This window comes from Lonchura striata, chromosome 17 (genome assembly GCF_046129695.1).
Source record: "Lonchura striata isolate bLonStr1 chromosome 17, bLonStr1.mat, whole genome shotgun sequence".
In the NCBI taxonomy this organism is placed as follows: Eukaryota; Metazoa; Chordata; class Aves; order Passeriformes; family Estrildidae; genus Lonchura; species Lonchura striata.
In genome coordinates this window covers 13,816,232-13,938,127 of record NC_134619.1, presented here as the reverse complement: position 1 = coordinate 13,938,127, position 121,896 = coordinate 13,816,232, and the positions used below count along the sequence as shown (strand labels likewise).

The window sequence follows — 121,896 nt, the reverse complement described above, 5'->3', positions numbered from 1 at the left end:
ATAGAGCCTGTTCCAAAGCCTCGCTGTCCTTCAGGAGCTGGCACTGAACGATGCCCCAGAGCCAGCATGGACACAGAGTGAGCAGCAGCGTGTGGGGGGAGCGCTGCTCGGGGTGTTTTGGGGACACGTGTCACCCGTCACTGCTCTGGTCAGGGGCCAGCTGATGGTGGCCAGGGTGCCAGAGCACATGGCAGTCGTGCAGGGACAACGCAGGAGTGGAGGAGCTCTCAGAGCCCCACAATCTTGCTGGCTCCCCCAGAGGACAGAGCACCAGCTCCAGGCTGAACCCTGGGATCCTCCTGTGCCCTCCTCCTGCAAGGTCACCCAAATCCCTGGAAATCACTGAATATTGGCAGTTGCTGTGATTAGTTGTCCCAGGGTGCATCAAGCCCCTGTCACCACCAGTGTGCCACAAGCTCCCTTCCCTCTTGCTTCCCCCAGAGCAGCCAGGGACGGTGCTCAGCCCGCACCAGGCACCTCCTGTGCCTCCTCCTGCACCTCCTGTGCCTCCTCCTCCTCGCAGCACGGCTGAGGAAGGCAGGTGAGGTCCTGCCAAGCGCAGCACTTGCCTCATTCTGCCACTGAGCATCACGTCAGGGCAGCGGTGCCCTGCAGTTAGCACGGGCAGCAGTGAGCACAGAGCCCTGCTGTGCCACACCGAGCACGGGGCACAGGGCGCCCCAGCACCCGCTGGGGCTGCAAAGGTCCCAGGTGGCCCCGGGGTCAGAGCTGAGCGCTGCCCCAGCCCTGGGTTGCTGCAGCAGAGGCTCGTGGGCCCCAGCTGGGTCAGCCCTGCCTTCAGGCTTTGCTGGACAGCAGCAGCAGCAGGAGCAGCAGCGCTGCAGGGGCAGCTGGGGCAGCCCTGAACACCCAGCTCCGAGCAGCAGCCCCTGGAGCAGGGCTCCCCATGGGCCCTGGTGCCACTGGAAGAAAGGCAGGGCTGAGTCCCCTCTGCTGCAGCCCTTGTGCTGAGAGCTGCCCCCGCAGCCCGACCCACACAGGAACTGTGCCACATCTGGGAGGAGAAAGGGAGAAAGGAGCTGGCCAGAAACTATTCCCTTCTGACCTTTCCCTTCAGAGCAAGAAAAAGTCCTGATCTAAACTGGAGCCTTGAGGAGATGAGCAATCTTTAACCTGTCTCTTTTTCTTTTAAGACACGCAACAAAGGATCTGTCCCCGCAGGAGCAAACCCAACTCACTTGATTCCAGTGAGCCATGTGCTGCTGCCCAGCAAACAGCCTGGGAAATCAAAAAGCCAGCACCAGCCACTGACAGGAGTTGCTAAGGAATGAGCCCAGGGATCAGAGGGGCTGGGAGCCACAACACTGCCTGCAGGGTGCCAGTGTGTCCCTGGCATCACGGGCACACATCCCTGCTCCCTCCTGCCCTTGCTCCCTGACAGAACAGTGATGGGGTGGGATGGGACTCTGGGGGCTTTAGAGCCCTCCTCCCCATTTCCCTTGGGAGGGAGAATGCTTTGAGCTGCAGTTTCTTTCTTTACATAAACTGTGGGTTTCTGTCCAGGATGTTTTGCCTCACTCTGGCTTTGTGACAGGGCTGCTGCTGGGCCGTGCCTGCAGCAGTGGTGGCAGGTGGCTCCGTGTCACTCTGCCCTTGCCAGGGCCCTGCAGGGCTGATGGGCACAGCACTGTGGCTCAGATGTGCCTCTGCAGGGACCCAGCCTGGGGTCTCTGGCCTAAATGGAGCCCTTGGCCCCTGTCCTTCACCCCAGCAACCTTGGGGTGCAAGAGCAAAGGGAGGGTGGAGCAGGGTTGGGTGTTTGTCCCCAGGGCTGGGGTCATCCATGGCTGTGCTCCCTGCCAGCCCTGTCCCTCAAAGGGTGGGAGAGGCTGGAGCATCCCACCAGGACAGACTCGTGGGCTCTGCTACCCAGACCAGTGTCTGCAGCCACCTTCCAGTGCCCCTGCTCACCCCTCCCTCTCCCCCCATCCTGGAGAGTGCCAGAGCAGAGCCCAGCTGCTCCTGCAGCATTCCCAGCCTCTGGAGGCTCGTGAGCCTGGACGAGGCTGCAGAGACAGGAATGAACCCATGCAGGGGCTCGTCCTGCTGCTCCCCTGGCTGCAGCCAGCCAAGGGAGATGGCTGGGAGGTGCTGTGGCTCTGCAGGGATGGGGCAGATAGAGCCATGTCACCATACCCAGCAGCCCGGGACTGGCACCCCGCGGTGCTCCCACGGCCTGGCAGTGGTGGCATCAGGGGGCTGCAGCCAGAGGGCTCAGGGAGGGCACCGAGCCTCCAAGGCAGCATCGGTGCAGATCTCCTGGATAAATCCAGAACAGACTTGGAGACCAGGCAAACCCAGCCAGATCCAATTGGCAGATTGGGTTAGTGAGGAGGGATAAGCCAATCCACTTAGGGGCTTTGCTGGGCTGGATTGGCTAAACCAGATTACGTGCAGCTGCTCAGGGGATGGGGCTGGCACAGGGCTGGGGGGCCGGGACACAGCACCAGGGTTTCCCCGCCAGTAATCTCTGCAGTCTCCAGGGAAGAGCTGCAAAGTGGCATTAATACAGAGGGATGGATTACATGGCAGGCTTGGAGGTACCTTTAGGCACAAATTTCTGCTTTGGCTCGCTCCAGACACCTCACCCCAGCCCTTCTGCAGAGGCAGGGGATGCACCAGTGCTCGGCTCCTCTGCCAAGTGCTGCCCCTGGCACTGGTGGGTCCACTTGGCCAGGGTACTCCAAGCCCTTCCAGCCTGGCCTTGGGCACTGCCAGGGATCCAGGGGCAGCCACAGCTGCTCTGGGCACCTGTGCCAGGGCCTGCCCACCCTGCCAGGGAACAATTCCTAATTCCCAATATCCCAGCCATCCCTGCCCTCTGGCAGTGGGAGCCATTCCCTGTGTCCTGTCCCTCCATCCCTTGTCCCAAGTCACTTTTCAATGCTCTTGGAGCACATCTCCCATGAGGCAGGGCTGAGAGAGCTGGGCTTGGAGAGGAGAAGGCTCCAGGGATACCTCAGAGTGCCCTTGGAACCAGGGGAGCTTTAAGATCCCTTCCAACCCAAAGCACTCTGGAATTCCAGGATCCAGTGCCAGAGGTGGGGGCACTCCGGGAGCAGGACCAGGAGAGAGCAGCTCGGGTGGCACCTGGGGCAGGCCGGGCAGGGCTCGCTCCAGTGAATGAATGAGGCAGCTGATGAATATTCAAGATTGGCAAAGCAGATCGCTTTCAGCTAAATTTGATCACAATACAGGATAAATTAAGCCCTGGGATGAATGCATCTGAAATGAAGATTAAAAGAACTCACTGTACAAAGTCAGGAAAGTAGGTTTAGCCAAAATCTGACAATGTACACAAACAGATAAAAATAAAGTTCCTTTCACTGAGCAAATAATGAGGTCGGGATCAGCCTCTCTCCAAGTTCCTATGGAAACATGGCTTTTTTTCCTTTTAATTTAAAAATAAAGGGGGTGGGGGTAGAATGCCTGGGAAGCAAATGATGCTCAGAAGGTCCACGAATAGAGGGAGGTGCTCAGCACAAGTGAGATGTGGTGAGAAAATAACCTCCCCTCAGGGGAGGGCCAGGGACGGCCAGCGGGGACCCTTGTCCCCCCACCCCAGGGAGCTGCAGGACCAGCACAGCACCAGCCCCAGCACAGGCACAGATGAGGCCCAGCTCAGCTCCAGCTTGCTGAGGTCCTGGATCAGGGCACTGTGCTCTTCTGGCAGCTGGGAGAAGAGCGAAGAGGAGGAGGAAGCTTTTGGGTTTGCCATGGGAGCACAGAACTGGAGAGCTGGCAGGAGGCTGAGGAGAGGAATGGGGGGCTCACATCACATCTGCTCCCAGGTTTGGAAAATTCAGATTATTGTGGGACCCTAAAGCAAAGCCAGGGATGGCACAGCTGGGGAAACGGAGGCAGGGAGGCTGCCATGGAGCTGGGCACCCCCCTCCCAGGCACAGGCAGGGTCTCCATCACCTCTCACTGGTGGTATTGGCATTGGTGTCGCCCCCAAGGGACTTATTCCCTCCCTTCAGGTGTGTGCTGGGCAGGCAGGACAGGAGGCAGCCCCACTGCTGGGCGAGGAGCATCCCTTTGGGGTGGGTCCCTGTTGTGCCAGGCCGGGAGCAGGAGGGCAGAGCTCCTGCAGGGGGTACAGGACCTTTCTGAGCCCGCTGTGACCTGCCAGCAGCTGGCACAGGGCACAGGGCAGGGGCTGCTTGTCCCGAACGCCCCCGGCCCAGGCAGTGCCCCCCGCACGGGCTGAGAGCCAGGGAAGGGCTGGCAGCGGCTGGCACCGCCTGTGAGCGGCTCCTGGCAGGTGAGGGAAGCACTGGCACGCGCAGGGCGTGGGAGGAAGGCAGTCCCACATGTCTGGGACTGTTGTGGCTGAGCAGGCAGGGGAAGCCGGGGGCGTTCTGAACCCCCCGGCCCAGCCGTGCTTCTGCGGGGGCTCACGGCCACGGGCACCGGGGCTGCCCCTGGGGCTGGCGGCTGCCAGGTCCCACGGAGGGTGGCGGGGGACAGGAGCCCCCCAGGAACCCCCTGTGCCCAACACCACAGCACGGGAGCCCTGTCCAGGCTCGCAGCAGCACTGGGGTGGCTGATGGCTTCCCCTGGCACCTCCAGCCCTTGGCTGAGGAAGCTGCTGGGTCCCCAGGGGCACCGTGATTCCCTCCCCGTGTCCCTCTGAGGGGCACTTACTGAACCAGGTCTGCGAGGACACAAAAATCCACAGGTGCTGGAGCCAGGGCACGAGGAGCCCGGGGGACAAGGGGGGCAGCTGGTGGCAGCTGGAACAGGCCAAGGCCAGGATTTCCAAATGCCTGGAACTGAGGGAACTGGGGCATTCCAGCAGGGACGCAGGGGAGGAGATGGCCCTGGCATGGCAGCGGGAGGAGGGCACAGGGACAGGCAGCCGCCACCCCAGCACGGGCAGGGAGGCAGCTGATGGCCACAGCAAGGGGTGCAGAGAGCTGGGGGGGTCACAGCCCTCACCCCTCCTCGGGGGTGCCCTCCTTGGAGCTTCCCTGCTCCCCCTCTCCATCAGCTGCCACCCCAGAGCTCCCCCAGCCCTGGAGCTCTGCTCACCTCAGTGCCAGCCGGAGAGGAGCAGGTCTGCTGGGGCACTGCTGCAGGCTGGGCTGGAGGGGCACAACAAGGTCCTGGTCAGGCCAAGGGCTGTTAGCAGCCTTGCCCAGCTTTGGCCTGGAGGAAACAGGGATTTGAGCTCAGCCAGTGGGGCAAGGACATTGAAGGCAGTGCAGGATGGCTGCCTGCCCTCCACACATCCCCACCCTATGGCAGGACCTCGGGAGCCATGTGCTGCCTTTGTTGGAATCAACTGCTGCACCAGGAATATTTAACTATTTTTTTAGAGCTCAGGCAGGAAAAACCAAATAATGGTGATTTTTACCTTCTGGGGAGCTTTCCACAGGCAAGGAGATGGGGGTCAGAGGGAGTGAAAGGAAGGCACATCTGCAAGAGGCTCTCCTGCTTCCCAGGCTCTCTTCCCTGTTCCTCTGGGTTCTTCAGTGATCCCACTGTGCTCAGAGGGTCTTACCCTATTTCCTGTGCCCTAAAGGGGAACTTGTTTCTGTCCCTGAAATGCCAAAACTCTCTCTGTGCCCCACGTCTGTGCCACAGCTGGGGATTCTGGCCTGATGCCCCAGGAGGGGGAGGACCCCAGAAGTGCCCAGGGAGCCCCAAAGAGGACTGAGGGCCAGGGATGGGCGAGGGGCTGTCAGTGAGTAACGAGTGACACAGACTCCGTGCATTTCAGAAGGCTACTACTAATTTTTTATTAAGAATCCATGTTTTTATACCCTACTTTGCTACAGGTGGACTTGATTGGTCCTTTAATTAAAGCACCATCACCAGTGTCCAATAGTGACATCACCCTTTGGTAAACAAATCTCCATGACACATTCCACATGGGCACAACACCGGGTGCAGCCAGTGAAGGTAAGAATTGTTTCTCATTCTTTTCTCTGATCTCCTCAGAGCCTGGGGAGTTGTGCTGCTCTCTGTGGCTAGAGAGCTGCTGCCACGAGGGGCAGCTCCTGGGGTGGAGATGCCAGATGTGCTTGCAGAGATCAGCACCAGCTGATCCACAGTGCCACTGCCACGGAGCGACCTTCCCGTGGCATCCAAAGGGCTGGGTCGCAGCACAGCCCTGCTCCCCTCCAGGGCTGCAGGGGACCCTCTGTGAGAGCCCTGTGTTACAGGGCAGTGTCACCAGTGCCACCTGGGGAGCCCAGGGCACCTGCAGGGCTGCAGTGACACATGGGGCCGAGCTTCTGCAATTAGGGGCACTCATTAGAGGAAGCGCTGCATCAATTATTAATTATCAACCCCCACCTCTGGCACTTGAGTTGGCTCCCACCCAGGAACTTCCCTGGAGTCACCCCAGGACATTCCCACAGCCCTCGAGCTCTGGGGGTGTGTGGCAGAGTGGGCACTGGCCTCTCCTTCCCCCTGGGGTCTGGCAGAGCTGTCCAGTCTGAGGGCACTGAACACTTGGGCCATTTGCCACGGCCACCAGGGGCCAGAGAGCTTCTCTTTTCCTGCCCCACTTCCCAGCCTGTGCCAAACCCTGGGGGGAGCCCAGCACGTCCCAGCTCTGGAGGAGATGAGGCCACAGACGCCGTGGGGGACTGTCCCACAGCCCTCCAGAGGGGCCAAAGCAGCAGATCCTTCCAGATCCTCCCAAAGCGAGGAGGCCTTGCAGCGCATGAGGAGGGATCGGGAGGGAGCAGCTGTGCAGCCGCCTTGGCTGAGGCTGCCAGAGCCAAGAGGATCCTGGGCATGGCCTGGGCCAGGCTCCTCGATGGCTAATTGGTATAGACTCCATGTAGTACAGAAGGCTGACCAATAATAACCTTTATTAAGAAAGCCATTGCTTTTATAGACAGTTACCATACAGCTGGACCTAATTGGTTCTCCAATCCAAACACCATCACCATTGGTTAATTAAGAAATCACCCTTTGGTAAACAAATCTCCATAACACATTCCACATGTTCACAACAACAGGTGCAGCCAGTTAAGAATTGTTTCTCATTCTTTTCTTTGATCTTCTCACAGACTTTTCCCAGAAAGGCCTGGGAAAGTTGTCTGTGGCTGCGATCAGAGAGCTGCTGCCACTGTGCTGCTCTGCTCTCCTCCCAGGCTGGAGCTGAGCCCACCCAGCACCCCCATGGCTCCCACTCCCCCCTGCAGCCCTGCCCGTGAGCCTGGGTGTGAGCTCCTGCCCGAGGAGCTCTGACAGCAGCCCTGAGCTCAGCTGCTTTACCTGGGGTTGGCAGTTCAGCTTTTGGCTCTTTCTGAAATGAAGGCTCAGGGCTGGCAATGCCAGAGGGAGCTGCAAAGCCAGAGGAGGAGTTTGGACAAATCCCTTTCAGCTCTGGAGCTCTCACAGAAGGCAGAACACAGCTCACGCTGGCCTGAGTGACGGGAGCTCCGTTCTGCTGTGAGGTTTGGTCTGTCCTGTTTCATGGAATCGACAGTCAGGGACAGGATGGAGAGGGACCAGGGCCTTCAGCTGTCCACAGGGACAGAATTCCCTCTGCAATGGACTGGCTCCTGTTTTTACAAGTGTTCCTGTGTCCTTTAAACCCTTTACCTTCAATCCCCAACCTCACCGGTACAGGAACAAAATGATTGTCTTGAGCCAGAGATCCCAAGATCACAGATTCATCAGATCATGGAATGGTTTGGGCTGGAAGGGAATATAAACCTCATCCAGTGCCACCCCTGCCATGTCAGGGACAGCTCCCACTGTCCCAGGCTGCTCCAAGCCCTGTCCAACCTGGCCTTAGGCCCTGCCAGGGATCCAGGCACAGCCACAGCTGCTCTGGGCACCCTGTGCCAGGGCCTGCCACCCTGCCAGGGAACAATTCCCAATTCCCAATGTCCCATCCATCCCTGCCCTCTGGCAGTGGGAGCCATTCTCTGTGTCCTGTCCCTCCATCCCTTGTCCCCAGTCCCTCTCCAGCTCTCCTGGAGCCCCTTTAGGCCCTGGCAGGGGCTCTGAGCTCTCCTGGAGCTTCTCCTCTCCAGGTGGGCACCCCCAGCTCTCCCAGCCTGGCTCCAGAGCAGAGGGGCTCCAGCCCTGGGCCCATCTCTGTGGCCTCCTCTGGACTCACTCCAAGACAAAGAGATCTGCAGCAAGCAGCTGCTGCCTCTAATGCCTCCCCCAAAATCAGGTAGATGCTGAAGAAAAGAGAGAGGGTTTTGGTTGAGCCTTGGGCAGTGCACTGCAGGTTACCTCCTGCCCTGAACTCCTCCTGCTGGATTCCAGTGTGCTCCTTCCCCAGATCCCAGTCTGGCACAGATTTCTCTTTGTTGTTCCCAAGATATAGATGTTTAAAGAGCTCCACCCAGCCTTACTTAAAAGCCACATGAAATTTTCATGTTGTCAGTCTGCGGGGACGAGTTTAATGCTGTTTAATAAAGGCTGATGGTGCCTGAACTTCACAGCAGAGTTCCTTGGCAGACTCCCTGGTGGAGGCAGCTCTTGTCCCCACTGCCTCTTTCACTTGATCTGTCAGCATGAGGAACAAGACCTGGTGAGCCACGTGGCAGCTGTGCTCCCGAGACAGCAGAGAAAGCCCTGGGCAGTCGTGGGTATTTTGTGCAAAGGAGTCAGCATGGCGAAAAGCTGCACTCTGGGTTTTACACAGTTGGGGTTTGCTCTGAGCCAAGCTGCTCTGGGTTAGGGAGCCAGGCAAATTCTGTCCCTACATCTCAGAAGGAGTCTGGTGGGGAGAGCCAACAGAACTGGACAGGACACAGCCCAGTGTGGTCCTGCCCAGGTGTGCCAGTGGGAGCCCAACCTGCTGCACCAGTGCAAGTGTGTGAGCTCCTGGCACTGCCCGAGCAGAGCCCCAGCACAGGGAGCCTGCCCCGAGCTGCCTCCAGGCTGCAAACCTCCCCAGGCCAGCCTGGAGCCACTCGGGGCCTCAGGAGCCTCCTGACACCAGCCCTGGGTCAGGCTCCAGCCCATCTGTGGGCACACATCCGTGGGCACACATCCATGGGCACACATTCGTGGGCACACATCTGTGGGCACACATCCGTGGGCACACATCCCATGGGCACACATCTGTGGGCACACATCCGTGGGCACACATCTGTGGGCACACATCCATGGGCACACATCCCATGGGCACACATCTGTGGGCACACATCCGTGGGCACACATCCATGGGCACACATCCATGGGCACCGCAGGGCTGCTCCCAGCACACCCAGGGTGGCTCTGGAGTCTGTCCCACCACATCAGACAGGCTGGGCTGGGCTTTCACTGAGGCATGGCAGACTCCCCCTCTGATGGGATCCAAGGGGAAGAACCTCCCTGGGCACCTCATGGTCAGGATCTGAGAGCCACCAATAAGGTCTGGGCGCCAAAGGGGTCTCGGAGCTCGTCTGTGCAGGAGACTGGAAGCTCCTGGATAACAAAGCCCAGCCAGGGCTCAGACACAGCACCAACCTTCTTATTTCCAAGTTGAGATGGATCAAGCCAGATGGCAGGAGGGTGGGGAAGGGGCAAGGCAATCATTTCCCTTCCCCAGCTGAAATCCCAGCCGAGCTGGGGGACAAACCAGGAGCACTTCTTTACTGCTTTGTGCACTGCCAGGGGACAGAACAGACCCACAGATATTTAGGGACACATTTTCCCACGGGTTTGTCTCCTAAGAGGAAAGGAAAAAGGCTACAAACAGAATGCCCTGCTGGAGTTACCGGTCTGGAATTCAGAGCTTTGAAAGGTGTCCACAGCAAATGCCTCTGGGCTGCAGGACCAAAGCCATCCTGAGAATGGCACGTAGGCACCTCTTAGACATGGGCAGTCACCCAGGACTGTGCCACCCTCTCCCAGTGCCAGCCAGAGGCAGAGGCAGGGGCTCCTTGCTGAGGAATGATCAAGCAGGGCTCCCCTGGCTCCCCTTGACGGCGCAGGTGGGGGACAGGGACACCCACGCGGTGTCAGAGCACACCTGGCAGGTGCAGGAGGGATCTGCCCACAGCTCTGCAGTGCCACCAGCACTCACAACCTGTGGTGCCCACCTTTGCTTGCTCCTCGGGCTCTGGGATGTGAGGGCAGATGCATCCCGTGGAAATCAGAGCAGAAATCACCCCACCCCTGCTGTGTTCTGTGCCGGAACAGCCCTTGGGGACTGCCGAGCTCAGCCCTGGGGTAGCACCAGTGTCCCCAGCATGGCTGCGGGTCCCTGTGCTCCCCTGGGTCCTCTCTGGAGCAGGGGCCGGAGCACCAGGCCAGCTCCTGCACTTCTGTTCAGATCTCTGAGCCCTTCAGACACTGCCCAAGAGCAGTGGGAGCCACAGGTGCCCCTGTCCTACATTCAGAGGCCCAGCACCATCTGGTTATTTTGGGCTGAGCACCTGCCTCCTCTCTCCAGCGACAGCAGTGCTCTGCCAGGAGGTTGGCATGGAAGGGCTGCAGGTAGGAGGCTCCATGCCAGCCCCCCGGCAAGGGCTGCCCTTGGCCTCCTGCCCCCTCACCTCTGGCTCAGCCCCCCCTGCTCACTGGGGCACCCCTGAGAACAGGATGGTCCCCAGGGTGGCAGTCTGTCCTCTCCTGGGCACCAGGGGCTGCAGCCAGAGAGCAGATCCTGGCAGGACACAGCAGTCAAGGGAACAGAGCAGTCATCAGCAGCTTGGACAGCCCTGGGCACTGCACACACACAGTGATGGCCAGGACATCAGGATTATCTTTCTCCATTAGCAAAAAGCACAATGGGAGTGCTGGCATCCACCTGGAAAGCCATCAGGGACAGTCAGAAGGACACTTCTCATCAAGAAGGGCCGCTGCTGCTCAACATTTGCTCCTGGGAGGCTTTGCTTTAGACCCCTGGGTCCCCTTGAAATAATAAACCTTTTATATTCCATATCTTTATGCTTGGAAGGAGGGCACAGGACTTGGACACTTCCCCAGGAAGTTCATTTGCACACTTGGCCTTGGCTGGCTCAGGTTGGACCAGGGAGGGGTTAGGTGCTCAGAGCCTGTGGCAGGGCAAGGAGCAGGAAGGTGCAATAAAACGGACTCGGGCCACCCTGATGCAGGTGACAGCACCACTGAGTGCCCCTCTGGCACCGCATTAGCTCCACCAGCCCTTGCTGGGCTCCTGGCATGCCAGTCCCTTCACCAGCTCACACCACAGGAGGAAAACCCGGCAGCACCAGAGGAGCAGCAGGAACATCTCTTGCTCAGTGAAAACAAACTCTCCTCTGAGGCTGGGCCAGGGCTGGGAGCAACCTGGGACAGTGGGAGGTGTCCCTGCCATGGCAGGGTGACCGGGGATGGTCTCCAGGGTCCCTGTGGCCGTGCCCAGCCTGGCACCCCGGGCAGCGGCTGCAGCGCTGCCGGCTCAGGCTCTGCGCCGCCCGCCCGGGGAGGCGAGGGTGACCTTGTCCTATATTTTAAAGGCCACTTTTCATCTACAATAAGCAGCCAAACGAGGGCAGCAGCAGGGAGGAGAGGATGAGCGATGCAGTGCGGTGCGAGGCTGGGCAGCCCTGCTTCCCCTCCTGCCATGCAGCAGAGCTGTGGGGTGCAGGGACATGCCCGGGGGCTTGGGTGGGGGTCCCTGAGTCGCTCCCACCAGGGGCTGGTGCAGCCCCCCACCCCGGGCACAGCAGCCACAGCCCCTGGTCCAGCCTTGCTCTGGTTTCTCAGACCCCCAGGGAGTTCCAAACCCTGCTAGGAATGTGAAGCAGCACCCCAGCACATCCCACAGACATCCTGCACGTCCTGCTTTTCCTCAAGGAAAGGTAAGAATTGTCTGCCCGGGGACCCCAGGTGCACCGTCACACTCTGGACGTGTCCCCCAGCCTGGTTCTAAACCTCAGGACGTCCATGGAGAAGCCCAAGGGTGTGGTGAGGACAGCACGAAGCTGATGGTGACACAGAGACACCCCCACGGGCCCTCCCGTGTCCCTGCCAGCAGCACTGGCCCCGGGGAAGGAGGAATTGTCCTTGTCCCTGCCTGTCCCATCAGCCGGGGAATGAGAGCTCCTCCAGGCATCTTGTGCTGCAGCTGGGAGCTCTCACTCCAGGCTCTGGAAAGCACCTCGGAGATATTCTTCAACATTTTGCTGCTTCAGGGCTTTAATGACAAGTGCACGGCTCGGCTGGCAGGAGCCGGAGCTTCCCTCCTCCCCGGGAGCATTAGCAGAAGAAAGGAAGGCTGCATTAGGGGCTGATGGTCTCCATTGTCTCCCATTTTCTGGGAGGAAGGATTGCTCAAGTGCAGCCATTAGGGAGGAACGCAGCTCCTGCCTCCGAGCTCTAAAATTGGAAGGTTTGCTCTGGTTAAAACAATTCAAGAATTCCTAGGAGAAAAGGCCGACGTGTCTGCAGAGGAAAGGATGGGGAAGGTCAGAGCAGGAGTGCCAAGGGGACAGAAGTTCTGCGCCTCTAACGCAGAGGTAGAAGCCTGCTGTGCACACAGGGCGCTGCTACAGCCCAGCCTGGGGCACCGCTGGATGTGTAGGTGTGAAAGCCCCCGCAGAGCCCCTCTGGGATGGGCTCCTGCCCTCCTGCCCCCAGTGCCTCCCGCTCCCAGCCCCCGAGGGTGCCACAGTGTGCCGCCCGTCCCTGCTGGGAGCACCCCGGGCATGGGCGAGATGTTTGGGAATGCTTCCCAAACTCCTGGCTGCTGCTCTCAGCGGGTCAGCCCCTGAGGCTGTGGCTGCTCAGAATTCCAGGCGCCCTGGAGATGCTCTCGGAGAAGTTCTCAGATGTTTTTGCCTCCAACAGTGGCCACAATTTGAAGTAAAAAAGGGAGGGTTTAGACACGTGGGGCTCGGGGTTCTCCCAGGTGGTGAATGACAGGACAAGAGAAACAGCCTCAAGTTGCACCAGGGGAAATCTAGGCTGCAAGTTAGGGAACATTTCTTCCCAGAAAGGGTGCCCAGGCCCTGGCACAGTCTGCCCAGGGCACGGTGGAGTCACCATCCCTGGGGCTGTGGCTGTGGCACCTGGGCACAGGGCTTGGTGGTGGCCTCGGCAGTGCTGGGGAACAGCTGAACTCGAGGACCTTAAAGGCTTTTCCAGCCAAAAGGAAGGGCACTGTGCCCTTGGTGGCACAGCTCGGGGTCAGAGCCGGGCTCCTCTGGGGTAAGCTCAGGGCTGCAGGCCATGCATGGTGCCAAGCCTGGGCATGGGGACACCCAGCCCCGCTGGTGCCAGCGAGCCAGCCTGGACAGGGACTGGGCAGGAACTACAGGGGTGCCCACACCACGCAGGGAAAGAGGCACCACGATTAGCTGGAACCAACAGGGAAAAAAAGAAAACACGGTCCCAAAAGCACTTCTGTGAAAATCACCCCCAGGGGCTGGAGGAAAGGCAGGACAGGGAGTCCAGCGGCTGTGCTGAGCTCCTGCAGCCCTGGGGAGCAGCCAGGGACTGTCCAGAGGTGCCTTCCTCCCTCACCCAGGGTGGCACCACTAATGGTTTTGGTTTGGGGGTTTTTTTGTTAAGGTTGGGATTAAATTGAGAGATGGTATTGTTTTTGGTTTGGATTTAGATGTTTATTAGTTTTTATTTGTATTATAGTTTTATAAGTTATGAGTTTCTTAAGTATTTTATTCTAATAATGTAAAAATGTAGACATATTTTTATTAGGATTTTCAGGCTAAATTGTTTAATTAAGAAATTATATTTAAATTATTTTTATTTTTAACTTAATAACTAATTATTTGTTTCCTGTAATGTGGATTTTTTATTTAATTATATAATACTACTTAAACTTATGAAGAAGGTGAAGAAGGTAAAGAAGGATTCATTTTTGTCTTAAAACTTCTATTTTTTTTCTATAGATTACTATATTTTAAAACTTTAAGTTTTCTATTACGTGATATTATACTTTAAATTTAAAAAAATAATTTTAAAAATGTCCCAGTGATGCTTGGAAGGAAATGAGGGGAGGAAACGGGGAGGAAAGGAGCCCTGCAGCAGCCCCAGGGGGAGTCCTGGTGCTCATAGTCTGTGCCAGAGGTTGGGCTCGGTTGGGTGAGTTCTGCACACTGTGCTCTCACATCCCCCAGCCCTGCTGCTCCTGCCAGCCAGCAGCGCCGGGCACGGCGGCACCGCAGCAGCAGGAACTGCTGGCACAGCCTGGGCTGCACTGGAGGGCTTCATTCTGCTGAGAACACAAAGCTCCAAGCAAGCAGCACAGCCCAAGCCCTCCTGCCAGGGGAGAGCAGAGTCCGACAGGAGGGACAAGCAGCACTGTCACCTCCCTGCACGTGTGACAGAGGAGCCGAAGGGAGGGGCTCTCTGCCATGGAACACAGAATGCTTTGGGTTGGAAGAGACCCCAAAGACAACTCATTCCACCCCCTGCCATGGCAGGACACCTTCCACCATCCCAGGTCACTCCCAGCCCTGTTCAGCCTGGCCTTGGGCACTGCCAGGGATTCAGGGGCAGCCCCAGCTGCTCTGGGCACCCTGTGCCAGGGCCTCAGCACCCTCCCAGGGAACAATTCCTAATTCCCAATATGCCATTTATCCCTGCCCTTGGCAGAGGGAAGCCGTTCCCTGGAGCTGGATGCAGTGCTCCAGGGATGGATCAATCCCATCACAGCCAGATCCACTCTTCCCTCTCCTTCCCACATCTCCCTGTCTGTTTTTTTTCTCACGGGAGGCTCTGCTCCTTGAATGCTGCTGCTGTCTCTGTCACTGCTGGTCGGAGCCCAGATCACATCCTGCTCTCATTGCCCAGCTCCTCATTTCCTGGTACACGCTGTCCCTGTCGGGAGCGAGCTGCGAGCTCCTGTCGCCACCAGCAAAGCAGCATTCCTGTGTTCCTGTCTGCCAGCTGCCCGTGCTCCCAGCCCTGCTCTGCACACGGGGATGGCCTGGGGCTCCCCGGGGCTCCCCCTGCCCAGCCACACGCGGGCACTTCCCTGGGCAGGGCTCTGGGCACTGCTGCTCTGCTGCACAGCTGGCTCAGGGCACGCCTGGGGCCAGGGCTGCGCTGCCCAGCAGCAGGAGCAGCAAAGGGACTTCTGCTCCTTCCCCTCCCTGCATCACTGGGACTGTGTGTCCCTGAGGGGTACCTGGGAGGGGCCACTGAACTGTTTAGGCTGGAAATGCCCTCCAGGATCATGGAATCCAACGTTCTGCCAGCACTGCCAGTGCCACAACTAAGCCATGTCCCCAGGTGCCACAGGCACATTTCTTCAACACTTCCAGGGATGTTGACTCCACCACCGCCCTGGGCAGCTGTGCCAATGCCTGAGCACCTTTTCCACAGAGAAACTTTCCCTGATGTCCAATCTAAAGCTCCCCTGGGATAACTCAAGGCTGCCAGAACCAGGACACGTTACACAGGGAGCAAAGTGCCCTTGGAATGCCCCAGTGCCCCCCTGGAGCCAGCTGGCCACCCTGCAGCTGGGCCATGTGCCACATCAGGGCTCTGGAGCTCCTTCCTCTCCTGGCCTGGGGTGAGATGGAGGCAGAGACAGAAAGGACTGCACGGCTGGGGAGCTGCAGGGTGCCAGTTCTGAGCAGGGACAGACCGGGGCAGCAGCCTCAGCCTGGCCTCAACCACTCCCCCCAAATTCCCAGGGCACTGCCAGGTGCCACACTTGGAGCACAAGCCCTTTAGCCAAGGAACAGTTCCCAACCTGAGCATCCAAACAGGGAAGAGAAGAGCCTTGTGTGGGACAGAGGCATCCAGAAGAACTTGCTCAGTCGCCAGGGGCTGTCCAGTCTGGCTCCTTCCAGACTGTCCTCCTGCTCCTGCAGCTGGCCGAGCACAGAGCAGGGTGACAAGGACTCACCAGGGCCATCTCCAGAGCCACAGACCCCCCCGCACAGGAACAAAGCAGGTGTTGCACTCTCTCCAGCCAGCCACATCTGGGGGTTTCCTCAGGCACGGATGTTTGCCCAATGCTCTTTGCAGCTTTCTCTCCCACAGCTCAGGTCTGGGAGCTGCTTCCCAGGCAAACCTGGGGCTGCTGGAGGGAGGCTCCAAGGCCAACAGGTGCTCCCCAGCAGCTCCACAGAAGCTGTCCCGGGTCCCAGCTCTCCTCCACTCCTCCCTGGTTTCTCAGTTTCAGCAGTGCCTGTGGGACCTGAGACAGAGGCACATCCCCTCCATCCCCCCACAGCCCCTGCAGAGCAGCAGCAGGGACACCAGCACACACGGGTCCCCAGGGGGACACAGCCAGACAGACTGACAGCGCCGAGGGCACTGTCCAGGCCAGACAGACTGACAGCACCGAGGGCACTGTCCAGGCCAGTTGGGTGACCTGACCAGGTGTGGTCACAGAGAGCTCCTGGAGGGCCACAGTCCCCCAGAGCTGGGATGCCGAGGTGCCCTGCTGTCCCCACGGGTGCCCGGCTGTCCCCGCAGGTGCCCAGCTGTCCCCGCAGGTGCCCGGCTGTCCCCACGGGTGCCCAGCTGTCCCCACGGGTGCCCAGCTGTCCCCACAGGTGCCCGGCTGTCCCCGCAGGTGCCCGGCTGTCCCAGCAGCCCAGCCCAGGGGCACAGGGCAGAGCCCTGGCGCTGGCTGTGCTGCCCCCCAGCCCTGCCCACGGTCCCCGGGAAGGAAAGGAAGGGAGGAATGAGTCAGTGCTCCAAGGCCACTCATGCATGGTGTGGGTGGAGCAGAGCTGCAATTCCTTCCCCAGGAGATTACACTCCTTGCAAAGGCCTCCTTATTTATTTCTCCGTTTGGAACACAGCCATTACTGACTCCCCGACTCCCCGGCACCCGGGGCTGCCACTCGTGGGCAGGGGACACTCACACCCTCCAGCGTGCCCGGCTGGCAGCACAGCACAGCCAGGGCCACGGTGTGACCCTGAGGAGTCAGGAGCTGGCCAGCAGCTTCCCTCCTGGCCCCAGGACACCTGCAGCCCCTGCCGCCCCAGCCCCGAGCGGGACACTCGGCGTGTGACAGACAGAGAGTGCCAGAGCTGCCCAGCAGGCAGATGCAGCCTGGCTGGGGTGCTGGGGAGAGAGGCAGGAGAAGTTGGGAGGATGCTGGAAGGAGCCTCAGGGCTCCTCCTGGCTCTGTGGCACTCTGTGCAAGCCGAGATGGTGTCACCCCATGTCCCCAGAGAAATGCAGGTGTAACTCACTGCCAGCTGCAGCAAACAGAGCTTTTAGTGCTGGGGACACGCCAGGACACTTCCCGGGGACAGCTGCAAAGTCCCTGCTCCAAACAGAGCCCTGGGGCTGCTGATCCCCTGCAGGAGCCCTGTCCCAGCCCTGCTGGGGGCCACACCTCCCCAGCTCAGCCAGCGCTGGACCCGGCCTGGGACCGGCTCAGGGAAATGAGTGCTGAAGGGCTGGAGTGAGGGAGCATTCCTTCAATCTTCATTCCTTTCATATTTTCATTCCTTTGATTTTCTTTACTGCGGTTCTTGGATCAGTCCGTGCTTGATCCGGAAGCTCCGGGTGATGATCCTGTGTCCCGGGACTCTGACGCTTGTCGTCGGCGAATGAGCTGATTTATCCATGCTGACCCGTGCTCCTAGCTCTTGAAGAAAATTGCACCCAGAGTGGCCAATTGTGTTATGGTGATGAGTGTTTGGGTGGCAGGGGAGGAAGTCATCCATATCAGCAAGAGTCCAAACATGGAAGCGGCTGCTGCTGATTTCGGCTGCGAGGGCAGGAGAGAAGAGATGGAGGAGAAAGGGCTGAGAGCGACTCCCATTGCAGCTTTTCTAAAATGGTAGATGTGTCCTCTGTCAGATATAGCAAGCCTGCTCCCACTAGCAGGGTTAATAGGAAGATGATAAAAAGCCTGAGATAAGTCCAAAGAAATCCTGGGCAGCCCCATGGGCAATATCCCACAAAGTGTGGTGAGATTCAGGGCCCAATATTTTGGAAACCACATAGAGTTGTTTCCTCTGGAGAACTGAGCGGAATCCACCGCAGGGCTGGGCACGAGCCAGGCTGTCCTTTGGGGAGGGGACAGGACTGAGGCCAGCACCAGCATAGCTCACATTCAAATACTGGACTGCCTTCAATCAGCATCACCAGAGTGCAGGGCTCCACTAGGAGCAGCATCAGGCGCTGCTGGGAGAGAGAAAATCCAGCAGATGTTGTCCAGGCAGGATTGAAGGAAAGCAGAAGCACTCCAGGAAAGGTCACCTCAAAGAAAAGCTCCTCCTGCTGTCCTCTCCATGAGCTCTCCTTGCTGGGAAGGACACAGGAAAGGTTATTTCTGGAGTCTTCACAGCACGTGGCACCTGCACAGACCTCTGTGCCCCCCAGGAGGGCACAGGGAAGCACCAATGCCCCATTTCCTGCCAGGAGGTGCCCCCAGGGCAGCCTGTGGCACTGATGGGCTGCTCTGCTTTGGCACCCAATTCCTCCACAGCACCCAGTGGAGTCCAGGCCAGCATCGAGGCATCCCCTGGGCAGGGTGACTCCTTGCACAGGTGTCACCTGCAGCTCAGAGCACATCCAGCTGGCAGGGGCTGTCCCTGTGGCTCTGCCCCAGCCCAGGGCTGCACCCACGGCACAGGCTCCCAGCCCCCCTCACCCTGTGTGCCTCGGGGCTGATCCTGCCTCTCCACAGCATCTTCCCAGCAGCACTTTTCTCATGCCCAGCATGGAACTGGGGCCTGCCCTGCTCCTGGCTCTGCTGCAGAGACCCTTCCCTGGCTGCCCACAGCCCCGGGGCTGGGCTCTGTCCCAGCACATCCCAGGGAGGAAGAGCTGAGGGGTTGGAGGAGGAGAAACCCTCATTCAGCCCTGTCAGGTTTTGCTGTCCTTCCTCATGCCAGACACCTCCTGTCTCGCCTCCCCCAGATCCCACTGCCCACACAGGTCCCTATCCCACCTCACCCCTCACACATCCCCCAAAAGCTGCCTTCCTCCTGTCTTCTTGCTTAATCCAAGCAATTGCATTCCTCAAACCTCCTCAACCCCTCTCCTGGTCCTGGTGCCACCATCCCCATCTGGGAAGGTCTTCAGAGCAAGGCACTGCTTTGCTCCCCAGACCTGCGGGGGCTCTGCTCTCCTGGAGATCCCACTGGGTTTTCTTGGGCTGCTGGTGCCACACAGGAACACCAAAGCTGGGAGTGAGCAAAATACCTCCAGCACCTCCTCAGGCCAGCCCGTGGCCCTGCTGTGCCCAGCACTCAAGCTGCAGTGAGCCGGGTCTGATGTGTGCCCCTGTCCCTGCCCTGCCTCCGTGGGCTCTCCTGGGCAAAGGGCTCCTGCAGGGATGCTGTGGCACCATGTGATGGCACGTCTGTGTCCCTCTCACGAGACAGGCTCCTGGCACATGTCCCGGGCCAGGTCTCTGCAGCCACCACAGCACCAGGGGCCAGGGGACGAGGGCAGGTACCTCGGACAGCCTCCACTCTCATTCCTGTTCCTTTGGGAGGCAAGCCAGGCTGGTGGGAGAAAAATGATATTCACTTCCAAGAATTTAAAAGGTTAATTAAAACCTTATCAAAAATACAGCACAAGACTGACAAGACTGAATGGAGAAAATATTACAGCACTGGGAGCAGAGGATTTTCCCCACCATGGGCTCGCCCACACGATGGAGGTTTCACCATTTAACCCTTTACCCCCTCCCAAAGTTCTCTCCATCGACTCCTTCTTCACTGTCCAGCAGTGGAGATCACTTCCCAAATCCTGATTGGAGTCAGGTGCTGCCATAGTACCAACCCCACCCTCCCAAATGTCCCAAACCCAGGCAATCTCCTGATAATGACACAAGGGAGGTAATAAAACATAACTATAAATCTATAAAACTTCTCCTAACATATTCACATGTTTAATTGTGGGAGTCAACCCTGCCATCACTTGTGTGTCACACCGGGGCAGGGAGGGCACGCAGAGCCCTCAGCTCTGCATCTCCCATTGATCAGAGCAGGAGAGGCCGGGATGAGCAGCACAGGGGGAAACCAGGGCCGTGGGGAGGAGGAGGAGGAGCAGCTTTGAAAGCCAGGCACAGCACACGGGATGGGTGCACAGCATGGGATGGGTGCACAGTACATGGGATAGGTTCAGAGCACACAGGATGGGTGTACAGCACATGGGATGGGTGCAGAGCACACGGGATGGGTGCAGAGCATGGGATGGATGCAGAGCACGGGATGGGTGCAGAGCACACGGGATGGGTGCACAGCACAGGGGATGGGTGCAGAGCACTCAGGATGGGTGCACTGCCTGGGCCATCCCGTTCCTGGGCACTTCCCTCACCCCACTCCCTGCAGGACAAGCTGCTGCTGTCTCTTTGTGGCCACAAGGCTCTGTCACCTTCAGCACAGGGCGGCTGAGCTGGTCCTGTCCCACAGCTGGGCTCGATGCAGCCAGCCCTGCTCACAGCTACACCAAGCCCAGCTCTGGATCCCGGGCAAAAGGCAGGGAATATTGTCACAGGAGGCAAGGAACGGGCAGGGAGGATCTCCCCTTCTGCCCTGCACAGCAGAAACTGCTTGAGCCCCTCCTCACCCACGTGAAAAACACCTTCACTCTCCTGTGAAAATGTAAAAAGTTTAATAAAGGACAGTAGAAGACAAGGACCATAGAGCAAAGGTTATGTACAGCTGGGTGCATCTTGGCACTCAGCCAAGAGCACCCTGTTACCTTCAGGGACACCCCTTATATACTTTTTAATTAACCTTTAACTAACATTAACCTTTTAATGACATCGGCCTGCTGCATATTCATAACCATATGCATAGTAAACTTTTTCCCCAAATTAGTTTGCATGTTCCAAGACCTGTTTAGCATATCTGCTCCTTGGATCTGCTTCTTTAGAGCATGCAGATTCCTTGGTTGTGGTTTTAGTCCATTCTTATCACTTCCAGTTTTTGGGCCTTGGTCCACACTGCCTTCAGATGGTGAGTGCTGATGGTTGGCAGATCTGTACAGGTGTCCTCATCCCATGCTCATTGGATGTTATCCCATCCAAGCAGGCATTTTAACACAAGCACACTGATACCAGCCATTGCACGACTATGTCTAAGCTTAATTAGCAGTAGTAATAAAAACTGTATCTTTATAGCAAAGTTACTTTAACACTACACATAAAAAATCCATTTTAATATTTGCAAAAAGCCAATATTATAATATGTTTCTGTAACAGCCACCAGGGACAGGAGGGAGAGGGGAGGTCTGAGGGCACTGGGCAGAACCAGGGAGGAGCTGAGCCCAAAGCCCGGGGCTCTGTGGGGCTCACAGGGGACCTGCCCTTCTGAGCACCTCGGGCTGCAGCTCTCAGGGACCCTCCCGGGGACACAGGCAAAGCCACCAAAAGATGCTTTTGTTGTGTTGGAAAATATACCAAGTTTAAATTGTTGTGTTTTATAGCTTTAGTCAGGTTTGTTCACCCTTGGCACTGAACTTTCTTTTCAGAGGATTGGTCCAGCAGGCGAGGTCTGATGAGCTTAAAACTCAACAGAGTGGGAGTAGCACAGAAGGTACACAAAAGATAATGACCATTAACAACCATTAACGACCATCAAACACCAAACATCACCCCTGGCTTGTCAGAGATACCTGGTCTGGGAAAAGAGAAATAAGAAAACCAAGAATGAGAACCTAATTAACATTGAAAGTGAAGAGATTGATAAGCAATAGTAACCAAATACTGAGAACTGAGCAATGTGGGACCAATGAACATTGAATTAATTAATTTCTATGGGTTTTGACTGTGTAAGTATGTAAAAATTCTAGTAAAGTTTATATGTGATAGAATGATTTCCTCTGCACACCTGGGCAATGTGTAGATGCAATGATTTCTGTTGCACATCCTGGCCAGAATGAAGTCATGCCTTGATCCCCTTACACTGTAAACGTGGTTGGAGAGTTTTTGTTTTTCCCACAGTTTCAGTGATAACTGGGTAGTGAGCATGGGAAAAGAAATGGTTTACTGCTGGCACATGACAAAACATTCCATCTCCTTCCATCTCCTTCCATCTCCTTCCATCTCCTTCCATCTCTGTCCATCTCCATCTCCTTCCATCTCCTTCCATCTCCATCTCCTTCCATCTCCTTCCACCTCCTTCCATCTCCTTCCATCTCTTTCCATCTCCATCTCTTTCCATCTCCTTCCATCTCCTTCCACCTCCTTCCATCTCCTTCCATCTCTTTCCATCTCCATCTCCTTCCATCTCCTTCCACCTCCTTCCACCTCCTTCCACCTCTTTCCATCTCCTTCCACTCCATCTCCTTCCATGTCCTCCCAGGCCTCACGTGTGGAGAGGCTGATGAGTTGAGTCTCACTAGAGCTGGGTGAGGACCCCAGCCACAGTCAGAGGAGTTGCCTCGTCTTCTGAAGCAGCAATAAATGTTTTGCCACTGAAGAAGGAAAGGGAGAGGAAGAAAAAAAATGTAAATCAAAGGTAGCTTTTCCCTCGGGAGTTTAAAAGAACCTTTGCAGGGAACAGTGGATAATAAGGAAGGTGGAACATCTTTTGCTAATGCAGGAGAGCTCTTGACCCTACCCGATTCTGCTGAGGAATGAAACGAGTGAGAGCCCCAGAAGGAACATTAGGTACACTGGTTATTGGTCTTGTTAAGAAATCGAGTCCATTAAATGAGCACACGTGGGCAGTGAGGGGTTTCAGCAGTGCTGAGCATGCAGAGCCCTCCCCAGCGAGCTGGTGCTAATGAAATAAAGCATTCGAGGCCCCAGGTGACCACGAGCACAGCTGGGTGACGTGTTTAACTGCTCCCTGCTGCACCGACTGCACTGGCATGGTCTCTCAGAAGTCTGTGGAGCTCAGCAGACTCTCAAGTGATGCTTTTTAAATCCTGAAGTGGCTGTCTGACAAACAAAACAAAAATACCCCCAGACAGGAGGCTGTGCTTTACATAAATGGAAAAATCAAGCCCAAGGGGCCGCCCAGCAATTCTTCCTGACTCCTCTCCTCTCCCAAGGTTTGCCAGCTCATCCTGCCTCCACCCCCTTCTGCCCAGGTGCCACTCCGGGGACATTGGTGGATGTCACCGAGGTGCTCAGGCAGTCCTTGTGTCGTTGCCCTGCTCTGGAGGCACAGACCGGAGGGGCAGAGCAGGGGATCCATCCCACGGGGTGTGTGTGAGCAGCTCACACCACTCTGAAGGGCGTAAGAGCTGCCCAGAGAAGGATTTCAGCACTGAGCGAATACATATTAATGTGGCCCCATAAAACCCTCCATCAAACCTTATTAAAGGATAATTCACTTTCTGTCACTGGGAGCAGTCGGGCTCTGCCCGGAGGGAGCAGCTGACCCGAAATGCAGGATCTTGCAGGGCTGTGCTGCAAAGCCTGCCCTGCTGCTGGGTTATACTCTTTTCTGACCCCAGAGATGGGGCAACTGAGAGGAGTTTTAAAAACTTCTGGTTTTAGTCTCATGAGAAGGGTGAGATTTCTTGTGGTTTTGATGCTGAAATTTCCAATCCAGCACGGTGACCTTCAGTGAAGACGCTGTCCCGGGTACGAGCTCGGGTGTGATCCAACAGCCCGGTGCCCCAGGGAGCAGCCAGTCCTGGAGCTTCGTTCTTCACCTTTCCCCAGGAGGAGCTGGGGCACGTGGGAAGCACCAGCTCCCAGCTGGGCTGCCCAGGACAGCTCAGGACGTGGGCTCAGCCACAGGGCAGCACTCCCGGATAACCCGGGATAACATTCCTTGGAATGGCTGCAGTGGGCTGTCCCCTGCCAGCTGTATGTGGCAGGCACCAGGATTCCCTGCTGGACACACAAGCACAGGGACAGACAGAGCAGGAACACAGAGTCATTCCCGTAGCACAGATGCAGAAATCCCAATATCCACTGCCAAACCTGTGAGGATGGAGCCACCCAGAGGTGCCTCTCCTGCTCTGACACCCCTCTGCACACAGCAGCTTTCCCTCTCTGCAGCGAGCATTTGCTCCAGCTGGCCAAATTTTACCAGTAAAATTGGATTTGAAGCCTCTGAGGATGCTGCTCATGGGAACCCTCCCCAGAAAGGCAGCACAGGCAGCTCCTCCCTCCCAGTACACACAGAAAGGGATTTTTGGTGAAGCAATAGGAGCTCCCACCACTAACAGCACTGCTCCTGGCCATTCAACTCACCAGCTTCTAGCCAGGGACGGGATGAGCAAATTGCACAATCAGGGCAGCATCCCACCGGAATTCCTGTCCTGGCTGCCTGGGCACCCACACTGACTCCTGAAAAAAAATCTCTGGGAATTCCCATTGTTTAGAATCCCAGAATGATTTGGCCTGGAAGGGACCTTAAAGATAGACCATGGACAGGGACACCTTCCACTATCCCAAGTGGCCTTGGCCAGTGCCAGGGATCCAGGGGCAGCCACAGCTGCTCTGGGCACCCTGTGCCAGGGCCTGCCCACCCTCATGGGGGAGAATTCCTTCCCATTATCCCATCGAACCCTGCCCTCTGGCAGTGGGAAATCATTCCCCCTTGTCCTGTCACTACATGCTTTTGTTTAAGCAAAGATCATTTCATTTTAAAAAATTAGAGAAAAAAAAATCTTCACTGGATGAAACAGGACAGATTCTCAAGGAAATTTCTGTCCTCCAAAGATCCTTTCCCAACAGACATGGCCACCTTTTTCCTTGGTCAAGTGTAAAAAAATCCCCAATTCTGTCCAGTCAAAAGAAACAGCTCTTGTATTGTGCATCATCTGAAACCTCCAAAAATCCACGTCTGCTGGGAAGGGATGTCTTTTCCAAACACAGCTTTATCAATAGTATCCTTCACATATCTATTTTCCAAACATCTTCAGCCTCCTGTGTGCCCACAGCAACACCCTGTGGGCTGAGCTTGCCTAAGGTGCTCCAGGCTCTTCATTGCACTTCCAGGGGCTCCTCACCTGAGGGAAAAATCAGGGACTTTTCAATAAAAACCAACATAAAGTTCCATATATTTTCTTTATTTAATTAGAAAAATTAAACATGCTTCTGTATTTACTGTAATAAATAAAAATCACAGTAATACTATTTATGATTCCCTCCCACAAAGGTCTGCAGGCACAGACATCACAGCTGTCAAGGAGAAGCAACTCTTGATATTAAAAATTAACAGTCTTGGCTCAACCTGCCATTGGGGAGAAGAACAAAATACTGAAAAATGCTAAAAATACTTTAGCATAGGAGAGAACTACATCCCATTGTGAGGAGCCTCACACAAGCCAGGAGCAACCAGTGCTCCCAAATCCAACCCTAAAAAAAACCCTGACCCTAACCCTAACCCAAACCATAAACCTAAACCTAACCCTGACCCTAAACCCTAAACCTAACCCTAACCCTGACCCTAACCCTAACCCTAACCCTAACCCAAACCATAATCCTAACCCAAACCCTGAACCTAAACCTAACCCTAACCCTAACCCTGACCCTGACCCTGACCCTAACCCTAACCCTAAACCTGACCCTGACCCTAACCCTAACCCTAAACCTGACCTTGACCCTGACCCTAACCCTAACCCTAAACCTGACCCTGACCCTAACCCTGACCCTGACACTGATGCTGACCCTAACCCTAACCCAAACCCTAACCCTAAACCTAACCCTGACCTTGACCCTGAGCCTGACCCCACTCTCCAGCCCCGGGGGTTTGAGGCTCCCTCCCCTCATCCCCCTCCCCTCATCCCCCCTCCTTGCCAAGCACCAGCTGATTCCGGAATTATTTCAGGGCAGCGCTGGGATTCTGTTGGGGCAGCCACGCGAGCAGAAGCAGAGGGGTGCTGCGGGCACTGCGGGCCCTGCAGGCTCTGGGGCACCGCGGGCTCTGGGGCACTGCGGGCACTGCGGTCACTGCGGGCACTGGGGCACTGCGGGCACTGCGGGCTCTGGGGCACTGCAGGCTCTGGGGCACTGCAGGCTCTGGGGCACTGCGGGCACTGCGGGCTCTGGGGCACTGCAGGCTCTGGGGCACTGCAGGCTCTGGGGCACTGCGGGCACTGCGGGCTCTGGGGCACTGCAGGCTCTGGGGCACTGCAGGCTCTGGGGCACTGCGGGCACTGCGGACACTGTGGGCACTGCGGGCACTGTGGTCACTGCGGGCACTGCGGGCACTGCGGGCACTGCGGGCTCTGGGGCTCTGGGGCACTGCGGGCACCGCGGGCTCTGAGGCTCTGGGGCTCCCGGGCACCGCGGGCACCGCGGGCGCTCCCCTGGCCGGGCAGCCCTGCCGGCCCGGCAGAGCCGCGGCTCCTCCCCGCGGGGAGCGCTCCGGGCCGCGGCTCCGGGCTGCGAGGCTGGCGGCGGCCCTGCAGCCCCGTCCCGTTCCCAGTTTGCTCCGTGCGGGACACGGGGCACGGCGGCACAGCCCGGGCTGGAGCCCAGCCGAGGGAGCCCGGCCGGGGCTGTCCTCAGCTTGGGTTCCCGATCCACGCTTCCCTCGAGCTGCAGCGCCCAGCTGGGCACGGGAACGGTGCCGGCCCTGCGGGGTGCAGGACATTGCTGCTGCCTTCCCCCCCAGGATCCCGCCGGGCAGGGCAGCAGCGGGACCAGGGCACCCAGAGCAGCGACCCCATGGATTTTTCCTCCTATTGATTGACGCACGTGGGGTTTATTTGCACGGAGGCTGCCTTGCGGCTCATTAGCGCTGTCCTAATGAGGCCCCTGCGATGCGAACGCCTCCCGGGCTCCGGCCCATGCTCCCCGGAGCATCCCCATCCCTGCCAGCCCCACCCCGCTTTGTGCCGCCCTTGTCCCCACGGCAGGTCCCAAATGCCAGCACAGAGCAGGACAGGAGACCCCTGGAGGGGAGCAGGAGAGGCTGTGGGAGAGCTGAGCGCAGCAGGAAGGCATGGCCAGAGCCAGCACAGCCCTTTTGCGGGAGCAGGGCTGCCCAACGAGCCACCGAGACTGACAGCTACCAGCAGTACCAGGAGTGAATTATTTCCTTCTCAGAGAGAGGAATCGAGGAGCTCCACTCCATCTTTTTCCATATTCCAGGAGCTCTGTGCCAGCCAGTCCATCTGCAGCAGCTGGGGCAGGCCCTGTCCAGCTGCCAAAGCAGAGCAGATATAAACAGTGCTCCAAACAAAGGTGGTGTGTGTCTAAGAGACCCTGGAAAACCTCTCTCTCCTGGGAGCTGTTGGAGGCACAAATGGATTTCTATTGTGTTATTTCTGGAGAAAAATAAGGGTACAATAATAACAAACACCAGGAAAACCTAATAAAACCTGAAAAACACTGGAACTGAACCACAGTGGGCAGAGACAGGCAGGGTTGCCACAGCAAAACACTGAGCAAAGAACAGAAATTCAACTTACCACTAAGCAGGACAAGCGAAAGCCCCAAGGAAGAATTGCTGGTTCAAATAAAAATTAACCCTGAGCTAACTTCAGATTCCAAACCACAGCACTGCCAAGTTTTATGCACCTTCCCACCGGCTCCCTTCCACCTTCGGTTTGCTTTCAGAAAACCAGAAGCAGCCTGGCTCGCATCTGACACCCCGCAGATCAGTGGTGCTGGAGGGCTGCAGGCCTTGCTGCAGGGAGCTGCATAAAGCAGCCTGAGCTGCAGCACACCAGCAGATTCCCAGTGCCAGGGCGGAATCACGGCCACAGCCCCCCAGGGGGACACAAGGGCTCTGCTGGGCTCGGCAGTGGGCAGGAGGTGCTGGCACTGACAGGGAAGTCACCATCAGAGAAACAATGGCCCCGCATACACAGCTCAAAAATTGGCCACATTTCTGATGGATTGGGGTGTTCACCAGACTTTTGGAATTCCTTATTCCCTCACAAGTCAGGAAATTGTTGAAAGCACACGCCACACTCTGATTTGCATTTTAGATCAACAGAAGTGGGGAGTGGCCCAAGCAACAGCTCCGATGAGATTGAGAGAAGCTTTATATGTCTTTAATTTTTTAAATTTCTCCCCAGTGTGAGAAATCATACTCACTTTCAAAACATTTAAAAGGTTTATTAAAACCTTATCAAAAATACAGCACAAGACTGAATGGAGAAAATATTACAGCACCGGGAGCAAAGGATTTTCCTCACCATGTGCTCAACCATGTGGAGGTTCCACCTTTTAACCCTTTAGCCCCTCCCAAAGTTCTCTCCATCAACTCCTTCTTTGCTCTCCAGCGGTGGAGATCACTTCCCAAATCCTGATTGGAGTCAGGTGCTGCCATAGTACCAACCCCACCCTCCCAAATGTCCCAAACCCAGGCAGTCTCCTGGTAACGACACAAGGAGGGTAAAACACAACTATAAATCTAAAAAACTTCTCCTAACACATTCGCATGACATTTCCCTTTAATTGTGGGAGTCAACCCTGGCATCACTCATCTGTCACACCAACAAAAAGGGCGTTGTGCCACAACAGGAGGGCTGCACATTCCCATGTCTGCATCTGCAGCATAGGTGATACAAGCAGCAGCAATCCATGGTGCAGGACAATCCAGAGGCCCCACACCGGGAAACTGTCCCAGAGACTGAAAACTCTGGTTTGTCCAACACCAGCGAGCCTGTGGAGCAGGGAGAAGGAATGAAGAGCAGTTTGGGGGTTGCATATGGTCTGGGATTGTAAGATATGTGTGTATTCTACGGCCATATATCAGAGGTGGGGCAGGTTATCCTTGATTCATTGGGTAGTTTTTTTTATCTCTTCAACAACCAATCCTCCCTCCAGGAAATATCTTCTGTTAACGGGCCATTAATTATTAATTATCTTCTGTTCATGGCCAGTGAGTGTCCCTGCATGGCTGAGAAAATTCCAGCATCCATGGGGAGATGCTGCGCCCAGGGGAGGAGCCAAGCATTCCTACCTGGATCCAATCTGCCTTTGGAACCCCCCAGCAGCCTTTGCCCCCTGCATTCCCAGAGGAGCAGCTTTCTTCCCCTGCATTCCCAGAGGAGCAGCTTTTGCCCCCTGCATTCCCAGAGGAGCCCAGGCCCATCTCCCCCAGCCCTGGAGCTCCAGAGGAAAACTCCCCCCTTGTGCAGGATCCTGCTCCAGCAGAAGCACAGCTGGCACTGCAGGAGGGCTGAGCCCCCCTGGGATGGGGCTGAGCCACCTCCCTGACCCACAGGGGACAGGGCTGCTCTCACTCTGGCAGTGGTTTGTTTTTGTTTGTACTATTGCATCTGCATTTTTAGTTTTCCTAGTGAAGAACTGTTATTCCTACTCCCATATCTTTGCCTGAGAGCCCTTTAATTTCAAAATTATAATTCAGAGGGAGGCGGTTTGCATTTTCAATTTCAGTGGAGGTTCCTCCCTTCCTTAGCAGACACCTGGCTTTTCAAAGCAAGACACACCCCTAACCACGGGGGCTCCCCAAGCATGGCACCAGCTCCAGCCCAGCAGGAGGGGAGCAGGGATGAGAGGACAGCCGAGTGTAGGAGGATCGTGGCACTGTCAGGTTTAGGGTTGAATTCCGTATCAAAAGGTCTTTCAGAACTTTAATGATTCTGTGACTTTGTTTGTGGTTTGTGTTCTATCTTGAGATGCTGCAGAAGGGCTGGGAAAACCCCAAGGTGTCCAAAGCTGCCACATGCCAATACTCAAACTCCTCCAACACCTCTGGGCTCCTCACAAAGCGCAGCATCCTCCTGGGTTTCCCCCATCTGCTTCTCTAGCAGAAAGGGGACCACCTTCAGACTCAGCCTTTAAGAAGCTGGCAAGGTTGGAGAAGAGAAGGAAAGGGTCATTTTAGAAGGTCTTTGCTCCTAAGGGGGCCTTTGGCTCAGTCCACCTGCACACCCTCAGGCAGCTCGACCACCACAGGGGCACAGTCATCAGGCTCTGCCTCAAAGTCCCATTTGAATTTCTTCGTCAGGTGAGCCTTGAACTTCTCAGCCTTTTTCCTCAGAGCCTCATCCACAGCCGAGCTGCACGTGCAGGAGAACAGCACCTGAAACAAAGAGCAGAGATCAGGGAGAGCCCAGGCATGGCACCAGCTGGGCACCTCCTCCCTACAGAGCCACCAGGGAGCACCAGGACAGAGCCAGGTCAGGACCCCGGGACTGCAGCTCTGGGGGACCCAACCAAAGCCCCACCTCTCACCCCACAGCCCAAGCCCATCCTGCCTTCAACACCACTGAGTCAGCATCCCACAACCCTGCACTCGGGAGAGAACTCTGTGAAGCAGGAGTGTGTTTGTAACTGAACTGGTACTGTGGAATTCTGAAATATGCCAAAGTGTGAGCTACAGAAAACATCTTGACAAAAGGTATTTTAAAAAATTCAAATACTAGTAGATTTCCAGCAAGTGTCCAAAAGGCCACCTCTCATTTCCATGGGCACAGATCTCCCAAAGTATTTTTGTAACGTGGTATTACCAAAACTTCAGGATACAGAGGAAACTTAATGAAAATACCTTGAATGTCAGAAACAAATGGGAGCTCTCTGGAAAAAGCTTGGTTATCCCCAGCACAGCCATTTCCTTGTGCACAGGGGGCTGAAGTCTAGAAGAACCTCTGCCTTCTATCCCCAAACACAAAACTATTAACATGTCATAAATTCACAGCCTCTGCTGGCACCTTGGGGGGAAATCATCTGTGTGATCAACAGGGCACTGAGCCCCAGAGCCCAGCCCAGCCTGGTTCTGCTCCTCCTGAACCTGTGATCCAGAACTAATTTCCATAAAAAGAAATCTCCTCTGGGGAAAACTCAGCCTCTTATTTACTGGAAGCTGGATAAAACACTGACAATGAGCAGCAGAGTTTGCTGCTTTATGGATGAACATTTGCCTTTTTCTTGCTCATTCTACTGGAAAACTGCCTCTTTCTAACAAAACTCTTACACAGCAATACTGCTGGTAGGGAAAAAATTATTAGATTATACTTCCCACTTCTTCTCAATGAATTGCACATTCAATTATTTATTTCACCAACTTGGTATTTTTTCTTTAACCACTGGTAGGGCTGCAGAGTCACTGGTGACTGCACTGTGCTCTTCTTGCCTTGGATCAAACTCCAAAAATGAAGTTGCTTCCAGAGCTGAGCAGGAACTGCACAGATAATGCCCTCCCCACAGCTCTGAGCAGCTGAGGCAGAGTTCTGATGTCTGTGTGTGAGGTGGGGATAAGGCAAAGCCCAGAGCTTCCCTGGCTCCACTTCAGGAAATCCCACAGGAGCAGAGCAGTGGAGAACTTGGTGAGGAAGGGCTCAGTCTGCAAGGCTTTTCTTTGTCACTGGGAATGTGGTGACTCCTGCCAGGGCTTCAGGGAGATTCTGACACCGGCTCCTGCTGAGGGACTGAAATACAGACTGAGGGAGCCCAGGCATAAACAAGACTCAGGAAGCCAGAAGCAGCAATAAGGGATTCCCAAATTCCCCTCAAGGGGAGAGAATGGCTGGTTGGAGAGTATTCTGGGTACTGCTGTGAACTGACAGCACTGCTCTGAGCGTGCTGCAAACACACCTGGACTGTCCAGTCCTGTAGTGGGATGGAAAAAACCTACCAAATATAAAATGTAAATTAAAACCCTCCCGAGACTTGTAAGAATCACAACTGAAAAATCTGAAAGCCACTTGATTAAGGCAATGCTTCCCAAAACATTTTACCCAGCAATTAAGCCCAAAAACCTTCACCTTCCCCAAAAGTACAGCAAGTACTTGGGTCAACAAGGACAGGGATGGAACTGCACCCACAGCAGAGCCTCCTGCTGGGCTGGTTCCCATTGCTCAGCTTTATCAGGGTGTCTGATATGGGCTTTTTATGTAAACTAAGCCAGTTTGCTGCACTGCCAGCACTGTCACCAGTAGTGGAGCAACTGCTTTCACTGGGGCTGAGCTACACATCTGCCCCACCTGTCTCAGCAGAAGCAGCATCTTTTGCATTTTGGAATAACCATAAATTCCCTCTGGAGAAGAACCTGACTACAGGAAATCCTCAGCTGTGCTAAGGAATGGAAAAGCTGCTTAAACACTATCACTGCCCTTAGCTCACTAAGGCTTTGCTGCAGCTTCCCTGCACACTGAGCACACCATTCCAAAAATCAGCATCATCAGTCCTTCATGCCAAAGGTTTGTTGTTGTTTTTTCTTTTCAAGAATGAAAGGCATTCTGGAAAAATTAAACAAACAGACACCACACTGCACTTGCCCAGCCTCTCTTGTAGCTGTTGAGCTGAATTTCTTACTGAATAACAGAGGGAAAAAGTCAAAATAACCCCTGTGTGCTCAGACAGGTTCCTGTCTCCCATGCAGCTTAATTCCTTTGGCAGTTTCACCCCAAATTTGACACTGCCTTCCCTCCCACTCAACTTCCCAGGGAACAGCCACAAACACACCTGTAAGGTGCTGGTTAAGAAGTTGTCCTGGGAGACAATGTCCACAAAAAAATCTGCTGGGATCTCGTTGAGCTGGTGATAGAGCACGGAAATGAGGTTGATGTAAAGGTCTTGGTACTTCCCTATGGCCTCCTCTGAGCGGCACAGGATGTTCAGGAGCCTCTTCCAGTGCTCAAAGGCATCGTACACATTCCCAATCAGGAAGCAAATGAAGGCAAACTGCAACTCAGCTGTGTGGGTTCAGAGAAGGGAAACAAAACAAAACATGTAAGACTAAACAGATATCCTGTGAATGTGTCATACACAAAGCTCTGCAAATGGTTTCTAAACTCTGGTTTGGCTTTTGCAAAGTGCATTCCTCAAGTGCATACTCAAACACTGACCCTGTACTGCTCTTCAGCTGGAGCAAAACAAAGCAGAACGGGGCAGGTCACCTGTAACTGTGATTATCAGCACTGGAGAAGGACTCTACAGACAGCAAACAACACCAAACAGCCCCAAACATCAAGGCAGACCCTGCTATTATACTTTGAGTGTCCAGCCTGCCAGTGCTGAGTGTCCAGCACAACATGGGACTGCAAACAGCACTGTCCTGGAATTCTGGGAGAGATCAGCAGTGCCTCAACGAGTGTGTTTGTCTTGCTGAATTAAGAGCCAGGGTTCATCACACTGGATGCTTGGTATCAGCTGTTTTCCCACCATTCCCTAAGGCAATTTGTTCTCTCTACATCCTACAGTTGTCTTTGGTAATTTTGAAGAAGAATAAATTGTATAATGTTAATGTACAAAAAAAATGGAAGAAGGGACAAACGAAGGCTTATTCCAAACCTGGGAGGGCTTCTCCCTCCATCCTGCAACAAAACAAAACCCTGCTCTAGGACCTCCACAAACCCAGCATTTATTTGTATCACAGGCTGCAAAGCAGGCTGGAGAACAGCTGAGCTCCGGGAGGTGTGGTGCCCCCACAGCAGGGCTGGCACAGCCTGGACACTGCCACTGTCACTGTCACTGCCACCAGCAGCACACGGAGCACGGCCAGGAGGGGCCGGGCCCTGCAGTAGGAACCACCAGGCCCACAGCTCCTGCCCAACCTAGCAGGAAGAAGGGGCCGGGGGTGCCCATCCCCACTCGGTGCTCTCAGGACTCCGTAAGAGATGTCCTCACGATGTTCCCTGAACAGCTAAGGTGCCAGGGCCACTTGTGACGGCTGCTTTTGACTTCATCGGGGCAATCAGGGCTGCAGCACCACGTTCCCACACCAGAGCCATAGAACAGAATTACAGAATATCCTGAGTCCGGAGGGACCCACAAGAATCACCCAGCCCAGCCCCCGTCCCTGCCCAGACCCCCCGACAACCCCGTCCTGGGCACCCCTGGCAGCGCTGCCCCAATGCTCCTGGAGCTCTTGGGGCCGTGCCCATCCCCTGGGGAGCCTGGGCAGTGCCAGCACCTCTGGGGGGAGAACCTTTTCCTAATATCCAAGCTAAACTTCCCCTGAAGGCCCTCGGGTGCTCTCCCTGGTCACACAGAAGAGAGATGGCAGCTGCCCCTCGGGAGGAGCTGCAGCTCCGGCCTCAGTCTCCTGCAGGCAATGCCAGAAACTGCCCAAACTTCTGTCCTGCGCCGCAGAGCCCTCGGCGCGCCAGGGAACCGGCAGAGGTCCCACCTGGAGCACAGGAATGCCATTTCCCGGGCGCTCACCGAGCAGGCCCAGCGGCCGGCCGGGGTAGCGCTGCTCCATCACCCGCTGCAGGGCGTAGCTCAGGTCCATGCTGTGCCGGGTGATCTCCTCGGGGGTGGCTCCGTCGGGGAAGGCCTGCCGGGGCAGCTCGGAGAAGCGGATCTGGGTGCCGGCCCGCGGCCGCATGCGGGGCAGGCGGGCCAGCCCCTCGGCGTAGCTGCGGCACTGGGCGCCCAGCGGCGGCCGGCGCTGCCCGGCGCGGTCCCGCGTGTGCCGCCCCGCCGCCTCGGGCAGCACCTCGGCGAAGGCGCAGATCTGGCCGCTCTCGGGCTGCAGCTCCTCGGCCGCCGCCTCGCTGATGAAGCTGCTCAGCGACACCCACTTCTTCAGCGTCTCGTAGGGGTAGGGCCCCAGGAAGGGGTCCAGCTCCCGCAGGCTGTCCCGCAGCGCCTCGCCCTGCTCGGGCGGCTCGGGCCGCACGGCCTCGCCCGCGGGGTCCCAGCGCAGCACCCGCACCTCGCGGCGCCGCAGGCTGAGGAAGCGGCCGGAGCGCGGCCCCGCGTCCCGCCCGCCGGCGCCGGCCGCGCTGCAGTGCACGAAGTGCAGCCCCGGCGGCACCATCTTCACGCCGCGGAACCGCGGCCCCACGGCCCACGCGCTGTAGTCGATGCCGAACTCGGTGCCCTCGGGCACGTCCAGCACCACCACGGCCGCGCCCTCGAAGAAGAGCTGCCGGGCCAGCTCGGGGTCCGGCCGCAGAGCCGCCATGCCGGGCCGCACCGAGAGCGGCGGCGCTGCCCGGACATCCGGGCCCGGCGCGGGAGGAGCCTCCGCGCCGCCCGGCCCCGGCCCCGGCCCCGGCCCCGGCCCCGGCCCCCCGGCCCCGGCCCCCCGGCCCCGGCCCCGGCCCCCCGGCCCCGGCCCCGGCCCCCCGGCCCCGGCCCCGGCCCCCCGGCCCCGGCCCCGGCCCCGGCCCCGGCCCCGGCCCCGGCCCCGGCCCCGGCCCGCCGGCCCCGGCCCCGGCCCCCCGGCCCCGGCCCGCCGGCCCCGGCCCCGGCCCCGGCCCCGGCCCCGGCCCCCCGGCCCCGGCCCCGGCCCCGGCCCCCCGGCCCCGGCCCCGGCCCCCCGGCCCCGGCCCCCCGGCCCCGGCCCCCCGGCCCCGGCCCCGGCCCCGGCCCGCCTGCGGGAACTGCTCCCGATCGGTGCCGCTCCGTCCCTGTCCCCGCCGGCCAGCCTCAGCCCCCGGCCCGCCGCTGCTCCCTTCTGCCTCTCCGTGGCTGGCGGCTGCCCCCGCTGACCCGCTGTCCCCCAAACCGGTCGCCAGTCCCTCCAGCTGCCTGCCATTCCCCTGGGCCCCCCGTGCTCCCAGCCCCGCAGCGGGACAGACGGACAAGAGCCGTGCCTGGGACTGATGGAGCGAGAGGCCCCCGGGACAGACACTGAGACCCTCACTGTGACACAGACACCGTCCCAGCACCACGTCCTCCCTTCCAGGACAAGACAGGGCCGGGGTCCCCAGGGATGGGCAGCTCCCTCTGCCTCCCGCACCCCGAGCATTCTCACAAGCCCGAGGCTCAGCACCTGCCACACGAAGCCGCTCCCGGCTCCACCAGCCGCAATTCCCGACCTGGCAACATCATCTGCCCTTGGTGTGCTGAGAGCCCACCTGCAGAACTGCGTCCAGCTCACGCTGGAGGGGCGCAGAGATGTTGGAATGAGTCCGGAGGTGGCCATGGAGATGCTCAAATGGGCTGGAGCCCTCTGCTCTGGAGGCAGGCTGGGAGAGCCAGGGGTGCTCAGCTGGAAAATTAAAGGCTCCAGGGAGAGCTCAGAGCCCCTTGCAGGGCCTAAAGGGCCTCCAGGAGAGCTGGAGAAGGACCTGGGACAAGGGCCTGGAATGCCAGGACATAGGGAATGACTTCCCACTGCCAGAGGGCAGGGTTAGATGGGATATTGGGAGGGAATTCTTCCCTGTGAGGGTGTGGAGGCCTTGGTACAGGTCGGCCAGAGCAGATGTGGCTGCCCCTGGATCCCTGGAATTGTTGAAGGCTAGCCTGGATTGGGTTTGGAGCACCCTGGTCTAGTCAAAGGTGACCCTGTCTGTGGCAGGGGATAGAACACGATGAGCTTTATATTCCCTTCCAGCCCAAACCATTCTGGGATTCTGTGATTTCTACAATCTTCTCTTTAGACAAAGCCTGGTATTTCCATGTGCAGTGCTCCCTGTTGCAAGGTTCCCTCTTCACGTCTCCATCCTCTCAACAGGAAAGAGTTAACCGAGGCCCCAGGCTGATTTAGCATCAAACACATTTATTTCACTTTTATTGAATACAAGAACAGTGAGCACACACGCATACACCACTGAGCACTGAAAAGGAGTATGACCAAAGGGGGTGAGGGAGAACAAGGGAAGAGAAAAGGAGAGTTAGTGAAGGAACAACAGAGCGTTGCAGTTGGTTGGTAAGGTGCTTCTCAAATAAAAATAAATATTATTATTATTATTATTATTATTATTGTTACTGTTATTACTCATGCAATTGCAGGCCAGGTTCAGAATGAATTTGTGGGATTGGGTAAAAACAGGCACTCATGTCTTCCACCCCTTTCCACAGAAATGGCCCCTGGAAGAAAAAAAGCAGTGACCAGCTATCCAGAACAGAGAGTGGTGATGGGCAGGCTGGGGCTGAGCAGCAGAAAGCTGCAAGTCACCAGGAGAACAAGCAGTGAGCTTTTTTTCTTTGCTTTTATTATTTTCTTTTAAGAAAAAAAAAAAAAAAAAAGGTTTGGACAGTGCCACTGATGAACACGCTGTGGGAGCCAGGGGCTGCTCACTGCAAACAGAACTCCCTCAGCCCAAGTGCACAGGGAGCCTCAGTCTACTCAATCCCATGGGAGCCTTGGCTTCCCACGCTGGGCACAACACCAGAAGCAACTCTGCAGGGTCACAGCGGCCTCGGGTGGGCTGGCGAGGGGCCCCAGCCAGGTGGGCTCCCCTGGCCCTGAATTGTGACATGTACTGGTGAACGCCAGCACGGGGCAGACCCCGGCCCTCTGCCACTTCTGGCAGTGCCTCTGCTGGGCACAGCTGGCTGGGCTGCATTGGGAAAACAAACGAGAGAAAAGGAGCCTCTTTGCAACTGCCCTAAGTGCTGCTAGGCTGGGGCTGTGCTCTCTGGAGACACGTGGCTGGCAGCTGGGGATGGGCACTGGCAGCAGCCCCTGTGCTCTTGCCTTCCATGCCTTGCAGGAGAAGCCTCTCTGCCAGGAGAACAGACTCACTGGTGAGCAGCTGCCAGGGAGCAGCTCCCTCCTGGGACAGCGCAGGTGGGAGCAGGGTCTGCCCACGGCATCCTCATGGCTCAGGAGCTCCTGCTCGGGCATCCTGTGAGCCCTGGCAAGGCCTGGCAGAACACACCTGGTCCTGGGCACAGCCTGTGTGAGGGGTGGGAGACTAAAGGCAAAATGGTGCAGAATCATGGCTCCTTCGGTTTCTGCAGGAGCTAGAAACAATTCCAAGAAGGAAACCCATTTCTTTCCTTTCCTTTCTGGTTTTGGTTGGGAGCCTACCTGAACTGCCTGGTTCACAGTGTATGGGGCCCTGGGCTTGGCCCACGATCCCCTTCCAAAGGCAGCCCTGGAGGGAGCCTGTGGCTGAAGGCCGAGCTGGGAGCAGCCCCACTGACGCCTCCTGGGCTCTCCCATCCAGCCTGGAACGCTGGGGACACTCTGCAGGGATGGACACAGCACGCTCCCTGCCCTGCCCATCCCCAGGCAGACAGGGGAGCACTGCCACGGCCCTGCCAGCGCTGTCCCCAGCCCTCTGCCATCACACCCCTGGTAGTGGGGGAGGCAGGGCACAAACAGCCCCTCTGCCTTTGACCCTACAAAAAAACTCAAGAACCTGCCCTACTGGGAACCAGAAGCAAAGCAAAGCCACCCCACTACCGCAGGGCTCCTGCAGGGAGCCCCGAGCCCTGCGGCTCCCGTCTCGCTCCCCGCTGACCCTGGGGGCAGCTCTGGCTCGGGGGCTGGGAGCCCATCGTGCCTACGGCTGGAGCTGGAGCCTTCCGTGCCCCTCCAAACCTCGCCACCACACACTGCAGACCACCGGCAGGACATTCCTGTCCTTTGCCCCCTCCCCTCCCCCCAGCCAGCAGCAGCCAAAACCTTTCCCATTCCTTCTTGTGGGACTCAGAGTCCCATGTGTGATCTGGGTCTCCAAGTACCCCAACCACAGTCAATCCATGAGTTAACAATTTCAAAATGTTGGCACCGTCTGTACCATCACTGTTGAATTATTTCAGCATTGTTCCCTCCCTCCCCCTCCGTTATATAGAATAATATACAGAACTGAAATGCACATCCATATGAAACCCCACAGGCTGCTCGTTAGAGATGAGAAACCATGTACATATCATTTGCTTTTGTTTGAAATGAAACCAATTCCTAAATACCTTCAGAGAACAAGAGGTTGGACAAGTGCACAGAGAAGATAAGGAAGGGAAGGGGAAAAGTTAACAGAACCCCCCCAAAAATGCAAAAAACCAGCATGGAATGAGGAGAAGGGCGAAATGACACTTGTGAATTGGAAAATAACTCTAAGGTCATAACTTCAATGTTTTTCTCTCTTCTTTCCAGAGGTGGGGAATGGTTTTGCTTCTGCTTGTGGTTTTTAACTTCAGTTTGCTTACTTGCTTTGTTGCAAAGCAGTTTTCCTTTCCATTCAGTGTGCAACAAATGAACTCATGATTGTGTGTCCTTTCATGTAACATGCAAGATGGTGGCTTATTGTATTGTTACCAAGATTATGGTTATTATTACGACTTTTTAAATCTGATTTGATCACCAATCCACGAAATTCTTCAATTTATCTGCAGAGGGTTGCCTTTGTTTGTTGGTGGTGTTGTTTGCTATTTGTTTCCAGCATATAGCAGCAGTGCAAGGATGCATTTTGTTTCCTGTTTTTATATATATATATGTATGTATGTATATATATATATAATATATTTGCTATTCCTTTTTTAAAAATTTTTGTCTCTTGCCATGAACATTGCAGCCAGGATGTCTATGTCTTGCTGACAAATCCAGCATGAAGGCTCCTTCTCCCCTGTTCTCCAGGTTTGAATATAGATGTTGGCTTCCAGGAACATGTTGGTCAGGATTCCTGTGCAAGGCAGATAGAAAGGACCAAGTCATGGAGTGCCAGTCCATGGAGGCTCCTCTTTGGATGAAGGCACTGGATAGAAACTTTGCAAACACTTGGGGCCACAGTTTACATTTAGTTAGCAGGAGCTCTGGTTATTGGCAGGAATTCAGGCACTGGGGTGGTGTTGGTGCATGAAGGACATGAGGGGAGCTGCTGCTCCCTCACTTTAAGCCATTCCACTAAAACTGGGTGGATCCTATGGGATGCAGGAATGTCTGGACTTGTTTGTACTGTGGGACAGGATGAGGCAGCTCCACCAGCCTCTCATGACCTTCCCAGCTGCATTACTGGTCGCTTTTCCAGGCTTAAAAGCTGCCCATCAGAACCTTCATATGATAAAGAAATGGAAAGTCCCAGTTCTGAGGAGCCTCTCCAAATGCACCTGCACCCTGGCTGCTGCCAGAGCCCCCAAACTGTTCCCTCTCCTCTCCACCTCTGTCCCCACTGCTCCCACACAGGGTCTGGTGGCTGTGCCAACCCAGAGGAGCCGCATCTCCTGGCTGACAGGGGGGAATGGGGTCAAATAGGGGGTTTAGGGTGGTGCAGGACTCCCCAAGTCCTAGAGAAGTGTCTGGGACTCTGATAGCTTTGCGGTGTCTGCAGGGAGGTGCAAACCTTGTGTGCTGCTGTGTATAAAAACCCAGCCTGAGGATCTGAGGGGACTGAAAATCTGTAGAGTTTCTGTAAAGAAGTTATCATTTTTGCCAGCATTGGTCTGATACTTTGGCTTTGCATAACCTGTAGACAAATGCCTCAGCCTATCCACAAACCTGAGGTCCCCTCAAACCCCTTCCCACTCCAGGGGGACGAGCAGGTCCTTTCCAGGTCTTTTCCTTTTTACATCAAATGCCTCTGAGCCCCGTGCTGAGCAGGACAGCAGGGTGACATCCACAGCATTGCTTTCAGTGACATGGTAGTGGCTTCCTGACCACAACCAGGTGGCAGTGCCCAGAGCCACCATGCCAGTATCTGTGGCTGGTGGGGACCAGAGATCGTGACCTATTACACCCCCATTACCAGCAGGTGTACATCACTCCTGGCAGCTTCTCCACCTACCTGAGGTTTCTTGTCCCTTTCCTCTGGAGAGGGCTCTGTTTCTCTGTACACCACAGCTTTGGTTACCAGCATGTCAGGGTGCTGGAGTTTTGCCTCTTTGATTGCTAAAGCCAGTGCCTGGAAAGCAGAAGGGTGAGAGAGAGAGCATTTATCCTCCCTCTCCTGCAATCAGACACCCTGACTGCAGCCAGAAAGCAGCTGAGTAGGATTCCAGGGAGCAGAGTCGGATTCCAGGATAGGAATGCAGGGGTTCAGAGCTGAACCCACAGCAGCCTGGCAGACGAGGCTGAAGCCCAGCATGGGAATCCAGCATGATTGGGAATTCATCCATGATTGGGAGCCCTCATGAGTTGCCTTTCTCTGCTTTTTTTCTGTACAGATGTGCTACTGAAACCTGGGCAAAGGAAAACACTAGAAAAATCTACAGGAATTAGCAAATTCATTATCATAATTCTAAAAATTAATTTAGAGCCTTTTATTTATTTTATCTCTTTATTTTTTTCTTAAGTAACAAATCCCAAAGGGTGAGGCCACAGGAAAATGAGATTTGTGTCAGTCTTTGTTATTTCATCACAAAAGTGTGTCACATTTGTTCTCTGACACTGAGGCACCATCACCTGGAGAGACTCAACCTGTAGTGGGATTGTGCTGGAAGAGAAAGGTGACCTGGGTCACTTTGGAGTATTTCAACAGAGAAAGGGTACCTAGAAATATGTTTATGACCATAAAAAAGTGACACCATCACTCTGTTCTGCACTGGGATGTGGCCTTTGCCATGGCTTCATGGTGGGAGACGGCCTGAGGGTCACTGCATCCATGGGAACCTGCCCTACTGGACAGGTCTGGGGCCTTGGTGGTCAGTTTTTGGACAAAAGCAGTAAACAGGTTCAGCTAGAAGTAGAAACATGCAGTACTGCATCCAGGGACAGCCAGAACTGGGCAAAGGCAGGGCATCCTGCTCCTACCTGGTCCTGGTCCACATCTTCATCGCCCGTGATGATGATGCGCTTCTCTATCCGGGTCTCGGAGAACCCTCCTTTCACAGTCTGTGTGAGGAGAAGGAGAGCTCTCACCCCTGTCCCAGAGCCAGCTCCAGGCAGGGGAACTCTGCCATGGGAGCAGGAACAGCACCAGCATCGCCTCAGGAACTGCCCCTTAATTCAGCAGAGCTCCCACTGCCCTTGACTCAGGGAGAAGTGTGGCACACAGCAGCCCCCACAGGGGAAGGAGAAGGGCTGGGGCAGGTGCCAAGCACCCTGCTCCTGCTCAGCTCCCTCACAGAACTGCTGCTATCTTCATAGAATCATGGAATCACTGAGGCTGGCAAAGCTCTCTGCAATTACCAAGGGAAACTGTTCCCCCAGCACTGCCAAGGCCACCACTGATCATGTCCCCAGGTGCCACAGCTACACATCTTTGAAACCCCTCCGGGGATGATACTCCACCACTGCCCTGGGCAGCCTGTGCCAGTGCCCAACCACCTTTCTCTGGCAAAATTTTCCCTGATACCCAATCTAAACTTCCCCTGGTGCAACTTGAGGCCGTTTTCTCCCATCCTATTTAATCTGTATTTAATCTGGGGATGCAACAGCCATGGGTAAGGCCTTCTGCTACAGCCTTGTCTTCTTCACTTCCCACCCCTGGCCTGCCCCTGCTGAATGCACACCCCTGGCTGTGCCTGCCTGCTGTGCTCACACCTGGCTGGATGGGACAGGCAGCACCCAGGGCACAGAGCCCTCTGTGGGATCACCATTCCCATGGGACAGCACACAGATCTAGGCTTGTTGGAAGGAGAGGGGCCCTTTCTGCTGTACCTGGCACAATATAAATCCACTCATCCCCTAATTCCAGGCGTTCAGGAAGCCCTGGAGCTGCTCTCACCTTGGTAACGTGGGTGGTGGTGGAGGTGGAGAGCGTTTCCGCAGTGGCACTGAATATGCTGGTGAGCACCTCCTTGCCAGCAGAGCCGCCCGAGATCTGTGGGACATGAGCAGTGCACTCAGGGGACATCCTGGGGAAGCCCCAGCCCAGCTCCCAGCCAGCCAGGACCTCCCCGCTGGGATGCACCCTCTCAGCCAAGCATGGGAGGGGACAGATGGCAAGGGAAAAAGGCAATTGAGTTGTACGTCCAACTGCACCAAGGGCTTGGAGGGTCAGGGAGAGGTTTCCACAGGTATCCCAGGCTGGAGAGGGCCTCTGCAGTGGGCAGAGGATCTCATGGCTGCTTTTGGCTCTTCCCTGCACACCCTCAGGGCCACTCTAGCACAGAGTTCTCAGGCTGCCTTTGCCTCTGTCCATCCTACTGTGCATGCCAAGGGCTGGGAAGGAAGGCTGGGAAGGAAGGCTGGGAAGGATGCACTGGTACCCCAGCACTCTGTTCTTCCTGCAGCACAAAGAGATGAGCCTGGGGCAGCATCTGGTGTTTGGCCAGGCTGGACCCTTAAAAATGAAGGGTGGAGTAAGAAATCCCTTTCCAGAGGAAGGGCTGTGCTGAGCAGGATGGTTGGTGGCCATCACCTCCACTGGGAGTCAGGAGACTTTGTGGGTGGTCTTGGGTGACCCCGCAGGACACCCAGGGCTAAGTGCATCTCAGCCCACTGCCCCAAGGACTGAGGAATTTTTGGGAATTACCCTCCTCAGGCAGATGCTCAAGGTACGGATCTAGCATAGGAAAAAGCCCACAGGTTGAGGTCTCCTGACTTCTTGCTCCCCAGACTTCTGAGCATCCTTCTTCCCTTTCTAATACCAACACAGCAGCCAGGTGCCAGTGCTGGGAACACAGCAGGGCCCAGTGGGACCCACTCCCACTCCCAGCCCTAGAGGGTTGCCTTCCCCAGCTTGGCCTTGCTGGTGGCACCATGTGCCCCCTCACCGGTGACAGGGAGCGAAGGTCTGTAGTGGGAGCAGCTCCTTTGCCAGCCTTGGTGCCGTGATCCTGAAAGAAGAGCAGACGGGCATGTTGGCTCGTGTTGGCATGGGGCAAACGTGGCAGATATCACCCTCCAAAGACACCCCCAGTGGGGTAGGGTCCCCCCAGCACAGCTGGCCCCAGTCACCCCCGCAGGGGACAGTGGCTCCCCCACCCTCAAGGGCCAGCCCTGCTTACTGAGGTCACCAGCGCTGTCTCTGTGGTACCAGCCTGGGCAGTGCTGGTGGTGGTGTCCCTGCTGCCCGGGGTGCCTCCGTCCACCTGCCAGGGCAAAGGAAACCAGGTGAGCCTGGAGGTGCCACCAGGGAGTGGGTGACACTTGCAGGGACAATGTGGCCATATCCTGATGCCAGAGGAAGCCAGGGAGGGCCATGAAGCTACAGACAGTTGGTGGCTGTCATCCACTATTGATGTTCACTATAGGCATGGCAGGTGGGCCCAGGGACACTCAGAAAACATCTCTGGCTGGGCTTTAGTTTGTGTTTTTTGGAGACTTCAGCAAGCCAAGGGTGAACAGAGACCCCCAACCACCCCACAAAGCCCCTGCCCTCCCAGCACTGCTACCAGGGACAGAATTGGTGGGCTGAGGCTTTGGGAAGCCTCAGGGCTCAGCCTCTGGGGAGCCACCATGTCACCTGGGCCGTGTCTGTGATGCTGACCCAATGGGGAGTGGAGCCTTCTGCTTCGGGCTTCTTCACAGTCACAGCATTTGCTTTTGGGGCTGAAGGCTGCAGGAGAAACAACAGAGAGTCAGCAGAGCCAGGCCCTGGGGCACGATGCCAACAGCCCTGAGTGCTCTGTCCATGGCACGGCACTGGAAAGACCTTTAAGGTCCCTTCCAACCTAGCCACTCCAATTCTCTGCTCCTTGTGCAGCAGCCCCTGGCAAGGCATCCCTGCCCGGCTCCTTCACAGGTGCCACGCACACAACGTTCTGTGAATGTCACATTGAGTCCTACCCAGGCAAACAGCAGGGCTGGGCTTCTGCCCTGGGCAGACAGGCACCACCCACAGTGCCCTGTGACCCACACCCCCCAAATCATGGGCTGCTCTGTCCCTGGGATTTTTTGGATAGATTTTTAGACACCATGGATAAGGACAAACTGTCCTGCAAAAGCCAAGTGAGATCGACCAAAGCAGTTTCATGGCTGTGCTGCAACCATTTTGTGATCTGTACCAGCTCCTGGTGTCTCTGGGTACACCCAGAGTGTCAGAGCCTTGGGGGAATGGACACAGGCTGCCAGCACTGCCCTGATGCAGGAAACTGGAGCTGCCAAGGGCTCCTGCACGGGGAATGTTTCACTAATGCTCAGTATTCCCGAGCCAACAGCACCCTGCCCACACTGGCCCTGGAGCAGATCCCCCACGGCCACAGCTCCACACCAGAGTTTCCAGGCTGGCTCAGAGACAGCTCCCTCCAATTCTGCAGCTCTTTCATGGCTTTAGGTCTGGACTAACCTCAGCAGCTCTGCCCAGCACTGGGGACTTACCTGCAGGGCTGGAGGCTGCCCTAGGTGGGTGGGCTGGAGATGGCCCTGGCCCAGCACAGAGACAAGGCCACATAGAGCTGGGGCTGGTTCTGCTGTTCTGTCTCCGTGAGTGCAATCAGCCCCACACACATGCACATGCAATTTTGTTAGCCCTGCTATGACCCCTCCCAGCACAAAGTGACCCTCCATGACCTCCAGGGCAGTTCCACGAGGCCAATCCCTTCCAGCCCCCGCATGACCAGAGAGGTTAGTGGGCAGCACATGACTCTGCACTACACAGACTGGTCACTGAATTCATGCAGGACACGAGGACAGCTCCGATGGTTAGTGCCACGTGCCCTCCCTGCGGTGCACATGCTGCTGTGGGCTGAGTGGGGCAGCCACACGCAGGGACAGAGGTGACAGTGATTCCTGCTGGTTAGCAGATGCACGAAGCACGTGACAGAGCCATGCAACACAGACACAGCGTGCACGGGCAGGAACGGGCGGGGGGGGCAGCCAGCATGCTCCCCAAAACCAGCCGGGAGCGCACACCCGCCAGGCAGCGCCGGGCACGGACACGGAGGCACGATGGCACCGGGCCGGTCCCAGTGAACGGTGTTCCTGTGTACCTCTGGCTGGGAGACATCTGGGCTGGGCTGGGAGACCTTATCCCTGCCTTTGGGATCCTCTTCCAGTCCAGGAACTGCTTTGTCAGTGTGCTGGAAGGAAACCAAGCCTTCATCTTCTGTTTCACTCTTGTCCTTGTCCAGCTCGGGCAGGCTCCGGGAGATGTCCTCAAAGGCCGTGCCATGGAAGTCCCCGATGACGGTGAAGTCCACCTCCGCTTCCAGGCTGGAGGTTGAGCTGACGGTGATGCTGGAGCACTTGCGCTCAATGGCCAGGTGGTTGTCCTTCAGGAAGACCGAGTCCTTCTCCTGGTCGGGCTCCTCGTCGCCGGTGTCACTCTCGGGGGCCCTGTGCCGGGGCGGTTTCACCCTCTCCTCAGGGCCCTCCCTCACACCTGCTCTCTGAAGGAGACACAACCGTGGAGAGATGGGGCCGTGAGCACCGCGGGGCAGTGCCGGCGGGGACACGGCAGCAGCAGGAGGAGGAGGAGGAGGAGGAGGAGGAGGAGGAAGACTGCAGCAAACATCACAGAGTAGAGTCAAACACAACTCAAGCATGGAGACCGAAACCTTTCTGACAGCAGTGGCTTTGCTGGGGGAGAGAAGGCGACTCCATTGGATTGTGCCAAAAGTTTGTTGGCAATGAATCATCTCAAAAAGGCTCGGTCAGACAAAAAAAAAAGCTCGGCCAGCTTGGAGGCACTTCAGTGCGCTGGTGGAAGCAGATGGATGCAAAACAATGGGTCTGACAGGAGACATTCAGAAAGAGCTCAGATGAAGGGCTATCAGATGTCAGTGACTCAAAAAAACAAACAAGGGAAAGAAAGAGAGAAGAGTTTGAAAGGAAAGGGCCCAACAGCCAGGCACGGTGAGGGAGAAGCAAAGGAGGGTGCCAATTCCACTGAGGAGGAGTGAGCCAATTCCACTGAGCATCCTGTGAAGCATCACCCTGGGGGGAGGTCCAGCCCAACAGCTGCCCCAGGGTGAGTCTGCCCCACTGACACCACCTGCCCCTCTAGAGGCCTCAGGTGAGTCTCAGGGTGACCTGGTCAGTGTAATTGACAGCATGGCCAGAGCCAAGGGATGACCTCCCTCCATCCACTCTTCTCCAGACACGGACATACCTCTCAACTCTGCCATCGGAGGGGACGTGTCCCATTGCCACACTCTGCCATGAAGCCATGGGAAATCTACACCCAGTTGTCCCTTAGGAACAGCTCTAAGCCCACCAATGCCAGAGGAAAACCCACCTCCTGGCTTCTGCTCCAAGCGTTTGCAGCCAGGGCCATCCCCCAGGGGCCGGACTGTGCCAGCACACCCCTCCCTCGGCACTGTGGGAGGTTGAGAGGTATGGGCAAAACACAGGGTGTCCAGCAGCGCCGGGGGAGCACGCCTGCAGACACGTGTGGGGGGCTGTGTCTGACCAATACATACAGAGGGCCCTGCAAGGGGAGCGGAAGGGCAGCACAGCCCTGGCCGCGGGGCGAGCGCTCACACTGCTGGGAGAAGCACTTAGCAAAACAGCACTGAGACCTGCGAGACCACTGGAACAGCAGCCTTTACATTCTCTTCTTTCAGGCTGGATTTTACTGATGGGTCACATAAATGCTTTTCTTCCCCACTTGGTTCCTGAGATTTGCTCTGGATTAGAGAAAAGGGTTAGTCTGAAGGAAATGAACTCTGCAGGAGCTGCTTTAGCGCTCACGAGAGCGAGGGAAGCTACTCAATCACCCGGCCACCAGCTGGCTGAAGGCAGAGCAAGGTGGCAGCTAAGCAAGAAGGGGTAATCAACCAATGTAGGAAATGCAGGAGTGAAGCTGGAAGCGTGGGCACGCTGCTGCTGGGGCTGTGTGTCCGTGACAGTCCCAGCTCCTCCAGCCACCCCCATGGTGCCCTCTCCTGCTCCCAGCCACGGAGCTCGGGTGCCCCTCCTGGGTTCAGCGAGCAGCATTCTCCAGGGAGCCAAAATGTCGTGGGGGGCGCAAAACAAAAGCTGATGAACCGACTGGGCAGCGGCTGCGCATGCAGCCAGTGAAGCCTGACCACACACACAGACAGAGAGGACAGGGATGCAAAGCGCCTGCTGCCAGTCAATGGATGTGAGGAGCCACTGGACACGGGCAGAGCCACAGAACATGCGCACGAATGTCCCGTCCGGACGGTTCAGTGCAGTTACCACGGCCTCGGCCAGGGTGAGCTCACAGCCGGAGTCGGGCGAGGCCAGGTCAGCACTGTCTTCTTTGTGCTCAGGCTCAGCAGAGACTCGTTCCTTCAGCGAGTGGGGCTGGGAGGTGTCTCCTGAACCAGCCCCTTGCCCGAGGGCCAAGGACCCCACACCGGACACAGGTCCCACTGCAGGGGGTGAGGTGAGGTCAGTGCTCAAAGGCACATCCTGTTCCAGATTTGTCTTCCCCGTGGCTGTCACCGATGTCTCAGTTTCAGGCACATGCTCCTGTCCCTCCTGGGCTGCCCTTTGCTCTGCTTCGCCTTGCTCAAACATCTTGATCTTGGAGGCCACGGAAGTTTCCCTGTAGCTCTTGCTGTCCTCCTGGTTTCCTGGGGCCACAGTAGCATCCCAGTGCTCTGGGGCCACAGCTCCTGCCAGCCCAGCCATGCACACCAACACCCCAGGCTCTGCTGGATGTGTCCCACCACTTGATTGCCCTGCCCCACCTTCATTCACCAGCGCAGGGAGCTGGGATGCCTCGTTTCCTTGGCACAATCCTGCGGTAGGGGACTGTAAGTGTGGGACATCAGCAGCTGCTCTGGGAGGAAAGTCATCCTGCAGTGGCTGCCCCAGAGCCAGGTCACTGTCCCTGGTGCCTTCTGTGACTGTCTGGCTCCCACCCTGCAGATCTTGTCCAACACTGAACTCCGAGTCCTGGTGTGGTTCTTGTGCTTTGGGATGTGCAGTGTGGAGGGACAAGTCCCTCAGGGTTGTCTCAGTCTGGTGTTCTGCTTCTTCTCCCTTGGCGGGCAGCTCAGCCATGCCAAGGCTTTTGCCATGGGACAGTTCTTCCATCCCAGAGCCTTCATCTCTGGTCAGCTTCCCTGACCCTGAGCCCTGGAAGAGCTCTTTGATCATGGGCTTCTCCTCCTGCAGTGGCTCTTCAGTGGCAGGCACATTGCTCTGTGCTGTGTCCATGTCCTGGGCCACCTCCCTGATGGCCAAGTCTCTAACCTGGATTGACTCTGCTGCAGTGAGTGTGTTTTGGGGTGGTTCTCCTGTAACAGAACTTGTTTCCTGATGGGGTTTCCATGAGGCAAATCCCACATTCTGGGATTGTTCTTCAGCTTCAGGATCGGTGCCCACGGGTAGTGCCACCTGCATGGAGGGGCTCACACGCTTGGGCATGGCCACCTCTTTGGCAGGGATGGTGCCCAGGGCCAGGTCTGTGCCCTGAGGCTCCGTACCCAGAGAGGACTCTGCAGGGACTGGGCTGGGTTTCTGGGGAAGGGGTGGAGGGACAGGAACATTGGGTTTGTCCCCCTCCAACCCCACGGTGTAAGTGTGGCCCTGCCAAGACCCAGCTGATGATGGAGGCGAATTGGGCTCTATCTCTTCCATCTGAAGAACCACTCTGGCACTTTCCTCCCTGTCACTGTCTGCTCCAACCCTTCCCAAGGCCCCCCCCAGTGCTGGGCAGATGTCTGGGGACTGTGCACGGCTCCTTCTGTGCTCCTCAGCCCTGGGGCCATCCCCTGCCAGGCCACATAACTTCAAGCCTCCTACCGAGCTCTGCAGCTCCTCTGGTCCCACCTCCTGGGAACACAGCAGGGCTTCACTTCCTGTGGGTGCTCCTCCAGGCACTGCAACACCAGGTGCCTTCTCTGGATGCAGGGACAGCTCTTCCCACTCTGAGAGGGGATGTCCCCCCAGGCTGGTCCCATTACAGCCCATCCCAGGCATCTCCAGTGCTCCAGTGGGTTTTTCAGACACTGTCCTGTGCTGGTGACTTGCTGACAAGAGGGCTTGGACCTCTTCTGCCACAGGTGCAGCGTGCCCGGATCCCTCCCAGGTTGCGTTTACTGGGGCTTCTGGTCTCTCCTCCAAGCCAAGGCACCCACCAGTGTCCGAGACCAGGTGTGTTTTACTGTCCTTCTCCTCCCCCTCTGGATCTCCTAAGTAGATGATCCTCTGGGTTGCAGAAGTCTCTGAGCTGTCGTCACCAGCCTTCACTTTAATTTTCAGGAGCTCTGGGGCTGTGGCTGACACTCTGGCCTCCTGCTTCTTGAAGGCTGCAGAAGCACGTTCCTTGGAGAGCACCTCACCTTCTCCCTGGCGAGGCTCTGGCTCCAAAATCTTGGTCCTTTGCCTCTCTTCAGGCTGCTGACAGGGCTTGGGCAGCCCTGGCTCCCTGGTGGCTGTGCCTTTGCCTGGCTCTTGGGGCTCCCCCTCCACGCTCTCAGTGGGTGGATGTGCCTCCCCCGGGCTGGACTCACCCCTGCTTTCCTTCTCATAGAGATCATCCTCCCACACAGACTCAAAATCCTCAGGACTAGCAATCATTTTGGCTCTCTTCCTCGTCTCCAAGGCTGCAGCTGCTGGCTCTTCCTGGCCTGCCACGTCCTTGGCTTTCCCTACTGTCACCACCACTTTCGTCAGGCTCCCACTTGTGTTCCCCTCCGAGGTCCCTGCACGTGCTTCTTCCGTCTTGGCTCTCAGAGTTTTCCTCAGAGCTACAGCTTCCAGCCTAGGGGCTTCTCTCTCTATAAATACCCAGTGCTCCGAGCCCTGTATTGCAATTGGAGCAAGAAGAGTTAAACGCATCAGAAACCCCGGCCCCCAGTGCTGCTGGCACAGCTGGTCTGCCTGGCACAGGGCTGGCGACATCATCATCATTATTATTAATATCATTATTACTGTTGTTCTTATCAAGGCCAGAGCTGGGGCTCTGTACAAAGAGCCTAGCAACTCATTGGTGGAGAGGGGGACTGGAAATAAGGGGCTGATGCCACACTGGGGACTGAGCCAGTGTCCTCTCAGGGGACAGTGCTTTGCTCTGCGTGGTGGCTGCCTGACACAATTGCAATACCTGAGGCTCTGCTGGTGGCAGTGGAGCTCCCAGCAGACACATTAACAACCACCAGGGTCTCTCTGGAGGCCAGGGAACACAGCTGGCTACTCCCTTGTTTTCAGCTGGCTCTGGCAATTCTCAAGGGTGAGATTTCATTAGAAGCAAGGCCCTGGGTTTTGGGCAGCTTCACTCTCAGCTTCATCTATGTGCCCTAAGAATTTGTCAGAATGCCAAGAACACAAGCAGGAAAGAAACCACTGCAAGCCATCAGCAGGGCCCTGTCCCTTCCTACCAGATGCTGAGATTCCCCAAAAGGCCATCCCTCCTTTCCAGCTCACCAGGGACATCTCCTCAGAACCCAGCCATGCTGAAAACGAGTGTTCAGAAACTGTCACCTGTGAAAGGCTCCCTGTGGAGTGTAAAAGACCACGGGCTCAGCAGCAGGACCAAAAAAAGGCCACGGAGCATCCTGCAGCATGGCCACAGCAGGAATGTCACCGTGCTGCTGGCAGGGGACATCAGGTCATTGCTGCCAGGGACACCTTGTACATCCACGGGCTCATCCTGCACATCAGCTAAAGGCCTCATGAGGGCCAAGAACAAAGCGCTGCTAATATCCAGCCACTTTTGGAACAGCAGGTAGGAAATAACTCACAGGAAGAGAGTTTCAGGAGAACATCTGCACCATGAGGCAGCTCAGCCACCCCTGGCACCACAAGAGGAGGGCAGTGCTAGGGCTCCCCATGGGGCTGGCACTGCCCATGGCACAGGCTGCCTGGGCAAAGATGGGCACCAGGATGCACTCCAGACCTAGGGAGGGGACTGCATGTCTGCTCCCCTCCAACCAGGAGCAGCAATCCATGGAAATGTGAGCCTCGCCCCATGCAGGGGGCTAGGGGAGCGTTTGGAGCAGTTGCCCCCAAAATGCACATCTAGTGACTGATACTGGAAAAGGGAAACAGGGGGAGAGGGGAGCAGAGCCAGAGGGAGAGAACGGAAGATAATATTAGAGAAGAGAGAAGGAAAACTAGTTACTAGTGGAAGAGCTCCCAAGGAAATGAGAAGTCAGTGAAAGCCCCCAGCAGAAAAATGCCATTCCCAACTGCTGCTTTCTCTGCCAGGTGCCAAAGGAAGCAGAGCTCCCTCGGCATGGTGCTGCAAGCCCTGCCCCTGCCCTCACTTCAGTCCCCTGCCTGGCCCTGCCCCAGGCTCTGCCAAGATTACATCTGCCCCCAGAAATCCCCAGGAGCCTGCAAGGAAGCACTCAGGGGGCTGTGCTGGGGTACAGCCCATGGGCCTCCAAGAGAACACCCCACTCCTGAGGGCAGGTACCAGCTCCTCAAAGTGCCAGGACATCCACAGGGATGGGCAGCACAGGCACCTTCCTCCTCTGTGCCAGAGGGATCCTTGGCAGGGACTCTGCCCTGGCCAGGCAGCCCCCCTGAGCAGCAGGGTCTGCAGCAGACCTGGTCCTCAGTCCCCTCCAGTATGAGCCTCTCCCACAGCCCCTTACCCTGCACCAGCTGCTTACCCTGGTCCAGCTCCCTTCCTCCACTCCTGCTTCCAGTGCAGCTTGTGTTCCTTCCCAGTTCATGGAACTGGGAACAGAGCCCATCAGTGCCTGCCAGGAGCAGCAGCTGCCCCGGGGTCCTTCCCAGGTGGGTCTGGCCCATGGCAGCAGCATCCCCCTGCCTGGGAGGCTCTCTGGGCTGCTCGGGCACTCATTCCCTCTGCACTCCCTCCTGCTGCTCAGCAGCCATGCTCAGCCAGGACACCACTCACTTTCCTGAGGGTGCAGCAGCTTCTCTCCTGCCCCTGCCCTGCTGTCCCATTGCTGGAGATCTTCCCTGGGCAAAGGGGATGATTTTCTTCAGGCTCCTCTTCTGAGTTAAGGCCCAAAATAAATGTACATCAAGAAGTTTGGCCCCTGGAATGTGTTCATCCATGACAGGACCTATTCACCCAGCCAGGAAAACACCAAAGTTTTAGATTTATTTCTAAATCAGCTTCTTCCTTCTCAGACTCCTGAGATGAGCACAGCCCAGCTAAAGGGACATCCAGCTCCTCCTTGGTGTGATGAGAACTCTACTCTGGAGGGCTCTGGCTACAGCTCACAGCCCTTTGTCTCCAGAGCCTGAGGGCTCTGGGGAATGCTTGGAGCAAATCTCTGGATACTGGGGCACATGCCCCAGGGAAGCAGGGACCTCACGAGCTTTGGAGGTCAGTGGGCTGGAGGATGGAACCACAGCAAAGCTGCCTCTGAAGGGATGATGCTGGGAAGGCTCTGTCCAGAGACCAGCCTTGACCTCTCAAGGGATAAGTGACTTTCACACTTCCTGCCCTCCCTCCCTCCCCATGCATCTCCTCTAGGGACAAGAACAACTGGGAAGGCCATTCCCACTGTGGCCTAGGCAGCACAAGAGACAGAAAGGAAAGAGGACAGCCGGGAGCAGAGACAGCCTCTGCTCCTGCCAACAGGGGCCACAACCTCAGAGAGCCCCAGGCACATGGGGGGGCTTCTCCCCTGGGCATCCTTCAGTGCCCATGCTGCCCTTCTCTGCTTTGTAGGAGACCCAGCTCACCTGAGAGGAAAGCACAGCCTCAGGCAAGGATAATGAGGGAATCAGATGTTGGGAGAAAAGAAGGGTCTGGAGAGGCTCCTGGTACTGCCCAGTCCAGTGTTCCTGTCTTCCAGAGGAGTGGGGACACAGGGCTGGAAGTGACAAACCACCCAACCTCAGTGGGCCTGCAGCCCATGGGCATCAGGGGATCTTCTGGCAGATGAGAGAGCCAGGCTCTGCAAGTGCACTGTCCTTGTGCCATCACACCTCAGGGCCACGAATCTCTCAGGGAGACACAGGCTCTGGCCTGTGGGGATACATGGGGACATGCCAGGGCTGAGTCTCAGTCACAGACGCCTGGAGAGAAACCACAGGTGAGGCCACCTTAGCACCTGTACCCCAGCTCAGGCTGGGCACACCGAGGGCACGACTGACTTAGGAGATGTGTGTGCACTTCACACCTGCTGTTTCTGTCCTCCAGCTCTGAAATAATGGAATGGGGAGGGTGCCAACATGGACCAGGAGATGCTGTTGCTCCGTTGAAGGTGGCATATCCTTGCTGAAGCCCAGGCTGTGCCCAAGCCCTCCCTGACCCCCATCCTGCCTCCTGGGGATTGCTTCAGCCAACCCAGGTTCAGGCTTCTGCCCATGCTAGTGACTTCTGCATGGATGAAGGGACATCCACATGGAGCAAGAGTGTGCCCAGCCTGTCCCCCACCTCTCTGCCTCTCTCTGGGGTGCTCAGGCAGGACAAGTGTCCCAGCACTGCATGCCCCTGGGGCCACTCCTGCCAGAACCAAGACTCAAAACCCAGCCTGCTTCTGCTCAGAGAAGGCACCACTCTTGGCTGTCCCCTCCCTTGAGCTAAACCTGCACACAGGGGGTGCTGAGAGCTCACACCCCACACGCTGACGGAGCGTGACCTGGCTATGAACAGGCATGGGTCTGGGGATGCCCTTTGTCAGGGTGCCTGGGCCCAGGGAGCTCCAGCTGCAGCCAGGACAGCCTGAGGCTGCTGGAGCAGCCACCCAGGTGTCCAGGCCATCGGGTCACCCCTGCCTTGGGGCCCTCAGTACTGGCTCCAGCACAGCCCTGCAGCAGCACTGGGAGCTCTCTCCAGGAACACATCCCAGAGCCCAGCAGGAACAGCCAGCAGACAGGTTTCACCAACAGCCCTGTACTGGGAGGGATCCCGCTATCACCAGAAAGGGGACCCACCCATGGGCAGCTCTGCTCAGAGGGCAAAACACCCCTTGGCAGGCTGGGGACCCCCATGGTGAGGGTGAGAGGTGGGGGAGAAAGGGGATGGTGACAACCTCAGGAGAGGAGACAAGGCTTTTCTGCGTGAAAGACTCCATGCTTAGGGAAGCTCCACGCTCAGATGCAAAATCGTCTAAGGTGTCCTCTTCCATCGTCTGTGCCAACACGGAAACCCCAGCACCCACGGGGAGAGAGAGAGGGAGACAGAGAGACAAAGAGAGAGAGAGAGAGAAAGGGAGAATTTGAGAAGGAATGAAGGAACAAAGGGTGGGCAGGTGGGTGAGCGGATGGATGAATGGATGGAAGGATTGATAGATAGATGGATAGAGGTCACAGCTGTGCCAGCTCTAGATGCTCCATTCACATCTCTGTACTTGATATATTCCATGGTAAAATCAATGTGAGGAAAAGCCCCTCTTCCTCTTCCCAGCCGAGTGCTTTGTGAGGGGCCACAGCCCCCCCTGCAGCCCCAATCTCCAGGCAGTGCTGGGGCCCAGTGGGAACATGGGCACACCCCAAATTCCCCACAGAGCCTGTGCCCTCTCCATGAGAGGAGGCAGCCAGGGCAGAGCAGCACCCACCCTCCTGGAGCTATGTCCCCTGCTGTGGGCACAGCACTGGCTCAGAGCCCTGCCAAGGGACAGCAGGCAGGGAAGGTCCCTGGCAGGGACAGGGCATCCAGGCTGGCAGGGGGACACTCCTGTCACATGCTGCTGCACTGAGTCCAGCAGGGCCCCAGGCCACAGAGCCCAGTTGTGCTACATCCACACCCCTCCAGCACCGGGGGCTCTGTCCTGGTACCCCAATTCCAGCACTCTCCTGTTGTCCCCATGGTCCCAGTGCAAAGCCAGTGTGCAGAATACCCAGAAGGTTTGGAATGCCAGCATGGCACCACTCATCTTCCACCTCCTCCCACCACCCAGGTTCCACTGCTGAGAGCACCATGGGGCACTCCTGCACAGGAGCCTGGTCCTGCTGTGCTGGGGACACCCCTGGGCAGGAACTGCACTGGCCCTACCCCACAGGCTGCTCCTGAGAAGAGTGAGCAAAACCCCATCCCATGGGCCACCAGAGCCAAAGCCCACCTCTCAGGTGCCCCCAAAACCCCTCCAGACAAGGGCTGCTCAGTCTCCTGCAGTGCCCAGGGAGAACCCCCACCACCAGTGAAAATGGTTCAAAACAGAAACAACACCCCTGTCCCCAGCACGTCACTGAGTTTCCTCAGGGCAGCATGGGAGCTGAAGAACTCTTCCCCAGCAGATCCTGATCCTCTCTGGAAGAGAAGCAGCAGAACAAACCTCAGTGGCCTTTTCAGGGGTTCCCTTTGGTGTTTCATCCTCGTGCTTGGGTGAGGAAGAGGCTGGTGAGGAAGGCAGCCTCCTGTCCCGGTCCCTGTGAACCAGTTTGCTGTTAGGCTCCTTCAGGGTCCGCTTCAGCTCATTGATGCTGGCCTGATGCTTCAGCAAAACGTCCTCTGGCTTGTCTAAAAACTTGGGAAGGAGAGAAGAGAGCGATGGTTAAAGCAGCAACCCAGTCCAAAGGGATGGGCAGGGGCACCGGGAGGGTTGGTGTCACACTGGGTTGGAATTTAGGGTCTCAGGAGCCAAATGAGGAGCATAATGGAGCACCATGGTCTGCAGGTCTCACTGTAGGAGAGGGAGGAGCTCTTTCATTGCAGGCAGCAGCAGAACGTATGTAGCAGGTAAAGGGCATGGCATGGCCTGGTGGCATATCCAGGGCTCTGTGTCCTCCTGGGTGGGCACAAGCTAAAGCTTCCTGGAGGGGACACCCAGCTTTCCCTTGGGATCAGCAAGGAATCGGGCACTGCTGGAAACACCAGCAGCCTCTGCTGTTGTCTGGTGCCAGGCACAGAGGGAGCCCAGGCTCTGTCTCAGAAAGGCATTTCTAGCAGAGCTCTGGAGCAGGCTCTGACAAAGGGGTGGAGGCCCAGGGCTGGGCAGGGATGTCCAGCATGGATCCAAGACTGGATCCCTGTGGACCAGCTCAGGGTGGGTGGGTCTGATCTGCTGTGGAGAGAGAACAGCTCAGAGCACTCAGGGGAGAGGAGTCAGGTGTCAGAGTGTGGCTCGGTGAGGGCACGGCGCCAGGGTGCCCCCTCGTCCCGCCACAGAGGTGGGCAAACCGGCTCCCAGGAGGAACCTGGCTTCTGCCTCCAACCCAAACCCAAAGCCCTCCTGAGGTGCAAAAGGAGGCCCCCAAACACCTCCCTCGTACCTCCTCGGCAACAGAACAGAGACCCGTGAGAGTCCCAGGAAAAGCCCAGCCAAATTTTCCAGACGCAGAAGGCTCAGCAGAGCTCAGGAAAAGTCCCGCCCTGGCCCTGCATGTCCGAGCTGAGGAGGGCTCAGGTGTGCCCACCTCTGGGCTGGGCGCAGCACATGCACATGCAGTGGGCAAGCGATGAGGCGGGCGGGGTCGGGGCCGGTGCCCACCCCCGGTGGGGCTGCACAGGGAGCCTGGGCGGTGTCGGCACGGCCAACCCCACCCCTGGCCGTGCTCGCTCCCATTGGCAGCTCCAGCTGGGATTCTGCCCACAAAGGGGATCCCCCAGAGAGCAGCCCTGGGTTTGAGGCCAGGACAAATTGCTCCTGATGGGGCCACCACAGGCACAATTTGTGCAGGGAGGGTTCAGCCTCCCTCTCTGCTCAGCCCCTCTCAGGGTCGGCAGGCACAGGGCTGGTGTGAGTGCTGGCTCCCCCAGGCAGCTCAAAGCCTCTTGGCCCTTGTGGGGTGGGATGGCAGCCACAGTGCTTGGGGAGCCTTAGCCCAGCTCTTCGGGGGCTGCAGGAGAGCTGGGCAGGGGGGGATGAGGCAGTTTGGGTCAGGCAGGAGCAGAGCATGGGTTGGGTGCCAGCAGGAGGATGGGACTAGCTCCACAGGAGAGGAGACACAAGGTGAGGACATGGTAGGGTCAGGAACACAAGCAGAAGCCAGGTCATCCCAATGGGCCAGGGGCTGTCCTGCCCTTGGGAGGGCTCTTGCTCACAGGCACGATCAGGACCACCTTACTTAGTGGGATAGAAGATGCCACAGCTGATCCCAGCTGCCTGTTCCTCGGGCTCCTCCAGCACCCAACCCCCGGCCCGGAGCATCTTGTATTCCAGTAAATAGGGTGACAGACGGACTTGTTTTGGGAAGGATGGACAATATGATGGACCAATGAGGACTAAGATACTCCAGAGAGAGAATACCTCCTGCTTGTGCCTGGGGGTTGTTTCGTGCTCCGGCTGGCAGCAAAGAGAGAGTTAAAAGTAACCAGCAGGGTCAGTTGAGGGCACTTGTCACAAACACCACAGTTAAGCTGATAGGCTGGTAGGGACCCCCCCTCCCCTCCCAGCATGGGGCTGAAATGGGCTGGGACAGCCCAGGGACCAGGGCAGGGTGGGGTGGGCTGTGCCCAAGCAGTGATGGGCACTGATATGCTCAGCCTGTCCCCATCCCTGTCCCAGAACCGGGCTGCTCCCAGGTCCAGCCCTGCCTGGGGATGAGCCTTGAGACCACATGGAGGGCTCTGGGGAATCCAAGTTAAGATGAACCCCTGTGACAGCTCCACTTCCACTGGTGGGGCCAAGAGCCACATCCAAAGGGTCCCACCAGCCTGGGGCACAGTTGACACCAACAGGGCTGCAGGGACCCTGCCCCGAGGTGACCCTTCCTGCCTGCAGCCCAGCCCTGCTGCCTGTGCCCGGGACCTGTCCACCTACTCCTCCACCCCCACCCTCTTCTGCCCACCTCAGCTGTACCTTCAGTTCCTTGATCTTTGTCGGGGTGGTCACCTCCTCATCCTCTGTCTCAGAGCGTCTCCTGCTGCCAAACTCACTGTCCTCATCCTGCTTCTCACCCTCAGGCCCGGCGTCGTGGTTCTCGCTGACAGAGGCTGGGCGCGAGAACTCTGCCCACGGAGGACAGCCAGGTCACTGCAGCCCTACCACCCTGCTCCTGCCCCAGCCCCCAGCCCCCAGCCCCTGCCAGCTATGACAGCCAGGTCACTGCAGCCCTGCAGCCCTGCCACCCTGCTCCTTCCCCAGCCCCCTGCCAGCTCTGACAGCCAGGTCACTGCAGCCCTGCAGCCCTGCCACCCTGCTCCTGTCCCAGGCCCCCTACCCTTGCCAGCTCACACCTGGGGCAGGTAGTCCCAGGGGTCCCAGGTTACAGGGGAGCGGGTGATGTGTCCCTGAGCTGCCTGACCCCAGCCCTACCATGTCCCCCTGTTCATGCACAGTCTGAGCTACCCCTTGGGGTGGGGCCAGCCCCTGTGCCAGGGGGATGAGGCTGGGGACAGTCTCCAGAAGAAAGCCTGATGCTGCTATGACCCCTCACAGCGAGGCTGGGCAGCTTCCCCTGTCCCTGCCAGTGCAGCAGTGGCCCCTGTCCCTGCCAGTGCAGCAGGGTCCCTGTCCCCCCGTACCTCCGTCCAGGCTGCGGGACATGGTGTAGCGTTTGCTGGAGGAGCGCTCGAAGAAGGGCGCGGGGCGGTCGATGAGGGCGCTGGCCTGGCGCGTCTGCGCCTGCGTGCGCCCGCTGTACCGAAACTTGGAGCCCATCACCAGGAAGCCCTTGGGGGGTGGCTCTGGGGACACCAGCCTAGGGAGCACAGGGGTGGGATGGTGTCAGTGAGCCTCAGTCAGGCCCCCTGGCACTGCTCCCCACGTGCACCCACTGCAGCAGAAGCAGGAATGTGTCTGCCTCCAGGAAAGAAGGCCTGGAGAAGGTCTAGAGAAGGTGCCTCACCTGAAGAAGGTGTGATGCTCTATGCAGACCTTCCAGAGCCTCTTGGCTGAGCGGTGGTTGGGCAGCTTGAAGCCAATGGTGCTCTCAAACTGTTCGTACTTGGGGGAGAGAGAGACAGGCTGTTACAGGCACATCCTGCCCTGGGTAAACATGCCAGGACCTTGCCAAGATCCTCAGGTTCCCCTGGCAGGAGCTGTGACCATGCAAAAAACCCTCAAAAATCTTATTCAAGTCCATGGTAGGATGGTCCATGCCCAGCAGAGTGATGGGATACACCTCACACCTCTGGCTAAGCACTTTCCTCAGCAGTAAATGGCTTTTCTGTGCAAGACAAACTCCCTCAAGAAACGAAAAGTTTTTACAGCTGCTTTGGTCAGAGGGCATCACTCCCACATGTGCTGTCCTTGCCCTCCAGCTTGCTGGTACATGTGAGTGGAAATGCGTTTTCCTACCATAAATGAATGAAAATAAAGACTGAAAACGAATGAAAAAATCTTGTGAACATGTGACAAAAATGGCCCTCAACCTCCATTCCTGGACAAGCTCCCTATACCAGGGAGCAGCAGGGTCCTATACACTGTGACCAGCAGGGTCACAGTGTCTGTCAGGGATGGGATCCTGGCATCCCTCAGCTGCTGAAGTCACTAGAAAACACAAATGAAAATCCATGCCACAGGAAATGTGCTCTCTTGGCCAGCATGGTCATAAATGTGGGATCCTTGGAGCAGAGGCCAGAGCCAGGTGAGGAAATCCTCACCATCAGCCTCAGGACAGGTACCCAGAGGCTGCACCAGCACCTGGCACCCACCTCCCCCGGGCGGATCTTGATGTAGAAGTTGCTCCTCTTGTAGGAAATCTTGAGGATCTTGGGCCAGGCGAAGCGGTTGATGCGCAGCCGGTCCCTGTAGATGAGGAGGCCATTGGCGCAGACGCCCAGCATGATGTCTATGCCCTCTGAGTCCTGGAGGGGACAGGAGGGGACAGGTCAGCAGCTTGGCAAGAGCCAGCGTGGCCAGCAGTGCCACCTCCCTCCTGCAGAGTGCTGGCTGGCAGAGGGAACCCTGAACCCCAGGCTGGTGGAGTTTGATCTCTGATGCTTCTCTGGTGCCACTCAAAGCCATGCCAGGAGCCTTCCCTACAGGAGGAAAGTGGGCAGGAGCAGGCTGGGAAGGGGCAGTGCTCTGACAGCCCCCAGCCCTGTACCTTGGCGTGGTGGAGGTCCACCCCGTACATGGAGAGCTTCTTGGCATTCTCCAGGAAGTGGATCTCTGCTTCCCCGGGGGTCATTCCCCTGCAGGGAAACAGAGAGGGGGAAACGTGGCTGGGCGCCCCAGGGGCATGGGGCAGCTGTCCATGCTGTACCCTCCCAGGGCTCACCGGTAGGTCTTGTGCAGCTCCATGATGCGCTCCTCCAGCTCCCGCGTCTGGTTGGGGGCGAAGCGCAGCTCGCTCACGTAGTTGCCCACATGCTCCTCGGTGTCGTGGTCACCCAGCTCGGCCTGGACAGCGTAGGAGCCCAGCAGGGCATGGGTGACAAAGGAGCAGGGCAAGCGCCCCGTGATGATGTCAGCACGGAGCTGCAGGCACAGGTAGTATCTGCAGGAGGGGCAGGCGGTCAGACTGAGGCAGGGCAGCAGGGTGGGGTTCCCCACGAACCAATCTGGTGCATCCCAGGGCAGGTTTGGGCTCTCCAGGAAGGAGACTTGTGCACCCTGCAGCAGGCTGGGATTCCCTGGGAAGGAATCTGATGCCCTCTGGAGCAGGCTGCGACTCCCTGGGAGGGAAGCCCATGGTCCTCACCTGGTGATGTCCTCTGTGAGCTGGGCAGGGTCTGGAGGGTAGAACTTCACAGTGAAGGCAAAGTTCCAGGGCCCGCCTAGGGAGGGGAGAGAGCAGTTCAGGACAGCACCCACCAGGCTGCATGCAGGACACAGGAGCATGCATGTGTCCACTGAAAATCCTGCTGCTCCCTACAAGCCTTGCACAGGGCAGGGACAAGAGGGCTCCAAAGGCTGCCAGGGGCTCAGCCTTTGGGACTCCAGCACAACTTTTGGGGAATTCTCCCCAGAGAGCTGGGGACAGCAAAGCATCACAATGGCAGGAGCCACCAGTTTAGTGCCCCAGTAAAAGCCTCCTCTATCCCAGAAGGTGACACCTTGGGCAACAGCTCTTCTGCCATCCCAGCAAGGCAATACCATGGCAAATACACCCCAGGACCTGTCTCAGCAAGGCCCCCCACTCTCCCTACCATCCATGTCCTCCCTGCATGGGGCAGGCAGTGCCCAGAGCAGCACCAAGTCTCAGACAGTTCTCCACTGGCCCAGACGGAGTCCTTTGTCCCCTCGCCTCTCACGAGTAAGAGAAGAGGTGAGTAATAAACAGCTGAATGAGCAACAGCGTCCCTGTCCCCAGGCCAGCTGCCAAAGGTCCCCTTCAGGGCAGGAGGGGAGGTGACCTGCCACAGGACAGCCACACTGAGCCATCCAAGAGCCGCACGGGACACCCCGGGCTGGGGAGGATGGACCCTGCCCAGGCACTTACTGCGGATCTGCTTCTTGATCTCCTTGGAGGGGTCCAGCCAATTCTGCAACGAGGAGACAGCAGGTCAGTGGGGCCTCCACCTTGGAGGGGGTGGCTGTAGAGGGACCCCCCGTGCTTACCTTCTGGCTGTCTGAATCACAGAAGGTGAGGCCGAAGTAGTCCTTCTCCAGGAGGTTGAGGTGCTCGCACACCATGTCAAAGAGCACCTGGCCTCGGGCGTGTTTCTGTCGGAGACATGGACAGGATGATGGTCAGCTGGTCCCTTGTGCTCCTGGACACCCTCCAGGTGACCACCAAAACATGCTCTCACCCAGTGTGGACTTCACCACATCCCAGCCTTGCAGCCCCAGGATCACCTGTATGTCCCAGCACCAGGGCACCCAGGTCCCAGGGCTGCAAGGATGGGCTCCTGGTGGCAGTGGTGGCTGGATCCCCCAGCATAGGAGAGCCACCAGGAGCCAGGAGCATGTGAAGTGATGGACAGCACCCTTGGTGCAGCCACTGACAGGTGCATGTCTCCTCTGTCCCATCCTGCAGCCACTGACAGGTGCCTGAACTGCCAGGCAGAGCTCTATCCCCAGCCACTAAGCTTCTGACAGACTGTTTTCTCTTATGAGTAGCAGCCAAATTTGGTTTCACTGGGCTAATATTCCCTGCAAGGGTCTTTCTTTCCAGATTTTTAACTAATTCTGAATTTTCAACTTAAATTCTGTGTGTGTTTTTCTCTAGGACAGAAGTACTACAAAGCTGTTCTAGGATGAGTCCCATCCTTCAGGACTCTCTGGACTGGGCATGGGAGTGTACCCTCCTTGGTGCCAGCACAGATGCCCCAAATCTGGGGACTCACCTCCACCTCACACTCGTACTCGGATGCATCGAGCAGCGTCACCCTGCACAGGGCACTCTTCACTTTCTTAGTGGTTTTCTGAGGTGACTTCTGGGTCTTGCTGGGAGTTGTTTTGTCAGAGAGCCCATCGGTCTCACTGTAGTCCTTGTCCTCCATGTCTGTGCCCTGGAGCAGGGACACACAGAGGGTTTTACCTGGCACCGCTGCCGAGGCACACACGGGCAGAGGGGGAAGGCTCTGCACAGCAGAGCAGGGCAGCTGCCCACGGACCGTGCCCAGCCAGGGCCAGCTCCACCAACCCGCACTGCCAGCACAGCCCAGCTCCCTGGAAAATGGACACCTGGGTCAATTCGGCACTCAAATCCTCCCTGCCCAGCCACCAGGGCAGCAGCTCATCTCCCAGCAGCTCCACGGCTGCAGCCAGGGCAGCTCAGCCGGGCCGGGGCAGCTCAGCCGGGCCGGGCAGCTCAGCCGGGCCCGGGCAGCTCAGCCGGGCCGGGCAGCTCAGCCGGGCCGGGGCAGCTCAGCCGGGCCGGGACAGCACTCCCAGCCGGAGGGGCCGGCAGGGCCGGTCCCGGCGCCCCGGCTCGCCTGGCTACACACAGCCCGTCCGCTGCAGGGCGGAGCGGGCAGCGGGGCGGCGGCGGAGCGCGGCCGGCGCCGCCTGAGGGGGCCGGGCCCGCCGCCCGCACCGCGGCCCCGCCCGGGCCGCTCCTGCCCGTCCCCTCTCACGGCCCCCGCCCAGCCCACTCACCGGCTCCGTGGTTCGGCTGTCCGGCTGCGCCCCCAGCTTCTCATTGGGGTCGGTGTCGCGGCCGGCGGGGCTGGGCGCGGCCGCGGGGCCCGGGGCGGCCGCCTCCAGCGGCTGCGGCGGAGCGTCCTCCTGCGCGTTCCTCACCGCCGAGCCGGGGCCCGTCTCCGTTGTCATGACCGCCGGTCAGCGCGCTGTGCCGCCGGGGAGAGACAGCGGCGGTCACCGGGGCCGGGGAGCTGCCCGGGCGCCGCCGGGGATGCCCCGGCTGCTCGGGGGAGGCGGGACAGGCCTGGGATGTGCCCATCTCTGCCTCACACGGACCCACTGCCAGAGCCCTGGCCCTGTCCATGCACAGATCCACTGCCAGAGCCCAATCCTTCCCACTGCCCGAGCCCGATCCCTGTCCATGCACAGATCCACTGCCAGAGCCCTGGCCCTGTCCATGCACAGATCCACTGCCAGAGCCCGATCCCTGTCCACTCACAGATCCACTGCCAGAGCCTTGTCCCTGTCCACTCACAGATCCACTGCCAGAGCCCTGGCCCTGTCCATGCACAGATCCACTGCCAGAGCCCAATCCTTCCCACTGCCCGAGCCCGATCCCTGTCCATGCACAGATCCACTGCCAGAGCCCTGTCCATGCACAAATCCACTGCCAGAGCCCTGTCCCTGTCCATGCACAGATCCACTGCCAGAGCCCTGTCCCTGTCCACTCACAGATCCACTGCCAGAGCCCTGTCCCTGTACACTCACAGATCCACTGCCAGAGCCCGATCCCTGTCCACTCACAGATCCACTGCCTGATCCCTGTCCACTCACAGACCCACTGCCAGAGCCCAATCCTTTCCACTGCCCGAGCCCAATCCCTGTCCATGCACAGATCCACTGCCTAATCCCTGTCCATGCACAGATCCACTGCCAGAGCCTGGCTCCCTGTCTGTGCCAAGAGCTGGCTTTGCAAAGGGCTGGTGTCAGCAGCACAGGACACCAGGATTTCATACGCTGAGCTGGAGGACAAGAGCCAGCAGTGGAGAGGGACACAGTGACAAGGACCCACCTGGTCATGCCCCATCCCTGAACAGCAGGCAGTGGGGCTGCTCTGACCCCCTTCTCCCACACCCCTGCACCGGCTGGAACCTTCACTTGGTGTTTTCTCCAAGTGGGTGGACAAGGCAGGCTGTGAGTCAGGGGAAAGGCTGCAGTGACACAGGAAATGGCAAACACGGACAGCTCCACAGCTCGCATCCGGGCTGGCTGGTTTGCTCCCCTCTGGCTGCCCCAGCAGCAGCAGCAGCACGCTGGGTTCCCACGGCCAGCCCAGGACCCTGTGGATTCCTGCCTCCAGCCCCAGCTGCCTGAAAAACAAACCCAGGGCCAGGAACAGGGAGGGAAAGGCACTTTCCATACCGAGATGCTCAGCAGCGTGTTTTTGGAACCTTTATGGTTTGGAAACCTTTTATGCCACAGCATGGGCTAGCAAGGTGTCCTGGGAGTGTCCACACTCCACAGATCATGGAGCACCCTTTGGACCATCACTCATTCTCCACTCAGGCTGCTCAAGCCCTGCCAACTCCCCACCAGGCCATGTCCAGCTGGGCAGCACCTGCTGGGATTGTCCCTACCTGAGTCTGAGGGCTGTGGCTGCACAAGGTGGCTCAGTTGGAGCATCTGTGACCCTGTGGTCATACCACCCAGCCTGGCCACAGAGCAGCCACACTAGCAGCCCTGAGTAATGTAATGCCTGCAGATCCTGTTCTAATTCCAAACCCTGCCATGGGCAGGGACACCTTCCATTGTCCCAGGCTGCTCCAAGCCCCATCCAGTCTGGCCTTGGACACTTCCAGGGATCCAGGGGCAGCCACAGCTGCTCTGGGCACCCTGTGCCAGGGCCTCAGCACTCTCACAAGGAAAAACTTTTCTCCAGTATCCCATCTAAGCCTGCCCTCTGGCAGTGAGAAGCCATTCCCCCTTGTCTTGTCCCTCTATCCAATGTCCAAAGTCCCTCTCCAGCTCTCCTGGAGCTCCTTTAGGCACTGGAAGGGGCTCCAAGGTCTCCCTGGAGCCTTCTCTTCTCCAGGTGAACACCTCCAGCTCTCCCAGCCTGTCCCAGAGCAGAGGGGCTCCAGCCCTTGGAGCATCTTTGTGGCCTCTCTGGACTCACTCCAGCAGCTCCACATCCTTCTGATGTTGGGTCCCCAGGGCTGGAGGCAGCTCTGCAGGTGGGGTTTCACCTGGGTGGGCAGAGGGGCAGAATCTCCTCCTCACCTCTGCCCACACTGTGTGATCAGCCCAGGGCAGGATTGGTTTCTGGGCTGTCAGTGCCCATGGCAAGGTCACATCCAATTTGTCACCACCAGCACCCCCAAGTCCTTCTCCCAGGACTGCTCCCCACCCACCAAGCCCCAGCCTGTGCTGGTGCTTGGGCTGCCCTGACCCAGGTGCAGGAACTTGCACTTGGCCTGGTTGAACTCCATGAGGTTCACGTGAGCTCCTCCAGGCTGCCCAGGACCCTCTGGGTGCCCCATCCCTGGTGGATCCACTGCACCGCTCAGGCTCAACTCAGTGTCACCAAGACTCACAAAGAAACCCATCCCACACCACAGCTCCTGTCCCACTGCTGCCCTTCAGGTGTCCTCAGCCGTGGGAAGATGTGAAACCTTCCCAGGAAAATGACTAAAACTGGCTCTGGGGGTGGAGGGAATGGAGAGGAGGTGATGGAGAAGACAGGGAGTCAAGCCTACGCCTTCCGCCGGATTTGCAGCTGGGAGATCCCAGGAACGTTCCCCTCCTGTGCCTGCGCCGGCTGCGTGGTCACCAAGAGGCCTCAGTTCACACCCAGAGGCCCAGGATGTCAGCCCCTTGTGCCATGGCCATGACAGGCCACACAACCCACCCTGAGCAGCATCAGCTCCTCCTGACAGACCCCACCGCTCAGCCAAGGCCACCAGGAGCTTTCAGGGGTCACCAGTGGGTTGTTTTTTCCACAGAGGAAAAAGGGCTGCTTTTTTCCACTGCAAATTCAAGCAGCTGCTCACTCCAAGCCCTGGTCCCTGTGTGGATCACTCCCAAGCACTTCCACTTGGATGTCAGTGTGTGAATTTTTAATCAGCGTGAAATCTCTAAAATGACAATGCATCACTTTGGGCCAAAAACATGCTGAGTTTTTCACTTGACATTTCTAAACTTTCTGCCCTGCAGTGATCTCTGGGGAAATGAGGGGGTTTCTTAAGCATAGTAAACTGAGAATTCATCCCACTTCACTTCTGAATCTTGAGCTCCAGTTCCAACCTTCTGATGGTGCTCCAGGAACCCGACCCCAGGGACTGCCTTCCAGCTGAAGCCAGCGAGAGCATGGCACAGGAGTGCCAGGGTGGCAGAGCTCTGCTAAGGGAGCCTGGCAAATCCCCAGGGACAATCTCCCAGCTCCCAGGGCAGGGAATCCCTCAGTCTCTGGCCTCAGTCATGCTGGGGAGGCTCTGGTCCCTACCCAGGGTCATTGCTGGGGAGGAGGAGCACAGGAGCATTGCAGAGGAGATGTTTGAGAGAGCCAGGGCTGGCAGGGGCAGTGGTGGCAGGCATGGCCCTGCTGCAGCTGAGCCCTGCAGCTGCACAGCCCTGATGGAGGGACCACGCTGGCACTGCCACGCTCCCGGGCACAGCCACAAGGGCCGCATTCAGGAGCCGTTCCTGGCCTGCCCTGGGACTGACTGGGAAGGCTGGGGCTCCTCCAACACTGCCACTCACCCCAGTGCTGCTGCAGCCCACGACCAGCCCCAGCCTGGCAGCACCAAGCTCCTGGGGACTGTGGCACCTACAGTGGAACGCTGTCACTCTCTGTGGCAGACTGGTCACCTCTGCACTCACCTGCACCCAGGGCTGTGGGAGATGGACACCAAGGCCCACATGAGCTCCAGCACCCCGGGGGCACCTGCAGGCTCCGCAGGGACCTGAGTACACTCAGGGTGAAACCCGTCCAGCCCCTTGTCCCTCTTTTTTCCCATGGCCTCTCCCAAGGCCCTCAAGAGCTGCAGAAGGAGATGCTGCCCTGGGAGCAGCTCTGTGCCATGGGCAGGAGCTGTCCCTGATATGAGGGGGCAGCACAGCACACACAGGGAGCAGCAGCCCTGCCCATCCTACAGCACCTTCCTTATGCAAACTCAGCTCCTGCTGTCCCAGCAGAGACCCCAGTGTGGAGGCCATGGGTTCAGGAAGGACACAGGTCCCAGAGTGCTGCCAAAGGGACAATTCCACTGAAATGTCTGCCGTCACAAAGCTGTAAAAGAGGTTTACACAACTACAGTGAACTTGATGGAGTTCTAAAGTTATTTCTTTCTAAATACTTCCTACAGTGGGAGCAGGACCCCACCCCTCTGGGCACCAGCCCTCCCAGCACCCAGCCTTGCTCATGCCTGTCCCACTGGAGCAAATCCTGTGCTGAGGCTGTTGGAGGCAGTGGTCACAAACCCCCAGAGCCTGCTCTGCGCAGGGCAGTGGCCAAAGGACTCCTCCTGGCACCACAGTCCCTGGTGCCCCATGCCGAGTTTTCAGCAAGGGCGAGTTTTCAGCACAAGCCCAGTTTCCAGCAAGGGCTGGCTCGATCCCGCTGCAGCTGGAGCCCAGGGCTGGGGGTGCTCTCCTCAGGGGAGAGGGCTGGAGCCGGATGGAGCTCCAGGCTCCCCGATGGAGCTCCTGGCTACAGGAACAGGCAAGTGGGAACGGTGACTGCAAAGGAAGCCTCAGCGGGATCAGAGGCAGACCTGCTTGTCATGCTTGGAATCTCCTCCCATCATCTCCCTGCCTGCTCCTCCTCCCCTTGGTGTTTTCCTCCTCCTTCCCCTTCAGGCCCGAGTGTGGATTTCCCAGCTGCTTTGCCCCAGCACTTTCCCAGCATCTCCCAGCTCCAGGCGCTGCAGCGCTCCTCTCGCAGCGCCTTCCCTTCCCCTCCCTGCAGCCTGCCCAGTCACTCCCAGCCGCCGGGCTGCTCTCCAAGGCTGAGCATCCCCCTTTTCTCCCGGACTCCCCCTTGCGCTCCTCGCTCCCTGCAGAGGCTCTGCCCATCCACGAGGCTTCACTCCGGAGCATCTCGGTCCCCGGCCAGCAGCAGCCGCCTGCTGAGTGCCCGAACGGGGCTCCACCAGCTCCAGCTCAGGTGGGGAGCACAGACACGGGTGACAACACAGACACCTCCACCCCTACCCCTGCCAAGGGCCCGTGGGGCTGATGGTGGCAGCAAAGCCCCCATCGCATTGTGGGATCACACTGGGGACAGATGCTGCCACAGAGACACAGGGACAGGGGGCACCCTGTGGGGGTGGCAGTGGCTGCATGGCGCGGGGCAGTGGCTGCAGACACCTGCCAGCCCCCAGGCAGAACAGAGATGCTCACTGGGACTGTGGCACCCAGCACCCCAACTGAGCAGGGCTGAGCTGGCAGGGGACAGGGGCACAGGCAGTACTTTGCAGCCATCCTGGAAACCTGAGGGGAGCCCGGCGGGGAGTCCTGGGAATCCTTCACACAAACAGCAAACGAGGAAAGCAGCCCCAAAGCCCCGACAGCACACAGCATCCTGAGCCCCAGTGCCACCCCTGGGACCTCACCCCCCAGGCATGGGACACACAGATCCCCAAACCACTCCGCAGTGCAGCCTGAGAGTTCTCCTGTGCTGCTCTGCAGCAGGGCCAGAGGATCATGAGCTGTTTATGGTGAAGGGGGGGGGATCAGAAACACAGGGGATCCCCTGCTTCTGGAGACTGAACCCTGATCTCCTCACGGGGCACTGGCAGGGGCAGAGCTCTGCAGTGTCCCGAGCTGTAAAAGTGCCCCGTCGCAGAATCATAGAACCGTCAAGTTTGGGAAAGACCTCTAAGATCAAGTCCAAGCGCCCCCATCGCCCCCAGGCTCCAGGAGCCGCATCCTCCCCAGCCATCCCCAGGCACCCGCTACAGGCTTAACGCAGGGCAGCAGCGGCAGCGGGGCCGAGCATCGCGCAGCGCCCACGGGGGGCCCTACCTGGGTGCCAGCTGCCCATGGCTCCGGCTCGGCTCAGCCCGGCTCGGCTCAGCCCGGCTCGGCTCAGCCTGGCTCGGCTCAGCCCGGCACGGCTCAGCCCGGCACGGCTCAGCCCGGCTCGGCTCAGCCCGGCTCGGCTCAGCCCGGCACGGCTCAGCCCGGCTCGGCTCAGCCCGGCTCGGCTCAGCCCGGCTCGGTTCGTCCCGCCGGGCTGGCGCTGCATCCGAGGCAGCGCCTTCTGCAGAGCCGCCTCTTCCCACGCCCCGCGCAGTGACGATGGATGAACGTGCACTGCAGCCGCAGCCGGCCTGGGATGGGACGGGACGGGACGGGATGGGATGGGATGGGATGGGATGGGATGGGATGGGATGGGATGGGATGGGATGGGATGGGATGGGATGGGATGGGATGGGATGGGATGGGACGGGACGGGATGGGAGCTGGGAGCGGGGCTGCCTCCCCGGCCCAGCGCCGGGTGCCCTCCCGGGCGTGCCGGGCGCGTCCCCCGGGATGCCGGTGCCAGCCCCACCGCTCCCCGTCCCCGCAAATTCCTGACTCATCCCGGCCCGGGCACTCCTGCCGGGATCCTTCCCTGCGGACCCCCGGCAGGGAAGGAGAGCTCGGCTGCACATCCCTATGCCTAGGTAACCTGGCAGTGTCCTGCGCTCCCCAGCCCTGCCCTGGGTCCTGGGGCAGCAAACACTGCGCTGCCATCCTAACCCAGCACTCCGCTCGCCTCAGGATGGGCCGAGCTGTCCCAGCAGGGCGGCCGAACAGAGGCTCTGTCACCCAGGGTGAAGGGCCGAGCGTGGCACCCGGCACATCCCTGTCTCCGGGCACGCGTGCCCCGCTCTTCCCCTGGGAGGGACAGCACCAGGAGCAAACACGGGAGGGAAACTCTGCAGGGTGCTCGCAGCCCACAACACAACGGGAGTTCCTGCAGCCCTGACCCTGCCGGGCAGAGGGACAGCTCCTGCTGGCAACGGGAACACCTGGAGCACAGGCAGGGACATGGGCGGGGGCCCGGGGGGCAGGCAGGGACTGGGGTACCCTGACCAGCTGTGGGCAGCCTGCTGGGAGCAGCGGTGCCCAGGCAGGGCCCACCAGTTCCAGCACCCGCTGATGGGAGTCCCGGGCATGCCAAGCCATCGGGAGCCAAAGGGGACAAAGCACAAGTCTGAGGACTTGCTGGGAGACCCCCTCAGGCTCTGGCTGTCAGGGTACAGGCACTCACTGTGTGGGTGACTATGCTGGATGCAAAAGGAGAAACCCAGATTGCCTAGCTGCTCACCAGTATGAGCTCCCCAAGTGGTACCCATGGGTTGGGATGCTCATGGACTGCCCCCCCAGTCAAGAACATCAGCCCTGGGGGAACCAGATGGGCAGGGAAGGGGTCCCAGCCCCCACAGCCCTCCCTCTGAGCCCTCCCCGAGGCTGAGCACCTTCACAGGGGCTCCTGAGCCACTGAACTGGGACAGCCCAGGGGTCCCATTCTGAAACACAGAAGCCTGCAGCCAGGGAGAGCCAGGAATCCCACTTCCCAGCAAACTCATACTCCTTGCCTGCTCAGCAGCCTAATCTGACACCTCAGCAGTGCAATTCCCACAATTCAGGCAGGCCTGCAGTGGGGCCTGCAGCTCCCCCACACCCTGCAGCCCCCATGGGAGCATGCACCGTGCCCAGGCAGCCTCAGCATCCCAGATGGCACTGCCAGCCCTGAATCTCTCCCTTTCCCAACTCTCCAGGAGGGTGCAGCCACTGCTGCTCAGCACTGGTCAGGCCTGGTATCACCCACAACTGAACAGAGTCTGGCTCCAGCAGGTAGCCTGGGGAAAACAAGGGCAGGAAGGCCCTTCCCTCCATCCCTGGCAGCAAGCAATAGATAGAGGGGCTCAGGCTCTGGCCTGGCTGGAAGGGACCCACTGCATTCACAACCCACTAACTGCAGAGAGGCCTGTGGAAACTCCTCTTCACTCCAAAGATCTTGAGAAGTGTGGTCTGGCACTGGCACAGGCTTCCAGGGCAGTGGTGGAGTCACCATCCCTGGGGGAATTAAAAGACGGATGTGGCACTTCGGGGACATTGTGTGAGTGGTGGCCTTGACAGAGCAGGGTGAAGGGTTGGACTTGGCACACAGAATTCCTTTCCAGCCTCTGTGGTTCCATGGTGAACCCTGGTGAGATCCCCCAGGGTGCACAAGGACACCCACAGGTTCCAAAGGGAGTCTTGCTGGCACTTGGGCCTTGTGGCATCAGCGCTTTCACCATGCCCAGGGAAGACCCACTGTGCCCTGCTGAACCCCTGCACACTGCCCAGCCACAGGCCCCTGCACGGTGCTCGAGAAGGGGAGGCTGGAGGCACCTCTGCAGGTCACCTTGCCCAGCCCCTGCTCCATCAGGGCCACCCAGAGCCAGCTGCCCAGGATGTGTCCAGGTGGCTTTTGAGTGTCTCCAGGGATGGAGACTCCACCACCTCCCTGGGCACCTGCACCAGTGCTCGGCCACCCTCCCAGTGCAGAAGTGTCTCCTGAGCTCGGAGGGCCCCTCCTGTGTGTCACCTGGTGCCCGAGGCCCCTGGGGCTGTCCCTGAGCACCGATGAGCAGAGCTGGCCCCATCCTCTTGGCACCCCCTTTCCACTCTAGGGAGAGGCAACTGAACCCCTTGGGCTGGCACAGGCCAACTCAGGCAGCACTTTGGAGGGGGAGGCAAAGTCCAGAGACCTTAATCCGTGTTTCAGCTCAGGGATGAGGCCAGCAGAAGGACATCAGCCACGGTGTCATGCCCTAGAAGAGCCCCTTAAACTGCCATGGTGACAACAGGCTCAGCAAGGACCTGACTAATTCCTGAGTCATCCCATGGAGATGGGCCTGGGCCTGATCCTGCACCTCCTCACCCACCAAGAAACTACACCAAGATGCCTCCTGGGGGAAGGAGCAGTTTGAGGGCCCCACAGCTGCTCCCCCTGCCCCAAAAGTGCCCCCCAAGCAAGCACTGAGCTGAGCTCCTGCACAGGCAGTGCTGCTGCAGACCCCATGGCACCATTTCCTCACATGCCTGTGATCCCACACAGCACAGGAGGGCATTGCCTGCATCCCCCACTGCCACCTGAGCGTGGTTTGGTGACTCAGGCAGCAAAGCAGAGCCAGCTCCCCCGGACCACAGCGGGACACAGCTCCAGTCCTGGAAGAGATCAAGGCTGAGCTGGGCTCTGGTTTCAGTTCAGTGGCCCAGGAAGTCCTTAGATCCCAGCAGAGGATGCTGTGAGGGCAGAGAGGCACCGGTCCCATCCCTGCACCCTCACCCTGGCAGAGCTGCCTGCCATCCTTTTGGGAACCTGGGGGAAGGCAGAGAGCTGCTGACAGAGCCTCTGACTTCAAGCACTTACAAGTTCCTCATTATTTGGTAGCAATAAACCTGGGCTGGAGGGAGGGGAGGGCAGGCCAAGCTGTGCTGGAAAGGCTGAGAAATCAATTGAAAACTCACCTGAACTAGCCCTGGGCACATCCCTCCCTGGACACTCTGGCATGCCCACAGGAGGAGGGAAGTGCTGGGGCACTGCTGGAAGGGGCTGCCCCACTGCCCTGCACCCCCAGCAGAGGAAGGGCTGGCCCTTGGGCCCAGGGGCATGGTGGCTCTCCCTGGGGGGACCAGACTGGCCAAGAGCTGCTGCACTGGCCTCGTGCTGGGGGAAAGGACTGTCCTCCCTGTGTCCCCTCCCTGAGCTCACCCAGTCCTGATAGGAAACTGAGGCACGTGGGGCTCAGTCAGAGCAAGGCACCCTTCCTGCCCCTCACCCAGCTGGGAGATGTTGGCATTTGGGATCAGCCTCATCCTATACCCAGCTGCCATCTCAGGCTCCAGATAGGGAAATACCTCATCGGTCCTTGAGGGTTTCAATCCAGGTGAGGGCTCATCATTCCCTGTAACCTCCAGGCACCAGAGGCACCCTCAGGCACCCCAGTCACAGCCAGCCACAGGGAGACACTGTCCCCACATGTGTCCCTGCTGCCCTCCCAGGGTGAGTGGGAGAAGGGAGGATTTGGGAGGCCAGGAGCTGATCCATGCCCACACCAGTCTTTTCCCAAAATACCCCACTTGGACCACTTGTCCTTGTCCATGCCTGCTCAGCTCTGTCCTCAGCAGCCACCTCAGAGCCCTCTCTAAAGGGGCAGCTCTTTATATATTTGTGGGGTTGAGCCCAGTTCCCCATTTTTGGGATGCCCGACTCACTTTCTGAACATGTACAGACACCAGGGCAGGCTTCCCTCTGGTTCCTCCCCACCTGACCCTCTCCCAGCCATGTTTGTCACAGAGAGGGGACCCTGGGGCTGCTCAGCCACGAGCCCTATTGCCACCACTGACAGACTGGAACAGGACCAGGACCCTGGAAAACCCCAACGAGTCCCCAGATGAGACTAAATAACACAAGCATGTGCAACACAGGCCCCCTGTCCACGCTAAGGAACAGGGGTAGGGCCACTGACTCACAGGATCCAGCAGGACAGGAACACCAGGGAGCAGCCTGTCCTTGGGCAGGACCCCCAGCTCCAAGGAGAACCTGTAGGGCAGATGAGGAACCTCTGCTGTGCACGGAAACAGGACCCCAGGATGCTGCAGGGAAGGACAAGGCCCCTCTGTGGGAACCCAGGTGTGGGAAGAAAGAGGAATTTCAGCTTTTGCCAAGGCAAGGGCAGCTCAGAGGCCTTGGGGGTGCTCAGGCCTCACAGGCAATTATCAAAGATAAGAGACAAATGTTTTAAAGGGAAGGGATGCAAGAGGGATCAGAGTGGGGAGAAGAGAGAGTGAGTGAGCTCAGAGCTGCAACAGGGTGGGAAGCAGCACATGGGCTCCTTCAGCAGCTCTGACCTTCCTTGTAGGGGACACCCTGGGACAGGGGGACACAGAGGGGACTCAGGTGCAGAGGAGAAGGTACCTCAGTCCTGCCCCAGCACTAGAACTGTACTGCAGGGAACTCCCCCAGCCCCCCGAGTGCTGCCCACACCAGAGTCCTGTCACCTCCCCCTGCCCCAGAGGCAGGGCATGCAGTGCCATGCCCCAGGTCCCATGGGACAGGGGTGTCCCACTGCTCCAGGGAGCCTCCAGGGCCTCCCACACAACCAGGCTCACTGAGATCCATCCTTGTGCTTCCCCATTTGTTTTGGACAGTGCTGCAGTGCCTGGGGTCCCCATGACCCCCTGGGCTCTTGCTGAAGCAAAGCTCCTCAGAAGCTGAAACAAGACCAGCATCCAGGGGAGCACCATGGCCAGAAATCCTCTCAAGCAGGCCCACAGCAGCTTTGGCAGAGATGGATGGCAAGAGGTCCAGCCTGGAACAACCCTTCTTACCTGGCTTTGCCTCTGTTCTGCTAAGAAAACATTTCCCCAATCTCACTTCTGTACAAATGTACAGCAACAGTGTTTGTGTCCCCACAAAGCTGAGGAGAATCCTTTGGCATCCAAGCGCTCAGACACCACAAACAGCCAGACTGAGAACTCCTCAATGACTTGCAAAATGCAACCATAAAAGCAAAGTTCCCCAGTAGCTGTGCTGGATCCAGGACCCTGGCAGGTCCCTGTTGGGGGGAGAACCCCTTCTCCCAAGCAGCTCCTTGTGGAGGGTAAACCTCGAGGGCACAGAGGAGTGCCCAGCCCTCCCCACCTTCCATGGAGGAGACAGAGAGGGATAGGCCATGCCAGGAGCTGCCCCATGCCCTCCTCCACAAGTCCCACATGCTCCCAGGCCCCAGGAGCTGGGACCCCTCAGCCCCAGTGCAGGTGAGGAGTGCCCACATCCCCTCGGCTTTACACCCATTCCCTCCTGCTTAGCACCCTTTAACACCCTTCAGAGGCTCCTGGTTGTCTCTGAGCAGTGATCAGCCTGCCCAGACTGCTCTCCCTGTCTGTCTGCAGCTCAGGATGTATTTATAATGGGTGGTTTATCCACATTAATGCAGCGTCACCACCACACAGCCACCACACCCTGACCCCTCCTGCACAAACCCCAAAGCACCAAAGGCCCCAGACTTACCCACAGCACCCACCCCTAAACCTGAGTGTTTGAAACTCTGACCTGAGTACTGCAGCACACATGTGGCTTAGCTGGCTTCCAGCTGCTGCAGGGAAACTGGAACTTGGAAATTTCCATCCTCTGAAGCATCTCATGGATACACAAAAGGACTAAAAGGGTGTCAAAGGAGATTGAACAAGAGCCAGGAATAGCATCCAGGGGAGGACCATGTCCAGACATCCCCCTTGAGCTGGCCCACAGCAGCTTTGGCAGAGATGGATGGCAAGAGGTCCAGCCTGGAACAACCTTTCTTACCTGGCTTTGCCTCTGTTCTGCTAAGAAAACATTTCCCCAGTCTCATTTCTGTACAAATGTACAGCAACAGCGTTTGTGTCCCCACAAAGCTGAGAAGAATACTTTGGCATCCGAGTGCTCAGACACCACAAACAGCCAGACTGAGAACTCCTCAATGACTTGCAAAATGCAACCCAAACCCCCCCCCCACTACCAGGACTGAGTTTGGCACAGGGCACCTGCTCTGCAGAAGTCCTTCAGAAGGAAAGCAGCGACTAGAAGCAGCAGCCTGGCCACACACTGAGGATGCAGAACAGCCTCTGACCCCATTCTGAGCTGCACCACCAAGCACGGGCCAAGACCCTGAGAAGATTGTACCTGTGGGCGGTTCTTATGGCTCCAGGTGAGGGTATCTGAGCCCAGAAAGGACATGGAAAGATGCCTGGGTAAGATTTTTGAAGCACGTGCTTTGGTTGGTTCAGAATAGCTGAATGAATTTCAGCCTGGAAAAAAGAAGGTTCTGGCACAGCATGGAGCCCTTCCCAGTGCCTGAAGGTGCTCCAAGAGAGCTGGAGAGGAGCTTTGGACATGGGGTGGAGTGAGAGGACACAGGGAATGGCTTCCCACTGCCAGAGGGCAGGCTTAGATGGGATATTGGGAAGGAATTCTTCCTGTGAGGGTGGGCAGGCCCTGGCACAGGGTGCCCAGAGCAGCTGTGGCTGCCCCTGGATCCCTGGAAGTGCCCAAGGCCAGGCTGGATGGGGTTTGGAGCAACCTGGGACAGTGGGAGGTGCCCCTGCCATGGCAGGGGTGGCACTGGATGGGCTTTAAGGTCCCTTCCAACCCAAACCATGCTGTGATTTCCAGCTGTGCCAGGTGTGCTGGAGCTCCCTTGGCAGACAGAGCACATCTCCCCAGCTCAGAGCTGCTGTACCTGGCAGCCAGGCCCAGGAACCGCTGATAAGATGAGGGCAAACATCTCCTGTGGCTCCCCCCGTGCTGCAGCAGCCGGGGCTGTCCCGCAGGGAATCACCGAGCGGAGTGGGGCTCCGGCTGTGCCTGACGTGCAGCCCCAGGCCCGCAGCCTCCCCTGGGCCTCTGCAGACCCCCTGCGCCCCAAGAGCTGCTTCAACGCAGCCAGCTCAGCACAGGGAGCACCTCCATCCATCCATCCATCCATCCATCCATCCATCCATCCATCCATCCATCCATCCATCATCCATCCATCCACCCATCCATCCACCCATCCATCCATCATCCATCCATCCATTATCCATCCATCCATCATCCATCCATCATCCATCCATCATCCATCCATCATCCATCCATCATCCATCCATCCATCCATCATCCATCCATCCACCCATCCATCCATCCACCCATCCATCCATCATCCATCCATCCATCCACCCATCCATCCATCATCCATCCATCCATCATCCATCCATCCATCATCCATCCATCATCCATCCATCATCCATCCATCATCCATCCATCCATCCATCATCCATCCATCCACCCATCCATCCATCCACCCATCCATCCATCATCCATCCATCCATCCACCCATCCATCCATCATCCATCCATCCATCATCCATCCATCCATCATCCATCCATCATCCATCCATCATCCATCCATCCATCCATCATCCATCCATCCATTATCCATCCATCCATCATCCATCCATCATCCATCCATCATCCATCCATCCATCCATCATCCATCCATCCACCCATCCATCCATCATCCATCCATCATCCATCCATCCACCCATCCATCATCCATCCATCCATCCATCCATCATCCATCCATCCATCATCCATCCATCCATCATCCATCCATCCACCCATCCATCATCCATCCATCCATCCATCCATCCATCATCCATCCATCCACCCATCCATCCATCATCCATCCATCCATCATCCATCCATCATCCATCCATCATCCATCCATCCATTATCCATCCATCCATCATCCATCCATCATCCATCCATCATCCATCCATCCATCCATCATCCATCCATCCACCCATCCATCCATCCACCCATCCATCCATCATCCATCCATCATCCATCCATCATCCATCCATCCACCCATCCATCATCCATCCATCCATCCATCCATCATCCATCCATCCATCATCCATCCATCCATCATCCATCCATCCACCCATCCATCATCCATCCATCCATCCATCCATCCATCATCCATCCATCCACCCATCCATCCATCATCCATCCATCCATCATCCATCCATCATCCATCCATCATCCATCCATCCATTATCCATCCGTCCATCATCCATCCATCATCCATCCATCATCCATCCATCCATCCATCATCCATCCATCCACCCATCCATCCATCATCCATCCATCATCCATCCATCCATCATCCATCCATCATCCATCCATCATCCATCCACCCATCCATCATCCATCCATCCATCCATCCACCCATCCATCATCCATCCATCCATCATCCATCCATCCATCATCCATCCATCCATCCATCCATCCACCCATCCATCATCCATCCATCCATCCATCATCCATTCATCCATCATCCATCCATCCACCCATCCATCCATCATCCATCCATCCATCATCCATCCATCCATCATCCATCCATCCATCCACCCATCCATCATCCATCCATCCATCCATCCATCCATCCATCCATCCATCCATCCATCATCCATTCATCCCCCATCCATCCATCCACCCCGGTGAGCCCTGAAGGGTCTGCAGTGGAGAGGAGAGTGGGACAATGCCACAGGGCTGGAGCCCCCTGCTCTGGGACAGGCTGGGAGAGCTGGGGATGCTCACCTGGTGGACTGAGCGCTCCAGGGAGAGCTCAGAGCCCCTCCCAGTGCCTAAGGGTGCTGGAAACAGAGAGAGTTTTTACATGGAGAGAGAATGATAGGACAAGAGAGAACCACTCCAAATTAAACCAAGAGAGATTTAGATCAGATGTTAAGAAGAAATTCTTCCTTGTGAAGGTGGTGAGGCCCTGGCACAGGGTGCCCAGAGCAGCTGTGGCTGTACCTGGATCCCTGGATGTGTCCAAGGCCAGGCTGGACAGGGCTTGGAGCAGCCTGGGACAGTGGATGGTGTCCCTGCCATGGCAGAGGGTGGGACAAGATGAGCTTTAGGGTCCCTTCCCACCCAAACCAGTCTGGGATTCCATAAGTCCTCTCCTGCACGACCACCTCCACCAGGGCTTTATCCTCAGCTTAGAGAATTGTTCTCCATCTCAGCAAACTTCCCTTCCTCCCTCTCTCCCTCCCTCTCTCCAGATCTGGGCTGTTGTCCCTGTCTGGAGCAGCCAGGGCAAAGCTCCATCTGCCTTTCCACTCTTGGAAGGAAACTCTGCAGCTCCCCACTGTCACCAGGCCTCCGTGACCCCTATGGCCCAGCCCTGCAGAGACTGAATGACAGGGACAGCTCAGTCCTGGAAAAGCCAACAGCCCTGGGGGCTCACAGAAGCCCTCTACAACCATCACCCAACCAGCAGGACCTGACTCCAGCCCAAGTGGGAAGTGCCTGCTCAGGTCCATCAGTTCCAGCCCCGCTCCTTCCCAGGGCTGATGCGGAGGCTCTCTGAGAGCAGCAAGTCTCCAGAGTGCTGTGGAGCTGCCAGGGAGGCCCCTGCAGCACCCAGGAGGGTGCTGGGGCCCAGCCCCACCCATCCAGCTCCTCCTGCCTGCAGGGCTTGGCTGCTCCCAAGGGAGCAGAGCCTTCTGCCTGCAGCCCCATGGACCTTGGGGCTCACTCTTCCCTGCCTGGCTCCTGCAGGTCCCCGTTAGCTGGGACAGCACAGCTTTGTGATCACAGCACCGAAATTTGCCTCTGGTGCAAAACTTTCTCTGACCTCTTATCCCTGTACACTCTTCTCAAGCCTCCCCTCCATGCTCCCTCCTCAGGTCCAGCTGTTTCCTCAGGGCTCCTCAGGGCAGTCACACAGACGGGTGTTTTAGCCTCCAAGTCTTTTCCCAGACAGTCACAATCTCTCCTGTGTTCTCCATTCACATTAAAGCAGGTCCCTGCTGGTCTCACACTGCCTCCCACAGGCACCTCAACTCCTGCAGGAGCAGAGGGACATGGGGAGAGGCTGTGCTCCTCCCCTGCCACCACCACCCACCTCACCCCACCCTCCCTGCTGCCAACAGCCGCCTGCAGGCATCGTCCCTCTGCTCCCCACGAGCCTCACCCCACACACCATCACTGTCCCCACGGCATGAGCAGGGCCAGGGCCACATGCCCCAGCCCCCTCCGAGCCAGCTCCCTTGGCCAGCAGCGTTTGGATGGCTGTCAGAGCAGAGAGCACGTTGTTCTCCTGCCCAGCAGGACGGGACTGAGCTCAAAAACATCACACTGGGAACATGAAGGGCAGCATGAAAGGCAGGAAGTGAGCATTCCCTCTTCCCTTCAGCCTCTGAGCAGGTTTCACACCAGCCCCATGAGCTCTGTCACCTTGTCCTGCCAACATGACCTCAGCTGTCCCACACCACGGCAGCACCAGCTCCTCATCTTGAGTGCTGTGCCCAGTTAGGGCCCCTCACAAGAGAGCCCTTGAGGGGCTGGAGCATGTCCAGGGAAGGGAACAGAGCTGGGGAAGGGGCTGGAGCACCAGGAGCAGCTGAGGGAGCCTGGAAAGGGGCTCAGCCTGGAGAAAAGGAAACTCAAGGGGCACCTTCTGGCTCTGCAAAACTCCCTGAGGGGGCTCCCAGGGAACAAGGACAAGAGGAGAGGGAACAGCCTCATGTTGCACCAGTAGAGTTTTAGACTGGGTATTTTGAAAATGTCTTCACTGAAAGGTCTGCAGGCATTGGAAAGACTGCCCAGGCAGGTGGTGGAGTCCCCATCCCTAAAAATGGTCAGGAAATGACTGCATGTGGCACTCAGGGTACAGCTTAGTTGACAAGGTGGTGATCAGTCACAGGTTGGAGTCGATGACCTTGGAGGTCTTTTCCAGTCTGAATGGTTCTGCAGCTCAGGAAGGGAAGAACTCAGAGATCTGAACCTGCTTGGGGAGGAAATCACCATGGACTGACCACGGGAGGCTGCTCCCAGGGAAACCACTGAGACGTGTCCACTCCTGTCCCTCTGGCACTGATGACAGGTCCAGCCCAGCCTGCCTGACCAAGGAGGGCAGGAAGGGCTCCTCCAGGCTGGCTGGACCGGTCCCTTCCTGGGGACAGGCCCTGCAGGGCTTTGCTGACGACTTCAGACACCTTTGTCCAGACAGGTGGGTGCTGTCCTGCCCCGAGGCAGCCTGGCAGGCTCGAGCTGTCGAGCTGGTGTGCCCAGCTCCACTGACCTGCAGTTGCCCAGGGATGCTGAGCCAGGGAGAAGGAGCCAAGGCCTGGCTGAGGCACCACTGGAGCAGACAGAGCAGACAGCAGCTTGTCATCACACGGAGTGTGACAGCCAGGGTGGAGCTGCCAAGTCAAGAACTGGGTCAAGTGGGGAAAAATAGGAGAGCAAAGGCAGTAAGGGTGGGATGATCTCATGGGAACACACTCACATGAGGGCAGTGGTCCTCTGTGACACCTCCACAAGCTTCTGGATCCACCACTTAAAAAGAGGCCGTGGTGTGGGGCTCTCCCACCTCCCTGCTCTGCTGCAGCCAGCCCAGCCTTAACTGACACGTGTTGAATGAGTGTTTGGGCAATTATGGATTTACATGATGTCAGCAGTTGCCAGGAGCCCAGACATCTGCTCGCTCATCATGCCCGAGCCAGGCAGCACGGAGACATCTGACCCTGCTGCCAGGCAGCAAAGGGCCTCCCTCCACATCCTCCCCTGGCATCAGCGCCTGCAGGGGACGGGCAGTGCCCTCCTGCCCCGGTGCCAGCCCCCGAGCCGGGGTTAATGGAGCAGCCTGAGCTTATTCCACAAAAGGATGCCCTGGAAATGAAGATCAGCATCCCTGCAGCTCCAGAGCATTGTGCCACATGTCAAAAATGAATCGTGAGAAAGTTAGCGGGGGGAAAAGAAGCCACCAAATTGACAGGGAGTCATCCCCCGAGCCAGGCTGGAGTCAGGCAGCCATGGCAGCTCACCATGCCAGCTGCCAGTGCTGAGAGCAGCCGGGGCAGAGCCCATCCCCAGAGACCAAGCCCTCCTTCCAGCTTGCCCTGGACCCAGCCCTTCTGGCACCAGGAAAAACCAGGAAAGAGGAACATGGCCTCTGCTGCATGCCAGGGGGATGGGGCTGAGGCGCCTCCTCCTCCTCCGGGCCCGCCAGGATGCAAAGGCAGTGTCCTCCCTGCTCCCCCTCGCACTCAGGACATGGGCCTTTTGACAGACATGGGAAATTTGGGGCCACTTTAAGCAAGGTTTCACTCCCCCCCTTTGGAGTGACACCTCCCAGCTGAGTAAACAAGTCCAGGAAGGAGTTGCTGTGTCCCCTCAGAAGCCAAGAAACACCTTCCACAACCTCATTAACGCCCAAATGGAGATGTCCCAGCTGGCGGGGGGACAGCCCTGAGTCAGCCCCTGCGGGCACCCAGTGCCTCTCAAGGTGGAAGCACAGCCCAGACACCACAGAGCAGGGAGAGGCAAAAGCCAGCAGAGCCCACAGCCCCCCGTCCCACCCTGGTTTCTCCCTCTGCTCCCACCAGGGCAGGATGGGACCAGCAGCACCATCATGTGCCACCACTGAGCCCTGGTGTCACAGCACCTCCCTGGGGACTTTGCTGCTTTCCTTGGCACCACAGGTCCCTCCCATCTCACCTCCAAAAGCCAAGCCCCACTGATGCCCTCAGCCACACCAGGGCCTTGGCTGTACGTGCCCAGCAGCTCCACAGTCCCACAGCCCACGGAGGTGACAGGGGGATGATGCTATTCCAGAGCTCTCCAGTTCCAGCCCAATCCCCTCACTCCCTCCCTGGGACAGCCACTCAGCAGCACAAGCAGAAGTTTTTCTCTGTCACCAGTAATGAAAAACCATCCTCTGCTCCCAGGCAGTCTCAGCTCCCTGAGAGCCATCCCTGCTGCTCACCAGGGACAGCTGTCACACAGCACCTTCCTGCCAGCTCAGCCACACCAGCCTGCAGGCTCACAGGGACCCCAAAACTCAGCCCAGAGCACAGGATCCCATGGGTGGGGCACTTGGGAGCAGGGGGTGCATCAGGGACAGATCCTCATGGCAAGATCCAAAACAAACCCACCCCACTGCCTGAGCACCAGGGAAGGGCCCAGGGCTCTGGCAGTCCACTGGGGCTTCCTGCACAGCCAAAGGCTGCCCAGCTTGTCCCGTCCATCACTCCAGGCAGCCCCATAGAGCCAGGAATGTGCCTCTTCCAGGGAAACACTGACTTTTCAAAAGGCATGGCTTGCACAGTCAGCAGAGTGGGGAATGCACCAGGAGTGGACAGAGAGGAAATTCATGATCTGATGGCACATCTGGGGCTTTCAGCTCCTCCAGCAAAGTCCAGCAAGGAGCACTGGCTGGACAGGAGAAGGCTGGGGACAAAGCAGGTGCTCCACACTCAGCACACAACATCCACCAGTGCCATGACAAGCCATGCACCAGCCCTGGCGAGGCACTGAAGGGCTAAAGCCACCCCAGAACATCCTCCCCATCCTCCAGGCAGACAGGGAAGGCTCCTTCCCACCTGCAGGATGTCACCTGAGCCAAACACCCTCCCAGTGCCAAGGCCACAAGGTGCCCAGGCAGGGCTGGGGTCACCCTGAGGGACACCCAGCCCTCCTGTGCCAGCCTGCGTGTCCCTGTCACAAACAGACACAGCCTGAGGAGGACCCAAGGCACCCAGGCTCCTCAAGCACAACTGTCCCAGAGGGGAAAACTGCTCCCACAGCATTCCACAGCCAGCCCCCAGCCCAGCCAGAGGGCTGCAGGGAGTCTCAGGGTGCAGGAGCCTTGGGGCTGCCCTCCTTTGGCCCTGCTTCCTAGAGCCAGGCAGGGAAATAGTGCTGAGGTGGGAATCCCAAGCAAAAGGGTCAACAGAGCTCCAAGACATCTTACTTCCCCAGGAAAAGGTCTGGGTGATCTTGGGCAGAGAAATCCCAAACCAGGGTTTGGTGATGCTCTCCTGCCCCAGGACAGGGGGGTGTGGGCAGCAGGAGCTCCCACCAAGCTGCCTGGGAGGATGTGAGGATGCCAGAGCAGGCAGGGCTCAGGCAGGGATGCAGGCAGGCATGCATGCAGGGATGCATGCAGGGATGCAGGCAGGGAAGCAGGCAGGGCTCAGGCAGGGCTCAGGCAGGGCTCAGGCAGGGATGCAGGCAGGGATGCAGGCAGGGATGCAGGCAGGGCTCAGCAGGGATGCAGGCAGGGCTCAGGCAGGGATGCAGGCAGGGATGCAGGCAGGGCTCAGCAGGGATGCAGGCAGGGCTCAGCAGGGATGCAGGCAGGGATGCAGGCAGGGCTCAGCAGGGATGCAGGCAGGGATGCAGGCAGGGATGCAGGCAGGGCTCAGCAGGGATGCAGGCAGGGATGCAGGCAGGGATGCAGGCAGGGCTCAGCAGGGATGCAGGCAGGGATGCAGGCAGGGCTCAGCAGGGATGCAGGCAGGGATGCAGGCAGGGAAGCAGGCAGGGCTCAGGCAGGGATGCAGGCAGGGATGCAGGCAGGGCTCAGCAGGGATGCAGGCAGGGATGCAGGCAGGGCTCAGGCAGGGATGCAGGCAGGGATGCAGGCAGGGCTCAGCAGGGATGCAGGCAGGGAAGCAGGCAGGGATGCAGGCAGGGCTCAGCAGGGATGCAGGCAGGGCTCAGCAGGGATGCAGGCAGGGCTCAGGCAGGGCTCAGCAGGGATGCAGGCAGGGATGCATGCAGGGATGCAGGCAGGGATGCAGGCAGGGATGCAGGCAGGGCTCAGCAGGGATGCAGGCAGGGATGCAGGCAGGGATGCAGGCAGGGCTCAGGCAGGGATGCAGGCAGGGCTCAGGCAGGGATGCAGGCAGGGCTCAGCAGGGATGCAGGCAGGGCTCAGCAGGGATGCAGGCAGGGATGCAGGCAGGGATGCAGGCAGGGATGCAGGCAGGGATGCAGGCAGGGAAGCAGGCAGGGATGCAGGCAGGGATGCAGGCAGGGATGCAGGCAGGGATGCAGGCAGGGATGCAGGCAGGGCTCAGCAGGGATGCAGGCAGGGCTCAGCAGGGATGCAGGCAGGGATGCAGGCAGGGCTCAGCAGGGATGCAGGCAGGGATGCAGGCAGGGCTCAGCAGGGATGCAGGCAGGGATGCAGGCAGGGCTCAGCAGGGATGCAGGCAGGGCTCAGGCAGGGCTCAGGCAGGGATGCAGGCAGGGCTCAGCAGGGATGCAGGCAGGGATGCAGGCAGGGATGCAGGCAGGGATGCAGGCAGGGCTCAGCAGGGATGCAGGCAGGGATGCAGGCAGGGCTCAGCAGGGATGCAGGCAGGGCTCAGCAGGGATGCAGGCAGGGCTGTGCTGTGAATGGTACCCAGGAAGCTTCACCTCTGCTGGTTGCTTAGCGACCAGCATCGCGCAGAGCCAGTGCAGCCCTGCCAGCAGCACGGGCCCTGCTGCAGAGCCTGGCAGCAGAGGGGGGCTGGGAACCTGCCAGGAACCAGCCCTGGGGCCTGCCAGGCTCCCCCTTGGTGCTGCAGCAGCAGGATGGCTCCATTGGGACGTGCTCCTCTGCACTCTGAGCTGACCCCACAGCTCAGCCCCCCTCGCCCAAAGGCCTCCAGGAAAGGCAGCAGCACTTCCAGATGAGACCCTCCCACCCCAGTCCAGCTGCTGCCTCCAGAAACTGAAAAATGCCATGTAGGGAACAGAAAGGACACATGGAAACACCTTCATCACATCTGAGCCCATCTCAAGAGCCAGTCCAGCTGACTGGGATCCCAGACTGGTTTTGGTGGGACCTTAAAGCTCATCCAGTGCCACCACTGCCATGGCAGGGACACCTCCCACTGTCCCAGGCTGCTCCAAGCCCTGTCCAGCCTGGCCTTGGGCACTGCCAGGGATCCAGGGGCAGCCACAGCTGCTCTGGGCACCTGAGCCAGGGCCTGCCCACCCTCCCAGGGAACAATTCCCAATTCCCAATGTCCCATCCATCCCTGCCCTCTGGCAGTGGGAGCCATTCCCAGTGTCCTGTCCCTCCAGACCCTCGTCCCCAGTCCCTCTCCAGCTCTCCTGGAGCCCCTTTAGGCTCTGGAAGGGGCTTTAAGTCCTCTCTGGAAGTTTCTCTTCTCCAGGCTGAACACCCTTAGCCAACAGAGGCCAGCATCCCTCCAAACACCTCAAAATCCATTTGCATGGAAGAAAATGGTACAAGTTCAAAGGAGAAGAGCAGCAGATCTGTAAGTGAAACAGGCAGAAGCTCAAGGAAGAGAATTGCTCTTGCAAATGTCTTTTTGGGTCCTGCCTGCAATTTATGCTGCTGTTCCTCTCCCTTCCGAGGGAAGACAGATTACCTGGCTGCAAAGAGTAGCAGCAAACTGCTGCATTAACCATGGAAAACCACTGCTGGAAAATAGACCTTTGGGGGCTTCCTTAAACTACCTCCAGCATTGGTGTTTCTAGCAGAGCTCTGACCACCCACAGGTCAGTGGCAGAGAGTAAACCCAAAAGCTTTCCCTTTGACTTGGCACCTGAAAATCTGACTGATCACTGTGCTGCAGGAAATCTATGCATCCACCAGCACAAGGAGGCTTCCATGAGCTCCCCACCCTGGCACTGCCCCCTTGGCACTAAAGGAGCCTGAGAGAGCTGCAGCTGGCTGTTCCCCAAAGTCCCCAGCTCCCCTCACCCCCAGCCAGGGCATCCATCCCTGCTGGCACATGGATATGCTGGGGCACAGCATCCCACACTGGCTCACCCACCAGCAGCATCAATCCCTAAGGTTTCTCAGGGAAGTGGAGGAGAATATATTAGGTGGGTTATTTTGGGGCTTTTTTAAAAGATATGTTAAGCAGCTATTTTCTGCAACAAAATGCCTGTTGCTATAAGGGTTTTAAACCAAAAGAAACATCCCCAAAAATCCATTCTTCCCTGAGTGCAGGTTCACCAAGGCTCGGGGGGCTGGTCACAGGCCCCACTAGGGCAGGGCAGCCCCAGGAGCCACCAAAGGCTGCTCTGCCAAGGCCTGGGAGGTGAAGCTGGCACTGCCTTCTGCCAGAGCCCGAGGTGCTGACACCTCTGCAAGCGCTGCCTCGATCCAGGCCTGACACCACAAGCTGCCACTGCTTGGGATTTATTTCATTTGCTTTGTCTCACTCCCAAGGACAAAGCTGAAAACTCCTTTTTGCCCCTGCTGAGCTGCAGTTGGAGCCTGGCTCAGCCCAGCGCAGGCTGCAGCTCTGCTCCCAGGCTGGGCTCTCCTGTGGGACCCCAGGTGTGCCACCAGCTCTGCCCTGGCACTGCTCCCTGCCCCGCTCCTGCCCCAGCCAGCAGCAGGGAGCTGTCGTTCAGCAGGGCCAGCCCGAGCCACAGCTCTCCAAAGGCACCCCAGGGGCTCTCAGAGCCCTCAGCTCTGCCTGCAGAGCTGCTCCAGCCTCTGCTCCCCCAGCCAGCTCCTCCGAGGCCTCCCCACACCGAGGGACCCCCATGCCAGCCCCTCCCAGGCACGGGGCAGACATTTTCTGGAAAGCCAATATTGCTGCCTTTCCCTTGATCTCCCCCAGCCCTTCCATTTTACCTCCTGGCCAAACCTGAGCACAGCAGCTGGTTTTTTTCCCTTGCTGTTTAATCTCTCCCCAGCTCCCAGAGGATGTTCGCTCAGTGCCTGCAGAAGCTCAGCTACCTTTGATGTGTCTCAAATTCTACCCCCAGGCAGGTGACAAGTATTCAGGGAACTTGGACAATTAAATGACAAGAGAAGGAAGGGCTGAAGGAAAAGCTTAAAAACATAATAATAAATAAATAAAGAGGAAACAAAAAGCAAACCTGAGCAAAGCCTCCCCACCACACCCAAGGGCAGAGCCCAAGAGAGGCAGAGCCTGAGAGAACCACCAGAACCACCAAAGCCTCCTGCTCTGAGAGGAGGGTCCCAGCCCAGGCACCCTGAGCATCCATTGGGAGCAGGGATCCCACTGTCACAGCTGGTCTGGCCCCACCACAGCAAGTCCCAACACAGCAATTTGTGTCCAGGAGCTCTTGGACCATGCACCAGCCCTGGCAGAGTCTGGCACAACTCCTGCCCTCCCAGCTAAACTGGGAAAGCTTCAGGCAGGACCAGGACCACAAAGTCAGAGGTGGCTCCAGCTCAGCCAGGTCCACCCCAGCCTGAGCCCTCTGTCCCAGCCAGCCTGGACTGGCACAGCACTGTGTGCTTCTGCTCACCAGCCCTGGTCACCCCTTGGGGACCTGAAGGGGATCCGTGACCCTTCTGAGAAGAGGAGAGAAGCCTGGACTTTCCAAGAGTTGGTGCTGCCCATCTTGGTCAGCAGGGGAATCAGCTGAGTGCTGGCAAGGCCACCGGCCCCCCCAGACAGCATCACCCTGCTTGGGCTGGCACAGGGGACACACCTGGAGATGCCTCTGGGCCCTGCTCCATTCCAGGAGCACCCTCAGCCCCCCGACCTCCCAGCCTGCCCTGACCTCAGGGCACCACCCAGGGCAGCCACAGGCACCAGGAGCCACAGAGGAGGGTGCTCAGAGCACCAGGGCCCCACATGGCTGAGCACTGTGTCCCTGCAGCAGCCTCAGGGACTGTCCCTGGGGCTGCTCCTGGTGGCAGCAGGGGGGTGACACAATCTCTGGGCCGCAGCATCGCCACATCCCACGGCTCTGTCTCCCCGGCAACCTGGGCACCTTCTCCCTCGCAGCTGAGCAGCCTGGTGCACAAAAGCCGAGCTGAATCCAGAATGGGATTCGGGCAGCCTCTCCTTCCCTCACCCTCCCGAATCCAGCCAGCCCCCGTTTCCCACCCAAAACCCATCATGGAGCACCAGCTCGCGTGAGGAACGGGAGGTGCAGCGCTCCTGCCCAGCCACCTGCCCCCACATCAGGGGCTGTGCTGCCATCCCTGGGATTTTGGCCGGAGGAAGGCAGGGCTGGGCAGGTGGAGTGACAGCACAGTCTCAGCTCTGGCTGCTCTCAATGACAGCATGCACATAGGAGCCAGACAGGTGACACCAGCGGCAAGGATCCCCAACCTCCCACTCCATCCAGCAAGCCCAGTGGCCTGAGGCTCTGACAGCTCTGTGCAGTGCCCCACCAAGTGTCCTGCCTGCTGCACAGGGGGCCCCATAATAAAGGAAAGAACAGCAAGGGCTGTGGGAAACAGGCTGGAAGAAGCCAGAGAGGTGCTGTTGGAAGATGATGTCCCAGAGCACACCAGCACCAGGGCAGGTGCTCTCCTGAACATGGCCCAGCCTCTGTTGTTCCCCTGGGAGCAAGTCCTGCAGATCCCCAGCCCCCACTGGGCCTGCTCAGATACTGCCCACAGCTCCACATCCCTTGGGCCCTGCTGTGCCAGAAAAGCTGTTGAAACACCAGTCCCAGGTGGCAAATCCTCCTCCACGGGGATGTGAGAGCAGACAGCTCCTCCTCTCCCCCCAGCCCCACAGGGATCCCCAGTGCAGCAGGCAGGAGCTGGCCCAGCCCAGCCCAGCCCTTCCAACCCTTGGCCAGGAGGAGTGGGCAGGGTGGGACCAAAGCTCTCCATCACCTGCGAGGGCTTGGGTGAGCGGGGGGCCACCAGAGCAGCAGAGCTGCATCTTCCCAGGAGAGCCCCAGCTCCTGCTGCCTGAGCACACAGCCCTGCCTGCCACAGGAGGGGCAGGATCCCAGCGTGGCTCTGGCCAAGGAGGCTCCAACAGCCAGGCACAGGGGTCAGAGCCAGGCTGCCCCGCTGTGACCCAGCATGGGGAGAGCCCAGCTCCGGAGTGCTGCGATGCACAAGAGGTGAAAGGCTCAGCCAAGGCAAGCAGGGGTTTGGCCAGCAGCCAGCCTTTTCCAAGAGTGTGAGGGAGCTGGCAGCTCCCCCTGCCTCCCGGGCCCACATTGCCACATACCACAAACCTGTTTGCTCAGCCCCAGCAGCTGGGATGGCACAGAGCAAGGCTCGTTGACCAAGGCACGTCTCGCAGCCAGGATGGGCCCCAAATCAAGAGGAAAGTGCAGCAGCAGCCCTGGGGCAGGGCAGGAACAGGCAGGGCACTGCCCTGGTACCCACAGGCAGCACTGCCAGCTCCCACTGGCTGGGCCAGGACTGCCAGCCTTGCCAGGGTCCTGCTGCAGCCAGAGGTGGAAGGCAGGGAGCACAGAGCAGCCTCATCCCCCCAGCTGCTCTGTGAAACAGCCCCACAGCTCTTCTCAGGCCACAGGGGATCTGTGCAGTGCCCTGGGCCAATTCCCCTTACAGGGACCTAATCCTGCCCAGGGTGTGGAGGGGGCCTCAGCAGGTGCTCCGTGCTCACCTGAGCTCTGCAGGATTAAAAACTGCCTGCGACAGAGCTGTGGGGCTGAACCCCCAGTGACACACCCCCACAGCCCCGGGGCTCTGCCTGGGGGTTTCTGGGGGCTGGCCCTGCCCTGCCCGGAGCTGGCCCTGCCCTGATGACCCCCCCTGCTTTTTGGGATGGGGAGTGACTGTCCTAAAGGTGCCACAGCCAAGTCAGCCCGGGCAGGGAGCAGGAGCACCAGCCTGCAGTCATCCCTGCCCTCCTCCTCCAAGCCTCACACAGGGATGGCACCAGAGAGCAGCCCTGGAATGTTCTGGTGCAGCAGGGCAGGGAGGCTGAGCCAAAGGATGTGATGGCAGAGCCAGTGCCCTGAGAGCCCAGTTCAGGTGCCACTGCCCTCTGTGGAGCACCAGCAAGGCACCTGGGCTGCATGCCAGGAGCAGGCAGGGGTGCTGCAGCCCTTGTGGAACACCCTCACCCTGCCAGGGACTGGCCCAGAGCTGCTCCCATCCTTCCTGCTGCCCGCAGATGAAGTCAGGGACCACAGGTTCAGCTGCCTTGTGCTGGGATGTGGCACCAGGGCAGATCAGCTGCTCCCTGGGCAAGACACTCTGGGAAGCAGTGGGCTGGAGGAGGAGGGGAGCTTGAGGAGGGGAACTGCACCCAGAGCAAGAGAAGGCACCAAAAGGAGCCCAGTCCTGTCACAAGCTCAGCCCTGCCTTCCCCCATCTTCTCCTGTCCAAAGGAAGGGCCAAGCACTCTCTCCACCATCATCATCCTCTGCTCTGCAGTCCCACAAGGCCCTGTCAGGGTCTGAAGTGGTGACAAAGTGTCATTTTCCCCAAGGTAATGGTGACACCTTGTGCACCACTGAGGAGGATGGGGTAGCTCAGTTGGACCTACAGGGACCATCAGGCCAGCTGATGCATGACCATGTCAGGCTCGCACAGGATCAGTCCCCAGCCAAGCCCAGCAGCCAGGAACCCTGACCAGGGGGTGAGAGGAACCCTGACCAGGGGGTGAGACCCAGCTCCAGAGTGAGGGAGCTGCTGGAACCCAGAGACAGGAAAAGCTCATTGCCACCACAGTCCCTGTGCCATGACCTAAGTGTCACCAGCCCTTCCTAAAGCAGGGGACACCTCCCTGGGCACACAGCTGCAGCACCCAGGAGATACAAGGGGCAACCAGAGACACCCAGACCTGGGCCAGGGCCCCCAGCTGCACCTGGGCCACCAAAGCCACCAGCAAGGGCAAGGGGCTGGCTGGTGCCGGGAGTCACCATGGGGATGGCACATCTCCTCCTTCCTGCTCCTCATGCCAGCCCAGCATGGGGGACCCCAACAGGGATTGGCAGCCCCTCCAGGGACAGAGCTTCCTGGTGGCATTGCCCAGGAGCAGAACACTTCCCGTGGGTACCCAGTGGGTACAGAGCCCAGGGCACCTGACCCCAGCCTCGGGGGACACTGAGGCCATGCAGGAGCACATGAAACCCACATGAAATCCACCACTGACCTTGGGCCTGCAGCTCTGCCTCGATCAACTCCAGACTGCTCACCCCACTCCCAATCCCTGCCATTCTCCTGGCTCTCCCTACAGACCTGCACCCCCGGGCACGGGTGGAGTTGGCATCTTGCAAAGCGCCTGGAGGAGGAGAGCTGGTGGGAAACTGCTCATCAAACATGGAGACCTGCCCTGCTGTGAGCCACAGCCAGCTCCAGCCCCGAGAAGCCCATCAGAGCAGCCCAATCCAGCCCTCAGCAGGGACTCAGATCCCCTGCCCACAGACCATGGAATATCCTGAGGAGGAAGGGACCCACAAAGACCATCCAGTCCAACCCCCAGCCCTGCACAGGCACCCCAACAATCCCACCCTGTGCCTGGGAGCATTTTCCAAACACTCCTGGAGCTCTGGCAGCCTTGGGGCTCTGACCATTCCCTGGGGAGTGCCCAGCACCCTCTGGGTGTGGAGCCTGTGGATGAAGAACCTGCACCCGTTGCCTTGTGTGGGCAGGAGCCAAAGCCCGTGGGCAGCAGGGTCTGAGCCCTGTGGTGCAGGCTGCCACACACTTCTGTCACCTGGGACAGAGCCAGGACAGCGGGGTGCAGCTGTGGAGCTCCTCATCCCTGTTTTCAGATGAGGACATCGTCCTCCCACCTCAGCCCGGGCCGAGGGCCGTGCTGCAGCTCTGCCCAGGCTCACCTCGCTCTGCAGGTCAGAGAGCCAAAGCAGAAGCAGGACTTTGTCCCCCCAGCCCTCTCCAGCCCTCACGGCTGCTGGAAGCTGCTCACATCTGGTTCACATGGCTGTCACTGTGCTGGGCAGTGGGGCTCTGGAATGGAGGATTCACAGAATCACAGAATAATGAGGTTGGAAGAGACCTCTTAGATCATCAGGTCCAACCTACGCCCTGACACCACAACTAGACCATAGCGCCAAATGCCAAGTCCAGTCCTTTTTTTAAACATATCCAGAGATGGTGATTCTGCCACCTCCCTAGGAAGACAATTCCAGTATTTTATTATTCTTTCAGTGAAAAATTTTTTCCTAATATCCAACCTAAACCTTCCCTGACGGTGTCTCCAACAGCTGGAGGCACCCTGATGTCCCTGCAGAGGCTGGACCACAGGCCCTCAGCTCTTTCAGGCATCACAGCAATTGGATTCTGCAGCTCAGCCCTCTCCTGTGCTTTGCTCCCAGCCTTCCTGGCATGCACCTGAGGCCAGCTGTGCCCAGCCTCGTGAGCCCAGGACTGAGCCTGGGGCAAGGATCCACAGCCAGCAAAACCCCACAGCTGCTTGGCAGACACACTGCCTTCCTCAGATCCTCCACACAAAAGAGACCACGGAAACCCAACACTGAGACCCCAAACCCATTCTGGCAGTGGACAGGGACTTGGGCAGCCTGGAGGAGCCTTTCTGTGGGCAAAGGGGCTGCTGCTCAAGTCCCAGCTAAACCAGGAAGCAATCCCAACACAAAGAAAGCCACAACAAGCCCAAGCCCAGCAGTTTACTGTTTTGGTGGGAGCAAGCCAGATTCCCAGGGGCTCCTGGCAGACAAGCCTCTCCCTGCAGCACCTTTCCGTGCTGAGCAACCTTTTCTGTGCTGTAAAACCCACTCAACCTCATGTTGGATGTGGAAAGGAGAACAAAAGCTTTCAGGATAAACTCACGCTGCTTCCAGGGGCTGCTCTCAGCACTCGGCTCAGGCACGATTTACAACCTGCAAAGAAGAAATCAGATTTGGTTAAAAAGAAGGGAAAAGTCCTTCCCAGAGATGATGACAAGCGCTCAGAAGGACAGCTACCAGCTGTCACCAGAGGGTGCCTGCCCAGCTCCAGCGCTGTGTTTGGATTCCATACAAATCTCCCTGCTGGAAATGGGAGCTGTGCATTGCCCCAGACGTCGTTCTGCTCTCCTGATGTGCAGCCAGCCCTGCTCCTTCCTGGAGAACAGCAAATATTTACTACGGCAGCACCGCAGAGCCCACACACCTCCGAGTGCCACCACATCCCCTGGGCATGGCCCAGGCTCTCCTTTCAGGCCATCTGTGCCACCTGTTTGTCACCCATGGCTGTGGCTGGAGGGCAGCAGCTGGCTGGCAGGGCTCTAGCTGCAGAGCAGTGGTGTCAGCTCCCCAGCCACGGCAGCTCCAGCAGGGCAGCAGGAGAACCAGCAGCGAGCAGGGACAGCCCCAGCCTGCACCAGCGTTTTCAGAGCCTCTTGTGCATGACAACTGCACCCAGCCAGGGAGAAGAATCTGCCCAGTGGCACTGCAGTTCCACAGGAGGAGGAAGCACAGTCTGGGCACAGCAGGGATAGCTCCCACTTCTCCAAGGGTTAATTTTCAAACATCCTTGGACAGGCAAGGCCCAGCCTCCCCCCAGGCAGAAGCAAAGCAGGCCTATGCAAAGCTCCCACCTCTCTCATGGATTCAGCAAAATCCTTTCACTCTCCACAAGCAAACATCAGCTGCGTGCAGCCCACAGCCCGCCCTGAGCAGCACCGACCCAAGCAGCTTTCCCAGGAGGCACAAAGGCTGCTCCAAGCCAGAAAACCTGGTGCAGTAAAGCTGTGAGCTTCAGCACCTCCAAGGAGACAAACCCACCTTTGGGCAGGTGATCTGCATGAGAGATAAGTGAGGAGGAGGGGGTGGCAGCTGCCACCTGCGTGGCCCTGTCCCGTGCCTGTCACCCTGGGGAAGCACAGGCAGGATGTCACTGCCTGCTGGCTCTGGGTGCACTCTGTACACCCCTGCCCAGTGGGCACAGATCCCTACCCAGCCCTGTGGGTTTACTGGCTGAGCTGTCCTGGGGTGTGGGAGCAGGGCTGGGTGGCCACTCAGGGTAAGCCTGTCCCCAGCTCCAGCACTGGTGGCACCCACAGTCCCAAGTCCCCGCACCCACAGGCACCAGTGCCACCGAGCCCGAGCACTGGAGCTGGGTGTGTGTCCCAGTGTGACTCAGGGATGCCACTGGTGTGTGGGGGCTGCTGTCCCATGCCAGTACCGTCATGCCCACACCACTCCATCCCAGAGCCCAGAGGAACCTCCCTGCTCTTCACCTCCCTCCCCTGCTCACAGAGATGCTCCTGCTCAGAGGCTCAGGAGGCAAAACAGACCAAGAGGCTTTGAGAAGGGCTCTATCTCTCCAGCAGGACACGGGTGCCACCAGGCTGAGCTGATCCATGGGCTGGACTCCAGCAGCAGAAGCAGGGCACACAGGGGATCTGTGGGATTCTCTCCCTGCTTCAGTGCAGCTTCTATGGCCTTGCTCGTTCTCTGTGGAGCCCAATGATTTCTGTGGGTACTCCACGCTGCTGCCAGGTTTGTGTGCTTGGATTTCTCTCATCCCAGCTCAAGGGGGGTCGATAGATGCCTGGCAGAGATGGGCAGGCAGATGCAAGAGCAGCTGGCTTTCCACAGACCCCCAAGGAGGAGTATGGCACCAGGGACACCAGCAGCCAGGGCTCCCAGGGCTCCTGCTGTGAGGGAGGATGGAGGATGCAGCCACCATCGGCAGGGCAGTGGCACTCAGCACTCCCCAGCCTGCCTGTGCTGACACTGCCAAACAATGCCCCTGCACTCCCCATCCCCTCAGACCATCCCTCCTGCCCTGTCAGAGGCCACCATGGCTGCTGTGCCGGCTCTGAGCCATGGCCATTTTGGGGAGTGAGACACTGCATCAATTAGGATCATATTAATGAAGTGTTCTGGGAAGCCTGGCAGTGGGAGCGAGGCCTCCCCCGACCCTGCTCACTTCTGCCCACGAACAGCAGCTCCCCAGAGCAGAAATCCACAGCAGCCTGTGCCCCGAGCTCCTGCCAGCGCCAGGCCGGTGTGGGCAGCCACAGACGCTGCCCCGGGCTCACAGTCACCCCTCGGTGACCCACACTGTCACCAGCACAGCCAGCCGGGCCCGGCAGCTCGGCGTGGCACTGCCCGGGGACGTGCTGCCACACGGATGGAGGCACCGCTGCTGGCCGTGGGAAGGAGCCCTGCACCGCTCTGGCTCACCCAGATTTAAACCAGCACCTGGCAAACCTGCTGATGGCTCCAACCGAGGCACAAGGACTCTAGTGTCCCCTCCAGCACAGCAGGGCAGGGCAGGGAAGGGAGTGCAGCTGCAGGGGAGCCCAGGAGACACAGGGGAGTCCATGGACCACACCAGGGACCAGTCCATGGACCACACCAGGGACCAGTCCATGGACCACACCACCATGGCCCTGCCAGGCCTGCCCAGGGTGGGACTGAGCTCCAAAGCTCCGTCAGCAGCGTGGAGGTGCACAGAAGGGCTGAGAGTGCCCCTGTCCCCAAAGCACAGCACAGGCAGCTGCACCTTCTCTACATCCTGTGGCCCTTCCCTTGGTCATCCTAAGCCAGACAGGTCTTACACCAGACCAAGGTGACGAGCAGGAATTTACTCATCCCATAGAATCCCAGAATGGTTGGAGCTGGAATGGACCTTGAAGCTCATCTCATTCCACCCTCTGCCGTGGGCAGGGACATTTTCCACTAGAGCAGGATGCTCCAAGTCCCATCTAGGCTGGCCTTGGACACTTCCAGAAACGTTATGTTACCATGGCCACCATGCCCTACCAGCAGGAAGCATTCCTTGGTTCCCTGAAGGAAGCCCCAGGGAACTGGCAGAGGTAACAGCCCCTGCCCCATGTAGGGATGTGCAGACCCAAGCCAGATCAGCCCTCCCAGGAGGCTTCTCTTGTTCTGGTCACTTCATTCCACAGGACCTTCATCTATCAGGACTTGAGTAAATCTGCTAAAGGGAAATACTGCTGAGAATTTGGGCTGGGATTTTCCCCTGCCAAAGTTGATCATCACCACGTAACATCACTCTGTATCCTTGTCAAAAATGACACCTTCCCACAGTGAGCAGCAGCCCCACCGTCCAACCACCCCTCTCCCACCTCGAGCCCTTTGCCACATCCCTCTCAGCATCACCAGAGCCCCAAAACTGCATCAGGTGCCACCATCCCCTACACTCCTGCTAGCACAGACGCTGCCAGACCCGGAGTGCACCTCATGACAGCACCCAGCTGCTTCCCACGGGACCACTGAGACAAAAACCTGCAGGACCCCCGAGCCCTTCACGGGCCACCTGAGGATGCTCTGGCGAGGATGCGACCCAGCCTCCACCGGCTGCTGGCACTCGCCCCAGCCAGGCTGATTAGCTGATTACAAAGGGGAATGTGTCATTTCAAACACACAATCAGATTTCCCGGCCCTTCTGCCCATAACAAAATGTCTCGTGAAATGGCTCATTCTCTGTTCTCCCATAGAAACGTGTTTCCCTTCTAAAGCCTGATACCAGGAGAGGAGGGGGAAAAAAAGGGAAAAGGCAAAGCTAAAAATATCATCTGAAAGATACCGTGACAGCAACAGATTAACAGAAAAATGAGGTGGGAAGGGGGCTGTGAATGTGTTAAGATCCTGTTTAATCTCTCCCCAGCCACCTAAAAAACGCACCGAAGGCAGAAACGATACCTCAACATTTCCTTTGTGCGGGAGCTGACTCCACCCTGTGTTTTCCTCTCCATCTGATGCTCGGGGAAGGATACCAGCAGACATCTCCACTGCTGCCAGGCAGCGAGGGGCCCCGGCAGTGGGTTAGTAGGAGCAGAGGGAGGAAGGAGCCGGTGGGAGGAACCTGGCAGCAGGGCTGGGCTGTGAATCCCCATTCAGCATCGCCTCAGACGCAGGATGCGCTTTACACTGGCGCAGCACCTGCTCCTGCTTCCCACCCAGCGCCTCGCCGGGCCTGGGAGGGCTGGGGACAGCTCGGTCCAGCCAGGTGGTCCCAGGCTCCCGTTACAGCTGGTGGGGAGCGGGCTGGGCTCTGTGGGAATCCAGGGCATCCCTCTGGCTGCCCTGGGACCCTGGCAGGGGTCAGGAACCCCCCTGGACAGAGCCCCCAGAGACACTGTCTGTGATCTCTGTCCATGGAAGAGTTTTCAATCTTATAGGATGAATTACAAGCTCTGAGTGTTTGATATAAGTAATAATTAAGTGCAAAAAAAAGTTTTAGGTTTCTAGATTAGGGGTTCAAAGGGGACAAGATGGAGGAAATTGGGTGTGTCTTGTCCTTTTTCTCCTTCTTCATGCCCTCCATGTCTCACTGTGGTGTTGGCATTTTTCTGTTGGTTCAGGCTGGGGACACACTGTCCAACATAGGTGACAGATATTGGCACGTTCTTGTAAATCCAGCCCAGGGAGTTTCTGGTATTTAATGTTTGTAACAAACATCCCACTGAGGGCAGAGCCCCACACACTGCCCTGCAGGACAGAGCTGCGGCAGGGCAGCAGAACATGTTAGAGATAAACAGAATAAACAACCTTGAAACCAGCACAGATGAATTATTACTTCTTCTCTGGCAGCGGGGCTGAAAGACAGAGACTTTCTACAATCTGGGAATCATCAATACCACAGATTCCGACAGGGCTCCTTTCCACATCCCACTGAAAGGGGCAGGGAGCAGGTCCCAACCTGCAGCCACATTTCACTGCCACAAAGAGGCCAAGTGGCCGAGTGAAACTGCTGACCTGCTGGCAGGCACAGATCTGCAGCTCCAGCCTCATTTGTCTCGTGTTCAGAGCGCAGCAGGGTCAGCCCGGCATCCCCTGGCGCTGGATCCCGCCAGCCCGGGGCCCAGCAGCTGCTCCTGCTCCAGCCACGGCTGCTCCTGCCCGAGGATCCCCGGCCCGGGCACTGCTGAGCCCCAGGAGCCTGCAGAGAGCACGGCACAGACCATCAGCAGGAGGTGGAGAGAAAATCCTCTTCCAGGGATTTGTCATCCAGATTTTAAGGATGTCTGCTTCTTCCATTCCTGGGGAAGGGGCATGAGTGGGCTCAGGGGTGTGCACACACTAGTCAGGACATGGACAACTCTGAGCTGCATCCAGAGCCCCCTCAGCTGTGAACTGGGACAAGAATTTGTATCAAATCACCCATCCAGGGCTCTGGGATGTCTGTCCCATTACTCCTGCCCAGTGCAAGGAAAGCAAACCTTGACTCTTGTACCAGTCGTACCAAACTTCAGCCCAACAGCTCTTCTTAGGATTGGATATCAGGGAGAAATCCTTCCCTGTGAGGGTGGGGAGGCCCTGGCACAGGGTGCCTGGAGAAGCTGTGGCTGGACACACATCCAAGGCCAAGTTGGACAGGGCTTGGAGCAATCCAGGATAGCAGAAGGTGTCCCTGCCATGGTAGGAGGGTTGGACTGAGATGAACTTGAAGGTCCTTTCCAACCCAAACCCATGATTCTATGGCTCCACACATCCCCCTGGAGCAAGGCAGGGCAGAGGGAGAAGCTGCCATCCAAGACAAGGGACATCCATGGGGCCTGGGCCCAGCACCCTGCTTTGCACCAGGGACACACTGTGCGGACAGGAGAGCTGCTGCAGGAAGCAGCCACTGCTTCTACACTGGAAAACCTGGTTGCCCAGATTTTCTCCTCTTCATCTGAAGACACACTTAGGTTCTGGACAACCCACAAGCTTCCACTCAAGGGCTGGAAGGAGAGGAAGGGTGGATCTGCAGCCCCAGGGAAGGCTTGCAACATGTCCCCATCAAAGTCTCCTCCCACCATGCTTTCCACCTCGTGTAATCCAGACAAGCAGATGATGAAGGACCGGCCTGGGAAGTCTGGCCAGCAGCAGTGATGCTCAGCTTTACAGCCCTGAATGGCACAGGGCAGGGGCTGGAAGGGGTTCCCGAGGGAGGCTGGAGCTTCCTCCAGCTCGCACAGACACAGCTCCTTCCAGGCTCCAGGGACAACACGAGCTCCCAGTGCCCCTGCCCAGAGCAAACCCCACATCCCCTGCAGCAGGGTCAGGGCCAGCCCCACTGCTCGGCACCACAGAGCTGCCCAGGCTGGGACAAACCCAAACCTGCTGACTCAGAGGCACCGACTGCCCTGACAAGAGCAGTGAGCCCCGCAGCCGTGGCTGCCACAGCCCCAGCTCATTTTTAGGTGTCACGATAGAATCAGGTATTTGTGGATGCACAAGTTTCCCTGCGCAGGAGCTCCCAGCACCCAGGGAGTGCCACTGTTTTGTGTTTCTCCTTTGGCAGAGGGAGCTTCAGGCTCAGCTCAGACCTCCAAGTGACAGGCACCACATGAAAGTCTACTCCAGGCAGGGCTCGCAGCCGCCCACGCCCGTGCTGAGCCCATCTCCCCGCGCTCCACATCGCGTCCCAGCTGCTGCTCTGTGCCACAGCTCCAGCCTAAGGCAGCAGGGAAACAGCCCAAGTGCACAGCCAAAGAGAATTAAGGCAAAGGACACTCCAGTGATGTCTGCGAGTCTGAGCAGGAAGCTCAGAGCAAGGAAGAGCCAAGCCACCCCCTGCCCTTTAACCGACAGGTCATTCTCAGCAGCTTCCTAATTTAGAAACCCTAATTAGTTAAGGGAAAAACTTCTTCTGTTAGGGACAGAATTAGTCAGGCACTGAGTGGTCTGTGGGTGTCCCATAGGAAAACAGAAGTCCCCAGCAGTGCTGGAGCAAGGGGAAGGCAGGCAGGACGCCCGGAGCGACGCTGGAACCCCCACGGGACGAGGGCTCAGTGCTGCCAGCAGAAAGCCTTAATGTAATTCCATAAACCAGTGGAGGATCCAGCTCCTCACCAGGACCAAGGTCATCACCCTGAGCTTAACAGGGAGCTCAGCTGCCTAGGGGAAGAAAAAGACTTTCCCCAGTCTATGCTGCAGTGACTTCTTCAGCTGAGCCAGCCACCCCTCCTGGCCACAAAGACATCAGATGCACGGAGGCACTTACCCTGGAAGGTTGTGGTGGTGGTGGCAGCAGCAGCCCAGGGAAGGGGGCCCGGCACACTCTGTGTCTGCACAGGGAAGGCACCAAAACCTTCTTCTGCACACCAGGAACACATATCTTTAGGTCAGAAATCCCATACTGGACTTCAAAAACCATTTCTAGATGCTTCCTCCTGACCGAAACATCTCCCCTAAGAGTTCTGGAGAATGTTCATATCTCAAAAATTGGTAAAAATCAAAAATCCTAGACAGTCTTAGGCACAACATTCACAAGCAGCCAAAACAGCAGGGCAAGAACCCATCCCCCACCAAAGATAGCCAAACACAGGCTCTGCAGCCCACAGCCCTGCCCAGGGCTCTGCTGGGAACGGCTGCATCCAGGAGAGCAATCCCCATGGCACAGGGATGGTGGCAAGAGGAGAGGAGATGGGAATCCTCCCCTCCTGGAGAGGCTCACAGCCCATGGGAGACAGCTGCACCCCAGTCCTTGACTCCAAACACAGAGGCCATGCCTGGAGGGAGCCCTGGACCTGCCACAGCTTCCAGAACATGCCCTGCATCCCTGCAGGCAGCAGCCAGGTCCTCATGGAGAACACAGCCCCGAGCAGCCCGGGAGCCCCACAGCCGGGCACCGTGCTGCCGAGCCAGACTCTGAACCAACATAACTGAAGAGTAATTAATTCCCTTCTCGCAAGCACCCTCACCCAAGCCAGGCAGCCTTCCCTCGGTTCCCAACTCACCCAATGGCAACAAGGACACACAGCTGAAGGCCACCAAGGGGTCCAAGGGGGCTGACACAGCCAGAGCCCTCCCGTGGATGTGGAGACCCACAAGGAACAGAGCAGATAACAATGTGCTTCCCCACACCCCGAGTTTTTCTGGAGCAAAAATCCCTTTGGGCAAGCGTAGCAGGAGAAAGCTGGAGGGAAGGTGCCAGATGAGTGCAGGAAGGAGACGGATGCACGGGCTGGTCTCGCTGGGGATGCTGGAGAAGCCACACCTCATCCACAGCAATGGAGAAGGGGCTGATCAGGAGTCACCTCACACCATCCACAGCTGAATGAAGCACAGCTTTGACATCGCCTGCAGCACACCGAGACTGCCCAGCCGCACACCCAAACCATTGTTTGCCCACAGGAGGGTCCCCACCGAGACAGGCTGAGGCCGGGCACGCCGGAGGGAACAATACCCCGGGAAACAGCCGGAGAAACGGCGATGGGAAATACAGAAACCGGTGCTGGGGAAAGGGCCACGCAGGTCCTCTAGTACGATCTCCCGGGTAACCAGCCTATGGAGAAAATGCTGAGCTCAAGGATACCTCCAGAGCCCACCTCCTGCCATATGACGGTACTCCAAAAATAACCACAGAAATATGCGAGGACCCATTCCAAGTTGTTCCTGGCTCTCTCCACATTCTCCCTCTAATGTTAATCGTCTCCCTCAAATCGCAGCCCTGCAGTTCAATCTGCTGCCGCAGCTCGGGGCTACGGATCCCCGGGGCTACGAATGCCGGGGTCGGCGGTCCCGCCCGCCGCCTGCCCGCGCTGCGCTGCCGGCGGGCCCGGGCCGGCCGCGCCCGCAGCATCCCGGCAGAGCGCGGAGCGGGATGCGCCGCTGCCGCGGGAAGGCCCGGCTCGGGGCAGCCGCCGGGGCTGCAGCCGCCGGGGCTGCAGCCTGCCCGCCTCTCTCCCCGCAGGCGCCGCGCAGCGCCTGGGGCTGCCCGGCTCCGCACCCCGCACCCCCGGCCGCTCACCTCGGCTCGGCTCTCTCGGCTGGGCTCGGCTCCGTTCCGCCGCGTGTGCCGGGCGCGGCCGCCGCCGCTGCCCGCCCGTGCCCGCTGCTGCCCCGCCGTGCGGCGGGCGCGGCGCAGCGCGGGGCGGGCCGGGCGCGGCGCGGCGCTGCGAGGGGCGGGCCCGCCCCGCCCGCACGGTCCGCACGGCTCCGCACGGCTCCGCACGGCTCTGCCCGCCCCGCCCGCACGGCTCCGCACGGCTCCGCACGGCTCCGCCCGCACGGCCCGCACGGCTCCGCACGGCTCCGCACGGCTCCGCCCGCACCGCCCCGCACGGCTCCGCACGGCTCCGCCCGCACCGCCCCGCACGGCCCGCACCGGCTCTCACCGGCCCGCCCCGCCCGCACGGCCCCGCACGGCCCCGCCCGCACCGGCTCTCACCGGCCCGCCCCGCCCGCAGGCCCCGCACGGCCCAGCCGCGGAGCCGCTCCGGGGGATGCGGGGTGCGCCGGCCACGGGCGGGGTCCCGCGGAGGCACCCGGCACTTTCAGTCTCCTGCCCCGGGGCCTGCTGAGCCTTCTCTGTCACCCCGTGCAGGGCATGCGGCGGGCGCTGCAGCTCCCAGGGGTGCCCGGCCCTTCGTGGAGCACCCCGGGCTGTCTGCCAGTGGCTTTTGGGGGGCACACCCATGAGCCGGGCCCGGGAGATCGCCACACCAGTGCCTGACCACACTTGTGCATTTTGGTGGTGTCAGGGCAAGCAGCCCCTCTAGGAGATGCAGATGGGAAGGAGAGGCTGTTACTCGTCAAAATCTGCACCCACAGCATGGACAGACTGGATGCATGGGCACACTTGGATACACAGCAGGGATGCACTGGGGGCACAGGGATGCAGGGATGCACAGCAGGGATGCACTGGGGGCACAGGGATGCAGTGGGTGCACAGCAGGGATGCACTGGATGCAGAAGGATTCACTGGATTCCCCCTCAGCAGGGATGCAGTGGCCACTCTGCACTCTGAGTATGGGGTTGGCTCTCACACAGGGGCAGGGAGGCTCCACACTCAGCCCTCCCTGCCCCCTGTCCGGCAGACTCTGAGCAGTGAGGGCTGCAGGGACGTGCCAGCCCAGCACACGGCTCTGGCTCCTCTGTTCCCAGAGGCTGTGGTGGCTCCCAGCTCAGCACCCGGTGCCCTCTGCTCTTGTGCTCCAAGCAGGACTCCCAACAGCACCTCGTGCCCCGACTGCCCTGCAGGGCCTGCCTTTGCTCCCTTACCTGGTGGCACAGCTGTCCTTGGTGGCTCTCCTGTGTGAGGGACAGAAAAGGCCTCCAGTGGTGCGAGGGAGGCCGGGGGACCCTTCCCAGCAGGGAAGCTCCGACCTGGGCCTCTGCCTGTCCCCTGCAGCCAGGCAGTCACGGTGTGTCAGCACACGGTCACCGCCTGGCAGCTGTGGGTGCCAGGGCTCTGTGCCAGCTGCCTCTGGGTGCTGCTCCTCAGCTGCCTCCCCCCAGCCCCGCAGGGAGCCTGGCCCTCAGCACCACGGCTGGGCTGGTGTGCTGGGATGAGGCACGCTTTGTTCGAATGCTTTAGAAAGTGCCTCCTTTATTAGCCACACTGAGGCCTTTTCCCTGACAAACCACATACCAGCAGAGAGTACCAGGAACAAAATGAGGCTGCATGGTCCAGTGGTTCGAGCCAAGGCAGCGATGCCAGCAGGATTGTGGGCTCTAATCCCCTGCTGAGCTGTTGACTCACTGTACAAACTCAGGCAGGTCCTGCCGCTTTGTGCCATGGAGAAGCCCAGCTGGAAAGTTGGGTAAATAGCAGGAACCTCTTGGAAAAAAAAGAAACACCCCACTGCACGGGAGCCAACTTGAGGGAGGGCATTCATTTACAAACAAATATTCCAGCTGGCTGCTGAGATCCCTTGTGCAGGCACAGCTTTCCCTTCCACATCCTTAAGGGACAGTGCTGAAGAGGTGCCCTGCCTCCTGCTGGGGGGGCTGCCCTGCAAGTGACAGCATTTGCTGCAAGGGACACAACTGGTGTGAATTTGTAGGGAGTTTACACGGGAGAAAAACTGCACTGTGTTGCTGAAAAAAAAAAAAAATAATTGCAGTTGTGTGCAAGCTGCTGTGACTGTCTGCATTCATCTTCCAGGCCTTCAAAGGGAAAACAGTGATGGCTGCTCAGGGGCTTTTGTCACACTCCAAAGGAAAGTCTGGGAAATGTAAATGTTAATTCACCCTTTAAAGTGAATTTGGGTCAGATAAGTCAGTGGGTGAGTGCATTGGTATCACTCTGAGCACAGATATGCTTAATGTCACTGTCCCCTTGGGATGCAGCATCCCCTTGGGAGCCAAGCAGCTGGAAGAACATACAGAACAGATTTCCCCAGTTAATCCTTCACTCCTCATCTCACACTGGTGCAAACAAACCAGCCTTGTCTTCCTCTGACCACCAAGCTAAAGCCTGAAACTCTCCAACAGCCCTGGAGGCATGGAAAATGCACCTCTGCCTGCTGAGGAGAGGGAAAGAGCCTCCCTGGCAAAATAATCCCCTGGGAGCTCTCAGTGGCCCCAGCTGTGCTGGACTCTCCTGGCTATTCAATAACTGATAAATGATTTTTCCTGCATCCCTGTCCAATTCCTGCTGCAGTGATGGGAGCAAATGGAAATACCACACATGGCAGATGGGGTGGGCAGGCAGGGGACAGCATGACTGCTCCTTTCCCCCGGAAAACACTAAGGAAGTGTAAATTTTGCAAGGTTTTCAGGAACTTAACTGAAAATTTAAAAATATTTCAAGCAATTTAGTGACATTTAAGGGAGCTGCCATTTGTTCAGGTAATTTTTTTTCAGATGAATTGAACACATGTCCAGAAAACACGGCTGTTTTAAACCCCAAATGCAGCCATCACTCACCTGGTGGAGCTGTCCTTCTGTCTGTTCATTGTCCAGGGTCCACCCTGGTTTCCCACTGGTGCACAAGGGAAACCTTGGAGCTTCCTGCAACCTCAGTGGGAACAGAGGGACCTGTGAGCCCTGGAACTCCATTGGGAAATCTCCCTCTTTTGAGAGTGAGGTAATTTTTGCAACCCAAGTGAGGATGTCCCGACCAGATTCCCATTGTCCAGCAGCATCAACCTGAAACAACACCAAAACAAAACAAAACAAAACAAAACAAAACCAAAAATAAAAACAAAAACAAAACAAATCAAAACAAAAAAAACACCAATAAATGAGGACTGGCATAAATTGCAAAGGGCTGGCAGATGTTTCAGATCAGCATTATGACACATTTGGGCATCAGGCTTTTGCCAGATTTTCAGCAACCCAGGTTGACATCCTGGACTGCACCAAAAGAGGAGTGGGTAGCAGGGGAGAGGAGATTCTGCCCCTCTGCCCACCCAGGTGAACCCCACCTGCAGAGCTGCCTCCAGCCCTGGGGACCCAACATCAGAAGGATGTGGAGCTGCTGGAGTGAGTCCAGAGAGGCCACAAAGATGCTCCAAGGGCTGGAGCCCCTCTGCTCTGGGACAGGCTGGGAGAGCTGGAGGTGTTCACCTGGAGAAGAGAAGGCTCCAGGGAGAGCCTTGCAGTGTTTTAGGCTTGTAACAATGAGGGAGAGCAGCTTTTTACAGAGGCAGATGGTGACATGACAAGAGGAAATGGTTTTAAACTAAATGACCAGATATTTAGATTAGTCGTTAGGAAGAAAACATTCCTGGTGAGGGTGGGCAGGTGCTGGCACAGAGCAGCTGTGGCTGCCCCTGGATCCCTGGAAGTGTCCAAAACCAGGCTGGACAGGGCTTGGAGCAGCCTGGGACAGGGGAAGGTGTCCCTGCCGTGGCAGGGGTGGAACTGGGTGGTCTTCAAGGTCCCTTCCAACCCAAACCAGTCTGGGTTTATGGCTCTATCTCCTTGAGAGCCTCCAAGCTCTTTCATTCCAGAAAGTTTTCCCCTCTCAAGTTACCTCTGCAGTGACTCTGGCCTGGCTTTATGGGAAGGAAAGCAAAGAGGAACAGCACATGCTCCAGCAGTGCCTCTGGAATGCATTTCTACATGGAAACCTGCTCCTCTTTGAAGGAGATAAATCAGAGGGGTGCAACTTGGGGCCCAGCTCCAGGGTGCAGCTGTGGAACAAATCTGCGAGAAAGAGCACCTTAGAGCTCTTGGAGCTCCACCTTCCAAGCAACCTTCACAGCCAGCCCTCACAGCCCCAGTGTGGGGAAGGGCCATCTGCAGCCATCAGCCAGCCCTGCTGAGGATGCTCTGAGGATGCCCCACGTGTCTCAGGTCAGACGTGGCTGGGGCTGTGCATTCTATTTGCCATCTGTCAGAGATGGGGCAGTTCTCTGCTATTCTTTGGGCAGTTTTATCTCTCCCACAGCCAATCCTCCCTCCGGGAGATCTCTGCTGTCCATGGCCACTGAGTGTCCCTGCATGGCTGAGAAAATTCCAGCATCCTTGGGGAGATGCTGTGCCCAGGGGAGGAGCCAAGCATTCCTACCTGGATCCAATCTGCCTTTGGAACCCCACAGCAGCCTTTGCCCCCTGCATTCCCAGAGGAGCAGCTTTCTTCCCCCTGCATTCCCAGAGGAGCAGCTTTCTCCCCACTGCATTCCCAGAGGAGCCCAGGCCCATCTCCCCCAGCCCTGGAGCTCCAGAGGAAAACTCCCCCCTTGTGCAGGATCCTGCTCCAGCAGAAGCACAGCTGGCACTGCAGGAGGGCTGAGCCCCCCTGGGATGGGGCTGAGCCACCTCCCTGACCCACAGGCTGCCAGGTTGTGTTCCAGCTCTGTCAATAATTTTTTTTTTGTTGTACTATTGAATTTGTATTTTTTTTTATTTTCCTAGTAAAGAACTGTTATTCCTACTGCCATATCTTTTCCTGAGAGCCCCTTCATTTCACACTGGCCCAGGGATGCAGCAGGAACTGGGGCAGGGCTGTGTTGAGCTGAAGAAGGCCCTGCTGGCACAGGGGGACAGAGCTTGGGTACAGGGCTCTGCAGAGGGGCTGGGGGCACCCAAAGCCTTTATCCCCTAAATCCCAGCAGCAGGGAAAAGGGGGTGTGTGTGTCTGTGCCTTTTGGGAGGAGGTTATTTTGGGAATCCCTGCCTGAGCGCTGCTGGTGCTGATGCTCTGCGATAACAACCTTTCATGCCTCTTGCTTGTTTATGCAGAGCATGAAAAGGCCCTTTGTGCAGCTCGGGGAGCTGGCTGCCAGCTGGGATCAGTGAGATGCTCCTGTGTGCTCCTCTGCTCCAGTCCCCTCAGCAAAACTTCCACAGGAGGCTTGGGGGTGCCCATGGGCAGGGACTGGCACCCCACAGAAGAGGGGCCACAGCTGCTGCAGCTCCTGGGCACCTCCTGCCCTTCACACCTTTGGGTGGTGGAAATGCTGGGGAGCTCAGGCAAATCTTCCCAGCCAAAGAAAACATTTCCAGCTCTTGATGCCATCTTCCTCCGGGCTGTTTGAGTGGGATCCCAAGCTGAAAGAAGTCCCTGGGACAGGCGTCATCAGGGACTGTCACCAGATCTGGTAATCAAGCCCTTATTATCCCTGTGTGTCTGGAGCCCTGAAGTCTCAGGGGATGAGCAGACATCCCACTGCCTTCATCCTTTGCTTCCCAAGGGTTCCCAAGGACATTCTCCCTAAATGTTATCAGTGCCTGGCTTTCAGACAGTTGGAATACTGTAGATAGTTATGCACATGGTAGAAAAATAGGAATAAAAGGGCAGGAAATGCATTATTTAATTAATCAAAGAGATTAATGACCTGTGTCAGAGTTAGGACACATTCCACCTGCTGCCTTGCAGGTAGGAGGACTGCAGTGGGAAGCATTGCAGCACCCCTGGGACACTGGGAGGAAGGAATATTTGCCCCTAAGACCCAGGGCAGGATGAGGGGCCCCTGGTGCCACCCAGCACAGCTGTAACCAGGTGCAAAGAGAGAACTGGTGCTGCAGCAGAGCTGGAGAGAGTGGCAATATTGGCAAGAGGTTCCTGCTGTGTTGTGGGGTGTGAGGGGCAGGGGGAAGGTCCTGCTTCAGCAGCAGCTCCAGCCCCAGGTGTGGGCCCTGAGCCTCCTGGATCCACTCCCTCCTTAGCCAGGCTCCCTGCATGGAGCAACTGGATGGAATCCTGCACCATCCCTGCAGGGTGGCAGTGCTCTGCCCCAGACTGCTCCAGGCAGAGCAGTGGGATATCCTGTGTCCTCCCATCCTGAGTCTGCCAGGAAAGTGCAGTTCTCCTGAGGGAGCCCCTGGCACAGGTCTGCCATGCTCTGACTCAAGGGAAGGCTCCAACAGCTTAATTACCTGCCAGCATGGAGATGGCAGGGTCTGAGCAAAGATGAGGGACACCAACCTGTGCCACTGGGAGCAGCTGAGCCCCAGAGAGTGGGCAGGGACAGCTGGAGAGCAAGGTGTGAAGAGAAGAGTGGATGTGGAGACATGCTCCTCGAACCCACCCTGCCCACATCACCCCTCTGGGTGACATCTCATCCTCCTCCAGGGCTCCTGCATCCCTCCTGCCCTGGTGAGAAGGACGCTCCTTAACACTGCCTGTCCTGCACCCCTCAGCTCTGGGGAGACCCAGGGGAGGCTGCAGTGCCAGTTACAGCAGGACCCCCAGGCCCCCCACTGACCTGGGGGTCTGCACCAGCAGAAAGTGGCATTTCTGCCCAAGAACATGTCTTTGTCCTGCATAACCTTTTCTGCTGCCCAGGCTCTTCCTTCTCAGTGCAAACATCCTGAGACTGTATGGATTTTTCTATTAAGAGTCGCAGGCATGAAGGGAATGCTTAAAAAAAAAAAGAAAGAAAAAGAAAGAAGCCATCTGCTGTGGATTTGAGATGTCTGAGATGAGCAGCCCGCAGTGTCCCAGAACACAGAGCAGGTGACCATGTGAAAAGCTTGGCTTCCAACACTGCTGGGCACAGCACCAGAGGTGCCATCCCTGCATAGCTTCAAAAGGCGTGGGAATGTGGCACCTGGGCACATGGCCTAGTGGTGACCACAGTGCTGCTGATCAGTGTTGGACTTGATGATTTTGGAGTCTCTTCCAACCTCAGTGATTCGGTGGTTCAATGAAAGGCAGGAAAATTGGAACGCTAAAAGCTGGAATGGCAGAAGATAAATCAAGAGAGGGTCAAGAATGATCTAAGGATCTGCTTAGGTGGAAAAGTCACCAAGCCATGTGGAACTCCTGCAGCCTGCATGGTCCAGCCTGGAGAACTGTCCCCAGAGTGCCACGGGGCTGAGCTGGCTGTGAGGGGACACTCAGCTGAGGAGTGATGGTCACCTGGCCACAGCCTAGGGAAGTTAATGACTTCCACTCCACGAGCAGCATCCCAGCCATCATTTAGCTCTAATTGCCAGCCTAATTACTGGGTGTCGCTGCACGTGTCAGGTTACAGAGTGCTCACACGAGCCTCTTCCCACACTGGATCCTGTGGCTCCCACACCTCTGTGGCATTCCCCTGGGAAACCCAGGGTTCACTCGGCCGCTGCCAGGCGGGTTCCTGTGCCCCAGGCTGGGCTGGCAGCTCTCAAGGACCTCTCTCAGCTCCATACCTGTTGACTCTAAATGTCTGTGGGTTTAAGACATGCTTGGGACTCAGTTTCATACAGGGAGGATTTGGGGTTGCTGTAGGAAGAACAGTGCTTTCTTTCCCAAGGGTCCCCAGAAGTTTGTGCTTCCTACCTGGGTTCCCTGTTCTGGGAAGAGGTGGGGATCCCTCCCTTCTCTGAAGATGCAGAGAGGCAGAGAAGCTGTAGGGATGTGGATCACAACAAGCAGGGGCTCCCTCCAGCATCTTCAAAGCAGTCAGCGCTTATTGTGGTTACAGTGTGGTTCAATGGGGTTCCAATCTTTCCTGGGATACCTGCTGAATGAAGGGAATCCAGGAAAACAGGAAAAGTTTCTCCTGGATAAAACAGCAAAACCACCAGGCTTGAATGAGGCTGTGCTGCAAGGATTTGCCAGGTACAAGGAAGAAGACTCTGGTCTGGGATCAGCAAATGGGGAGGGCTGAATAGCTTACAGAAACCTCTGCTAAAGCCACATTTGGTGCTAAACACTCTGGACTGAGGTCTGGATGTTGCCATGGTGCTCCTGGGTTTGGATGCAGGATTCACATAGTTACCATCTCTTCCCAAGAATCCCAGAGAACAACAGAAATTCACCCAGAGACTGGGCAGAAACAGATCTCAGTGTCCCAGTGGAGCTATGGGGTGGGCGAAGGCAAAGAGCCTGGGCTTGGAGATGGTCTCCTGTGTGCTCCCAAGAGCCACAGTCCCACTGCTGTCATCAGTGGGTGAGCAGGGCAGGGCAGGGCAGGGAATGGGCAGGGCAGGGAATGGGCAGGGCAGGGAATGGGCAGGGCAGGCAGTCTCACTCCTCAGTGGGCACCCACCTCACTCTCCTCTCAGCACCAGGCACTCTCCAGATGCTGAGCCCCTCCTGCTCTGTCCCAGCCTTGTGGAATGCCAGCCTTTGGCCCCTGTCTGGTTGGAATTGGAGCTCTGCAGCTCCTGGGACAGCAGAACCTGTTCCTGACATCCACCCAGCAGCGGGGAGCACCGGGACCCCAGGGAGCCCTGAGACAGCCAGAGCCAAACCCAGCTGGGTCAGTGCTGTCCCTGACCCTGCCAGGGACTGCTGGTGCCAGAGCAGGAGCAGTTCCTGCTCCCTCTGTCCCTGCTCCACCCGGGGCAGGCAGGCTGAGGGCTGGCTGGACCCTGGCAGCACTTCCCACCCCTGCCCATCCTGCCAGTCCCTTCCCAGCTGCCTCCCAGTCCTGGGAACAGCCTCAGCCCTGTCCTCTCCACAGGACTTGTGTCTCCCAGGAAGGCAGTTCATCCTACCTTGCTCTCCCAGTGCCTGGGGAGGTGTGGCAGGACAGTCCCTCACTGCTGGACATGCTGGCCATCATTATCTGGCAGCCTGGGGAAGTTACCAGCAAAGCCCGAGCTGGTGTTGCTGAGTTACAGCCCTCTCTTCTGAGAGGATTTGCAGCCAAAGTCCCAGTGAGAGGCTCATGGGCAGGCCCCTGTTACTGGCTGTGCCCGTGGGCAGGAGGGCAGCACGGGGAGTGGGCCACCAGGAGCATGGCATCAGTGGGATCCAGGGGCAGGAGGCAGCAAGGAGCTCTGCACTTCAGGGTGTCCCTGGGCCACGGGGTCCCTGCACGTGGGGCTGGTGCAGTGCTGTGCCCTCGCCTCCCCACTGCTGCCTCCAGCCCAGACACCCTGAGCCCAGCCTGGAGTGGTCCCTCCGTGTGCTGACCCTGGAGAAGCCCTGCTGCCCCTCTCCCTGAGCCCAGCCAGCCCAGCCCCTGGCAGGGAGCTCCTGGTGCTGCAGGGCTGTGCTGAGCCCCCTCTCCTGCAGCTTGGCCTGTGCTGTGTCTGCCCGTGGGGCCCAGTCCCACGAGCAGCACAGGAAAGGGGAGGTCAGGTCCTCACGAGGTTCCTGCGAGGACACAGGACCCCGCAGATGTCATGGGACTGCGGGAGCATCTGCACAGGGCTGCTCCCCACTGAGACACGGGAACACGAGCCCAGAGCTGAGCTGAGAAGTGAGGCCTGGGAAACAAACCCCATTTTGTCCCAGATTCCAGCTTCCCTGGGCTCCAAGCAACGTCCACTGCAGCCTCTGGCATGAGCCACCCCCGACCCCCTGGCCGAGGGCGCTGAGGGCACTGAGGGCAGCGTCCCTGGAGCTGCCAGGCTCAGCCCCCCGTGCTGTGAGAGCACTTCCAATGCTCCAAAGCCAATTTCCCTGGCCCTGGCGCCCTGGCAGCGGCACTCAGCGAGATCCCAGCCTTGTTACTGCTCATCACACACAGGGTCATGAATAATATTTGGAAAATAAAGATCTGTGCAGAGCCAGCCCCTGCCAGGGATGTCCAACACCCAGCTGGAACCTCTCCCAGCAGCACAGGACCATGCTTGATGGTGGGGGCCTCTTTTCAGGGTGTTTATTTGTGGTACTGAGACCTCCAGCCCCCTGCCAGCTTCAGCTGATGCTGGTGGATGAGTCCAGAGTGAGGAGGAGGGAAGGGGCTGTGGAGCAGTGCTAGCTCTGCTCCCTGGCCAGGGCTCCTGTGGTCATCATGGTCTTGTGTGACCCCTTGCAGGCAGTGCAAGGCTCACCAAAGCTGCCCCAGCCCCACAGGATGGCAGCTGAGCAGGGATGTGGGGGAAGGGCCGAAGCACAGAGCCTTCAGCGCTGGCGGAGCCAAGGGGCCACATGCCCTTGGCACAGGGTGCTCTGGGCAGAGCACTGAAGCTCTCCTGAGCCCCAGGCCTGCCCCAGTACCTTGGCAGAAGGGCTGGGAAGCCCAGTGGGCGAGGCTGGCTAAGGGAACTCTGTACAACAGGTTTGTATGTGTTGGGTGTTTTGGTGGTGATACCTTGCACACTTCGGTGTGTGTGACAAGTGATGGACAAAACTAGAAAAGAAGTTTTTATCATACAACAGAGAGAGGTAGCACATGGAATCACTAAGAGTTCTCAAGATCTTACAGAGATAGTGGATGAAGGCATAGACATGGAGGAAGGCTTGAATTAAGACCTTGGAACAGACGAGACTTACTAGAAGAGCAAATAGTAACTACTACAGGATTTGACTTCTATCCTTTGATCAGACCAGATCTTTTACAGCATTAAAAATTGCTGTGCTGTAAAACAACAATCCTTAAAGCAAGCAAGAGAAGTGGCTCAAGCAAGCAAAAAGAAATACAAATGATAGCAGAGCTGTGTCATGCAAGGTACTGACAAAGTTAAGAGAGTTTCTCTGTGGTTGTACTGAGAGGGGGTGGCCCCAGGGACCTGGGCTCAGAGACACTGCAGGCACTCACTTTGGGCAGGGATGTACTCCCTGCAGTGTGGGTCAGGCCTCTCTGATAGCAATTCTGAGGCACTGAGCCTGGAGAGGAGCCCTGAGGGCTCTGCTGCAGCCAGGGGCATGGGCAGCACCAGCCATGCTGGTGGCAGCTGGGTGCTTTTGGGACATGCTCCTGCCTTCCACAGTGGCACAGCTGGAGATCCCCAGTGCCAGTGGCCAGCTGGGTCCGGGGGGCCACTCCATTCTGTGCATAACCCCCCTGCAAAGACAGTGTTTGAGGGATGTCCATCCCCACTTCATCCCTTGGGATGTCCCCTGTGAGTAACTCAGCCTGGAGGGGCCCTGGCTCAGGGCCTCAGCATCCTCAGCATGTGTGCTTGATACATCCTGGAAGGAGCCAGGGCCAGTCTCCAGGCCTGAGATCAGGGAGCTGGTGGCCAGTGCTCACCAGGAGTAGGCAGCACTGCCAGAGCTGTTGGATTACGCCCTTTTCTGACCCAGAGATGGGGCAGCTGAGAACTGTTTTTAAAACTTTTGTTCTATTTTCAGTCTCATGAGAAGGATGAGACAATACAGATACTATAATTCACACCATCACAATCAGAAGCCAACTATTTCCTAATTACAATACACTACAAATGTTTCTTGGCCTATCAGCTTTAGTCATGCTATAGATGCTTTAAAGCCAAGCATCTAAAATGACTCCTTGTGGAGTTTCTCATGGAACCTGCATCTTTCATAGTTCTATTTCTCTAAAGTATCCAGTCTTATTTGCAAGGCCATCTTTTGAAACTTTTCTCTAGCTCCATTTCTCTCTCAACAATATCCAACCTATTCCATGGCGTTTCTAAGTCAGCATTTCTTATCTCAAAGTTTGCATATGGATGCATACTGTGTGAGCCTTCTGTCAGGCCCTGAGAACTCTCTACAAATCCATTTCTCACACTGGCGCTGGAGGTGCTCACATGGACAGCTCCAGATGAGTCCTGGAGCAGACAGAACCACCAAGGGTTTCCTCCTGGCACAAAGCACTTGGCCTGCCTTGTGGGAGCCCTGGGGAACCCATCCTGCCCCCTCAGCTTTGGTGCTTTGCCTATCAGGCACACTTCCAGCCCCTGCCCACCCGCCAGGCCCAGTGTGCTGTGGGCAGCTGGTGGCACTGGTCACAGGTGCCCTGACCCTCACAGGTCACCCAGAGGAGATCAGCCCAGGCTGATGCCCTCCTGCAGCACCATCTGGCTCCTCTGTCCCCACGCCATGGCTGGCACTGCTCCCACCCCGCAGGCCCTGCAGACACACGGGTGGTTTGGGCAGGCAGGAAGGTCAGTGGCTGCTGCTGGGGAAAGCAGCTGTGCTGAGGCAATGGCTGTGCTTTCCTTCCTGCTGGGAAATGTGTCTGCAAGCAGCGAGATGCTGGAGCAGCGTGCTGAGAGCCCAGCAGGTCACACTGCCCGCAGCTGCACGCGCCAGGACCCAGGGCTCAGGCCTGGCCTGGGATGCCCGGGCCCACCTGCACCTGGCACCCCAGAAGGGACATTCTCTGGCAAAAGCTCTTTGCAAGCATCCTTAGAAATATCCCTGGGAATGTCAGACCTTGGGCACCAGCCCCAGCTGGCACTGGACCAGAGCCAGGTCCTGCCACCTGCTCCTGCTGGCACAAAAGGCAGAGGGGTCAGAGGGACTGGTAAGGCACACAGCCTTGAGGCAGAGGTGGCACAGCCTGTCCTGGCATTCCTCAGTCCCTCCCAGTGCCTGAATAAAGCTGGAGAGGGAACTGGGACAAGGGCCTAGAATGACAGGATAAGGAGGAATGGCTCCCACTGCCAGAGGGCAGGGATGAATGGGATGTTGGGAATCAGGAATTCTTCCCTGTGAGGGTGGGCAGGCCCTGGCACAGGTGCCCAGAGCAGCTGTGGCTGCCTCTGGATCCCTGGCAGTACCCAAGGCCAGGCTGGATGGGGCTGGAGCTGCCTGGGACAGTGGGAGGTGTCCCTGACATGGCAGGGTGGCACTGGATGGGCTTTAAGGTCCATTCCAACCCAAACTATTCCATGACTCTCTGATTCCATGGGAGAGCAGGGCCCAATTTCTGACAGCTGATTAATTTCTGAGTCATCCTCCAAATGCAGAATTCCCTTCACGAAGCTCTGTTAGGATTAGCAACCATGATCCAGGGAACCTCTGCTGTCTCTCAGCTGCAGAAGTGGAATTTCCCTGACTGCATGAGCTCTTTGTGGCTGTAATTGCTGGGATCAATATGAGCACCTCATTTCTATTACAGCAAGATTTTAGGAGCAAAATTAGCATTATCATCTCCTATCAAATGCTGCTAGCATCCTTTCCCAGGCCAGCCTTTTACCTTGGCAGGGCTCTGAGCAGCAAAGCAGCAGCTCCCTGCTGTCACATTTGCTGCCCAGGCCCTGCAGCCCAGGAGCAGCTCAAAGGAACTGAAATCAGCTGGAAAATGACTCCCAACCAGCCCTGCTAAATCGCCATGAAAATTTAACAACCCGAGCAAAACCTCCTTTGCCTGTTTGCTTTTTCCATCATGGCAGAGAGGATGGGAATCAGTGGCTATTTTTACACCTCAGCCCGAAGGGACACGGCTCTGGGCCCTGCTGCTGTTCCCAAGGGCAGCACCAGCACCAGCCCCTCTGCTCCCCAGTGGGTCCTAGGGTCACCATGTGTCCATGGCTTGGCACAAAATCATGGAATGGTTTGGGTGGGAAGGGTCCTTAAAGACCCTCTGGTTTCAGCCCCATGGCCACCACTAAACACACTCAAGGGCACAGTGTCCTTCCCCTTGGCTCTGTTACAGCAGAACCTGACCCTCTTTCAAGCACCTGAACTCCTGGCCAGCAGCTGCTTCTCGAGACATCGAGTGCAGACCTGTGCCCCCCAGCCCAGCTGCCTGCACACTGAGAGTGAGTTTGAATCCATGGAGAAGGGTTTGAGGCTCCCTGAGTACATCAGAGTGCCAGGCCTGTTCCCACTGCCTCTGGCCCTGGAGAAGAAGACACCTGGAATTCTGATTCCCAGCCCAATGGGGTCCTTTTCCTGAGGACAACAGACCCCCATCCTCAGCTACTCCTGAATTCCATCAACCCAAACTTCTCCATCTTGGTTGCTGGAGTTTGAGAGGCTTCATTTAAAGTTCAGTGTTTTGGAAATGCACTCCCATAGATCCTAAAAGAAACCCTTTCCAAGGGAGTAATGGATATTCTGTTTGATTGGATCTTACTGAAAATTCATTTGTGGGTTTGAGATGCTGTGTGAGGGATGGGCAACCTGGGCTGCAGGAAGGTGTCCTTGCCCATGGCAGGGGTGGAATGAGATGGTCTTTAAGGTCCTTTCCAACCCACATCATTCTGTTATTCCATGATTCTGTCCCCTAAGTGAACCTGGCCTCTCTTCTGCCCTGTGCCACAGCTGTGGCTGGACCTGCTCCTGCACTTGGCTGGGCATCTGCAAAGTGGGCACTGCTTCCACCTGGTACAGAGAGAAGTTCCCCAGATACCAGCTGACCCTCTTGGTTTTTCTTTAACCAGGAGGTGAAAGAGAATGTTGAAGGGCTCCCTGTTTGCCAGGAGGAAAACTCCTGGAGGTTAACCATTAACTGGCACCTGGTAGAGGAGGAGAGGAGCAGCCTGGGAGGCTGGAAGCTCTCGGCCTGTGTGAAAATCCCATTTAGCCTGGTCAGGCTGTAGTACTGGGAGGGAGACAGGCAGATCTGGTGAAGCTGAGTGCACAAGGGAGCCTCCAGAGCAGGCAGGAGGAGGTGGGGAGAGGGGGCAGCCACCTGCTCACAGGTCCCTACCCCAGCCCTGCCTCCCAGGGGAACATGCACCAGGAATGGTTCTGGTCTTGGGGACTTTCACTGCAGGGCCTCCCATATCCGTGGCTATCACAGGATGGGATTTCCTGGCTCTCCATTCTCCAGGGGATGCAACTGGGGAGCCCCAACTGCAGCCTCAGGAGGGCCAGGGCAGGAGAGGAGCTGTCCCAGCAGGTCCCAGGCCAGCTCAGTGGTCGCTGATGGACAGTTCACATGTGCTGCTGTGTGAGAAGGGAATTCAGGGATGTGGGAGTGGGCATTTGGGGTACACACAAGCTCTCAGCTTTCAGAGCCTGGTTCTGGGAGGGCTGGGCCAGGGCCAGGCATGGCTGGCCTCTGCTTGGGCAGGGTCCTGGTGAGACTGAGCACACTGGTGGAAAGGAAGAACAACCCCAACCCATGTGGTTGCCACAGCCTGTGTGTTATGAAAATGTGTAAAGACCGCAGAATCTGGCCAAAAGATTGTCCACTGCAAAGTTCAAATATTCAGGTTGAAACAGGGTAAAACTTCCTGAAAGGTCACAGCCGAGGGTTCAGTGCTCCAGCAGGGATGGTTCCACCAAAGCCTTGGTACCCAGCTGGTACCTCTGGTGGAAAACCTGGGGCTGTGACGGTGCCTGGAGGGCAGAGCGTGGCTCTGGGAGAGCAGGACAAGGTGAGGTGCCCTTGGGCAGCACACACCACCTCTGCTTCAGCCTGGACAGGCCAGCAGAGATTCAGATGCTTTGCACAGACAGGGCATGGCGCTCACAGGGCCTTGTGAAACTGCAGGAAAAGAGGCAGTTAGCCCCAAAACACCAACCTCAGCACCCAGATGAGCAGGACTATGTGGAGATGGTCCTTGGGAAGGAGCAGACTTTGCTAGATCCTGTGGCTGGTCTGAGGGTCTGTGCAGAGCTGGGCAGGTCCCTGCGCTGGGAAAGCCTCAGAGCCCAGGGACCCCCTGGGTGTGCAGTGCCCTGATGGGAGCAGAGCTTTGCTCCCAGAGCCCACTGCCTGCTGGAATCCCTTTGCAGGCTCCCACAGGCAGCAGCCCTTAGGGACACAGCCGCACCAGCGCTCCCTCCTCGCCACACTCATCCTGTGCCTTTGCCGTGGGGTCCCCAAGTTGCCTGGGGGGATCCACGAGGATGGATGGGCACAGGTGGCACAGAGTTGTGTGCCTGGACCCTGCAGACCCAGCAGATGCCCTGGGAATGGTGGTCAGTCCCACGGGGATGTCCGTGGGGAGCACTGGATGCTCCCTGTCCCTCCCTCTCCGGGAGGGCTCCACGCCCAGCGCCGCTGTCCCGGCAGGGCAGAGGGCTGGGGACAGCCTGCCCTGGGCTCGGGCAGGATGCAGCCCTGGCTCCGCTCCTGTCCGGGATGGAGGCAGGGAAGCAATTCAAATGGAAATGCCGTGCTGCTGAATTAAAGAGCTGGTGTGAGACAAAGCGGGAATGAAGAGGGGAAGACTGGAAAGGAGGAGGAGCACAGCTGGGGAACGGGGAAGATGAAAGATGCGGGAGGGGTGCAGCAGGAAAGGGATGACGCAGGAGATGCAAAACAGGAGTGGAGAGACGGGAGAGGAGAGGCTGCGGAGGCAGAGGGATGTGGCACAAAGGGAGCTCACGGAGATGATTGTGCCATTCAGTGGCACAGCTCACAGAACGGCTTCCACCCTCCGGCACAGGGAAAGAGCTCCATCTCCCCGGGCAGGGCGCAGCAGGTCCTGCGGAATGGCACATGAGCCCCCACTGCCTCCGCTCCTCCTTCTGCACCGGGGGTGGCTCTGCCCAGCCCTGCCCTGCTTAGCCCCGGCTCACCAGGGGTGTCTCCCAGGAACCCCAGCACAGGGGGGTCCCCCAGAGCAGCTGGGACTGCAGGGAGCTTTGCAGCACCTAGATCCCAGCCAGCCTTTGATGCATCATCATGTAGCACAAGGAAAATCTCCCTGCAAGATCAAAATCCACCCCGAATCTCTCTAGATGCAAATTAAGCCAATTACTGGAAAAACCACCCTTGGTAGACCTGGGAATAAGTGATCATTAATCTCTTTCTAGTGTTTTTTTTTTTTCATTTTAGAAGGCTGTTTACATATCCCTGCCCAGACTTCACACTGCCAGACCCAGATTTGATTTGTTCTTCCCCTTCTTGCACCTCATGTTTTTCTGACTTCTAACTAAGCTTGTCAGCATCTCCATCTCCTCTGGACTTTCACCTGTTTGCTTCCTGCTCCTTAAGATGAACAGCAAAAATCTCTGGCTATGTAAGAGGTGGATTTGTAAAGAATTTTTAAAATTTGATAGAAAGCTTTCATAGTTTTGTACGCTTTTTTTTTTTTTTGTTTTGTTTTGTTTTGTAAGTTTTTTTTTGTTTGCATCTCCGTAAAAACAAAAAGAAAACAAAAAACCCAACATGGCTGAAATGCCCCCTCCAGGCCAAGCAGAGCACCACTGGGGCTGTCCTTTGCTGTGGCTGCCCCATCCCTGGGAGTGTCTGAGGACAGCCTGGGATGGTGGAAGGTGTCCCTGGCGTAGCAGGGGGTGGGACCAGATGAGCTTTATGGTTCCTCCCAACCCAAACCATCCCATTGTTCTATCCCTGCCTTACAGGAGTCACCTCGCTGGCCATGCCCAGCCTGTGCTGACCCTGCCCTGGCAGCAGAAGGTGCCCAGGCAGAGCAGGCATCACCAGAGTGCCCAGCAGGGCTCTGGTCCCCAGCCAGCATCTCTGCACGAGGGTGATGCATTGCAGGTCACTCGCTTTGCATTTGTCTTTATTGAACTACTGTTACCAGTTCCCAGTCATTTCTCAGCAGCTGAGTTTTATTTTACATTCTGCTCATGTCCTTTGAAGCAGTTGCAGCCCTTTGTGATCTGTTTTTAATTCAGCATTTTATAACCACGATCACTGTTCCATTAGCCTTGTGGTTAATGAAAATATTGACCAGGACCTGCCCCAGGACAGACCTGACAGGACCTCACTGACCACAGCTGCCCAGGCTGAGCAGCCCCCCAGTGCTTTAACCAGCTGGGATTTTGCCCCATCACCTGTGTTTCCTGAGGAACATTCCCATGGGACATTCTAAAATGCTGTGGAAGCCCAGACATGCCATATCCACTGCTCCTGTTTCCAGCTGGGCTGAACCCCCACCAGTGATGGACACTGCATTGCTTCAATATTTTGTGTGACTGGCAAATCCCAGGTGCCTGTTCCTTATCATGTATTATCCTTGAGAGGTTTAGCATATGCCATGTAATAATTCCTTCTGTATCTCTTCAGGATCAAAGTCAGGCTGCCCAGTGGATTTCCCTACTCCCTTTTAATGCCACAGGCTCTGCTTCCCCCTGCTCCACTCCACGAGGACCCCACCTGTACCTGGTGAGGTGTTTTCTAGGTCAGAGACAACTGTGACTGGTTTCTCATGTATGCCAAAGTAAACTTTATTAGATTTTGACAATTTGAATATTCCCATGCTCTATTCTTCTCCATTATTCTGCTCTTGCTCTGAGCCTCTTGTTGCCTCTTGCCAACTGCAATCTAGTTAGAGTGAACACTTTTGTACACATTTAAAGCACAAAGGTTCAGCCATCTTATGGGTCACCTGGCATTCCCTTCTCTGTCCCACTGCTTGATCAAGACTTTCCTGGACAGACAAATTTATATTTTTGTAGGCTTATCCATCTAAGCAGAACTCATTTCTTCATTGGTCTGCTTGATTTTCCTCTCTGGATTTGTGCTTTGCTCTACATTCATCTTTACACATCCATCCTTAATGCATAGAAATTCTGCACCATTGCCTTTTTCCAGGCATTGCCTTTTCTCATGGCATACCTGGCCTGTGCTGTCTCAGTGAGGCCCTGTGATGTTCTGCTCCCAGGGGACATTCCCAGCTCCTCCCTGCTGTCCCCATTGCTGCTGGTGTTTGTCTGTGCCCTGCTCAGGTGTCAGGAGTCTTCATCACGGTCTCTCCTTCAGCCCTGTTCAAATTCCACTGCACCCTCCCATTCTTCCTGAAGGTTTTTGTTAAACTTTCTTATTTCTCCCTCTTGGTTGTTGGCCATCAGTCCTTTCAAGCAGGACACAAACTTCTCCTCACTGGGCAGGGGCACCAGGGTCCTTGGGTGCACTTTCATTCTTCATCAAGCTATCCTGTTCTGCCCGGGTGTGCTGGGGAGGAAACTGAGCCTGAGCCTCCCTCCTGCATCTCTTCCACTCCTGGATGAATTTGCAAAACCCCAGACTGGCCTGGGCTGGAAGGGACCAACGCCACCCCTGCCATGGCAGAGACACCTCCCACTGTCCCAGGTGCCCTGTCCAGCCTGGCCTTGGGCCCTGCCAGGGATCCAGGGGCAGCCACAGCTGCTCTGGGCACCTGTGCCAGGGCCTGTCCACCCTCACAGGGAACAATTCCTAATTCCCAATATCCCATCCATCCTCTGCCCATTCCCTGTGTCCTGTCCCTCCATCTCTTGTTCCCAGTCCTTCTCCAGCTCTCCTGGAGCCCCTTTAGGGTCTGGAAGAGGGTCTGAGCTCTCCTGGAGCCTTCTCTTCTCCAGGTGAGCAACCCCAGCTCTGCCAGCCCTTCATTTACCCCAGCAGGGATGTGCCTGGAGCTCAGGGAATGGCCACACACAGGTGCATAAAACCTTTTGGAGCACAGAATCCCCACCAGGGCGTGGGGCAGGGTGGGGTGGGCAGCTGGAGCTGTCCAGGAGCAGTGAAGGTTCGAGCTGAGCAGAGGCACCTTCTCCTTCCCACACAGAGCTTCCTGCACACAATTCATCCACCTTCCAAAAAGGGAAACACCAGATCTTCTCATGAAGCGGAATGTTGGAAAGGATGGATAAATATAATTGCCTGGCAAAAGATTCACAATAGTACAGTCAGGATGAAAACAATTCCCCCTACTGGCTGGACAATGCCCTTACCTACAGATAGGTCCAAAAGTCAAATGGACTGTTCTATCTCAACTCCCAAAATGTATGGTTCATCCCACACCTGTAACCCTTCCCTGAAGCATCAGGTGTCTGTGACCCCATTGGCCTAAGTCTTGTTCCAGCCCACCTTGAAGCCTCCTGGTAAGGGGTCTCTGAGGGGCCAGACGCTCTCTTGGATCTTCCCCTCTCTTGGAACTCCCCTCTCTTGGAGCCCCCACTCCCTTGGAACTTCCACCCTCTCCTGGAGCATCCTCTCTACCCCTTGTCTCTCCCCTCCCCCATTCCCTCAAGCCTTGCCACGTGCTGCATCTGGCAGCTCCAAGCAAGACCTTTCACCATCCCTAATGAACCTTATATCCTAAGAGCAGCCTTCAGAGATCTCTCGTCTCCATTCATCAAAGCCACCCTGGAGCCCAGCGCTCCCTACAGTGGAACACTGCAAGAAGCAAGCCAGAAGTGTCCCTTCTGGAGAAGGAAAGCATGTGGGGTTTTTTGTTCTGCAGACAGCACATTTTTCCAGGATGGAAAGAGCTGCTGTAGCTTGACCAGCAGATCCCAAACATTTAATAAGGGTCAGCTCAGAGTGACTCTTCCGTGTCTGTGGTGCTTCCACAGCGCCCGGAATCTTCAGCTCCTACTGAAGGCACCTCCTGGGCCCGTGGGTGTGCCCAGGGGAGTGTCGGGGGTGCCAGGCTGAGCTGTGCCCGTCAGGAATGTGGCAGCTGGGCTGTGGCAGAGCAGAGGGAGGAGCTCCCAAGCCCT

General features: G+C 57.8%; 2 protein-coding genes and 1 long non-coding RNA gene across 17 annotated transcripts; 1 reads left to right on the top strand and 2 right to left on the bottom strand.

Annotated features, from left to right (window-relative positions):
• The first annotated feature begins 5,853 nt into the window (after positions 1 to 5,853).
• On the top strand, positions 5,854 to 21,664 carry LOC116184360 (uncharacterized). Its single transcript, XR_004149128.2, has 2 exons — positions 5,854 to 5,928; positions 21,323 to 21,664. It is a non-coding gene; the product is annotated as an uncharacterized LOC116184360 (long non-coding RNA).
• A 6,083-nt stretch (positions 21,665 to 27,747) lies between these two features.
• AAR2 (AAR2 splicing factor) lies at positions 27,748 to 34,613 on the bottom strand. The gene is made up of 3 exons (XM_021548103.3): positions 33,846 to 34,613; positions 32,145 to 32,374; positions 27,748 to 29,763 (listed from the first exon to the last, which is right to left on the bottom strand). The coding sequence occupies exons 1-3, from the start codon at positions 34,591 to 34,593 to the stop codon at positions 29,596 to 29,598; spliced, it is 1,146 nt and encodes a 381-aa protein (XP_021403778.1). The 5' UTR covers positions 34,594 to 34,613; the 3' UTR covers positions 27,748 to 29,595.
• A 1,505-nt stretch (positions 34,614 to 36,118) lies between these two features.
• On the bottom strand, positions 36,119 to 101,649 carry EPB41L1 (erythrocyte membrane protein band 4.1 like 1). Of its 15 annotated transcripts, none has more exons than XM_031506561.2 (26): positions 101,545 to 101,649; positions 92,680 to 92,729; positions 62,847 to 63,037; positions 62,093 to 62,257; positions 61,365 to 61,469; positions 61,246 to 61,288; positions 60,505 to 60,580; positions 60,082 to 60,300; positions 59,908 to 59,995; positions 59,513 to 59,665; positions 58,705 to 58,802; positions 58,382 to 58,557; positions 57,717 to 57,865; positions 57,165 to 57,200; positions 55,251 to 55,442; positions 54,009 to 54,107; positions 47,290 to 49,848; positions 46,647 to 46,754; positions 45,117 to 45,515; positions 43,652 to 43,744; positions 43,194 to 43,277; positions 42,960 to 43,022; positions 41,969 to 42,064; positions 41,053 to 41,133; positions 40,088 to 40,204; positions 36,119 to 38,989 (listed from the first exon to the last, which is right to left on the bottom strand). In XM_031506561.2, the coding sequence occupies exons 3-26, from the start codon at positions 63,018 to 63,020 to the stop codon at positions 38,981 to 38,983; spliced, it is 5,382 nt and encodes a 1,793-aa protein (XP_031362421.2). In that variant the 5' UTR covers positions 63,021 to 63,037; positions 92,680 to 92,729; positions 101,545 to 101,649; the 3' UTR covers positions 36,119 to 38,980. The 15 variants fall into 15 exon arrangements, with proteins under 15 accessions (XP_031362421.2, XP_021403787.2, XP_021403788.2 ...); XM_021548112.2 differs by having other exon boundaries at positions 43,203 to 43,277; XM_021548113.2 differs by having other exon boundaries at positions 43,676 to 43,744.
• Positions 101,650 to 121,896: the final 20,247 nt, after the last annotated feature.

Coding starts and splice junctions, on each gene's coding strand:
- AAR2 (XM_021548103.3), bottom strand. CDS start 34,593: ATGGCGGCTCTGCGGCCGGACCCCGAGCTGGCCCGGCAGCTCTTCTTC. Junction 32,375..33,845: donor CCGGCCGCTGGGCCTGCTCG/GTGAGCGCCCGG, acceptor GAACCCACACAG/CTGAGTTGCAGTTTGCCTTC. Junction 29,764..32,144: donor TCTTAACCAGCACCTTACAG/GTGTGTTTGTGG, acceptor TCTTTGTTTCAG/GTGCTGTTCTCCTGCACGTG.
- EPB41L1 (XM_031506561.2), bottom strand. CDS start 63,020: ATGACAACGGAGACGGGCCCCGGCTCGGCGGTGAGGAACGCGCAGGAG. Junction 59,996..60,081: donor GAGCTGCACAAGACCTACCG/GTGAGCCCTGGG, acceptor GTTTCCCTGCAG/GGGAATGACCCCCGGGGAAG. Junction 43,278..43,651: donor GCATCACAGACACGGCCCAG/GTGACATGGTGG, acceptor TTGCCCTGGCAG/GTGGACGGAGGCACCCCGGG.